This window comes from Salvelinus sp. IW2-2015, unplaced genomic scaffold (genome assembly GCF_002910315.2).
Source record: "Salvelinus sp. IW2-2015 unplaced genomic scaffold, ASM291031v2 Un_scaffold16331, whole genome shotgun sequence".
Classification (NCBI taxonomy): domain Eukaryota; kingdom Metazoa; phylum Chordata; class Actinopteri; order Salmoniformes; family Salmonidae; genus Salvelinus; species Salvelinus sp. IW2-2015.
Genome location: NW_019957538.1, coordinates 1 through 107,016, shown reverse-complemented (window position 1 = coordinate 107,016; position 107,016 = coordinate 1). Strand labels below are relative to the sequence as shown.

The following is a 107,016-nucleotide window of genomic DNA, read 5'->3' as shown; positions in this document are numbered from 1 at the left end:
GGGCCACCCTCATAGCCTGGTTCCCTCTAGGTTTCTTCCTAGGTTTTGGCCTTTCTAGGGAGTTTTTCCTAGCCACCGTGCTTCTACACCTGCATTTCTTGCTGTTTGGGGTTTTAGGCTGGGTTTCTGTACAGCACTTTGAGATATCAGCTGATGACGAAGGGCTATTAATACATTTGATTTGATTTGATCTGTACACAATTCCTGGAAGCTGAAAATGGCCCTGCTCTTCCATGGCCTGCATAATCACCAGACATGTCACCCATATTGCATGTTTGGGAGCTCTGGAGCGACGTGTACGACAGCGTGTTCCAGTTCCAGCCATTATCCAGCAACTTCGCACAGCCATGAAGAGGAGAGGGACAACATTCCACAGGCCACAATCAACAGTCTGATCAACTCTATGTGAAGGAGATGTGTCGCGCTGCATGAGGCAAATGGAGGTGACACCAGACACGGACTGGTTTTCTGAGCCATGTCACTACTTTTTTGTTAATGTATCTGTGACCAACAGATGCATATCTGTATTCCTAGTCATGTGAAATCCATAGATTAGGGCTAATTCATTCATTTCAATTGACTGATTTCCCGATATGAACTGTAACTATTTGAAATTGTTGCATTTGCGTTTATATTTTGTGTTCAGTGTAGTAGTGCAAATCAAGTAGGGGGTTGAGGTGCCGCAGCACCCCCGAAAATCTGACTCCCTTTTTCTTCTTTTTTTTCTTCTTTTTTTTCTTCACAAAAGTAGTGCGATGGTCCAATATAGCCGTCTGTACTGCGGGGTAAAAAAAAATAACTGTACACCCCCCCCCCCCAAAAAAAACGCTAGCATAAAAGATTATGTAATTCATCTCTTTGAACAAAAAAGTTGATCTGGAAATGATGGTCTATAGTCTATATTGTTAGATAGCTGTTGTCTCTACACAGAAAACTGCTCTGTAATTGGATCAAACGTCAACATCTTCCATCATTGTTGTTGTTTCCTGACAGAACAGATGCAGTCTGATAGAACAATTCCCATTTCCCAGTCCAAGGAACTTACTGTAAAACATTCCCCAATAGCTTTTTCTTCTCATATGGTAGACTATTGGATAGGAGTTTCAACCATTCTGAAAAACTGTGTTGACCTGTTGACGGTTTCAGAGTTGTTGCCAGCTGTGGCCTGTGCGTTCATGCGTAGTGTAGGGGTTAAGGGCTAGGGTCTAAGGCCCTCAAATTCTAACGTGGATCTCYAAGACAGTTCCACTGCTTTTTTTCCATTCTTCCRCTCTAATCAGGGACTGACTTAGAACTAGGACACCAGGTGGGTGCAATTCTCAGGTAGACTCAAACACCATCATTAAGTTTGCTGACGACACGACAGTGGTACTGTAGGCCTGATCATTGAAGACGATGAGTCCGCCTATATAGAAGAGGTGAGTGACCTGGCAGTGTGGTGCCAGGACAACTTCTCCCTCAACGTCAGCAAGACAAAGGAGATGATCATGGACTACAGGAAACGGAGGGRCGAGCTCGCCCCCATCTACATCGACGGGGTGGTAGTTGAGAGGGTTGAGAGCTTCAAGTTCCTCTGTGTCCACATCACTAAGGAATTAACACACCAACACAGTTGTGAAGAAGGCACGTCAACTCCTCTTCCCCCAGGAGMCTGAAAAGCTTCTGCATGGGTCTTCAGAACCTCAAAAGGTTCTACAACTGCACCATTGAGAGCATCTTAACTGGTTGCATCACCGCCTGGTATGGCAACTGCTTGGCATCCGACCGCAAGGCGCCACAGCGGGTAGTGCGTACGGCCCAGTACATCACTGAGGCTGAGCTCCCTGCCATCCTGGACCTCTATACCAGGCYATGTCAGAGGACGMCCCTAAAAATTGCCATAAGACTACTAAATAGTACGAGTAGCTATTTGGTTAACTAGCTTCATTGACCCTCTTTGCACTAACTCTTTTGACTCATCACATACGCTGCTGCTACTGTTTATTATATACCCTGTTGCTTAGTCATGTTACCCCTACCTATATGTACATATCTACCTCAATTATCAATTACCTCGTACCCCCACACTTTGACTCTGTACTGGTACCCCAATGTATATAACCAAGTTATCATTACTCATTGTGTATTCATTCCTCTTGTTATTATTTGTATATATTGTTTATCTCTGCTTTGTTGGGAAGGGCCCGTAAGTAAGCATTTCACTGTTAGTCTACACCCGTTGTTTGCGAAGCATGCAACAAATACAATTTGATTTGCAACTTAAAAACATCAGTAGTCGGGTCATTTGAATACCCCTGGTCTTGAGGTTGTTTCTGGACTAGGATGTAGACTCTTGGCCAAAGATGGTGGATAAATMAAGATGAACGACTCAAGCCGTTTACCATGTCATATTTTTGAAAGGTTCCTGTTTGTGTAAGTGMGCGTTCCCTCTCTCGTGTGGGCATGCTTTCCTACGTGATCTTATGGTTCTTCCCTAATCTCTGGCATCCTCCCGCAAGAGAGGGAACAGCTGTCTATGGTTTACTTATTAWTACCCCCCCATCCCGCTCGCCCGACTAGCGCCACCACGCCCCGACCGGTGAGATGTCTCCTATTTCTACCATCTCTGGTGCAGACCCTCCATGGGGCAGAGGCAATGAGTAGACCAGAGCGGATCTGCCCTGATAAGAAAAAATGAGAGAGTGGGATGTCTCGTTTTGTCTGTAGTCTCTGTTTTGGCCCCTGTGGAGCTCTGCAATGACACTTCCTGTTCACTGGGCGTCTGATAGATGGACGTTGATATGTCAAATTTTTCCTTCCTATATAGGACCTTACCTTAGTTATTACTTGGTAAATAAAAGCAAACGCCCCTCTCTCTCTCTCTCTCTCTCTCTCTCTCCCTCAATTTCAATTCAATTTAAGCACAATGTTAAAATATACAAAGTATTTTTCTCTCTCCAGCTCTTCATTTCCCTCTCTCCCTCAGTCTCTGTCTCTCTCTCTTTCTCACTCTCTCTCTCCATCTCTCAATTTCCCTCACTAAGTCTCTCTCTCTTTCTCACTCTCCCCAGCACTCAATTTCCCTCACTAAGTCTCTCTCTCTCTCTATCCCCCTCGACTATCTCCTCCCTTTTATCTTCCTCTCTTTCCCACTCCTCTTTCTCCCGCTCTCTCGCTCCACATCTCCATTTTACCTCTCTCCCTCAGTCTCATTCCCTCTCTGTCTCTCTCTCCCTCTCTCCCCTCTCCTGCTGTTTATTGTTATTTAAGCACTACAGTTCTTATCGACTCTTTGTTTAGTCGGTGCAGGTTGGTGTTCCGGTGTGGTGGATGTAATTACCAGGGCATTTTACCGGGTAACAGTGGGGATTCCAACTAAGCAGAGGAATTCAGTAGGAGATGGTCGATGTCGCCTTTATTAGTGGAAGAGAGATCTGACTCAAACACTCACTACACTCTCTCTTACTCTCTTCCGTGATATGTTCCGTCAGTAAAGTACAGTATAAGTACCCTTACTCTCATCTCATTTCACTCACAAAGAAACGTTTTCTCCCGTTCCGTGCCCACTGAACACTCTAGATGTGTATAAGAGACTTACTCTCATCTCATTTCACTCACAAAGAAACGTTTTCTCCCGTTCCGTGCCCACTGAACACAACACAGGATCGGGCCTAACTGAGGTGAATGGAGTCTTTATCAAAAGATTGTCATCCCTCTCATGCATAGTCCTTACAGCAGGGTTGGGGTCCATTTTGATTTGAGTTGTGAATTGCTCTTTAATTCGAATCAAATGATTACATTTACATTTAATTTGAAATGGCCACACCCCACAGGAAGCAGAATTTGAATTGAATTTGAATTAAAGGAAGTAGAATTCAATTCAAGTGGCTTGTTTGTTTATTCTACATATTACMATACAAATGTTTATTTTGACATCACGTTTGCTTTCCAATAACATGTAGCATATGGTTGAAACATTTCATTTTTAAAACTCATTCTCCTAAAACAATTTTAAATAGTTACAGTGGTCTGGAAATATACAAAGATCATGTTGCGGGTTGTCAATAAATATTTAATAATTTCCTTAATGTTTTTAAATATCAGAAAAAAAATCCTAGAATGCATTAGATGAAACACTGCTGTATAAGGGAACAATCTAACATCTCATGACAAATAAAAAATACTGTTTGAAATCTTTGAGTTATAATTAATGTAACACTTTATTTGATGAGTCGGGTGGCGTTGTTTTGCCCCAATCCAACGAACAGATGTTAAGCTAAACTCTGCGGCCCATGGGAGACTGGACACTCGCAAGGCATAGGAGATTGGGGAGGTGGTCTGGCCACTGTTCATCTATCCGAGAACATCCGATCCAGCTATCAAACAGCTTTGCCTGCTTGAGATGGACCTACCAGTCACTGGAGTCAGCATGGATCCTGGGTGTATACCAACCCTCCCCACGGCCACCGCAGTTCAGCAGGTCGCTTCCCCWCRGGATTCCATCACGACCACCATCGTTGTGAGCAGTTCGATGGCGAGTGATTTTGTCCTGCCTACAATCTGTGGACAGACCAAGGTCCACTGTCACCCAGGAGCCTGTGTCCATGACATCAACTCCCTCCTGCCTACGGTTCTGGTCAACTACTCCATCACTCGAGTAGGTTTTAATGACCTTCGTTTTAGGCGATCTGAGGGAGGATTTTTTTTWWWAAATGTAACACCCTCGCTAGCACTGGGAAGAGACTAATTATCTCTCGCCCCATCCRGTGTTRTCCAAGCTTTTTAAAGGCACAGTCAACTTAGTGTATGTAAACTTTTGACCCACTGGAATTGTGATACAGTGAATTATAAGTGAAATAATCTGTCTGTAAACAATTGTTGGAAAATGTACGTGTATCATTGTAACGAACGTCGTCGGGAGAAGGAGAAGAGGACCAAGGTGCAGCGTGGTAAGTGTCCATATTACTTTTAATAAATACGAAACACTTGAACAAAAACAACAAAACAAACAGTTCTGCAAGGTGCAATACACAAAACAGAAAACAACTACCCACAAACACAGGTGGGAACAGGCTACCTAAGTATGGTTCTCAATCAGAGACAACGATAGACAGCTGCCTCTGATTGYGAACCACACACGGCCAAACACAAAGAAATAGACAACATAYAACACCAGACATAGAATGCCCACCCCAACTCACGCCCTGACCAACCAAAATAGAGACATAAAAAGGATCTCTAAGGTCAGGGCGTGACAGTCATGCACAAAGTACATGTCCTAACTGACTTGTCAAAGCTATAGTTTGTTAACAAGAAATTTGTGGAGTGGTTGAAAAACGAGTTTTAATGACTCCAACCTAAGTGTATGTAAACTTCCGACTTCAACTGTATATATTAACTCTTGGCAGCATTATCAGAAAGCACAGCATTGACTTTCACTGCTACGCAGACAGTACACAACTTTGCATTTCTGTGTCGCCAGAGGATTTTAGCTCCATCGATAAATTATTAGACTGAATTAGCGATTGATATACTTAGATGGCTCACAACTTCCTCCAGCTAAATCAAGACAAGACCGAGGTCTAGCCGCACATTTTAATTCACGGGCAATAAAGATAAAACACCATGTAAAAAACGAGTGTTTTTTTTAGATTCTGAACAACATTTTGAATCACACATTAGGAATGTGACCAAAATAGCTTTTTACCACCTTAGGAACATTGCCAAGGTGCTGCCGTTTCTCTCTCAGGCTGAGCGACTCATCCATGCTTTTATTACAAGTAGGATTTTATAACAAGCAGGCCAAGAAAGCCATTGGTCAACTGCAAAACATACAGAATTCTGCAGCATAGTATACTATAGTATTGTTAAACCCTTTGACAAACACATGGCTGTGATCATTCTACAGTGGTCCCTGCAGCGTACGCTCAAACCGGTCTGATTATAACACTTGTTTAGAACGTCTAGTTACAATTGATGCAACAGTCAGCATTTGAGCTGGACACTGTTTTTTTACAGAAACATTTTGCACAAACACAGTCTTTACGACGTTATGTCCTCGACGTGAGCRGTTTATTTTTGGATGCAATTTTCAGACATTCACAGAAGTAGCAACAGCATTACACAATTCTCATCCAAACCGGAAAATGTAGGCTACATTAGTCATAGCGCTAACTGYGMAAATAGTGACCTAACTCAAGAGGTTATATTTAGCTAACTCTCGGCTGACAGAAACCATAGTATGACTTAGCTAATAGCAATTACTATTTGCAGTTCATCAAATCACAGGTGAGCTCYCCAGTGATCAAAATAATTGAGTAAAACACTATCTAAAAATGTTAAGTAATCCGACGATGGGTAGTTTGTGCACTCCCCCATGTTTGTTTTTTCACGTAAGAGGTCCCTGTGGTGAGGTAAGAGGTTACAAGATGAGTTGGGTCTGTTTACAGAATGCATGTTGAAGTGGTGTGTCGTCTACCATCAATCACAATCAATCATTCACTTCCGGAAGTTTACTCAAAAGACGAGTGAACCATCCCTTCACCTCGTTTTATTATAACATCTTTAGTCTGACAGACGGATTGTGCAAGTTCTGAAGTCCTGTTCTGACTGGAGATGTGCAAATGTCTTCATACGTGATTTGAAATTGTGAAAATGATGATGTCTCTTTTAGTGTATCAGCCTGTTTTGGTYGGATGGAGTTTTGGTCTGCCTGGTGACATCCCCAAGTGGTAAATTAGTTAATAGACCAATAAGAAAGAGGTCCAAACCGCTCTGAAAATAACAGATCGTTTTCAGTATTCCCCTTCGCACTCAGAACACTCACAGACAGTCCGAGCAAAATTCTTGCTTGAGAAATTGCTCTTTGCTAAGAAGCTATTTCAGTTCATTTTTTACCATTTTAATTTAAAACAATCACAGTAACGTATTTAATTGTTATCCAGAAATGATTTTATATTGAGATAAAATCAGCTGCATTGGACCTTAAACGGTTTCTTACCACAAGATAAGAAACATCACACGAGATATCCCTTCCACCATTTTGCAAGGGACAGAAATGAAGCTCAGATTACACTAGACAAAATAWACCCATTGAGAATCTGATGCATCGGTATAAGCTCAGCAGTGGGTAGGTACGTCAAACACCAGTCCATCAGCATAAACAGCAATCCTGTGATCAGTGAGGAAATAGAGAATATCAGCAATATGAAAGAGACAAGACATGAAAGAGAAGTCACCACAGACCACATCTCTTGCATCATCATCCCTCGCCGAGGGAGAGACAGAGTGTTAACACAAATCCCCGGTGGGGAGGGAAACGAGGCTTAGTAAGCAAAGGGAAAAAAGATGAAAGGATTAATAAAACAAAAGGTCAGCAGATTTGACAAAGGGCCATGACCTCTGTGTTGGTGAAGTTCTGAGCTCAGACATACATACTGTACATACACAAATGTGCATGCAAACGGGCACAATTTATAACCATTCAAAATCCTATTTTCCTTAAACCTTAACCATAACCTTAACCCAAAAACCTAACCTTAACCCTAAAACTAACTCCTAACCCTAAATTTAACCCTAACACTAATTATACCTTAACCCTAAACCCTCTAGAAAAAGCATTTGACCGTGTGGYAACGAGCAAAATGTCACCAGTTGGTCAAATGTTGTTTGTTTACTATTCTTGTGGGACTTCTGGTCCCCACAAGTATAGTTAAACACATCCACACACACATCCACACAGACACACGCACACACACTGACAAAAGTAGGTTTAGGGGTGTCCCTCTCCATCTATAGGGTGAGAGAAACAGGAGTGACAACCACTTGTTGTCACAACAACCGCACGGCTCCCCATCCTAGACCCTGTCATCCCCAGTAACAGCCTCTTGGTGGGGGACCTAATGGGCTGCATGTCACCACAGGGACGGTTGCTATGCGACCTGAGTTTAGGGGTGCAGGCTGTGGAAGTTCGACGTGTGTAGACCCTGTGAGTGTAGACCCTGTGGCTGAACAGGAGAGGTACATAGCCACGGCTTCAGAACAGGAGTACATAGCTCAAGCATCAAGGGCTGCAGTGTTGCGGCGATTTCTACAATGGTAACCAGATATGTGGCCTCACTCTCCTATCAGTGACGTACAGTAAATCAGTCAAGTGCCTGGGAGAAAGGAAAATGGCAGTACTATGATCGTGGAAAGAGCTGATTTTTGCACCCACCTTACTAAACAATCCAACGGTCCACCTAGGGTTTTAGAGAGGGAGCGTTTGGTCTCCTGTGGCGCAGAAAGCAAGGACACATAGGATGTCCTGCTGTTCATTCAGGAAGTCTGAAGGAAACTTTAAACACAAAGGCARCTTTACACAGCATACAAGAACGTCTGTATTTTTTGGGGGGGAAATGAATGAATCATTTGATCAGAATAAAAGCTTCCTGATTTATCAATCAAAGACTTTGTAATGAAAGCAGAGAACAAACAAGGTGCCCTCGTCTTGAATCAAAGCAGAGAGACTTTTTCAAAATACGAAAAAAATATATAATCATATCAATCAGTCTGAAAGCCCACCTTTTGAATCCTAATAATTTCCTGTTTGCTTTTAATCCGCTCCAGGCTTTCAGATGTGGAGAGAAAGCATGCCTGACAAGAGAAAGCAGGTGTAGCCTTTACTGATGTGGCCTCTGTCACTTCTGTTTCAATGAATAACAATTTCCAATTCTCCAAAGTGCTGTTCAAGTGTTGTCGTATTGAAGCATAGCGTTTCCCCCGTCAATGATTGTACTGCATTCCATTTGTCTCTTGTGTTTAAGCCAATTGTACCCACCTCATTTTCAATCTATCTTAGTATAGTCATAAAATGTTGAAGTCAATCCGTTGTTGTGAATCCTTAACGAGCAATTGGGTTCTTGAAGTCTGACAGCTCGGCGACCATTCGGAATGATTCATCTGGATTAGATAACCAAATGAATTAGATAAAATGGATAAATTAATTATTCCAGTAATTCATCAGTAAATAATCTTGAACATCCATAGCCACAACAAGGGAGACCTATGCACATAGTTATAGGGGAATGTAATCTAACTTCCAATTAAGTTGAATTGTCACTTAGTTATGCATTGATGTCAATGYGAGACTAAGTGAAAAACCGAGAGAGCTCCCTGAAGTTCCCTTAAGTTATATTATTACAGTCATGCTCAATATGAATGGAAAGAGATTTAGAGTGTAGAGTGAAGGTAAGCTGGTCATAATTTGTGTTGTTTTGCACAGTGACACCTCCAGGACCTCTCTCTCTCTCTCTCTCTCTCTCTTTCTTTKTTTTTCTCTCTGTCTTTCCTTCGCCTTCTCGCAGGTTGTTGAATGCAACTTCTCTGGGGCCTGAGCTCCTCTGTGATTGGTCCATTTGGTCCACTTTCTGATTATACATTTAAGGAGAGGTGAGAAACTTCGTAATCTGCATGTCTCTCTATCGATCCTCTCTGAAATACCATTCAGGTTGTTAAGACTGCAGCTAGGGAGAGAGAGAGAGTGATGAGAGAAAGATGAGAGGGAGAGAAATAGTGGAATTCATGGGCATTAAAATTGCTTCCTAATTGATAAATATTTGTATTCACCTCCACCTCTGTTGAAAGAGTGATTTACTGACTGCTTTTCGCTCCATATTTCTCTCTATTTTTCTTTCACTGTGGAGATGCTGATTGGAAGGGGAAATATGATTCATTGTGTAACCTTGATTTATGATGATTTAGATTGAAAATGTCCCGCATAGCCTACTAGTATACAGTAAATCTCTCCCTTCCTATTGCTTCKCCTCTCCCTCTCTCTTCTTTTCTCCCTCTCTTCCCATCTCCCTCTCCTCTTCCTTCCATTGTACCTGTGAGAAGGAGCAGCTACCGGGAAATCAGTAAGGCCTATTACTGTTAAGTGCTACTTTCATTGCCCTTATAGTTTTTTGGTAAGAGAGTGTTTTGTCAAGGATAACTGAAGGAAAATGTTGGGGCAACCTCATGAAGTATTTGAATTGTGAAGTGTGTGTGGTGTGTGTGTTGTGTGTTTGTGTGGTGTGTGGTGGTGTGTGTGTGTGTGTTGTGTGTGTGTGTTCTGTGTGTGTGTGGTAGTGTGTGTGTTGGTGTGGGTGTGTGTGGTGTGTGTGTGTGTGTAGTGATGCCTGTGCTGTGTGAATTGTGTTGCGTCGTGTGTGTGTGTGTGTGTGCGTGCCTGCTGTTTGCAAGTGCATTGAAAACGCAACCAGCGATCAGAGTTTACCCACCAATTTTGTTTTACCACTACATTACTGATTGAATTATACTGAAACATATTCTTGTATTTGTTTGTCTATTTTAAATACACACTGTTTGATTAATATATATCAAGTCTGGTAATGCCTTTGCCATTCTGTTGCTAATAAGTTTATTTATTATATTATTGTCGCAATTAATTAAACTTACTGGTCGGTAACCTTCAGGGGACTCTCCAGATTTTCCTGGTTTTAATATAACTGAGATAACTAACTGTTTGACACAAGGAACTAGGAAGCACTGAATCGGATGAAATGTGTGTTGTAATTTGAGTAAATAACTTCTTTGTCCCACCCATAATGTTGAATACAATTATATGTGAAATTCATAACTGTGCATTTACATGTTAGATTGATGAGGGTTTTCATGGGACAGTTTTACAGTAAACTACCTCTTCCACATTGTTACAGTAGAAAGGGAAGAGGTAAGGGGACAGGGGATGTTTATGAGGGGGAAGTGTGTGACTTTAAAAAGGGCTCTCACAACCATAAAAGGAATGAACTGGCATATCTGGCATGGGAACTATTCAGATTTTGTGTAGTTATGCCACATGGAATTCAACACTTGCTACCCAGTGATCGTCGCGAAACATGCCACAGAACCCAGTGACATGGAAAGACCAAACGTTTGTGCACTTATCAGATTGTGCACTTATGTGTTGCCGAGATCTAACGCTCAAGCATTGCATACACAAGACCATATTTCCTTAATGAGCTAAAGCCCTGGCGTTCGTCCTTACAAGCCAGTGCAAATCTTCAGGCATTAGGCAAAGGTTCCCACCAAGCGCGGCTTCGCTAATCCTCCGAATAACCCCCGCTAAATCTACAACACAATCACTCCAGCTCTAATCAACGTTCTCCTTCTCCCCGATCTGTCTCGTTCTCTGTAGATGACTCTGCCCATTACTCACTCGCTGTTAGCGGCATTATCATAATCGAGGAATGAGATCAGACAATTAGGTTCAAGGCAAATGCAGTACGCCTCCATTACCTGGCACAACAACAGTTCTCCGTGAGGGTTATTGTAACGTAATGGTTGAACGCACTGCCTTGCAGGGCTATTACACACATACTGTGGAGAGAAAGGCCAACAATGTAATATAAAGTAATTGTGACTGATACGCTGAGACCTGCAACTGATGGTGTGTGAAGACTATGACTTCAGAGAAAAGTAAAGAATGAGGGGGGGGAGTGAGAGAGTTTTCACGTTGGTTATATGTCTGGACTTATCATGAGTGCCCTCCGTGGTTGAATGGTCCTGTACTATTGTGGTAACCTAACTCTATAGGTCCACTAAATAGATTACGCCACCGTCTGTTTAATGAGGGGAAGGACCTCAACCTTAAATAACGGCGTATACAGGTAAGTGCCAGAATGATGGAAACACTTGAGTAAATGAGGGAGACAAAGGATATTGAAAGCAAGTGCTTCCACACAGGTGTGATGACCTGAATTAATTAAGTAATTAACATCCCGTCAGGCCATTATTTTGGCTATCATAGCCTATGCCCACATAGGATGACAATGTCCCCAACCACAGGGCACGAGGGGTCACTGAATGGTTTGATGAGCATGGGAACAATGTAAACCATATGCCATGGCCAACTCAGTCACCAGATCTCAACCCAATTGAACACTTATGGGAGATTCTGGGGCGGCGCCTGAGACGGCGTTTTGCACCACCATCGACAAAACACCAAATGATGGAATTTCTCATGGAAGAATGGTGTCTCATCCCTRCAAGAGTTCCTGACACYTGTAGAATCTTTGCCACTGTGCATTGAAGCTATTCTGGCTCATGGTGGCCTGATTACATATTAAAACTGTATGTTMGTGTTTCCTTTATTTTGTCAGTGACCTGTGGTTTTCCCAGGTCACCAGATGAGGRSGTTTTAGAAAAATGCAAAAGTACAATTTTGTTACAGGTCTTAAAAAGTTTCACAAAAGGAGGTTGGATGATTTTGTCTCCGATATTTAAAACAAGACCACACGGCGTCCCCCCTGGAGATCACTTCCAACGCGCCGTCCGCGCCCRCACCACGACACCCGCAGATAGTGATGTGGAAATACAGAGAAAAGAAGAAGCCCAGCGAACCACACAGAATACCAACGAGGAGGAAACATGTATATTCCAGAAATGACCCGCGGTTGAAACTACCACAACTCAAAGACCACATGGAAACTGGAGATATCTTTACGTCACCGGTGAAAGGACCACCTGCGGAYCACAGTCAGCTACATTTTGGAATGTTGCATTTTGATACGGAGGTCACCGAAACAGAAAAACAAATGCAAAACTGTTTTGTCAATCACTCATATCGATTATTAAGTCGAAATCAATTGCGGGAGAGGGGTGGTTGCACATCCTGTTACATCTAACACAGCAACAACAAAAAACACGGAATCTGGAAATACTGTCTACGTAGAGCAAGTGAACAGCAAACCTGGTTTAAAAAATGAATACAAATTTAACACATTTAAAAAATAAAGCAACACCTCTTGGCACAACGCCTCTCCCCCATGTGACCTACAATCTTAGATAAAAGGGTTCCAAAAGCGTTCTTCGGCTGTCCCCAAAGGCGAGCTGTTTTTGGTTCCAGGTAGAACCTTTTTTGGTTCGAYGTAGAACTCTTCTCTTCAAAGRGTTCTACATTGTACTGAAAAGGGTTCTACCTGAAAACAAAAGGGTTCTTCAAAGGGTTCTCCTATGGGGACAGCTGAAGAACCCTTTTAGGTTCTCGATACCACCTTTTATCTAAGAGTGTACTTATGTGTAGGGACTGACATGCGTGTGTAACTGAAAGATGCACACTACACGCTCATGTTTTTTAATGTATGTCAATCGTAAGTCTTTTGTCTATAATGTATTTTTTYTTATGTGTCAGACCCCAGTAAAATGATCTGTCGGAATTGGTGTCGGCTAATCAGGATCCTAATAAAATCAACAACCAACAAATCACTGGGAAAGGGGGATACCTAGTCAGTTGAAATGTGGCTTCAGCATTTAACCCAACCACTCTGAATCAGAGAGGTGGGGGGTGGCTGCCTTAATCGACATCCACGGCGCCCGGGGAAGAGTGGGTTAATTGCCTTGCTCAGGAGGAAAACGACAGATTTTGACCTTGTCAGCTTGGGGTTTCGATTCAGCAACCTTTCAGTTAGTGGCCCAACGCCCTAACCACTAGGCTACCGGCCACTGGCTAGAGGACTTTTGTAAAAGACAGCTAACTACATTTTGAAGTGTTGCATTTTGATTCAATGCAGTACAAATAACACAAGATGAAGTACATTATTTACCAAAACATGAGAAAAGTAGAGTTATGTGAAATTTCTGGAGATAACCAGACTGCCACATACTTGAGTGCCAAGGTGAAACAGTAATGAAACAAAATGACCTCAAACTGGGACATCAGTGATTTTTTCCAGAGTTCCCTGTTGTCTGAGTTCCCATCAGTTATGGCTCATCTGTAGCCCCACCCAGTGACCTTTCACTACAGCGCCYGAGTSTTGTTGTTTTGGGCTAACGTTAGRTAGCTAAGTAGCCAGCATTTGGAACGATGTAATTGGAGTAAKATTTTGTTAACTGTAAGCCTAAGCATTACTCAATTGTCACCTGAAGCTTGAAGGAATGGTTGATGCAGTAGAGGAATGCAGTGCTGAGGCAGAGGGCTCGTAATGAGGACGACTGGCTAGCTACTACTCTGAACTGTCTGTGWCGAGCTTTCTGGCACACAGAGCTGCTGAGGCATCACCKAAGTGGGTGCCAGACATTGTGAAGAAGTACAGCGGCTACGTGACTCAGGCTGGTTCCCAGAGTAGCTAGCCCTCTAGATCTTCACCAGGCTCCATCTTCATCGCGTCATCGACCATCTCGTTGACCYCCTTCCTCTGATCAAGCCATGAACCTCTCCATCTCTGGATGATGCATGCACTCAGACGGCCTCTATTGGTTGACTGAGCCAACTATAGCTAGGCTACTCATGATGTATTTGCTTGTGTTTTTGCTCTTGATGCGAATTGAGTTTTTGAAAAAGCGCTATAGAAATGATTATTATTATTATTATACCAAAGATGGTTTATTTAGTTTAGCAGAGCAAAATGCTCGGATTGAGGCCAACACGTAAGCTTCAAGAAAAAAAGTGATGGTAGCAATAGCAGTGTGCATGTTTCTTTTCTCTTTCAACGTATCTAATTGTTACCATGCACCGGCAACAAGATGGCTTAGATGTGCGAGTTAATTTTTCTACGTTGAAATGTTGAAAGTAAAACACACCAACAGTAGATGTACCGATATATTTGTTATATTATTATTACAGACAATAAACACTTTTCAATGAGAACAGACATCGAATTCGGCTCTAAAAAAGGACTTCACCAAAAAAAACAGTACAAAATGAATCAATTCAAGCTATAAATAAAATACATAAAACTACTTCTTAACATGGCCTCTAAAATGGCCATATTGCGCGCCTCCATATATTATATTCACCTCCTTCTCCCGCTCTTTCTCCAGCGTCCACATCTGGAAGGGAGCCCACAGCTGCACCTAGGGAGGATGAGGAGATGATAACCGGTGGGGTGATTGAGTGGCAGCCTCCCAGCGCCTCATCCCATCACCGCATACTACTTCCAGGGTGCGGCTGTGGCCTCCCCTCCCTCCGCGCTGACTCCGGTGTGGGGAGCTTTCAACTCATGAAAAATATGGAAAGAATAGCTTTCAGCATCAAACATCTACATGTAAAGCCCTGTAAAAGGTATTATGCTAATTGCAATACATTTTTCTGGAATAGTTGTCACTTTCTGAGATGTTTATATGAGGTGGCAGATAGCCTAGCGTTTAAGAGCGTTGGGCCAGTAACCAAAAGGTCACTAATTGAAATCCCCAAGCCGACAGGGTGAAAAATCTGTATAATGGGCCCTTGAACAAGGCACTTAATCCTAATTGCTKCTGTAAATCACTCTGGATAAGAGAGTTGACCTAAATGTATATCTTCACACTTACGTGAATATGCCAGTGAAGCATAGGAAATAGATGGGACGGTGTGGTTGCTTTCAGAGAAAATTGTAACTTTATTATCCAAGTAGAGCAACAAATGTCAAGATAACATGAAGTAGCTGACCATGTATTTTTGCTTATGGTTTTCCCACTTCTTTTTCACCCATGCAGGAGAGAGCTGCCCCCTCCAGCACACACTCCTTGACGTAGATCCTGAAAAGACATAAGATGGAGTACATTATTTACCAAAATATGAGCAAAGTAGAGTTGTGTGAACTTTCTGGAGATAACCAGACTGCCACATACTTGAGTGCCAAGGTGAAACAGTAATGAGTGCAGTTTACTATTACTTTCCTTACAACAGGTTATGTGCAATGAAACTAGCTAGCTAGACCCATTCAGGCTGTAACCATTCAGGTAGGAGCTAATATTGCATAGCCTGAACATTACAATCAGCTCCACACAGATAAAATGAAGTGACAAATCAGGAGCACAAGAATAAAAGAGAAGCGTTAGGACCAGCACCGCTGTGGAAAATAGGAACGCAGGCTACCYCGTTACTAACGCTAGCTATAGCTTGTGGCAGTGCACCGTGCAATGGCAAGAGAGCTATGGCCACATGATTTACTCAAAATCTTTCTTGTGGCATTTCTAAACTGAATTAAATGCCTGGTACTGTCATCAGACCCTGCAACAGTTTGGGCACATGCCCTGGTATTTACAAGTCGCTAGCTAACTAGGCCATTGCATTGTGCCTGTGAAATTCCAGAAAAGTGTGCAGCGAATTCTACTAGATGAAAAGACAAAATGAGCATAACATCGTAGRATTMAATAAAGCGTTCTTGATTTTTRWWAAATGAAAATACTATAAAYCGTTCTATTTTCACATACTGAGAATGTGTAATGCGCAATTGCGTTGTTATTGATTTTGGTAGAGCGTTCCCATTTCTAATTGATCAACTGTTGTCAAAGCCGAAATGAGTATGTCATCTGGGCATTTAAAGTATACTAGAAGATTTGAAATGTCACATATACTCAAATGGCCTACTATTTAGGACACAAGCATGGGTATTTGGACACGGCCAGACACCTCCACAAGATTAAGGCGGAGGAGCGAGAGCTCCGATAGATGAGAGTTAGCTATAATATTCGTTGCCTCTCCTGTGGCTGATAATCTGGGAAGCGCCGTTAACACAGCTAACAATGTTRATCTATGCCATGAACATGCGTCAGGAAACAGTGGCTGGCACACACTATACATTAGCAATGTGTCATTACATATTTAGTGATCACCAAATTGTTAATATTCYAAATACAGAATAAGATTGTTTCCTACTATTGCAAGAGCTGTACATGTACCTGGACTGGCTCCCTTTCCACTGTCCCTACTATTGGACATACACTACCGGTCAAAGGTTTTAGAAAACCTACTCCATTCAAGGGTTTTTCTTTATTTGGACTATTTTCTACATTGTAGAATAATAGTAAAGACATCAAAACTATCAAATAACACATATGGAATCATGTAGTGACCAAAAAAGTGTTTCACAAATCAAAATATATTTCAGATTGGAGATTCTTCAAGTAGCCACCCTTTGCCTTGATGACAGCTTTGCGCACTCTTGGCATTCTCTCAATCAGCTTCACCTGGGCCGACTCATCCCAAACCATCTCAATTGGGTTGAGGTAGGGGGATTGTGGAGCCCAGGTCATCTGATGCAGCACTCCATCACTCATTCTTGGTCAAATAGCCCTTACACGGCCTGGAGGTGTGTTTTGGGTCATTGTCCTGTTGAAAAACAAATGATAGTCCCACTAAGCCCAAACCAGATGGGATGGTGTATCGCTACAATGCTGTGGTAGCCATGCTGGTTAAGTGTGCCTTGAATTCTAAATAAATCACAACAGTGTCACCAGCAAAGCACACCCACACCATAATACCTCCTCCTCCATGCTTTACGGTGGGAAATATACATGCAGAAATCATCCGTTCACCCAAACCGCGTCTCACAAAGACACGCGGTTGGAACCAAAAATCTCAAATTTGGACTCCAGCCCAAAGGACAAATATCCACCGGTCTAATGTCCATTGGTCGTGTTTCTTGGCCCAAGAAAGTCTTGCCAAGTCTTCTTCTTGGTGTCTTTTAGTAGTGGTTTCTTTGCAGCAATTTGACCATGAAGGCCTGATTCACACAGTCTCCTCTGAACAGTTGATGTTGAGATGTGTCTGTTACTTGAACTCTGTGAAGCATTTATTTGGGCTGCAATTTCTGAGGCTGTTAACTCTAATGAACTTATCCTCCGCAGCAGAGGTAACTCTGGGTCTTCCTTTCCTGTGGCGGTCCTCATGAGAGCCAGTTTCATCATAGCGCTTGATGGTTTTTGTGACTGCACTTGAAGAAACTTTCAAAGTTCTTGAAATGTTCCGTATTGACTGACCTTCATGTCTTAAAGTAATGATGGACCGTCGTTTCTCTTTGCTTATTTGACCTGTTCTTGCCATAATGTGAACTTGGTCTTTTACCAAATAAGGCTATCATCTGTATACCCCCCTACCTTATCACAACACAACTGATTGGCTCAAACGCACTAAGAAGGAAAGAAATTCCACAAACTAACTTTTAAGAAGGCACACCTGTTAATTGAAATGTATTCCAGGTGACTACCTCATGAAGCTGGTTGAGAGAATGCCAAGAGTGTGCAAAGCTGTCATTAAGGCAAAGGGTGGCTATTTGAAGAATCTCAAATATAAAAAATATATAAAACACTTTTTTGGTTACTACATGATTCCATATGTGTTAATGCATAGTTTTGATGTCTTCACTATTATGCTACAATGTAGAAAATAGTACAAATAAACACTGGATAATACGTTACGGCACGCAACATGTTAGACTGTGGTAGAGAGGGAGGAAGGGGAGGAATAAAGTGTACTGTATGCTTCCTAGTCGAAACAGTTAGCCCATATATTATGACAACGTTTTGTGACGTTTTAGTTTGTTTTGGTGTTCAGCCGCATTCGGCAGGTTTTGTTTCTACTGTTAGCGTACACAACCTTTTTTCTTGAGGCAAGTTAGATTTAAAATTGCTTGACTAAGACCTGATTACAGATTTCTTGATTTATATTCGATTAATTGTATCACTTCGATGTTCACTTCGCCTTGCCAACCTGTCACGCCCTGATCTGTTTCACCTGTCCTTGTGATTGTCTCCGCCCCCTCCAGGTGTCGCTTATTTTTCCCCAGTATATTTATCCCTGTGTTTCCTTCTCTCGTGCCAGTTCGCCTTGTGTGTTCAAGTCAACCAGCGTGTTTTTCCTGTGCTCCTGCTTTTCTATTCTCTTTTATTCATCCAATTTCCGGTTTGACTTTATCTGTTCTGGACTCCATTCCGCCTGCCTGACCATTCTGCCTGCACTGACCTCGAGCCTGCCTGCCATTCTGGAACTCTGAACGGGTTTTGCCTTTTGCCTGTCCACGTGACCATTCTCTTTGCCTACCCCTTTTGGTTATTAATAAACATCTTGGACTTTAACCACTCTCCTCCCTTGCCTCCTGTGTCTGCATCTGGTGTCCACTGGCCTTATACAGCTATGTATCCGGACCTCAAGAGGAAGTGAAGGGCAGAGGAGAGAGTGAATATGACTGGAGAGAGTATTATATCAGTCCATGTCCCGCTAGTCTGTGCTTCACATAGACAGTGAGGTACACTAGAGACCCATATCCTCTTCACACAACCAAATTATTGCCCCATCTCTCTTTTATTAATTACTCCGTTTAGAAATTGTAATAATATTCCTTCTTTGAAATGATCCTTTCTAACATAATTGAGATTGGTGAGCTCAAGATTCTCACATACATGAATCCAATTACATTAGATCCTCGATCCCCATCCCCATAGATAGGATGATAAGTAGGATGATAATTAGATGTGGTTGTGCGTGTATTTAATGCGGCCCACACACACTGCCATCACAGCATCAGATATCATCCTCATTCACATCCTCCTATTTTGACGCAACATCACTCTACCAGCACTGTGTCGTCCCCACCACGCCTCCAAATCGACCTCACTGGTACATCAATACAGCTCAGCCGATGAGGAGAGGAAAAGGCGAGAGAAAAAGCAGAGGGGATTGAGAAAGATAAACAGAGACAAAAATAGAGATGATGAATGGAAAATTGAACAAAACAGTGGCTTGAGAGAGAGAAAGGGAGACGGAGAGAGGGAAACAGCGACAGGACTGTGTGAATAGCAGACAAGACAGACAGACAGAGGACAGACAGACAGACAGAAGACAGACAGACACAGACAGACAGACAGATAGAAGACGAGAAGTGAGTAGTGAGTGATGAGTGAGTGAGAGATGGAGAGAGAGAGAAGAGAGAGAGAGATGGGGTGCATATTACGTCAAAACTCAATAACCTCTCACTGTTATCGGCTTTACACTGATGTGTAGCAGAAACTGATGTATCCATTACTCACTCTAACCAGCAGTTATTATTGAATGGGCTTAGCTAATGGCAGATTAGCAATGGAGGGAGAGGAGAGAGAGAGAGAGAGGCGAGGCGAGAAGAAAGAGAGAGAGGAGAGAGAGAGGAGAGGTTAGCAGTTAGAAGTTGCGGATGGCGGCCGTGTGGCAATCTTGACATGCGGCGTAATGGGAGGTATGGAATAACACTGCTGGGCGCTGATCTAATTTACAATGAGAGATGGAAATGTAGAGGATGGGAAAGAGGATAGGGGAGGGAGGATGATGAATCAAGAGTAGATAGTGAGAAGCTCTCGGAATGTGGTGCAGGAAATAACCTCACACTCAATGTCAACAAACAAAGGAGATGATCGTGGACTTCAGGAACAGCAGAGGGAGCAGCCCCCTATCACATCGACGGGACAGTAGTGGAAAGTGGTGAAAGTTAAGTTCACATCACACATCACGGACAACTGAATTGGTCACCCACACAGACAGCGTGGTGAAGAAGGCGCAGCAGCCCTCTTCAACCTCAGGAGCTGAAGAAATTCGGCTTGTCACCAAAAAACACTTTTACAGAGCACAATTGAGAGCATCTGTCGGGCTGTATCACCGCCTGGTACGGCAAACTGCTGCGCCCACAACCGTAGGCTCTCCAGAGGATAGTGAGGTCTGCACAAGCGCATCCGGGGGCAACTACCTGCCTTCCGGACACCTACACCACCCGATGTCACAGGAAGGCCAAAAAGATCATCAAAGATAACAACCACCCGCGCTATCATCCAGAAGGCGAGGTTAGTACAGGTGCATCAAAGCAGGGATCGAGAGACTGAAAAACAGCTTCTATCTCAAGGCCATCCGACTGTTAAACAGCCATCACTAACATTGAGTGGCTSCTGCCAACATACTGACTCATCTCTAGCCACTTTAATAATGAAAAATGTATGTAATAAATGTATCACTAGCCACTTTAAACAATGCCACTTTATATAATGTTTACATACCCTACATTACTCATCTCATATGTATATACTGCACTCTATACCGTCTTGCCTATGCCGTTCGGCCATCGCTCATTCATATATCTTTATGTACACATTCTTATTCCTTCCTTTACATCTGTGTGTATAATGTAGTTGTTGTGAAATTGTTAGATTACTTGTTAGATATTACTGCACGGTCGGAACTAGAAGCACAAGCATTTCGTTACACTCGCATTAACATCTGCTAACCATGTGTATGTGACAAATAAAATTTGATTTGATAGACGAGAGAGAGAGAAAAATATTCAAAAACAGAGACAGATCTAGAAAGAGTGTTTGAGTGCGAGAGATGTACGTTACATTTGAGTCATTTAGCAGACGCTCTTATCCAGAGTGACTTACTGTAGAGATGTACAGAGAGAGAGAGAGAGAGAGAGAGAGAGATTGGTAGTTAACGTAAGAAGATGGGGTTAAACACGGGTTAGGTTGAGTCATGTAAATGTTTTTTATTGAATGGGTGAAAATATAGGATGTGGATCTGATGTGTCAAGTTACTGATGAGAAACTGCGTCATGACTTTGGAGTAGTGTGTAAATCGATCATGCGTCAATGAAAGTACATTCATGGGAAAATATAATGTGTGCTGTTCATTTCCCACACAAACCTTTGTCCGTGTTTAGTGCGTGTGCGTACATGCACGCATGGGTGTGTGTGTGGGGGTGTGTGCGTGATATAAATATGAACCAATGGATTGAACTATTATCTCATTTCTCTGTGCCTACTGCCTAGGGGTAGTATGAAATTAGATCAGAATCCATTTGTTCATCATCCTTCCATGGGTATATGATGTCATTCAAAAAGGAGTGATGTCATTTTGGGCCTACAACCTACAATCTTAAAGTTACAAAAGTAGAACATAATTGAACATCACAAAACCACCACAACCTGTGGATAAAACAATAGTATTCATTAATAAACGCTCCGCAAGGACATTGGTCAAATACTCATGACCATGAATATACTCTGTGATGAATATTGATCATTTTGGCCCACAGCAACTTCAGGCGTGTCATCAGAAAGCGCTGATCTGAGTCCTTCAGACAATCCCAGAGCCCACTGGGTCACATCATTACCCCCTGATGGGTTCTGATGTTGCCATGGCAAAGCAGGTATCGAAGGGTCTGGCGGGGAATATGTTGAATTTTGATGAAAAGGAGGAATGTTAATTATCTGGATATGGCAGCAATGTTGAGTGTTGTGTGTGTGTGTGTGTGTGTGTGTGTGTGTGTGTGGGTGTGCATGCACATGTGGGTGTCTACGTAGTCAGAGTTTGAGATGTGGTAGTTAGACACGAGTTGGGTGGGGGGAAAAAGGTTCGAACCAAACAGATTGCTCATTGCACCTTCCAGCTGTCTTGTATTCTTTTGAGTGTTCTAGAATAGACCTTCGGTCATTTAGAACATTCTGGAATGAACCTCTTCAGAGTCTTAACAATGTTCTAGAATAGACCTCTGGTAATATAGAATACTGTAGAACATTCAGGGACATGGCAGTTGTCTAGAATGTAGCCCGGTCAATTAAAATTGTCTTGAATGAACCTCAGCATTCAAGAATGTTATAGAGCAGACCTTGAGTCGTGTAGAATGCTGTAGATCATCCAAGGCTGTTATTCACATTGTTGGAGCCAAAGTGGGTGCCTGGGCCTTGTTTAGTTTTAGCGCCCTTCACTCATTAGAGCCGAGAAGATTGAGGCGTCAATCCTCTCCAGCCCGGTGCCAACGTCCACCGCCTGCCAACTCTCATCCATCTCATTAACTCAAACACACCTCCCTCCAGATCTGCCCTGTCTATCTATCCTGTCTTCCCCCAATTCTCCTGATACCTACCTCCCACATGAAAAAATACTACATTTTACTATAGAATACTACGTACTATGGGATTCTGTAGTAAACTGTAGTATACTGTAGAATACTGTACTACACACTGTAGTACAGTATATCTTGATCATGTGTAGTACTTACCAGGGATTGAAAACCGATTTCAGAGCTTTAAAAAGGAACAGAAAGGAACAGTTCAGAACTTTATTTGGCTGGTCAGCAGTGGAACGGAAAGAAAAAAATAATGGAAAAAATAATGGTTCTGTTCAGAACAAAACGATTGGAAAATAATTACTATAGAATGGTGTATTGTATTGTAGAATAATATAGTAAATACTACATTATAAACTGGGTGGTTCAAGCCCTGAATGCTGATTGGCTGACAGCCGTGGTATATCAGACCGTATGACAAAACATTTATTTTTACTGCTCTAATTAGATACGTTGGTAACCAGTTTATAATAGAAATACGGGCACCTCTAGGGTTTGTGGTATGTGGCCAATATACCACAGCTAAGGGCTGTATCCAGGCACTCCGTGTTGGGTCGAGGGGGTAAGATCAGCCCTTTGCCGTGGTATATTGGCCATATACCACACCCCCTCGGGCCTTATTGCTTAAGTATACTACAGACCACAAAGACACTACAGTTAATACTACAGTAATGTTTGGGGGAAAAACACTGCAGTAAATAATAGAGTAATGGCCGCAAAAACACTACAGTTATTACTACAGTATTTAATTTGCATGTACTCTGCCGAGTCCCCTAATTCCCAATTTGTGCCACCTATACTTGAGAAACCTACAGTACATGCCAAGTGTAGACGATATTGTGTTCCCTACAGGTTGTTTTTTTTTAAAGTAGAAGCTCTGAACTGTCCGTTCAGACCTCAGTCCTACCGAACTTCAGGTCATGGAAAATGTGTCTTTCGGTATTTTGTCCGGTAGGTTTCCTCAAGGATAAAGCCCCCACTGCTATGTCAAAGATAATAAAACAAAAATACTATAGTAAATACTACAATAATGTCCGCAAAAACACTACAGTAAATACAGTATACTACAGTCCGCAAAAAAACTACAGTATTTGCTATACTATACTGCCGTTTTTTTCTTATTACAGTATATACAGTGGGGAGAACAAGTATTTGATACACTGCCGATTTTGAAGGTTTTCCTACTTACAAAGCATGTAGAGGTCTGTAATTTTTATCATAGGTACACTTCAACTGTGAGAGACAGAATCTAAAACAAAAATCCAGAAAATCACATTGTATGATTTTTAAGTAATTAAATTGCATTTTATTGCGTGACATAAGTATTTGATACATCAGAAAAGCAGAACTTAATATTTGGTACAGAAACCTTTGTTTGCAATTACAAAGATCATACGTTTCCTGTATTTTTATGAACCAGGTTTGCACACACTGCAGCAGGGATTTTTGGCCCACTCCTCCATACATACCTTCTCCAGATCCTTCAGGTTTCGGGGCTGTCGGTGGGCAATACGGACGTTCAGCTCCCTCCAAAGATTTTCTATTGGGTTCAGGTCTGGAGACTGGCTAGGCCACTCCAGGACCTTGAGATGCTTCTTACGGAGCCACTCCTTAGTTGCCCTGGCTGTGTGTTTCGGGTCGTTGTCATGCTGGAAGATCCAGCCACGACCCATCTTCAATGCTCTTACTGAGGGAAGGAGGTTTTTGGCCAAGATCTCGCGATACATGGCCCCATCCATCCTCCCCTCAATACGGTGCAGTCGTCCTGTCCCCTTTGCAGAAAAGCATCCCCAAAGAATTATGTTTCCACCTCCATGCTTCACGGTTGGGAGGGTGTTCTTGGGTTGTCTCACTTTTCTTCTTCCTCCAAACACGGCGAGTGGAGTTTAGACCAAAAAGCTCTATTTTTGTCTCATCAGACCAACATGACCTTCTCCCATTCCTCCTCTGGATCATCCAGATGGTCATTGGCAAACTTCAGACGGGCCTGGACATGCGCTGGTTGAGCAGGGGGACCTTGCGTGCGCTGCAGGATTTCAATCCATGACAGCGTAGTGTGTTACTAATGGTTTTCTTTGAGACTGTGGTCCCAGCTCTCTTCAGGTCATTGACCAGGTCCTGCCGTGTAGTTCTGGGCTGATCCCTCACCTCCTTATGTCATTGATGCCCCACGAGGTGAGATCTTGCATGGAGCCCCAGACCGAGGGTGATTGACCGTCATCTTGAACATCTTCCATTTTCTAATAATTGCGCCAACAGTTGTTGCCTTCTCACCAAGCTGCTTGCCTATTGTCCTGCTGTAGCCCATCCCAGCCTTGTGCAGGTCTACAATTTTATCCCTGATGTCCTTACACAGCTCTCTGGTCTTGGCCATTGTGGAGAGATTGGAGTCTGTTTGATTGTGTGTGTGTACAGGTGTCTTTTATACAGGTAACAAGTTCAAACAGGTGCAGTTAATACAGGTAATGAGTGGAGAACAGGAGGGCTTCTAAAAGAAAAACTAACAGGTCTGTGAGAGCCGGAATTCTTACTGGTTGGTAGGTGATCAAATACTTATGTCACGCAATAAAATGCAATTTAATTACTTTAAAATCATACAATGTGATTTTCTGGATTTTTGTTTTAGATTCCGTCTCTCACAGTTGAAGTGTACCTATGATAAAAATGACAGACCTCTACATGCTTTGTAAGTAGGAAAACCTTCAAAATCGGCAGTGTATCAAATACTTGTTCTCCCCACTGTATATACTATAGTAAACTTTAAATACTACAGTTTCCTACTGTTATGTCCGTAACACTACAGTAAATACTACAGTAAAGTCTGCAAAAACACTACAGTGAATACTATAGTATTTAATGGCTGTATTCGCCATACGACCAATGAATGAAGTGTCACATTTGAATGTTATTTAACAAAGCTTTTTGCATTATAATAATGACTATATTTTTTCATGTGGGCTGTGTGGCCAGATAATCAGAGATGGAGGGATGGAGGGTAGGATAGATGGATGTAGAGCAGGTGAAAGATTTTTGGGAAATGGGGGAGACGAATGTGTTATGAGGTAGACAGAGAGGCGGTGTAGCTATTACATCAGTGATGCTGATGGATGGCCCTGCTTTGCTTTGCGTTAATCATACAGACTCTGTTGGAGAGTGTTGTTTAATAGAAATTGTCTCAGGCCAGGATTTGGACAGAGACTGATAATTAGGGGTACACTGACAGCTGCTAAATGGAAGCGTTGTATCCATGAATGGGAGGACAGCACTGGATTGAAATGGACACCATTGAACAGCTGCTCTATAGCAGAGTGGCCTGTAACTTTAACCGTTTCCATATTCCTAACTCTACGTTCACTTTGAGATGTTTTTTWAAACTATTACAAGTTGTTAGTCTGCATTGCTGCTAGGTTGCTATTGATGCCAATGTTTTGTCAGGAAAAAGTCTATAGCCTACAACAACAACAAAAATGGTTGATTCGTTAAATGTTTGATCAACTTACTTTTAGCTCCTTTGTGAAAAACACTTTCTTCAGTGGGAGGTGTGGGTAAATCTATASCATTTACTTAAACCGAGTTCAGCCTGAATCCTCATCTTCAGGTCTAAATGGGCTTCTAAACAGTCAGTAATGAGGTTAAGATGAGTAGTGCATTAACTCTATGTTCTGGTGTTAGCCTGTTTCTAACGCCCTCTTTCATTAAAGCCCTATTACTGTTTCTGAAGCTTGTTCGTTAGCGCTAGGCTAATTTGCCAAAGGAATTCCCATTACTGGGAGATKATTTTATCACTCAGCAATCCCCTCCCGCGCTCCTCCTCTTTTTCTCTGTCTTCTCTTCCTACCCCTCTCTTTTCTATTTCGCTACTGCGTGATCACACGGGTTGTTACGGTAGAGCTACCATGTCTRCTCTTTCCAAGGGAATCAAACCCCATTCTCAACCACTTATTTTGCTCATTGTCTTTCTTTCTCAATCCTTTTCTGTTTATCTTTCTCATTCTCTTCCTCCCCTTCCCTCTCTCTCTGTCTGTCTGTATCTCTTTCTCTCTCCCTTTATCAATTCAATTCAAGGGGCTTTATTGGCATGGGAAATGTTAAAGCAAGTGWGCAAGTGAGGTAGATCATATACAAAAGTGAAATAAACAATCAAAATGAACAGTAAACATTACACTTACAGAAGTTCCAAAAGAACAAAGACATTACAAATGTCATATTATGTATATATACAATGTCGTAACGATGTACAAAATGGTTAAAGTACAAAAGGGAAAATAAATAAGCATAAATATGGGTTGCATTGAACAAATGGTGTTTGTTCTTCACTGGTTGACCTTTTCTTTTGGCAACAGGTCACAAATCTTGCTGCTGTGACGGCACACTGTGGTATTTCACCCAGAGGGTTGTGTCCTTCTCCCTGTCTCTCTCTATTTTCCACAGAAAGAAGACCTATTGTCTCAAACTCATGCTCTCCAGTCACAAACAGTAGTCAGTAGAACCTCTTATACGACATTCTACTACCGGGCTCGGCGTGCACCAGGCATAACTCATCACATACTGTGACATGGACATTTCACTGCAGGCTCATAACACTCGCAGGCTTCATCAACCACGTGTTCTGTTTTTCTTCTCCTCTTCTCCCTCAGTGATTTGATGAAACTTAACACGGAACTAGTCTGGATGCGGAACTATATTTGGACCCTGTGTCTTCCCATCTCTCTTCCACAGATGGATAATTGTTCCATTACAGATAGATTATTCCTTGTTCTCCATCACGCCTCTCTGGCTGGGTGACATGAGGTAGACGAGCATACGAATGAGAGATGGAGAGAGAGGAGGGAAAGGGGGAGAAGGGGATGAGAGGGAAAAAATGCAGAAATCTGAGAGGAGTTGAGGTGTTGCACGCATTGAGCTGTGGCGGTTACGGGAGGGAGAGAAAGAAAATGACAGGATGCGAGAAAGTGGAGAGGGAGGGAGAGAAAGAAGGTCTGAAAAGCAACAGCAGCAAAGTTATCTTATGGAGGGAGAGGATCGAGAGATACTCTTGAGGAGGAAGAGGAGGGGAGGGGGAGGAGGGAAAGAGAGGGAGGAGGTGAAAGCCCAAAGAAAACACTAAGAGAAGAGAGGATGATGTTGAGAGATAGATGGGAGGGGTTGAATGGAGCTGAAGGGTGGGACTAATAACAACAAGATAACAAATGAAATAAGTCTGGGTGTAGCTGGTGCAGAGGAGTAAGGCGCAGTACAACAGAGATGAGTATCACACATAAATTTACTCAAGACTTTCAAATACAAGTCGATAATACCGAGGTCACAATACGGACCGTAAATACAACAAACAAACACGCACAATAACCATGGGGAAAACAGAGGGTTAAATAATGAACATGTAATTGGGGAATTGAAACCAGGTGTGTAAAACAAAGACAAAACAAATGGAAAATGAAAAGTGGATTGGCGATGGCTAGAAGGCCGGTGACGTCGACCCCAGAACGCCGCCCGAACAAGGAGAGGGACCGACTTCGGCGGAAGTCGTGACAACAAATGTAAAATATATAGAGGTTCAGAACTTTTGTGAAATAGCAGTTAAAAAAATATGGCAAATAGAAATCAAACTGGATGGACATCAGAAAAAGAGGAAGGCCAGGACTAAAAACAAACTAAATATAACAATTGTAAAATAGATTGTGTCCGTAAAATGTATATAGTATGTATAAACTGCAAGTAGAAGCCTAAGTGTTATTGTTTATTCGTTTACTCCAATTAGGGTAGGGGTGGTAGGGTTTGTGGGGAATAATAAAGGAAAATATATTTTTGAAAGATATGTATATGTAATCAATTGTGGACCTCCACAAGTCTGGTTCATCCTTGGGAGCAATTTTCATCCTTGGGAGCAATTTCATCCATGTTCATCTGTACAAACAATAGTACGCAAGTATAAAGACCATGGGATCACGCAGCCGTCATACCGCTCAGGAAGGAGACAACTCTGTCTCCTAGAGATGAACGTACTTTGGTGCGAAAGGTGCAAATCAACCCCAGAACAACAGCAAAGGACCTTGTGAAGATGCTGGAGGAAACAGGTACAAAAGTATCTATAACCACAGTAAAACGAGTCCTATATTGACATAACCTGAAAGGCCGCTCAGCAAGCAAGGAGCCACTGCTCCAAAACCGCCATAAAAAAGCCAGACAACTGTTTGCAACTGCACATGGGCACAAATATCGTACTTTTTGGAGAAATATCCTCTGGTCTGATGAAAAAAAAGTAGAACTGTTTGGCCATAATGACCATCGTTATGTTTGGAGGAAAAAGAGGGAGGCTTGCAAGCCGAAGAACACCATCCCGACCGTGAAGCACGGGGGTGGCAGCATCATGTTGTGGGGGTGCTTTGCTGCAGGAGGGACTGGTGCACTTCAGAAAATAGATGGCATCATGAGGATGGAAAATTATGTGGATATATTGAACATCTCAAGACATCAGTCTGGAAGTTAATAAAGCTTGGTCGCAAATGGGTCTTCCAAATGGACTATGACCCTAAGCATACTTCCAAAGTTGTGGCAAAATGGATTAAGGACAACACAGTCAAGGTATTGGAGTGGCCATCACAAAGCCCTGATCTCAATCCTATGGAACATTTGTCGGCAGAGCTGAAAAAGCGTGTGCGAGCAAGCAGGCCTACAAACCTGACTCAGTTACACCAGCTCTGTCAGGAGGAATGGGCCAAAATTCACCCAACTTATTGTGGGAAGCTTGTGGAAGGCTACCTGAACCATTTGACCTAAGTTAAACAATTTAAAAGCAATGCTACCAAATACTAATTGAGTGTATGTAAATTTCTGACCCACTGGGAATGTGATGAAGGAAATAAAAGTTCAATTAAATCATTCTCTCTACTGTTATTCTGACATTTCACATTCTTAAAATAAAGTGGTAATCCTAACTGACCTAAGACAGGGAATTTTTACTATGATTAAATGTCAGGAATTGTGAAAAATGGAGTTTAAATGTATTTGGCTAAGGTGTATGTAAACTTCCGACTTCAACTGTATATGTGAGTATGTGTATGTATGTGTATATATATATATATATATATATATATATATATATATATATATATATATATATATATATATAAATATACGTATATACCCAAAAAAGATATGGGGGATTGGAAATGATGCAGACAATTACATTGATGGAAACTACAATCTTAAATATTAAAGCTGATCCACCCCTAAAGAAAAGATGTAAAAAGAGTTTTGAAAAGCCAAGATAGGTGTAACAGTGAGGGAGATGCAGGGGAAAAAGAGTGAGTACTCAGGGGGAAATAGTGAGTAGAAGAAAATACACATAGCAGTAATATATTCGCTATCAGCAGTCATATCAGAACACGCTGAATTTCACGCCTGTCAGTCGACTGCAGTTTTCTCTGTGTGTGTGCCCGAGCAGATGAGTGTTCACACACCGTCCACAAAAACAAAGAAAGGGGGAGAGTGAAAAGGAGAGAGAGTTACTGTCCTTTTCCATTATGCCTGAACAAAGGTAGACAGTTCTATCACAATCTTACGCAAACACACACACACACACACACACACACAATTTGATCGAAAAGTGATGAATGGCAAACACTGTCCCAAAGTATTAAACTACCTGACATGTACTCACAATGGGAATGAAGCCGTGAGCAGTGCTATTGCAGATTACCAGTATAGTTACAGTGAGGAGACATATTCAGGACTTTCCAGATGATCAATTGCCACGAGTCCCTTTTCTAAACTATTGAACATCATATCTGTTCTACACCATATATTTCTATCTGAACATTCTATAACATTGCATTCTTCTGAACAGGCCCCAGTTGTCATTTTAGGAATGGGATGTTTCTGCCAGTGTCTTGACAAAACTAAAGTATCGCTCTCTAGAGGCGGTGTGAGGATGTGTTACAGCAGTGAACAGTAGGACTCCGTCGCCACCTATTGGTGAATGCTCACCATTAAAACAACTTCTATATTGTAGCATAATTTATCATGACCAATAATAGCCGACAGCTCATATGATGGCAATTTCTGATCACTTTCTGTCTGAATAGAATATATTGCATTGAAATCTCTATGATGTCTTACTTGTCTTTTTTTCTAACACCTTCCATCTTTTAACTCTTCCCCACTCTTCTCTTTTCTCCTCTCCTATCATCTCTCCTCTCTTCAACCCTCTCCTCCCCTCTTAATTTCTTATTTTCTTGTTCTCCTCTCTCCGTCTTCTCTTCTCTTCTTGTCTCTGTCCTGGTTGGCTCCTCTCCTCGACCAATCATGTGGTAGATATTATCTGGTATATCAGAGAGGAAGAGGCGAAGCGAGAGGATTTACTCCGCCCAAAATCTGTCTGAGATAAGCCTTTTTTGTCTGGAGGTCTATGAGAGAGTGTCGAATTACGTGAGGCTTAATTGATCTAATAAAAGTATTGTAATGCTTAGGCTGTTACAAATGTACTGATTTAAGTGGATGCACGTGGCATTCTGGCAAATTTGAGAAAAAACGATTTAGTCGTTGTCACGACTTCCGCCGAAGTTGGTGCCTCTCCTTGTTCGGGCGGCGTTCAGCGGTCGTCGTCACCGGCTTTCTAGCTGCCACCGATCCACGTTTCTTTTTCCATTTGTTATGTCTTGATTGTACACACCTGGTTCCCATTACGTTATTATTATTTCTCTATTAAACCCTCTGGTTCTCATTTATGTTTTGTGCGTGATTGCTCCTGGTTTTGTGTTAGTCTTTTGTGTTAGGGTTTGTTATCCCTGCGTGGATTTATTGGCTGTTTATTTTTCAGAGTAAAGTACGTCATTTTACTCAGTTCTGTGTCCTGCGCCTGACTCCGTCCTCACCTCTGCACAACTGACATTTGACAGTCGTGCAAGTTGTTTAAATGCATATAGGCCTTCTCATTGACTAGAATGGTACCATCTGGTCTCGTCTGCCTTCAATCATTGAGGACATTTATTTCTATTGTTAGAGCGGTCACTCTGCTATCTTGTCAATATAATAGATCCTCTTTGGGTATATCCTTCCTGCAGAGGTCACAGCAGGTCACGAGCCCTGGCCTGCTCTTCCTTCTCATCCTCCTCTTCCTCCTCTGAGGGTTAACGTTTTTAATTTTTTATATGATTCTCTTCTCTTTTGTTAAAATACATTTTACTCCTACTTCTCTTACTTGATGATAACTTAAACGTTTGGTGAACCTATATATATTTCTTTCCCTTTCCTTTCCCTTATATTTTACATGTACACTGGTTTGTCTACTACAGATTTTGAGAAGTACACAATGAAAATGTATGTCTGTGAAGTACAAACATAAAAAGTATGATACATACTTGAATATACTACTATGATGATGACTATTGTGATTTCACTTCACAGTAGTAAAGTAGTTCTAGCTCAATACAATACACCAATACACAAATAACCCAGAATGTCCAAAAACCCCCAAAATAAATGCTTCCCCTTTACAATAAACATGTATCAAAAATAAAGTTGTTGGGTTCAATACAGGTGGAAGATGTATGATTGCCATCCCCATGAGTGTACCACCCTCCTTCAGGCCATGGATGAGGCATGAAATTACTTCAACCCAGGCCTATGTCAGGCTTGGATTCACCATGCCGAAAGGTTTTTCCCCGGGTGCATGACCAATGAGGATATTTACTGCAATTTCGATGACAACCTATGGCTACAGGCTTGAAGCAAACTAGTGCCTGCTAAACATGATGTTTCTTTCATTTGATTACACTGTGAAAGATGTCTTCAATGATCACCACCTTTACATCCTCACATGGGATATAAATTATGGACATTTTAATGTGAAAACAGTGTAATGTACTGTAATTTACAGCACTGTAGCATACTACATTCAAAGGGCAATTGTGAAACATTATCTTAAATGTTTTGCTTTTGGATTAATTGGTTGTTACAATAACTACATTGAGAAGGTATCATTAAGTCATGTTTTGGTGATTAAACCAATGTACTCGTTATATTTCACAGTAAACTTATATTTTGGATCAACGGTTGAGTGGTGAAAGATGTCTACAAACATAATTTATGCAAAATGAAAGGTTTTGAATGTAAGACTAGGTGCGTGACAAGTGTTACTAGTTTGTGTGTGTGTGTGTGTGTGTGTGTGTGTGTGTGTGTGTGTGTGTGTGTGTGTGTGTGTGTGTGTGTGTGTGTGTGTGTGTGTGTGTTGTGTTGTGTGTGTGTGTGTGTGTGTGTGTGTGTGTGTGACAGTCAGGGTCAAGGGAGCTCAGGCATAGAAGACTATCCTCTCTTTTGCTGACGCTGGACGCGGCTAATCCTCTTCGGGCCACATTAACAGCTTTGGCCCTGTGTCCACAGTTACCTGAGATAGAGATACATCTGTGCTGTGGTTTATACCTGGCACTGACATAGAATACACCTGTAGCATAGGTTCTGCCCCAGAAGGCACGAGGATCTATGTCCTAGTTAACTAAAACTCTAATTGTTTATGACAAAGACACACTCACAATCAAAAGTTATGGATTGTAGCAGGACCTAGCCAAATGTAACCACGGCAGAATCCTATTTCAAAATACCTACCCCAACCCCCTAGCCCAAAACACCATACTATATATCCCCCGCAATAACACATACCCAACATATTCTCTCTCTCTCTCTCTCTCTCTCTCTCTCTCTGTCTGTCTGTGTGTGTGATGATTGGCTGTGTGTTGGCGTAAACAGGGTTTTACGACACAGGAAGTGGTATAACTCAGGGTCAGGGTTCGTTGAGCAGATGACAGGTGTTTCTTTTTGTGATGCTGACCATTCCATCATCCTGCTAATGCCATGATTGGAAATGAAACACTAGAGGGGGAGGGGCAAAGAAAGTGAAAGTGCATTCTTTTGCTTTGAGATTTTCTCATGACCTAGAGGAGAAAATGTTAGGCTTTCGCAGTTCCTGCATTCGCAGTCAAAGACTGAATCAGAGAAAGTGAGGACAAACGGAGGTAGATAGAGAGAAAGTGATGGATAGAGTGGGCATGAGGTAAACAAAGAATAGAGAGAGGTTAGACAGGAATGTGAGTTAAATACTCCTTTTGACTCAGTGACGATACCGAGTCATTGGGTCAGTACCAGTGGTGTAAAGTACTTCAGTAAAAATACTTTTAAGTACTACTTAAGTAGTTTTTTGGGGTGTCTATACTTTACTATTTATATTTTTGATTACTTTTACTTTTACTCCACTACATCCCTGAAGAAAAGAATGTACTTTTTACTCCTTACATTTTCCCTGACACCCAAAAGTACTCGTTACATTTTGAATGCTTAGCAGGACAGGAAAATTGTCTAATTCACGCACTTATCAAGAGAAAATCCCTGGTCATCCCTACTGCCTTTGATCTGGCAGACTCACTAAACACAAATGCTTCATTTGTAAATGACGTCCGAGTGTTGAACTGTGATCCCTAAATTTAAAAAACAAGAAAATCGTGTTGTCTTGATTGTTTTATACAAGACATTTTCAATGATTTATACTTTTACCTTTGATACTTAAGTACATTTAAAAACAAATACTTTTAGACTTTTACTCAAGTAGTATTTTACCGGGTTACTTTTACTTTTCTTTTCTTTTAAGGTATCTTTACTTTTACTCAAGTATGAAAATTGAGTACTTTTTCCACCACTGGTCAGTACAGGATGAATATGTATGAACTTTCCAATTTGTAAGTCGCTCTGGATAAGAGCGTCTGCTAAATGACTTAAATGTAAATGTTAAATGTACAAGTAGGAGACAAGACCCTTGAAAACACCTGTCAACACTTGAGACCTGCAAAAGTGTATAATGATTTAGTAGTTTTCTTCCCCCAAATAGCATATCAGAATACAGACAAACAATAATAATAAAGCCTAAGTGGGCTTCTCCAGCTTCACTGGTTCTGTTGGATTGGTTATGAGATCCGGAATGCGAGATCTTGGTTCTGGGTTCTCTAAGTTTCTCAAGGTAACAAATATTATTTGACAGGAGAAAGGTTGTCTTGCCAAACCTTGATTTCCAGTTCTTCATGCATACCCTTGTTTTGACCCTTTTGCGTCTTCTCTGCTTCTTCTGAAATGTTCTCCAGGTTTCTGTGGGTTCTGCGGGCTAATCCCTGCCCCACCCTTTCAGCGGAGCAGCGAGTGCTGTCCTTCAGGCGGCTAATCCCGTTGGCACAGCCTAGCTTGCTTTAATCCTCCCACATCACCCAGCGCTCCGCAGCCTACACACTCTCACCGCTTCTGGGATGACGGACCACTGTTAAGACCCTCAGGTAAGTCCTAGCACCCTCACCCTTATAGAAGTCCCCCTATGCATCCTCAAACTACTGAGCAGAGTTATGTTCCACGGCAGCGCTAGTACACCTGATTCAGCTAATCAAGGTATTGAGGCCAAGGCTTGGTGACCGCTGGTGTAGACTTTATCTGTGGCATACCATACCGCTAACAAGAGACTACTGCTAAAAAGAGACTGACTATAAACTAGACCAGCCTTTGTTATATGTTTGCTATATGTCTACACGTCTTCCAAATAGTATCTCCTAGCACTTGGTGCGTGTCCCCTCAGTGGTTCGTGGCCGTCGTGTCTCTGTGGTATTTCTGTTTTTGTTTTAGGGAGAGACGTCGACGTAGCTTTGGAACTGAATTGTGTGTCTTTGTAATGGAAGACGAGTTGATATAAGAAATGAGTATCACTGGTTGGCAACATTTGCAGGCACATTTTTCATCAAAACTGTAGGTCAGAGTTTCTTAATCCTGGTCCTGGTCACAAAGGGGTGCACGCTTTTGTGTTTGCCCTAGCACTACACAGCTGACTTAAATGATTAACTCATCATTTAACTCAATCAACTCAATCTAAGCTTGATGCCCTCAATCTCACACAAATTCTCAGTGAACCTACCAGGTACAACTCCAACTCCGTAAACACGGGCACCCTCATAGATGTCATCCTAACTAACTCGCCCTCCAAATACACCTCTGCTGTTTTCAATCGAGATCTCAGCGATCACTGCCTCATTGCCTGCATCCGTAATGGGTCTGCGACCAAACTACCACCCCTCATCACTGTCAAACGCTCCCTAAAAACACTTCTGCGAGCAGGCCTTTCTAATCGACCTGGCCGGGGTATCCTGGAATTACATTGACCTCATCCCGTCAGTAGATGATGCCTGGCTATTCTTTAAAAGTGCCTTCCTCACCATCTTAAATAAGCATGCCCCAATCAACAAATGTAGAACTAGGACTAGATATAGTCCTTGGTTCACTCCAGACCTGTCTGCCCTTGACCAGCACAAAAACATCCTGTGGCGTTCTGCATTAGCATCGAATAGCCCCCGTGATATGCAACTTTTCAGGGAAATTAGGAACAAATATACACAGGCAGTTAGAAAAGCTAAGGCTAGCTTTTTCAAACAGAAATTTGCATCCTGTAGTTCTAACTCAAAAAAGTTCTGGGACACTGTAAAGTCCATGGAGAATAATAGCACCTCCTCCCAGCTGCCCACTGCACTGAGGCTAGGAAACACTGTCACCACCGATAAATCCACTATAATTGAGAATATCAATAAGCATTTCTCTACGGCTGGCCATGCTTTCTACCTGGCTACCCCTACCCCGGTCAACTGCCCGGCACCCTCCACAGCAACCCGCCAAAGCCCCCACATTTCTCATTCACCCAAATCCAGATAGCTGATGTTCTGAAAGAGATGCAAAATCTGGACCCCTACAAATCAGCCAGGCTAGACAATCTGGACCCTCTCTTTCTAAAATTATCTGCCGAAATTGTTGCAACCCTTATCACTAGCCTGTTCAACCTCTCTTTCGTATCGTCTGAGATTCCCAAATATTGGAAAGCTGCCGCGGTCATCCCCCTCTTCAAAGGGGGAGACACTCTAGACCCAAACTGCTACAGACCTATAGCTATCCTACCCTGTCTTTCTAAGGTCTTCGAAAGCCAAGTTAACAAACAGATTACCGACCATTTCGAATCCCACCGTACCTTCTCCGCTATGCAATCTAGTTTCAGAGCTAGTCATGGGTGCACCTCAGCCACGCTCAAGGTCCTAAACGACATCATAACCGCCATCGATGAGAGACATTACTGCGCAGCCGTATTCATCGACCTGGCCAAGGCTTTCGACTCTGTCAATCACCACATTCTTATTGGCAGACTCGACAGCCTTGGTTTCTCAAATGATTGCCTCGCCTGGTTTACCAACTACTTCTCTGATAGAATTCAGTGTGTCAAATCGGAGGGCCTGTTGTCCGGACCTCTGGCAGTCTCTATGGGGGTGCCACAGGGTTCAATCCTTGGGCCGACTCTTTTCTCTGTATACGTCAATGATGTCGCTTCTGCTGCTGGTGATTCTCTGATACACCTATACGCAGACGACACCATTCTGTATACTTCTGGCCCCTCTTTGGACACTGTGTTAACTAACCTCCAGACGAGTTTCAATGCCATACAACTCTCCTTCCGTGGCTTCCAACTGCTCTTAAACGCAAGTAAAACTAAATGCATGCTATTCAACCGATCACTGCCTGCTCGCCCGTCCAGCATCACTACTCTGGACGGCTCTGACTTAGAATACGTGGACAACTACAAATACCTAGGTGTCTGTTTAGACTGTAAACTCTCCTTCCAGACTCACATTAAGCATTTCCAATCCAAAATTAAATCTAGAATCGGCTTCCTATATTGCAACATAGCATCCTTCACTCATGCTGCCAAACATACCCTCGTAAAACTGACCATCCTACCGATCCTCGACTTCGGTGATGTCATCTATAAAATAGCCTCCAACACCCTACTCAACAAACTGGATGCAGTCTATCACAGTGCCATCCGTTTTGTCACCAAAGCCCCATACACTACCCACCATTGCGACCTGTACGCTCTCGTTGGTTGGCCCTCGCTTCATACTCGTCGCCAAACCCACTGGTTACAGGTTATCTACAAGTCTCTGCTAGGTAAAGCCACGCCTTATCTCAGCTCACTGATCACCATAGCAGCACCCACTCGTAGCACGCGCTCCAGCAGGTATATCTCACTGGTCACCCCCAAAGCCAATTCCTCCTTTAGTCGTCTTTCCTTCCAGTTCTCTGCTGCCAATGACTGGAACGAACTGCAAAAATCTCTGAAGCTGGAAACACTTATCTCCCTCACTAGCTTTAAGCACCAGCTGTCAGAGCAGCTCACAGATTACTGCACCTGTACATAGCCTATCCATAATTTAGCCCAAACAACTACCTCTTCCCCTACTCTTATTTATTTGTTTTGCTCCTTTGCGCCCCATTATTTATATTTCTACTTTGCACATTCTTCCTCTGCAAATCTACCATTCCAGTGTTTTACTTGCTATATTGTATTTACCTCGCCACCATGGCCTTTTTTTTGCCTTTTACCTCCCATCTCACCTCATTTGCTCACATTGTATATAGACTTATTTTTCTTCTGTATTATTGACTGTATGTTTTGTTTATTCCATATGTAACTCTGTGTTGTTGTATGCGTCGAATTGCTATGCTTTATCTTGGCCAGGTCGCAGTTGCAAATGAGAACTTGTTCTCAACTAGCCTACCTGGTTAAATAAAGGTGAAATAAAAAATATATATAAAAAAATAAATAATCAAGTTTGATGATTTGAATCAGATGTGTCCTGCTAAGGCAAAAACAAAACGTGCTCCCCTTAGGTCCCTAGGACCAGGATGAACCGTTTGATGTGTACGAGCACACTGGTTTGATCATTCTACAATGGTCTCTGTAGCGTACGCTCAAACCGGTGTGATTAGACCCCTTCATATTCAAAGTGTTCTGAGCAAATGAAGGGAATCGGACCTTCCCTTGGTCGTATTATCGCGGGGCAGAAACCTCAGAGATCAATTGGTAAACTCTGATTTACCACCCCAAGATATCCCTGCACAAAGCGTATTTGCGCCCCTAGGTGCAAAAACTTGACTTACCCAGTTGCGGCCCACTTTTTGGAAGCAAACCACTCAATTTCGTCTCTACGTTATATTGGCTTTGAACATGTCACCCTCCCTAGGAGAGGGAGTGACCTCGACAATTTATTATTAAAACGAGAGGCTGCCTGGATCTTTAATTTAAAGACCCTTGCTCCCTTCGGTCACAACGTAGACTTTGATCTGAAGCCATTCTTGTGATTATTGTGACTTTGCTATTCATTGTAAATGTTTGTAGGCTTATGTAGCCAAATTGTATCTATGATCGTACTTTATCCATTTATGTTTTTGATATCCTATTTTAATATATGAGAATTAACCAATGATATCAGGCCATGATTACAGACACCTGTGTGTGTCTTTTGACACTATATAAATGAGTCACCCCGCAGCGTTTGTCATTATACCCTGATGAAGACTGCTTGTCTGTCGAAACGTTGGACATAACATTTTTGCATCTGAGCTCCTAGACTTTGCGGCTCTCCTTCATTTTTTTAAAGTGTTCCACTCCGCTAGCCAGAACCTCGCCTAAATAGGTTTGCGTTTCTTTCGCCTCTACAACACTTCATTAACACGTCTAGTTACAATTGATGCAACAGTCAGCGTTTAAGTTGGCTACACTGTTTTTTCACAGAAACAATTTGCACCAACACAGTCTTTACAACGTTTTGTCCTCGAGGTGAGCTGTTTATTTTTGGATGCAATGTTCAGACATTCATAGAAGTAGCAACAGCATAGCACAATTCCCATCATAATCAGAAAATGTATGCTACATTAGTCCTAGCGCTGAGGAAAGAGTGAGCTAACACAAGCGGTCATATTTAGCTATCTCTCGGCTGGCATAAACCATAATTATAAGTAGCTAATAGCAATGACTATTTACAATTTATTACAGGTCAGCTCACCGGTGATGGAAATAGATGAGTAAAAGTCTGAAGTAATCCAATGGTGGTTAGAGTTTGTGCACGCAGTCATGTTTGTTTTTCCGAGTCAACAAAAAATAAGAGGTTACAAGATGAGTTGGGTCTGTTTACCGTATGCATGTAGAAGGGGGTGTGTCATCTATCATGATTCACTTATTCTCATTCACTTCCGGAAGTTTACTCGAAAAACAAGTGAACTATCCCTTCACCTCGTTTTCTTATAACATCTTTGGTCTGACAGATGTTTACATGACACCCAGAATGCATTGTATGATGTCAACAAACATGTCTCCACACATAGCTGGCAATCAGCTTAGCATTAGCACATCATAATCAGTACAACCTTCAAAAATAATGTATACACACATCATATTTGTGACCGACCGGCTCAAATCAGTCTTATGTAGCAAAATTTGACATTTTGTTTTTTACATTGGATAAAAGGAGAGACACAGAGCTACAAAATGGTATATCATACACAACAGTTGAAGAACAATGGGAAAGTAATTTTGCTATGAAAGTTGAAGTGAGAGAGAACAGCTCACTGAACATTACTGGCCCTAGCAGAGCTGGTTAGGCTGTTATGTCATCCAGAGCGTTGGTGACTGCAACTATGCTGTCAGATTGTCTGTTCGTAAATTCTGAGTGTTTCGCGTTCAGAGCGCACACCAGACGCTCTGGCCGATGAGGTTACTGACGTTTACTGACACCGCCTATATTCAACGGGTGTTGAGCGTTTGTAAATTCATCAGTTATGCCGCGCTCTCTGGCACGAGAGTGCTCTGAAATCGGAGTAGATGGCCAGACTGAATTGACAAACGCACCTGAGAGTCTTTTGTTAAGACAATGACCATAATCACAACTCATGACGTTACTACCCTGCATGGATCTGCAGGTAGCTAATCAACCAGGTTCAATGTTAGCTAGCTAACATTAGGCTATAGCTAGCTAAGCAAATGACTCTGAGATATGAATAATAAGGTCAGCCAGCTAACGAGCCAGCCAGCTAACGTTAGCTAGCTAGGTAAACAATGAACCATAATCACAACTCGTGATGTTACTACCCTGCATGAATTTGCAGGTAGCTAACCAACCAGGTTCAAAGGGCCACACATTGTATGTTTACAATTAGTACAGCAATCCCACACTCTTCCAGCATCAGCTTTCCAATCTAGCTAATTTGAAATGTACAAATTGAAACACAGCCTATAGATAATTAGCAGATTTGAGGGCAATGCAGGTTAACTGTCCTGTTGCATAACAATCACATTCTGACATAAAGCACATTAAAAAAAWCTCACGCTTGGAGGGACCATTAAAAATATTTGGAACTTAATCGTGAAAAGGTTAATAAGAAACACTGCTGTAGGGGATTGTCTCCTCACATGGGGCAAAACCATATGAAGGGAATTGTACTCTCAAAGGGCACCATTATGTAGGGAAATATCCTCCCAAACTCTGCAATACTCATAGGCTTACTACAGAATTATCTGCATATTAAATCAATAAAGCTYTGATTTGTTGCAGTATTTGGTTTAACTACTGTATTATGGCAATTACTTTAACGTTATGTGGTTTTTGGGTGGGTGGCTGTTTTCCGAAAGTAAACATCAAGACTGTCTGGTGAGCTATTTAGAGTACTGTGTTAAGAGCTTCTTACCAAACATGGCTGCAAATACCCCTCTATCAGCCATGCTCAGGTGGCAGGACCCTATCCAGGACATACAGTAGGTTAGACAAGAAGGTTAATAAGCTAAGAAAGGAGGGAAGGGAATTACAGGAGACGTACCACAAAGAGATAAGGGAGGGTTCGYTGGAGAGACAAACAGCCCAGCAGGACAGGAACAGGCAGGTTAACAAGCTAATGGCAGGGTAGAGAGGGWCAGTAGAGGTAGGGTAAGGAGAGAGAGGGTAGAAAAACAGGCAGAAAACACACCAGGTGTCTGGCTGCGTGCCCAGATTGACTCTCACACACTCAAAGACTTTAATGTGGCAATCAGCTGTTGAAACAATTACAAACCTTTTTACCCCCACTTTGAGGCCATAAAGGGTTTGTTTACATTTACTTTGTTTACACACATTGGAYTAAAACAAGCATATACTTTGGGTTCTGACGGGGTACAACAGTTGAACTAAGCTCTTGAAGCATTTATAAGTTACAGTGCAGTCGGAAAGTATTCAGACCGCTTGACTTTMTTCACATTTTGATACATTCCAGCATTAMTCTAAAATGGATTAAATAAATGTTTTCCTCATCAATCTACACACAATACCCCCTAATGACAAAGTGAAAACAGGTTTTAAGAAATTATTTTTGTTTACCTTATTTACATAAGTATTCATACCCTTTGTTGTGAGACTCGAAATGGAGCTCAGGTGCATCCTGTTTCCATTTATCATCCTTGAGATAGTTCTACAACTTGATTGGAGTCCACCTGTGGTAAATTCAATTGATTTGATATGATTTGGAAGGGCACACACCTGTCTATATAAGGTCCCACAGTTGACCATGCATGTCAGAGCAAAAACCAAGCCATGAAGTTGAAGGAATTGTCCGTAGAGTTCCCCATCCAACCTGACAGAGCTTGAGAGGATCTGCAGAGAAGAATGGGAGAAACTCCCCTAATACAGGTGTGCCAAGCTTGTAGCATCATATCCAAGAAGACTCAATGCTGTAATCGCTGCCAAAGGTGTTTCAACAAAGTACTGAGTAAAGGGTCTGAATATTTTAGAAAATGTCATATTTCATTATTTTATTTTTTTATACAAACTTGTTTTTGCTTTGTCATTATGGGGTATTGTGTGGAGATTGATGAGGAAAAAAACTATTTAATCATTTTTTTTTTACAAGGCTGTAACATAATGTCTGAATGTCTGAAAACATTCTGAATGCACTGTATATTCTGTAAGAATTAATGAAAACATTTTATTATTAATTTGTACGTTCATCCAAAAATGGATGTATCTACTGCAGATTGCCCCTTTAACAACMTATTTGTGTATTTGCCTGGTGGTTCACCTCAAGATCCAGTTTACCAGCGGTTTCCCTGTTTCCCCGAGTTTACCATGGTAGTGGATTCACGTAAAGCTCTATTTAGCACTCTAATTGTCACTTTGTGTATGTTGCAGGATGTTCAGCTGGGTGGTGAAGGGGGTTCCCCAGCCTCCTGGGAAACTAGGCGATGAGGAGAAGACCAATGCCCCACCTGCACCAGTAAGTCCCCCACAAGCGAGAGAAAGAAAAGGGGGGGGTTTATCACCATTTAAATGTTCTATTACTCAAACTATCGCGTTGTGTTTTAAAACAGGTAAAACAAGTAACATTCAAAGAAGAGAAGAAACAAGAAGGTAATAACTGACTTAAACCTAATCTATAAACAATTCCCTTTGTCTACTAAACAAGCCAGTAAATTGATCTGTATCAGCAGCATAGAGGGACAGCCGTCTCACACTGTTCTTTAATTTATGATTGACAGCTCTAAAACCTGCCAAGGCCAAAGAGGAGGAGGTCGCCGAGGAGAATGGGTGAGTGTATCTATGGCCGGAATTCAATACTTATAGTTTGTCAATGCTCACCAACAGAGAAAGGGAGGGGATCTTTCAACATTGATTTGACACTATTTCTTTCTGTATTGTATTGCTTTGGCAACATTGATTTCCCCTCTCTTGCCAATGAAGCTAATTTACATTTGAGAGAGAGAGAGAGAGAGCGAGAGAGTTCCATATGACCCGGTGGCCTAGTTGGATTGTGGGCACATATGGTGTGCCAGGAGGACAAAGAGGATCAGAGTGATCAGACCAGGATCAGAGGAAATCCTATAGCGGAATGCTATTGAGCCCACTGTCGTGTCTTTACTATGGTTAAATGAGATGACATGCTGTTTTCAAATCGAATCAGGCAATAACTAACTCATTAGGAATCCGGGGCACCACGGAAACATTAGTTTATATAGAGCAGCTTTCTCCCGAATCCACTCTTAAAGATCTGAAGATCTTTTATATTAATAACAGTCAATCATTAATTATTCTTTACCTTCTATCAGTCTCATCTGAAAGTCGTAAAATTATTGGTTATTATCTGCACAAACCRTAGCATAAATTATMAATCAGCAATATACAAATTGGKTTAATTATTTATTTACTAACTAAATAATCACAGAAATACATAAAAACAGATATTGGTTACTAACAATGATGGATATTGGTTACTAACAACTAACAAAGTCCCTAGTGGGCTAAGCRGATATGACAGCTTGGTAGACAAAGGGAAGGGGTGGGACTGAGAAAGAGCGGGAAAGACAAATAGATTCACTACATACAGTCTACAATTGTATTCATTGAAATGCTAATCCTTTGCACATGAACGGCCGCACATTCGAGAATAATCGCAATGTATATATATTTATGCCCGTATGTTGTTGTCTTCCCTGTTGGAATCCTTGATCGTCCTGTAGGGTTCATCAGAGTCTCTGGTTAACTTTCATTGAAGTCACAAAGTCTTRCATGGTTGTAGGTGGTTAGAATGGAACCTTCGTAGTACGATTCAGAAATGTTCTCATAGAATAGGTGCTACGGCGGTTATCTGTATTCTCGTCCTAGGTTTACGTAATTTCTAGCTGCAGACTAGTAATTATACGTCTAAGATTTGCTCTTATTCTGTGGGGATCGATAGTCTRAGAGTTGAACCGTTTCCAGCCGTGTAACCAATACTCCATGTGGTATAGTCTTGTTCTTTGGTAGAGTTGTAGTTGAAACCACTTCACACACCAGCGTCACCCGGCATGTTTTGGTCTCAGAAATTCAACTATTTGCAACCTTAGCTTACACCGAGGTTTGCGTGGTCTGGTGTGAATTTCATCAGGAGTGGGTTTTATGCATTTCAGTAGAAAAGGGAGGTCKATGACGCCGACGTAATGTCTATGCTCACGTGGGCGTGGCAACTGACTAGTTAATCTTTTTATGAAAATCCATACTCTCATTTAAAAGGTTGACATCACATTACATCTTTCCACAAATAGTTTCATGTTTAATCACATATGTTTAACAATATTTAGATGTAAACCTGACAGCTGGGAAATGTACACTTTAAGAGATATAGTTATGTGTGTTTCCTGTCCATCATGAGATCACCAAATGAAACACACTCATCATAACTGCACCTTAAGTGTCCACGGACCCTTCCCACATTCTCAAAAGTAGAAATATTGTTTAATTCTCCCATTTTTGGGATATAGGAGTTTGGCCAAGTGAAGTGCMTTGTTCTCTCTGTGCTCTCTCCCTCTCTTTCTACATGACCAGGGGGAGAGAGTCTCTGCCAGGAATTTATAACCTGAGATAACAAAACCTACGTTTAGGAGAGAGAGTGAGGGAGGGTGGAACCACGATCTACACCCAGAAAAGTCCACGTCATGACAGTCCCCCTCTGGTGGTTTAAATCTTGTGATTATCCTGCAAGTTGCAAACCAACATAAAATAATGACCACGTGATGTCCTGGTTGTTGATCTCTGTTGCGGCCCACCTCTGGTGGTTGACCTTGGTAGGCTCTCTGAAAGCGGAGCAGMCCACAACAAGGATGAGCAGTGGATGTCCGGTTGGTAATCGTCGTTGCAGTCTCCCTCTMGTGGTTGACCCGGGTAGGATTTCTYCAAATGGAACAGGGCGCCACAAGGATGGGTGAAGGATGTCCGGATTGGGATCGCCGTTCTGGACCTGTCGTCTGGTCGTCCAGACTGGAAGATATGGGCAGTAACTTAGGCAGATGTTAACAACGCACACACACTCACAAAATATATAATTTAATTTCTTCCCAAATGAGCGGTGTTGTGGCACTAAATMATGGTTGTATGGGGACTTTGTTTATGGCTCTATCACTTCTTAAGTGTCAAAGGAAATTAAATGAAAAGGAATGAAAGCATAAACAAAAGATATACAGCATCTAATTTGACTACATTCTACATACGTACATTCAAAATCTTGTCAAAATGACTATCATGGCATTGTCTAATGTCATCGCTAGGGCGTTCCTAATTTGCGGTGTGTTGCTTAGGGCACTATCCTAAGTTGATAACTACATGATTAGTCTACAGCTGCAAGGCACCAGTTTCGGGAAGTCTACAGGGATGACCTATGGACCTCTGTGGAGAAACTGGTGAGTACTGTAGCTGTAGAGGCAAAGGCCTCAGAGTAAATGTTCAACTTTACTAAGGCTGGTATTTTGTTCGGACCCTTAAGTGATCCGAGCATGAATCCTCATTAAATGTTCCTTTGTACGTGTGTGTTCGTGCTTACATAAGCGCACATGCCAAGGGAAAGAACCAAGTATCCTGTTAGGTTGCAACCTGTTCAGAATGAGTCTGACGTCATCAGATAATTTCCAGGTCGATGCCTGGAGATCAGTAAGAATTGGTGGCGACCTCAAGACGTGCTAAGGGGACCTGTAGTAGTTTACACCATGGTAGCGGTGATAAGTATGAGGGAGTCTATTTCATAGCTATGTCATCCACGGAGGAGCTAACCTCACAACGGAAGTACTCTCTAAGCACTGAACCAGTCGTACGCGGTGTGATCATGGTTCATGACTTCTAATAACTTTCCTCCTGAATGGAGGGTTCTATTTATTAGTGGCATGTGTGTTGACCATCAGAAGAGTGTTCTGGAGAATCCCTTACACATGTTGCAATCTGAGTGACTACTAACTCCTCTGTCGCTATTATCATAGCAATTTGACTTGGGAGGTCTCTAATCCTCTTACTGATTGTTGCTGGACTGACTGTGCTGGCATTGGTACTAGTACTCACGGGGACCAGTTGTACTACCAATTTATTCTGAAATATTATACTACCGGAAAACATGATTAGCGCACTTTACTAGTTGTATTGTAGATGAAACTACACATGGCAAGGCATGACTATTTTTGCGGAGGTGGAAGTCCACTGGACTTCTTTTACGACCCGTGTGGTACACCTCAGTAATGTTTTAGATGTGTTCTAAGATTATCCCCGTCTAGGGGCGTGTCTGCTCCTCACAGGTTCTCATAGGGGAGTTTACAACTAGATTWGTTTTATGCTCTGGCGGCCTCGTACGGTGTTYCACGTAGTCTCAACACCCCCACCYGCCTCGATGAGGCTCATCATGGGTCAGGGCTACCATTCCCCCCCTTTATGGCTCGGGACCCCCACCACCAGCGGTTGGTGTTGGTATCTGAGGCACAAATGAAAAGGTTGGACCCCATGTACGAGTTGTCAGCAGCCGCGTTGTTATGAGAATGGCTGTAACCTTTCAACCAAATCTCCTGGTGTTTGTGCATCAAAACGCTCAGTGGCTGTCGAGGCCTGTAAGTCACAACAGCGTCCGCGTGTGGCAACCTCTTCAGTACCTGCGAACTGAGATGAGGATATCTGTCTATGATATCGCAAAGTGTTTCACCAGTGGGAGTCCTCGGGTCAGTTGCTGGACTGACGCCATTAGTGCCATTGTAAGGGGTGACAGTCCCCCACAAATCGGAAGATCTATCATCGGAAGCAGAGTACACTCTGCACGTCAATGTTTTTCTTGCTGAGATGGCCGCAGTGCTAGCAGAAGTGTCCAAAGGGCAAGAGAAGTTAATCTCAACTACAGTATTGCATTGACTTCAAGGAGGATGGAAGTTGCTCATTCACAGAGACTGCTGGCTCGAAATCATGAAAAGAATGGTCAATCAGGTTTGCTGATGGAATGTGTCGAGATATCGTAATATCTCCTTGGATCGGATTCTGCACCAAGAGGTTTCGAAACGACTTTTTCCCAAGGGGTGCTTTTGACAGATACCCCTCGTAGCTGCGTTGCAGCTAGCGTTGGACACTTGAGGGAAGACGGTGTGTACAGGGGCTGACCGTTTTCATAGCCTACTGGTTCATTTCAAAGTTTCTCATTACTCGTTCATAATGATGAGTTTATGATTTGTATTTTTCCTTTTTTCTTTTTTCTTTGAAGGGAGTTGTACTATKATTTTTATTTTTGTGTATGTTGTGGGTGGTGGGGTTACGTTGGCATTATCCAAAGATTCTTGCGCTCTGCTTTTTGAGAGGATTTTTTATTTTTTATTATTGAGATGTTTTGCTCATGCTGCTCCTATCTCAAGCTCTCTTTTCCTCTTTCTTTTTCATTTGACTTCTCCTCTCATAAGGATTCATGTCTAGTTCAACAAGTCAGGATGGTACTTTAGGGCTTCCAATCAGACTGGTGACATGGAACATTCACYGTTGTGGGAGCAAATGAAGCGCTCCAGAGTATTTTCCCATCTGAATAGCCTGATATCGCCTTTCTTCAAGAAACACACCTACGTGTTAACGACCCTACTAGGTTGCGTGAAGCATGGGTTGGACAGGTTTATCATTCTAATTTTAACGGCAAAGCCAGGGGAACGGCAATAGTGATTCACAAACGAGTACAGTTTTCACCCTCACGGAACATTTCAGATCCTGGAGGACGTTATACAATAGTTAGTGGCACGCTCTTCCAAACCCCTGTAGTACTGGCGAATGTTTACGCCCCTAACAGGAATGACACTAGATTTATGACATCTCTTTGAGCCTCTCTCCCTAATCTTGACACCCACCGCTTCATCTTCAGCTGGGACCTGTGTTATTGAACCAAGACTTGCCCAGTCTAATCCCAGAACACTAACTCCTTCTGGGATGACAAGAGCTTTTTCTAAATTCATGACCCAAATGGGTTGTGTTGATCCATGGCGCTTCTTCCACCCAGTCACAAAAGACGACTTCTCCTACTTCTCCTTCTTCCTTCTCATGTTCATCAAGCCTACTCGCGCATAGATTACTTTTTTAGATAGAGCCCAGATAGAGGCTGAAACTTCAAACTCAATTGAATCTGCTTTCCACTGATAAAGCAGAGTTTCTGTTGCAACGAACAAAGGGGACGTACTACAAATACGCTACGAATATGGTGACAAGGCCAGCCGCCTTTTGGCACACCAACTTAAACGCCAGTCAGCATCTCATCTTATCTCTCAGGTATATGACTCCTCCCGTAATCTTACAAGTTATCCCTCTAATATTAATTCAACTTTCGTGTCATTGTATTCTAACCTCTACCAATCCAAACCCCCATCAGATAATACGGCTATGGACAACTTTTTAGATAACTGTAACGTCTGCTTCCAACTCACACTCTCAGACACATAGATCCCCTGAACGCAGCTCACTCTCCAGATCCCAATCACCTGAATTCTGATCACCTGTTCACACACCTGTATGTCATTATCACACACTATTTAGTTCAGTTCTTTGCACCCCATTATTGTGAGGTATTGTTTGTTTTGGGACACACCTCTATTCGGAGCTCAGTTTTTCCCCATCATTTAATCCTCCCATGTATGATAGTTTTTGCCTGCCTCACTAATGATGCCTTTTGCCTATATATATCAACCTATTTCCTGATCTCCCGGACAACGTTACTAGCCTTTTCCCTGCCTGTACTGTTGCCTTTTTGGATCCCCTGTGTATGACCTTCTGCCTGACCCTGGACCCAGCTACCTGCCTCCTCCTGTGGTTCTTTACAAATAAACACCTGCTGAGGCCTGCACTTGAAACAAGCTCTCTGTCTCCCATCGTGTTCATTACAATAACTTGGATATCCCATCCATTGATATGGACATGAGTAAAGTTCTGGATAACCCTCTGCATCTTGATGATGGGGCGGCAGCGTAGCCTAGTGGTTAGAGCGTTGGACTAGAAAGGTTGCAAGATCGAATCCCCGAGCTGACAAGGTACAAATCTGTCATTCTGCCTCTGAACAAGGCAGTTAACCCACTGTTCCTAGGCCGTCATTGAAAATAAGAATTTGTTCTTTAACTGACTTGCCTAGTTAAATAAAGGTAAAAGATAAAAGGTCTAAAGTTAATGCAAAGTGGCAAGGCCAGCCGCCACTTGTCGATTTCTACAAAAAATTCTCAGATCAACTCACCCCATTACTATTACATATGTTCACCGACTCGTTATCACAGGGCACTTTCCCCCCGACGCTAACCCAAGCCTCTATCTAAGATAAAGATCCGGCGGAATGTGGTGGATATTGGCCATTTTACTTTTGAACGCTGATGTTAAATTATTAGCTAAGGCTCTAGCATGTCGGTTGCAACCCTGCCTTCAGGATGTCATATCTGAGATCATACGGGTTTCATCAAAGGGAAACAACTGTTTTCCAATGTARGACGGCTTTTGAACATTATACTCTCTCCTATCTCTCCAGACCCCGAAATTGTTGTTTCTCTTGATGCGGAGAAGGCTTTTGACCGGGTGGAGTGGGATTATTTATTTAAGATTTTGGGAAGATTTGGTTTTGGGTCKAATTTCATCTCATGGATACGTCTGCTCCTACGGCTAGCATACACACCAACTCTCAACATTCAAAATACTTCTCCCTCACCAGAGGGACCCGTCAAGGGTGCCCTTTGTCCCCACTCCTTTTTGCTCTTGCGATAGAACCGCTTTCCTTGGCCTTAAAATTATCACCATCATTCACTGAAATCCATCGAGCTGGTGAAGAGCACCTCAGGTTTTCGCCTGCCATATCACTCACATACATTATTTTTAACAGTTTTGGAAACTTTAGAGGGTTTTCTATCCAAATCTACAAATTATATGCATATCCTAGCTTCTGGGCCTGAGTAGCAGGCAGTTTACTTTTGGCATGCTTTTCTTCCAAAATTCCGAATGCTGCCCCCTACCCTAGTGAAGAGATGGAGAGGGGGAGAGAGAAACAGAGACACTTAACATTGTCACATTCAGAAACTACTCTCACCTACAGTAACCATATACTTTGCACACGAACCACCGCCCGCTTTGAGAAAGAAATCATGAATGTATTTACGTGAAATGCCTGTGTTTGCCGGGGGTCTTTTGGTGAAAGGGGTAGCCTTGGAAAGGGGTTTGGGCCCTTTTGCTTGTAAGACTCTGATTGTGTGAAATGGTTCCAACAATTCTCCTCCTGTAGTCCTAATTCTTAGTTTTCCGGTATCTAGTGACTTGTGTAGTCCTGAACAGAAATACAGAGTTGATTTTCCTTCCATTCGATCTTGAAGAAGCTTCTTTGAAGATAGGCTTAGCCAGCCGTATCGATGGTTCCCCAATGGGATGATGAGGTTAGCGCAATACGATGGTTTGAGCAGAGTAACAGGATGGCCCTACTTTATTTCACTTTCGAAAATACTTTACTTAGAACAGCTAATCATCCGTATCAGTGATTGTCCAGGAGGTGAGTTTATCGTCTCCACCTCGTGTTGAGATTCAAAGTTCAAACCATTTTAAACGTGCAGCTGCAGCTTCACGCTTTTCTGGTCTAATGTATTTTTTCTTCATACCTTTTGCCCGAAAGGGGTGGTTCCAACAGGCTGACAAGCTTCCAACAGGCTGACAAGCTCCACTCACTGTGCAAAGTTATGTAAAACAATTATATATAGTTGGTATACTTTCCAAGTTACAGTATTTCCTTCACAACATTTTTAATGACATCGCAAAATAACAAACAAAATTACATTAGTGTTATATAGATCGCCTCTGACCATTCCACACATTCTACATTCAAAATATTGATCCAGTATTAGCTTTTGAACGTGTTAGAGTTTCAGTGGGAAAAAGGTCTGTTGAGACAAAGCACATTCCTTTGGTGTATCTGGAGAGCACAAGCCTGGATTTTCTCTCTTGATTTACAACAGGACTTGAGTTGTTAATCCCCACTAGTTATTTCCTTCCCCCTTTACGGTTGAAAGGGGATCTGATTGAAGTTATTCGTTGCAAACCTGATCTGACCTATTTAGAATCTCGAGGACAGTCATGACACTGCCTATGCATGCTTGTCACAGCCCACGTTTTGACAACTGAATGGGAACTGCCTGGCCGCACATTTGATCGATTCCAAACGCAGTTGGTATTTTATTAGGATCCCCATCCACGGTCCCAGCAACAATGGCTAACTGTGTCGCGGGCTGCATTTGATTGACAACTAAGAAATATGTATGCTAACTATGGATAACAGTCATTCAAGTTCAGCATAGTTAACTAGCTAGCAAAGTGATTCACATTACTTGCTAGCTAACCAAATGACACCTGAATCTCTAGCTGTAGCCAACAAAAAAACGATATGAGGAGAAAAAGTCAGCAACTTACCCACTCGTCCAATGACATGACATCTTTCAAGCAGCTAGCAAGCTAACGTTCGGCTCCATGTTTTTAGCTTGCTAAATAAATAGCTACATAAATAGATACGCTAACCTATTAGCCACGTTCTGACTGACATTTGATCATTGCCCTTGCTAGTTTGATTGTATTGACATTCCCAACCTTATGCATTGAACTGCAAATAGAACCTATTTTTAAAACCTCTTATGAAGTTGGATTTGTAGCATACATTACATTACATTTACATTTAAGTCATTTAGCAGACGCTCCAGAGCAACTTACAAATTGGTGCATTCACCTTATGATATCCAGTGGAACAACCACTTTACAATAGTGCATCTAACTCTTTTAAGGGGGGGGGTTTGAAGGATTACTTTATCCTATCCTAGGTATTCCTTAAAGAGGTGGGGTTTCAGGTGTCTCCGGAAGGTGGTGATTGACTCCGCTGACCTGGCGTTGTGAGGGAGTTTGTTCCACCATTGGGGTGCCAGAGCAGCGAACAGTTTTGACTGGGCTGAGCGGGAACTGTACTTCCTCAGAGGTAGGGAGGCGAGCAGGCCAGAGGTGGATGAACGCAGTGCCCTTGTTTGGGTGTAGGGCCTGATCAGAGCCTGAAGGTACGGGGTGCCGTTCCCCTCACAGCTCCGTAGGCAAGCACCATGGTCTTGTAGCGGATGCGAGCTTCAACTGGAAGCCAGTGGAGAGAGGCGGAGGAGCGGGGTGACGTGAGAGAACTTGGGAAGGTTGAACACCAAGACGGGCTGCGGCGGTTCTGGATGAGTTGTAGGGTTTAATGCACAGGCAGGGAGCCCAGCCAACAGCAAGTTGCAGTAATCCAGACGGGAGATGACAAGTGCCTGGATTAGGACCTGCGCCGCTTCCTGTGTGAGGCGGGTCTTACTCTGCGAATGTGTAGAGCAAATGACCTAACAGGAACGGGTCACGCCCTTGATGTTAGTTGAGAACGGCAGGGTGTTGTCCAGGATCACGCCAAGGTTCTTAGCACTCTGGGAGGAGGACACAATGGAGTTGTCAACCGTGATGGCGAGATCATGGAACGGGCAGTCCTTCCCCGGGAGGAAGAAGCTCCGTCTTGCCGAGTTCAGCTTGAGGTGGTGATCCGTCATCCACACTGATATGTCTGCCAGAGATGCAGAGATGCGATTCGCCACCTGGTTATCAGAAGGGGAAAGGAGAAGATTAATTGTGTGTCGTCTGCATAGCAATGATAGGAGAGACCATGTGGGATATGACAGAGCCAAGTGACTTGGTGATAGCGAGAATAGGAGAGGGCCTAGAACAGACCCCTGGGGGACACCAGTGGTGAGAGCACGTGGTGCGGAAGACAGATTCTCGCCACGCCACCTGGTAGGAGCGACGCTGTCAGGTAGGACGCAATCCAAGCGTGGGCCGCGCCGGAGATGCCCAACTCGGAGAGGGTGGAGAGGAGGATCTGATGTTCACAGTTCAAAGGCAGCCGATAGGTCTAGAAGGATGAGAGCAGAGGAGAGAGAGTTAGCTTTAGCAGTGCGGAGCGCCTCCGTGACACAGAGAAGAGCAGTCTCAGTTGAATGACTAGTCTTGAAACCTGACTGATTTGGATCAAGAAGGTCATTCTGAGAGAGATAGCAGGAGAGCTGGCCAAGGACGGCACGTTCAAGAGTTTTGGAGAGAAAAGAAAGAAGGGATACTGGTCTGTAGTTGTTGACATCGGAGGGATCGAGTGTAGGTTTTTTCAGAAGGGGTGCAACTCTCGCTCTCTTGAAGACGGAAGGGACGTAGCCAGCGGTCAAGGATGAGTTGATGAGCGAGGTGAGGTAAGGGAGAAGGTCTCCGGAAATGGTCTGGAAAGAGAGGAGGGGATAGGGTCAACGGGCAGGTTTGGGCGGCGCCGTCACAAGACGCGAGATTTCATCTGGAGAGAGAGGGAGAAAGAGGTCAAAGCACATGGTAGGGCAGTGTGAGCAGAACCAGCGTGTCGTTGACTTAGCAAACGAGGATCGGATGTCGTCGACCCTGCTTTTCAAAATGGTTGACGAAGTCATCCGCGGAGGGGAGGAGGAGGATTCAGGAGGGAGGAGAAGGTGGCAAAGAGCTTCCTAGGGTTAGAGGCAGATGCTTGGAATTTAGAGTGGTAGAAAGTGGCTTTAGCAGCAGAGACAGAAGAGGAGAATGTAGAGAGGAGGGAGTGAAAGGATTCCAGGTCCGCAGGGAGGCGAGTTTTCCTCCATTTCCGCTCGGCTGCCCGGAGCCCTGTTCTGTGAGCTCGCAATGAGTCGTCGAGCCACGGAGCAGGAGGGGAGGACCGAGCCGGCCTGGAGGATAGGGGACATAGAGAGTCAAAGGAGGACATAGAGAGTCAAAGGGAACACTGGGAATTTGATATTTTGGACTGATATTATGATTGTCTGTTTCATATCTGCAAAGTAGTTAAAGTAGTTAGTAGTTATCAGTTCAACTTTAAGAGCATTGAAGATAAATCACAATCAGTAAAAAAAGTATTTTCTCTTTTTTGTAGGGGAAAAAAAGATAAAGGAAGATAAAGTGTTTCCAATGACATCATCAACCAATTAGTAGACAATTAGTTTGCAATGCCTACTCATAATTGGTTAAAATCACATGATGCACACTGATGATGTCATTGGAAACACTTACCTTCCTCTATCTTTTTTTTACTACCAAACATAGAAAAGRGCCATTTTCACATACAGTATGTTGATGTTGGGGTGGTGCTGGAGATGTTGAAGTTGAAAAAAATATATATTTCCCTTTAAAGGCATTTAGTATGTTATGAATTTCGAGAAATGCATTTTCAGGAGGGAGGGCACAAACACCACAATGCCAACTCAGAATAGCCTCACCTCGTCAGGGCATGGACTCTACAAGGTGTCAAAAGCGCTACACAGGGATGCTGGCCCATGTTGACTCCAATGCTTCCCACAGTTGTGTCAAGTTGGCTGGATGTCCTTTGGGTGGTGGACCATTCTTGATACACACGGGAAACTGTTGAACGTGAAAATCCCAGCAGCGTTGCAGTTCTTGACACAAAAACCGGTGGCACCTACTACCACACCGATTCAAATGCACATTAATATTTTGACTCGCTATATTCATACACTGAATGGCACACATAAACAATCCATGTCTCAATTGTCTCAAGGCTTGTCTCAAGCCTTCTTTATCCTGTCTCCCCTTAATCTACACTGATTGAAGCGGATTTAACAAGTAACATCAATAAGGGACCATAGCTTTCACCTCGATTCTCCTGGTAAGTCTATGTAATTTAATGTTTTGTATACTCAGTGTATATTGCCTCTAACTATTTTACCCCCCTCTCTCCATCTCTGTGTAGTGGTGAGGCTGGAGTGTTGACTTGGATCACCCATGGCTTCGCTAATTCTCTTCCCCAGCCTGCTGGGACACCCCGGCTAGGCAGAGCCAACACTGAGGTAAGCGCTATGATATATCATCATAGCACTAGATACTAATGTTGGTGGATTTCTAATTGGTAAGAAATGGAGATCCACTACAGATTTATGTCAATGTTACTGCAAGATTGCGTTGAGTTCAATCTCGGTGTGCCGTGTTTGACTCTGTTCTCTGTTTATCCTTATCCTTCAACGCTCCACCAAACAGGAGGAGAACAGGTACAGCAATAAGGTTGTGTGCGTGTGTGCGTGTCTGTGCATTTTCCAGAGGCAATTTACTACTGAGTGTTGTTTATTCTGTTTATTCTCCTGTGTGGACATCGCTACTCAAGAGTTAGTAAATGGTCTCACGCTGATTAATACTATGTACTATGCTACAAACTTAATTTGTATATTGGGAGGTGTCGGAAAACAAATCGTGAGCCCGAGGGTGGTAAAGGAACGCGTGAAAAAGAAAATCACCTTTGTAATCAAGCATTGCATGCATTTTCATCGATTTTGCATACTGTCATAGAGCAGTAGTGTAGGGGCACTTTCAGAAGTTGCACACATGGGGGGAGGGGAGTTTGTAGCATAGGGTCTGGGGAAAATGTTGCCTTTCATAAATCATTTTAGATGATTGAAGACTTAGCAGAATTTTTTTTTATACCTCACAAATGATCCAAATGACTACTTTGACAGTGACATTCTGAGATTTAAAAAAATGACCTCGTCTTGAATCCATCAATAGCTTAGGTGTGTGGAGATACACAGTACTAGTCAAAAGTTTGGACACACCTACTCGTTCAAGGGTTTTTCTTTATTTTTTACTATTTTCTACATTGTAGAATCATAGTGAAGACATCAAAACTATGAAATAACCAAAAAAGTGTTCAACAAATCAAAATATGTTTTATATTTGAGATTCTTCAAAGTAGCCACCTGTGAGGATCGTCGCTGGAGACAGGAAGCAGGTACAGGGAGAACATTTAATAAATAATGGACATGAAACAGGACAGGAACAGCGTCTGGACAGGGGACAAAATAACGACATCAATGCAGACACTGGGAATAACGTGAGGAACCGTGATGATGGAGTGATGATGGAGTTCAGGTGCGCGTAATGTAMGGGACAGGTGTGCGTAATGATAGGCKMTCTGGCGCTCCCACGACGATCCGGCTGAGGCGTGGGAGCCTGGCGAACCGGCTGAGGTGTGGGAGCCTAAAGGCCGGCTGAAGCATGACGTGGGGTGGGCACCTGCCGAGACCACCGGGGCAAGAAAAACCTCTCGAGCCAGCTATGGCGATGGAAGCCGACGAGCTAGCTAGGCACCCCCGGAACCGGACCAACGTCACCAACAACAACAAGGCCTCCTGATGCTTCCAATTTTGGTGTCAGCATTCTGAGGATCGAAGCTTTGACAGTGTGCATAATGATAGGCCGTCTGGCGCCCTCGAGTGCAGAGAGGGAGAGGGAGCAGGCGTGACACCACCCTTTGCCTTGATGACAGCTTTGCACATTTCAATTAACAAGGTGTCCTTGTTAAAAGTTAATTTGTGGAATTTTTTCCTTCTTAATGCTTTTGAGCCAATCTGTTGGGTTGTGACAAGGTAGGGGTGGTATACAGAAGATAGCAGTTTTTGGTAAAAGACCAAGTCCATATTATGGCAAGAACAGCTCAAAAGCAAAAAGCGTCATCATTACTTTAAGACATGAACAGTCAATCCGGAAGATTTCTGGAAACTTTGAAAGTTTCTTGAAGTGCAGTCGCAAAACCCATCTAGTGCTATGATGAAACTGGCTCTCATGAGGACCGCCACAGGAAAGGAAGACCCGGAGTTACCTCTGCTGCAGAGGATAAGTTCATTAGAGTTGCTTGGGCCAAGAAACACGAGCAATGGACGTGAGACCGTTGGAAATCTGTCATTTTGGTTCTAACCGTCATGTCTTGTGAGACGCAGAGTAGGTGAACGGATGATCTCCGCACGTATGGTTCCTACGTGAAGCATGGAGGACGAGGTTTGATGGTGTGGGGTTGCTTTGCTGGTGACACTGTCACTGATTTATTTAGAATTCAAGGCAAACTCAACCAGCTTGAATACCACAGCATTCTGCAGCGATACGCCATCCCATCTGTTTTGCGCTTAGTGGGACTTTCATTTGTTTTTCAACAGAACAAGGACCCAACATGCCTCCAGGCTGTGTAAGGGCTATTTGACCAAGAAGGAGAGTGATGGAGTGRTGCATCAGATGACCTGGCCTCCACAATCCTCCCACCTCAACCCAATTGAGATGGACRGCAGAGTGAAGGAAAAGCAGTCAAAAAGTGCTCAGCATATGTGGGAACTCCTTCAAGACTGTTGGAAAAGCAAGGTGAAGCTGGTTGAGAGAATGCCAAGAGTGTGCAAAGCTGTCATCAAGGCAAAGGGTGGCTACTTTGTTAAATATTTGTTTAACACTTTTTTGGTTACTACATGATTCCATATGTGTTATTTTATAGTTTTAATGTCTTCACTATTATTCTGCAATGTAGAAAATATTAAAAATAAATTAAAAAATGTGTAGATGTCCAAGCTTTTGACTGGTACTGTACATATTGTACAATATTAGGGGAAATTATAGTCCTATAAAAGCTTTCCAGTTTCACTGACTCACCCAATGATGCGCAGCTCACTCACTGGCGATGGCTGATGCCCATGTCAAAAGCCTCTATCTTGTTTTACTCTGTGCAATACTGTTCGCTCAATAGGCCTATTTGGAAGTTGATAACATATTTGGTAGCCTACAGGGAGATTAGTCTTTTTTTCAGCAAGAGTCATTTGCTTTCCAATCTGTGTTTTCCCTCGATTGTATTTGAAATATAGCGAAATAGCTGTTTTGCCTCTTCATGCTGTTTTTTCACTGACAGATTTGCAGCGCGTTCCCAACTGTAGACATACCTCGTGATTGGGCTACACCAAAAAGTTCTACAGTGARACCATCGAGAGCATCTTCACTGGTTGCATCACCGCTTGGTATGGCAATTGCATCGCCCTTGACCACAAAGCGCTACAAAGGGTGGTGCGGACAACCCAGTACATCACTGAGGCCAAGCTCCCTGCCATCCAGGACCTCTATATCAGGCGGTGTCAGAGGAAAACCCGAAAAATTGCCAAAGATTCCAGCCACCAAATTCATAGACTGTTCACTCTGCTACCGTCCAGCAAATGGTACCGGAGCATCGGCTCTCGGACCAACAGGCTCTAAGACAGCTTCTACCCCCAAGTCATAAGACTGCTTAATAGCCAGACTGCTAAATAGTCAACTAATGGTACCCAAACTATCTTGCACTGACCCTACGCACAATCACTAGACTTAATATACACACTCACTCACACACACTTTTCTACTCATCGTTTGCTGCTGCTATTCTGTTCTTTATTTTACTCTTATTATTATCTACCACTTTACCCTGCCTGCATGTACAGTGCATTTGGAAAGTTTTCAGACTCCTCCCTTTTTTCCACATTTTGTTACATTACAGCCTTATTCTAAAATGGATAAAATAAAATAAAAATGCATCAATTTACACACAATACCCCATAATGACTAAGCGAAAAAAAACGTTTTTACATTTTTGCACATTTATAATAAAAAAACAACAGAAATACCTTATTTACATAAGTATTCAGACCCTTTGCTATGAGTCTAGAAATTCAGCTCAGGTGCATTCTGTTTCCATTGACCATCCTTGATATGTTTCTACAACTTGATTGGAGTCCACCTGTGGTAAATTCAATTGATTGGACATGCTTTGGAAAGGTATGCACCTGTCTATACAAGGACCACAGTTGACAGTGCATGTCAGAGCAAAAACCAAGCCATGAGGTCGAAGGAATTGTCTGTAGAGCGCCGAGACAGGATTGTTTCGAGGCACAGAGCTGAGGAAGGATACCAAAATATTTCTGCAGCATTGAAGTTCCCCAAGAACACAGTGGCCTCCATCATTCTTAAATGGAAGAAGTTTGGAACCACCAATACTCGGGGGAGAAGGGCCTTGGTCAGGGAGGTGGCCAAGAACCCGATGATCGCTCTGACAGAGTTCCTGAGTTCCTCTGTGGAGATGGGAAAACCTTCCAGAAGGACAACCATCTCTGCAGCACTCCACCAATCAGGGCTTTATGATTGAGGTGCCAGACGGAAGCCACTCCTCAGTAAAAGGCACATGACAGCCCGCTTGGAGTTTGCCAAAAGGGCCCTTATTAAAGAACTCTCAGACCATAAGATTCTCTGGCCTGATGAAACCAAGATTTAACTATTTGGCCTGAATGCCAAGTGTCTCGTCTGGAAGAAACCTGGCACCATCCCTACGGTGAAGCATGGTGGTGGCAGCATCATGCTGTTGCAGATGTTTTTCAGTGGCAGGGACTGGGAGACAAGTCAGGAGAAAAGTACAGCGAGATCCTTGATGACTGTGTCGGCCGTGAACACAAACTTAYAGGAATTGATAGGCCTGTTCCGTTTATTCAACAGCTGAGGTTGGAGCTCTGGCTTGTTTTTTTCGTGCTGTTCCTACCATCATCAGGTTCCTCTTGAGGAGCTCCTGTCCCAGCTTGTGCGAAGTAAAAAAGTTATTGTATGTGATGTTGTGTTGAGTCCCTGTGTCACATCCAGAACAACCCACATCCCTTGGTTCTTCTCAGAGACTCCTCCATCTGGCATCCCCGTAGACACATGCAAGTTCCARGCTTATGATGAAGCAGCYTCACAGGCAAACCAGATCTTGATTCCATATTTAGACGGTATGTACTGCCTGAAGGGGCAGTGGCCGCTGCTCATCAACAATAYCGTTGGGCCCAGGGTTGTAAAACAGGGGAAGGCAGTCCTCCCACTTGTCCCACACTGACCTGATTGCAGCTAGCTTGTCTCTCTGGTTTGCCTGTSAGCTTGTRTCTCTGGTTTGCCTCTTTTCCCAKCTGTGTTTTGTGGGTAGTTGTTTTCTGTTTTGTGTGAGTACCTGACAGAACTGTTGCGTTTTGTTCCACCTTTTTGTTTTTGTTCCAGTGTTCAGGTTCTAATAAACATCATGAACACGTACCACGCTGCGCTTTGGTCTACTCCTTCTTCCTCAGTCAAACATTGTTACAATCTCCAAAAACACGCCTTCCCTCCAAATTGGTGCAGTCCAGAWGGATTTTCTGGATGGTGTCTGGGATGAACAGMTCAAAAGAAGACTGTCCTGCACATGAGTAACCGCSATCCGCGTCGGCCRTMGTTGCATCCTTATCACATTGGCAGCCATGCGGGMTGGCTCATWCRTTGGACAAGAAGACRATTCAATTTCACACATTTTTTACATCCATWTTTCTCCTCCTGCAGGCTTCTGATAAACTGGTTGCTGACGGGSTGGTCCTGGGGCTGGCTGAGGGTCAATCTCATCCTCTTCTTCGAACTCACTGTCAGACTCCGAATTGACAGAGACTTGATCCTCATATTCGCAAATGTCTTCATCTTCCAAAGTGGTAGACGCTCCATCCTAACTCATTTCTCTCTCTGCAAAAATTATTTCTTAGGCCCTCTGAGCAGAGATTATTTTTGCCATACTGATTGATTYTGMTAAGGAGCCTCACATGCAAAGCTATTTATTTGTTGTGTCCCTCCCCCAATTTTCACCTGGCTGGGGTAGAGTGTGGGAAAATACTGAATTTTTATAATGTATTTTAAATAATGTATCGAAATAACATTGTGCAGGTTCCCGCAAGACATTATGCAGTTTCACACCCTACAAAGGGTAAAGAGTGCGAGAAAAGTGGGAGACAGGCAGACAGGCAGGGAGACAGGTTCTTGGTGTTATGTTGAAACAGCAGGCCCAGGGAGGAGAAAGACAGAGTGAAGGCACACAGCAAACCTTTTTGTTTCATTTTTGCTTGTTTTCACCTACACATACACATTTCCACACTTTTATTACCTTCGGGTCCAGTGGAACCAAACAATAAATATGTAATATAAATGTGTACGGGGTTGCACAGTGTGCACTCAACGAAATTGTGTTATTTAACATGTTCTTCACAGAAAATGAGCCAAGGCCAATGATTCTCAGGTTGAAAAAATWATTAACTGTATCATTTATCTTTTAGTAAACATTGAAAAAGGGTCCCACAGACCCGAACACCACACAAGGGTTAAAAACGTAAGAACTATTTGACAGACAGGGCACAATGTTTCCTCAATATTATGAAATGTGTACCGCAGGAGTCGATTTTGGGACCAGTTCTCTTTGCTATTTATAAATAATATTGGTCTATGTATTAAATCCTGTAATATTCATCAGTATGCAGATGATACGGTAATGTATGCCATTGCACCGACAGTTGACCAAGCTATGTAAGAGCTGCGATCTGATTTTGATACATTACAGAAAGCCCTTGTTGATTTAAAACTTGCACTTAATGCGGGAAAAACTAAATATATGTCGTTCTCTAATTCATGTAAAAATTTCTCAGATGGGCTATATATTCACTCATTGGCTGGTTCTCTCATCGAGCGGGTTCCCGCCTATAAATATCTGGGCATTTGGATTGATAAAGAACGTTTAAAAAAACATACTGATGAGCTAGTTTAAAAGCTAAGATTTAAAGTGGGCTTGTACAGCAGAATGTACAGTCAACTTTCCTGCCAGATCTTGACTATGGTGACACCATTTACCAGAATGCAGAAGCCACTACTCTTTGTATGCCGTCTACAATAGCGCCCTTAACTTTATTACAGGTGAAAGTTTTAATACTAGTTTAATAGCTTTTTGAAAGTTTTAATCACTGCATCCTGTATCAGAAGGTAGCTCACTTCATTTAATGCACCACAGTTATGGAATACATTACAAAACAAATTACGCCTGGATAGGTCAGTTTAAAACTRGGGTGTTAAAAGTGTTCACCGACGTGTGCAATTGTTTCAATTGATTGTTATAGCTTTTTGCAATAAACTGATGTAAAACATTTATAGCTGTCTTGTAGTATTTTTTWAATATTTTTGTTGTTGCCGTATTGATGTCATTTTTGTCCTCAGGGCKCCATTGCAAATGGGACACTGGTCTCAATTCGGTTCCCCWGAATAAATAAAAGTTAACACATTTTGTACTACATGAGATTTGTAGATCTCGCTAACGTAATGGGAAAGGTATTAGCACCGTCTAAAGGCTGCCAATCCTTCCCATTCATTGGCATCTATTTTTTTTTTTTTCAGATTTAGAATGCCATGGTGAAAATATTAAGTTCAATGTAACAAATARAAGCTACAATACCTGAATTGACTGAATTAAAACCACTGACCATCTTTTGATATGTCAAACCTAAAAAGTCCAAATCTCGTACCAATTCTGCCACTGCCCAAGCTTGCGTTACTGTAAACTGCTTTCACAGACCCCCACTGGATATATTTAGCAAAGCTGTCAATGAAAGTGGTTGTTAATCAAAACCATTTTCATATTTGATCTCTCCACAGGCAGGGGTCAGGTGTCATCGGCTGGATTGCCCAGGGATTGGCCAGTGTGGTTCCGCAGCCTGATTTGAAAAACATAGAGGAGGTGGAGCCTGCAGAGACAACAGAGGTACAGATGGAATTTACATTTACATTTAAGTCATTTAGCAGACGCTCTTATCCAGAGCGACTTACAAATTGGTGCATTCACCTTATGAAATCCAGTGGAACAACCACTTTACAATAGTGCATCTAACTCTTTTAAGGGGGAGGGGTGGGGTTAGGAGGATTACTTTATCCTAGTCTGACAGGTGGTCTGACAGGTACCCTGAAGGGTCCACAGATTTTATTTGAGTAATAGCCTGTAGCAGTATTGTCTGAACTTTTCATCTAAGTCAGTTAAATTGGTTAGTTAATTGGTTGTAGTTAAGTGTTGTYGCTATAGAACAGCCCCTACCTAAAATCACACTGTACACTAAAAATGTTGAAGTAAAGAGGACTTAGGCAGCCCCTCAAGCATTTGTTAACTTCAATCAGCAAGCTCTAATAAATAAAAACATTCTCAGTTAGAGAGGACCAAAATGTATTATTCATGGTTAAAGTGTAGCATTAGCTTTCTTTGACTCATCTCTGTCCTGTACTTGGAACCAGGATAGACGTTTTTAACAGCATTTCTATACAGATTGCAGAGGTGATCAAGGTGCCGGAGGTTAAGAAAAAACCTAGCGTAAGTAGCTATATCAAGGGCCTTGCTAATATGCTAACCAAAACTACTCATGGCTTATGCTAACGTGTAGCATTAGCTTTCTCAAACTCTCAATTCTGTACTTGGAGCCAGGCTAGCCATGTTTAACAGCATTTCCATTCAGATTGCAGAGGTGAGCAAGGCGCCGGAGGTTAAGAAAAAACCTAGCGTAAGTAGCWACATCAAGGGCCTTGCTAATATGCTAACCGAAATTTCTCATGGCTTAAGCTAACGTATAGCATTAGCTTACTCAAACTCTCAGTTCTGTACTTGGAGCCAGGCTAGCCATGTTTAACAGTATTTAAATTCAGATTGCAGAGGTGAGCAATGCACCGGAGGTTAAGAAAACACCTAGCGTAAGTAGCTACATCAAGGGCCTTGCTAATATGCTAACCAAAATMACTCATGGCTTACGCTAACGTGTAGCATTAGCTTTCTCAAACTCTCATTTATGTACTTGGAGCCAAGCTAGCTGTGTTTTACATTTCCATTCAGATTGCAGAAGCCAGAAAGGTGCCAGAAGTTAAGAAAACACCTAGCGTAAGTAGCTAAATCAAGGGCCTTGCTAATATGCTAACTAAACTTACTCATGGCTTATGCTAACGTGTAGCATTAGCTTTCTCGGACTCTCAGTTCTGTACTTGGAGCTAAGCTAGTCATGTTTAATAGAATTTCCATTCAGATTCCAGAAGTGACCAAGCGTAAGTAGCTAGCTATAATATGGSCGTTGCTATGCTATGCTAACTTAAACCCAATGCTAACGGACCTGCTGCAGCCATGTTAAAACTTGGTTCTAGAGATCCATTCGCCACAATGTCCCATTGCTACCCCTCTCCCACCCCCAGCTGTGCCTTAAGGCTGAGAGGGCCGGTTCTTGCTGGCAACAAGGATTCACTGATATACATGTAATCTGCTCAAGCAGGTTCTGCGAGGTGGTGATTCCTGTGTTTTAGCTGTTTGATGATCGACAGGGATCGATAACTCTTGACCTGGAGAGAAAAGGGTTTTCCACAATCCCTGATTGGAGAATCAAATTTATATGAGTCAGCTATCAAAACCGAATGATATTATCCAATCACATAACATCTCCATTTGAATGTCTCGTCACATCAGTGGCAGTCTTTGGAAGAATTTGACAGCAGTCAGTCCGTGCATGCATCACTGTGTGATAATGAATTAAGAATACAGCGGGTGTTTCACACTATGCATACTACCATGCTCCACACTCTCATACTCCGAGTGCGTTCTCCGAGGACGTTCTCTTGAGTACGTTATTGTGAGGACGAGAGTATGGAGAACGAATAAAACATTACATTTGAAAAGCACTCCCCCTACTGTATTACCTCACACAGGACCTCTCCATTCACTGAACCTTCTTCTAGCCAAGGATAATGGCAACAATAGAGACGAAACAAGATATACAAAAAGCAAACGTTTTTTTCATAACTATCAGCAAGCTATATGTGAATCGTAATAGTCGAGCTAACCAGATAGATTAACAGGCCAAAATTATCTAAAACTAATGTTATGCAAGGTAGATGTTAAATCTTTGTGGCTATCTAGCTAGCGAACAGTAGTAGCTAGCCAGTTGACGTTAGCCCTATTGACTTACTATGGGCTTGCAAACTACATACACTACAGTGGGTATTGTAGGCAGGTAATTCCAAAATTAACACAGTATATACTTACTACAATATTTTATCTTGATACGTTAATAAGGCAACATATGAGATGTGAATGGGCAACATTTCATTCTAAAGTCTGAGTTTATTTTCTCTCGCTTCAGCTCAAATAATGGACACCATTGATTTCATGAAGTTTTGCGTAGTTTTTTACATGGTTCCGTCATATTTCTACACATACTTTCCATTGAAGCTTGCATCGATGTACATATTTTGAAGGATGCAAACGGGAGTACGCGTCCGAGAAGTGCCCTCCGTGCTCCGTTTCACATACTTTTGATTRGGACTCATACTCTGACCCTCCCATGCTCCAATTTGCGGAGCACGGTAGAATGCATTTTGAGAAACACCCAGGATATTTCTAACCCTGTAGCTGTTCAGGTCCGGAGTTGTTTATATATGCAGGTTCCTGCTGTGYCTTGTACAGTATGTGAGAAGACCTTTTAAGACATGAAGAGCTTCCCCCTGTCTAAGGGAAAATTGCAATTTTATGAGAAAATGCACCAACCTACAGAGCCTTCAGAAAGTACACACATTCCTTTACTTTTTCCACATTTTGTTGTGTTACAGCCTGAATTTTTAATAGATTTTGTGTCACTGGACTACACACAATACCCCATAATGTCAAAGTGGAATTATGTTTTTAGAAATATTTACAAATTAATACAAATGCTGAAATGTCTTGAGTCAATACGTATRCATCCCCTTTGTTATGGCATGTCTAAATACGTTCAGGAGTAAACATTTGCTGAACAAGTCACATAATAAGTTGCATGGACTCACTCTGTGTGCAATAATAGTGTTTAACATGATTTTTGAATGACTACCTCCTCTCTGTACCCCAAACATACAATTATCTGTAAGGTCCCTCAGTCAGGCAATGAATTTCAAACACAGATTCAACGACAAAGACCAGGGAGGTTTTCCAATGCCTCGCAAAGAAGGGCACCTATTGGTAGATGGGTAAAAATAGAACAAGAAGACATTGAATATCCCTTTGAGCATGGTGAAGTTATTCATTACACTTTGGATGGTGTATCAATGTACCCAGTCCCTACAAAGATACAGGCGTCCTTCCTAACTCAGTTGCCGCAGAGGAAGTAAACCGCTCAGCAATTTCACCATGAGTCCAATGATGACTTTAAAAAAGGTTGAATGGCTGTGATAGGAGAAAACTGAGGATACATCAACAATTTTGTAGTTACTCCACAATACTAACCTAAATGACAGAGTGAAAAGAAGGAAGCCTGTACAGAATACAAATATTCCAAAACATGCAATAAGGCACTAAAGTTTTTWTWAAATGTGGCAAAGAAATMTACTTTATTTCCTGAATACAAAGCGTTATGTTTGGGCCAAATCCAACAACACATTACTGAGAACCACTCTTCATATTTTCAAGCATGGTGGTGGCTGCATCATGTTATGGGTATGCTTGTCATCGGCAAGGACTAGGGAGTTTTTGGGGATYAAAAGACACAGATTAGAGCTAAGCACAGGCAAAATCCTAGAGGAAAACCATGTTCAGTCTGCTTTCCAACAGACACTGGGAGACAAATTCACCTTTCAGCAGGYCAATAAACAAAKACACAAGGCCAAATATACYCTAGAGCTGCTTACCAAGACYACATTGAATGTTCTTGAGTGGGCCTAGTTAGTTTTGACTTGAATCTGCATGAGAATCTATGGCAAGAAAATGGCTGTCTAGCAAAGATCAACGACCAACTTGACAGAGCTTGAATKATTTTCAAACATTGAACGATCCAGGTGTGCAAAGCMCTCCGACTCAAAAAGACTCACAGCTGTAATCGCTGCCAAAAGTGACATGTATTAACTTGCTGCAATGTTTTCTTCCATAAATGTCTAAAAACATGTTTTCACTTTGTTATTATGTGGTATTGTTTGTAGATGGGTAAAAATATATATATATTTAATAAATGTTTTATTCAGGCTGTAACACAACAAAATGTGGAATAAGTCAAGGGTTATGAAGACTTTCTGAATGTACACAAACTACTTACGACTCATTGCAATGCTTATCTGTTATTGTGGAATATTGATAGATTTTCTGTGAATGTTTGTTTCCCTTCAGGTGCATGCTCTCCAAGATGTCCCAGGTGAGAGCTAACATATTTTTTTCTGTGGGTAGAAGGAGTAGCATGATAATAATCATGACATTGCGTGTGGTTCTATTGATGATGTTGGGGTGGGGGTGATGATGATGGATGATGAACTCCTTATCTCTAGATGCAGAGCCTCTTCCTCATATTCCTGTGGTGGAGGTTATGTCAGATGAAGAGCCTAAGAAGGAAGGGAATCCCACCCAGGTGTGTGTGTGTGTGTGTGTGTGTGTGTGTGTGTGTGTGTGTGTGTGTGTGTGTGTGTGTGTGTGTGTGTGTGTGTGTGTGTGTGTGTGTGTGTGTGTGTGTGTGTGGTTGTGTGTGTGTGTGGTGTATGTCATGTGCGTGTGTACATGAATGCCTCTCTCCTTCAATCTTTCTCGTCTACCCACTTTGTTGTCTCCAATGACATTCTAACGTGTGTGTTTGTGCCTGTGTGTCGTGTGTTCTGTTCTCAGGGTGTATGAGTGGATCAAACATGGCTTTGAGAAAGTGGTTCCCCAGCCAGCTGACATCAACAAAGACGTCTCAGCGAAGGCCGCCTGCCCACAGAAAGGTTATCTTCTAACACGCAGAGATCCTCATATTTATTACAGGGATGRTTGGGGGTGCTGAGCAATAGGTTACTCTATATTGGTTCCACAGCCTATCACCAATCTTATATCTTGTGCTGAGTCTAGAAACCTCATGCACCAACAAGCCTTTATCATGTTTTTTTTTACATTTGTTGCATATTTATGAGCTGTTTGTTCTGCCCTTGCAGTGACCCCCAAATCTCCGGAAGCTGAAGAGGAGGCCAAAGCAAAGTGAGTCTCACAGACGTTTACGCTTTTGTATTTACACTGCAAGCTCATTGATACACAAATATGTACTTACTCATGTAAATATTACAGATTGTACAGAGGTTGTAAAGGGAACTGTTTGATGTTTTATGAAAAAATACATTTAACTGCAATCTCTTTAACGCTGTTGTATTGTTATGTACAGTGGAAAGAAAAAGTATGTGAACCCTTTGGAAATGTTCTGCATAAATTGGTCATAGAATTTGATCTGATCTTCATCTAAGTCACAACAATAGACAAACACAGTCTGCTTAAACTAATAACACACGAACAGTTATACGTTTTCACAACATGTAAACATTCACAGAGCAGGGTGGAACAAGTATGTGAACCCTTGGATTTAATAACAAGTTGACCCTCCTTTGGCAGCAATAACCTCAACCAAACATTTTCTGTAGTTGCGGATCAGACCTGCACAACGGTCAGGAGGAATTTTGGACCATTCCTCTTTACAAAACTATTTCAGTTCAGCAATATTCTTGGGATGTCTGGTGTGAACTGCTCCCTTGAGTTCATGACACAGCATCTCAATCGGTTTGAGGTCAGGACTATGACTGGGTCACTCCAGAAGTCGTATTTTCTTCTGTTGAAGCCATTCTGTCGTTGATTTACTTCTATGTTTTGGGTCATTGTCCTGTTGCATCACCCAAGTTCTGTTGAGATTCAGTTGGCGGACAGATAGCCTTACATTCTCCTTCAAAATGTCTTGATAAACTTGGGAATTAATTTTTCCGTCGATGATAGCAAGCTGTCCAGGCCCTGAGGCAGCAAAGCAGCCCCAAACCATGATGCTCCCTCCACCATACGTTACAGTTGGGATGAGGTTTTGATGTTGGTGTGCTGTGCCTTTAGTGTTGTGTGTTCCTTCCAAACAACTCAACTGTAGTTTCATCTGTCCACAGACTATTTTGCCAGTAGCGCTGTGGAACATCCAAGTGCACTTTGGCAAACTTCAAACTTGTAGCAATGTTGTTTTTGGACAGCAGTGGTTTCTTCTGTGGTGTCCTCCCATGAACACCATTCTTGTTTAGTGTTTTACGTATCGTAGAGTCGTCAACAGAAATGTTAGCATGATCCAGAGATTTCTGTAAGTCTTTAGCTGACACTCCAGGATTCTTCTTAAACTTCTTAAGGCTGCAATCCCGGTAACGGGATCGATATGACAACAGCCAGTGAAAGTGCAGGGCGCCAAATTCAAACAACAGAAATCTCATAATTAAAATTCCTCAAACATACATGTGTTTTATATAATTTTAAAGGTAATCTTGTTGTTAATCCCACCAAAGTGTCCGATTTCAAATATGCTTTTCAGCGAAAGCACTACAAACGATTATGTTAGGTCACCACCAAACCACAATAAGCACAGCCATTTTTCCCAGCGAAGGATAGCAGTCACAAAAAGCAGAAATAGAGATAAAATGAATGACTAACCTTTGATGATCTTCATCAGATGACACTCATAGGACTTCATGTTACACAATACATGCATGTTTTGTTTGATAAAGTTCATATTTATATAAAAAAAATCTGAGTTTACATTGGCACGTTACATTCACTAGTTCCAAAAACATCAAGTGATTTTGCATAGCCACATCGTTTCAACAGAAATACTCATCATAAATGGAGATGATAATACAAGTTATACACATGGAATTATAGATATACCTCTCCTTGATGCAACCGCTGTGTCAGATTTAAAAAAAACTTTACGGAAAAAGCTAACCATGCAATAATCTGAGACGGCGCTCAGAACAATAGCCAAATTAGCCGCCATGTTGGAGTCAACAGAAACCAGAAAATACATGATAAATGTTTCCTTACCTTTGATGAACTTCATCAGAATGCAGTCCTAGGAATCCCAGGTCCACAATAKATGCTTGATTTGTTCGATAATGTCCGTTATTTATGTCCAATTAGCTACTTTGGTTAGCGCGTTTGGTAAACAATTCCAAAGTCACAAAGCGCGTCCACTATAACGTGACGAAATGTCCAAAAGTTCCGGAACAGTCAGTAGAAACATGTCAAATGATGTATTGAATCAATCTTAAGAATGTTGTTAACATACATCTTGAATAACGTTCCAACCGGAGAATTACATTGACTTCAGTTGAGCGATGGAACGGAGCTGCCTCCCACGTGAACGCGCGTGGTCAAGGCGTGGTCACCTCATGGCTTTGGTTATTCATTCCTGTATCCTTCGGCCCCCCTTCACAGCAGAGTCATCAGACAAAGTTCTATTGACTGTTGACATCTAGTGGAAGCCGTAGGAAGTGAAAACTCATCCATATCTCGCTGTAATTTCAATGASAGCTTGGTTGAAAAACTACCAGCCTCAGAAAAATTCCAAACAGGAAGTGGAACTTCTCAGGTTTTTGRCTGCCATATGAGTTCTGTTATACTCACAGACATAATTCAAACAGTTTTAGAAACTTCCGAGTGTTTTCTATCCATTACTAATAATAATATGCATATATTAGCAACTATGACTGAGGAACAGGCCGTTTACTCTGTGCACCTTTCATTCAAGCTACTCAATACTGCCCCTGCAGCCATAAGAAGTTTTAACCTCATTGAGCATTCTGCACTGTGCTCTTGCAGTCATCTTTGCAAGATGGCCACTCCTAGGGAGAGTAGCAACAGTGCTGAACTTTTTCKATTTATAGACAATTTGTCTAACCGTGGACTGATAAACAATCAAGGCTTTTAGAGYTACTTTTGTAACCCTTTCCAGCYTTATGCAAYTCAACAATTCTMAATCTTAGGTCTTCTGAGATCTCTTTTGTTCGAGGCATGGTTCACATCAGGCAATGCTTCTTGTGAATAGCAAACTCGAATTTTGRGAGTGTTTATTATAGGGCAAGGCAGCTCTAACCAACATCTCCAATCTCGTCTCATTGATTGGACTCCAGGTTAGCTGACACCTGACTCCAATTAGCTTTTGGAGAAGTCATTAGCCTAAGGGTTCACATACTCTTTCCAACCTACACTGTGAATGTTTAAATGATGTTTTCAATAWAGACAAGAACAATAGTTCAGTTTAAGCACACTATGTTTGTCTATTGTTGTGACTTAGATGAAGATCAGATCAAATTTGATGACCAATTTATGCAGAAATCCAGGTAATTCCAAAGGGTTCACATACTTTTTCTTGCTACTGTATCTGTTGTCATGACAGTGAGGAGGAGAAACAGCCCAAGTAGGTGACAAAATGGCAGCAGCTTATAATGGCCATAGCTTAGCTATCAAAGCCCCTCATGCCTAAGTTACTGCCTCACCCTAGCAGCTTTTGGCCCACCTAGAGGGGAGCAAAAAAGGTGGAAAATASAATTATACCCTGTCCACTCTATGTTACCTGCTAAGAGCATTGGGCCAGTAACCGAATGGTTGCTGATACGAATCCCCTTGAGCAATGCAGTTAACCTCCAACAACAACTGCTCTCCGGGCGCCGATGACAACGATTAAGGCAGCCCCCATACCTCTCTGATTCAGAGGGTTAAATACAGAAGACACATTTCGGTAGAATTCATTCAGTTGTGCAACTGAATTTCCCTTCCCAATGGTCTGACACATTCTCTACGCTGCTATAACATGGGAACGGCTTGCAAACACCTTCATGACGCTGTTATAACATAGTAATAGCCCTGAAATGTGCTATACTGCTAAAGCATGATAGCAGCTGTTTAAACATGCCATATGATGTAAACAGTCCATATTCTGATATCTCTGTTCTCCTTCTACAGTGTGGTGGGCTGGATTGTTCAGGGCTTCGGTCGTATGTTACCTCAGCCTGTTCTGACTCCCAGTGGATCGGTGAGTGACTAACCTCCTAATAGCACAAGACAACACACCAGGATAGTGTTCATTAAGGCACACTGTAGCAAAACACTTTGCATGGTAAACCACATTTCTTATTGGATAAGTTCAGGTCGTCCTTCCTTGTTTCAGTAAARTTTCTTCTGTTTGGTGCAAAGAATGAACAAGACCCTGGTTTTGGGTTAGAGATAAGGCTGGGGGAGTTCTTTATAATCTAATTCTTATTCAAAGTTGTTCTTAAACTTCAACTGAACAGGACATAACTAAAAGAGGACGGAGGTAAATGGGATCTGAAGTCTAACATATTTTGTTTTGTGTCTACCCCTCTGACAGGAGAACACTGTGCAGAACAGTAAGTAAAGCTATCTCATGGCTTTCTCATACACATACAGCATCTCACAGATCATGAATCTCAAAATGGTGTTCAAAAAACGATCAGCATTATAGTCATATAAAATCCAAAACAGTGTACAAAAAAGTCTGAACTTCCAACAGACAACAGACAGGCAGGACAACAGAGAGTACAACCAGACATTGGCACTGTTCCTTTGAGTCTGATATCAGTTGTGGACACACTTCAGTGACCTGAGTTATGCTTTGAGGTAGTTTGATTGATTGATTGATCAGTATAGTGGGGCGGTGATTTGCAGGTTCATTGATTGGTTGATTGGTTAATTACAAGGTGTATTGATTGGTTGATTACGGCTAGGTGTCCATGATGAGGCAGACTCTAACTGGGCTCCTCTTCTCCTTCTGTTTCAGGGGGGAAGGTGCGCTGAGAGCCCCTTAAACAAAAGGAGAAGGAAGACTGGGGGAAAAGTCACTCACAAAAACATATACACACACATAGAAGAGGAGACTTGGAGCGAGACAGGCAGTTCAACAGACAGGCAAAAAAGACGGAAGAATTCATAAATGGACACACACTTGCCGAGGAGGCTGGTGGGAGGAGCTATAGGAGGACAGGCTCATTGTAATGGCTGGAATGATATAAATGGAATGGAGTCAAACGTGTAGTTTCCATATGTTTAAACTGAAAAAGAAATGCCTGAGCATATCCGGTTTTCAGCGGAAAAGGAACCTAGGTCGAAGATAGCTGTATCCCTGAAAACCAAATGCACCCAGTTGTTGGCAACTCCGCTAAGGGTTATAAAAAATAGAGTCGCACAATCTATATATAAATTCCCAGTAATTTAATGAGTAAATTACTAACGTTTCGGCATCACTGTGCCTTCTTCAGGGTAATGTCATGAATGCTTGAACCAGGTTATGTAGACAAACAGTGCAATTAGTGCAACCAAGGACAATAGTGAGGGGTGTGTCAATTATTTAGTTGATTACAATTAATTGAGTGAAACTGTTAAAAAAAAAGTGTTTATAGCATATTAAATATATTAGGCTATTGTTACCATATGGAAACGTAATTAAATAGTGTGCATAATATTAACATCAACATACTTAATTGTTTAATTCAATTTCACATACATATTTAATATATATAAAGTCAATATTCAGACCACTAGGGGTCAATGTTTTCAGAAAGGATATCCAGTAAGCCTCCCTTTGTAGTAGTAGGATCTCAATGTTACCTCCTCCTTGGTAGAGCAGCATGCTCAATGCCTGTGTATTTGAGGGAGGACATAGGACCTGATGACTCTGACCACTGAACAACTTAAAAAGGACATTGCAGAGATCGCAACCTCCACTGAAAATTCACAGCAAGCTCTATGAGATGAGCTTAATGACCCTATCAAACTGAATGATCTCATTAAGAGTAACGCTGACCTTCAGACCACGCTGACCTTCAAAAAGTATAAACACGATTTGGAAGAACAACGGACGAATATACCTCTGGRGAGATCCTGAGCACTAGAATCCGCAAAGCAGGAAGAGACAAGCCGATGACAGACGCAGAGTCCCTCTGTCAGACCAACTATCCACAAACAACGCTAACTTTGGCTCATCTACCAACGGTGAGCGTTTTTCTCAAAAGAGGGCGGGGACACCGGGTACAACGTTGAGGACAACCCGTAAGAGGGTTCGACACGTCGGGGGAAGAAGAAATCCACTACCACCCCYCGACATCTATGAATTGAGATCCAAGACGGGCCCCCGGTCCAACAGGAGCTAAATGGATTCAACTTATCAAGACCCTGACATCCGCTCACCTTAGTGTTCTCATTAAGGGGTTATCATTTGTACCCACTACATACATTGATGACTTTGACGTCCAGATAGATCGATTCAAGTTTTTCTGTAATCTGAGATTCTTTGATAAGAGTGAAACCTACATGCCTCCACTTGAAATGTCATCCTCGGTGAGATGTATACATAGGTCTACCATGTTAATCAATAGACTTACCTGCCCTACCGTGAGTTAAGGAGGAGATGGAGCCATCAACACAGCTGAGGAACCTGAGAACTCTGAGAGAACCACATTTAGAGCAAAAAGTTCATTTCTACCTCCCCTCAAACGCAATGCCTCCATAGACAACTTCTGCAGGATTGTTGAAAATTATTTAGGTGACCTACCGAAAGACAAACAGAAACACAAATCCTATGATAACCTGAGTAATGATGAGAGAATGGCTCTTAAGGACTTACCTTTGATTATCATAAAAAAAGTGACAAAGGAGGAGGAATTTGTATACAAAACAAATGTGACTGTGAATGAATGTCGCCGATGACTATCTAAAGGTGACTTCTATCGCAAACTGAATTATGACCCTACCCTGGAATTCCAGCATAATATCTCATCCACAGTGGAAAGCTGTTTGGAATCAGGACAAATCACCCAAAAAGAATGGGAATTTCTATGTGTGAAATTTCCAAAGATACCAACTTTTTATACAGTCGCTAAAAATGCACAAACAAATGTCTCCTCCCCACAGGTAGACCCACTGTAGCAGCAGTCGACTCTGTGACGTCCAACATTTCTACGTTTGTGGACCACCACATTCAACCGATGGTTGAAAATCTCCCATCTTGTGTCAAAGACACTAGTCACATGATCTCATTGATAAAGGGCTTAGGGAGGATACCAGAGGGCACTCTGCTGGCCACTTTTGATGTGGAGAACTTGTACACTAACATCCCACACACTGGAGGCTTGCAGGCGCTGCACCACTTCCTTCAGCAGAGAGACTCTACACTTTCTTCATCGTCTTTGAGTACGATTTTTTCCTTCAAATTCAGGGAGTAGCCAATGGCTCCCACTTTGCCCCCAACTATGCAAACCTGTATGTGGGACAACTTGAGGTAGCACTCATTTTCAAAACAGAGACACACCCCCGACTTTCTCAAATCCTCCTATGGAAGAGATACATAGATGATGTCTTTGTGCTCTGGGAAGGAAGTCAGCAGGAACTAAATGATGCATTACACACAGACTTATACACAAAGCCCACAGATCGCAATACCTTGCTATGTGCGAATAGTATGCATCCCCTTCCCCTCAAGAATGGTCTACCATGAGTTATGCAGGGTTAAAAAAATCTGTGGCCACCAGACAGATTTTGACAACAATACAAAAGAAATGACAGATAAATTCAAAATGAGAGGCTACAAGGACAAAACTCAAGAGAGGAATTGCTACAAACTCAACCAAAGAAGAAAAACAATGCATCAGTCTTTTGCACCAAATACACCAAGTGTTTGGAGAAAATGAAAGCAATCCTGAAAAAGCACTGGCATATTCTGCAATCTCATCACCTGTTCATGTGGGAAAGCCTACGTAGGACAAGCGAAAAGACAATTAAAACAACGCATAGCTGAACACCGCAGCTCTGTAGGTGTAAGAACACTGACTATCCAGTAGCAGCTCACTTTGTTGAAGCTAACCAGGTTGCGATCTCTGCAATATCCTTTTTAAGTTGTTCAGTGYTCAGAGTCATCGGGTCCTATGTCCTCCCTCAAATACACAGGCATTGAGCATGTTGCTCTACAATGGAGAGGAAGTAACATTGAGACCCTACTACTACAAAGGGAGGCTTACTGGATACCCTTTCTGAAAACATTGACCCCTAGTGGTCTGAATATTGACTTTGATCTCAGGCCCTTCTTATGAACTCTTCGTTTGGGCTCCAGAGTGGCGCAGCGGTTTAAGGCACTGCATCTCAGTGCAAGATCTGTTACTGCAGTCCCTGGTTTGAATCCAGGCTGGGAATCCTATAGGGTGGCGCACAATTGGCCCAGGGTAGGCAGTCATTGTAAATAAGAATTTGTTCTGAACTGACTTGCCTAGTTAAATAAAATKAAAATTATGGAAATGAACAATTCTCTCTTTTATAAACAAGTCTTATAAATGGACATATTCTTCCAACAGCTTATCAGCGTAATCAGCAACCAATATGTTCCCCCTGTTGATGATGCTTATCATGCATTATGGTTGAACCAAAAGATGACATGGAACAAAATGTTTTAATGAAATAGGGAACAATTAAATATATATGTGAAATTGAATTAAACAATAATGTATGATGATGTTAATAATATGTACAATATTTAATTATGTTTCCATATGATAACAATAGCCTAATATATTCAATGTGCTGCAATTGAAGTAAGAAGTTTACATACACTTAGGTTGGAGTCATTAAAACTCGTTTTTCAACCACTCCACAAATTTCTTGTTAACAAACTATAGTTTTGGCAAGTCGGTTAGGACATCTACTTAGTGCATGACACAAGTCATTTTTCCAACAATTATTTTCACTAATAATTCACTGTACCACAATTCCAGTGGGTCAGAGGTTTACATACACTAAGTTGACTGTGCCTTTAAAAATATTGGAAAATTCCAGAAAATGTCATGGCTTTAGAAGCTTCTGATAGGCTAATTGACATCATTTGAGTCAATTGGAGGTGTACATGTGGATGTATTTCAAGGCCTACCTTCAAACTTTGCTTGACATCATGGGAAAATCAAAAGAAATCAGCCCAAAACATTGTAGACTTCCAAAAGTCTGGTTCATCCTTGGGAGCAATTTCCAAACGCCTGAAGGTACCACGTTCATCTGTACAAACAATAGTACGCAAGTATACACACCATGGGACCACGCAGCCATCATACCGCTCAGGAAGGAGACGCGTTCTGTCTCCTAGAGAAGAACGTACTTTGGTGCGAAGTGCAAATCAATCCCAGAACAACAGCAAAGGACCTTGTGAAGATGCTGGAGGAATCTACACTGCTCAAAAAAATAAAGGGAACACTTAAACAACACAATGTAACTCCAAGTCAATCACACTTCTGTGAAATCAAACTGTCCACTTAGGAAGCAYCACTGATTGACAATAAATTTCACATGCTGTTGTGCAAATGGAATAGACAAAAGGTGGAAATTAAAGGCAATTAGCAGGACACCCGCAATAAAGAAGTGATTCTGCAGGTGGTGACCACAGACCACTTCTCAGTTCCTATGCTTCCTGGCTGATGTTTTAGTCACTTTTGAATGCTGGCGGTGCTCTCACTCTAGTGGTAGCATGAGACGGAGTCTACAACCCACACAAGTAGCTCAGGTAGTGCAGCTCATCCAGGATGGCACATCAATACGAGCTGTGGCAAGAAGGTTTGCTTCTCAGCAGCAGGACCGCTACCTCCGCCTTTGAGCAGGAGGAGCACTGCCAGAGCCCTGCAAAATGACCTCCAGCAGGCCACAAATGTGCATGTGTCAGCATATGGTCTCACAAGGGSTCTGAGGATCTCATCTCGGTACCTAATGGCAGTCAGGCTACCTCTGGCGAGCACATGGAGGGCTGTGCGGCCCCACAAAGAAATGCCACCCCACACCATGACTGACCCAGCGCCAAACCGGTCATGCTGGAGGATGTTGCAGGCAGCAGAACGTTCTCCACGGCGTCTCCAGACTCTGTCACGTCTGTCAGATGTGCTCATGTGCTCAGTGTGAACCTGCTTTCATCTGTGAAGAGCACAGGGCGCCAGTGGCGAATTTGCCAATCTTGGTGTTCTCTGGAAAATGCCAAACATCCTGCACGGTGTTGGGCTGTAAGCACAACCCCCACCTGTGGACGTCGGGCCCTCATACCACCCTCATGGAGTCTGTTTCTGACCGTTTGAGCAGACACATGCACATTTGTGGCCTGCTGGAGGTCATTTTGCAGTGCTCCTCCTTGCACAAAGGCGGAGGTAGCGGTCCTGCTGCTGGGTTGTTGCCCTCCTACGGCCTCCTCCACGTCTCCTGATGTACTGGCCTGTCTCCTGGTAGCGCCTCCATGCTCTGGACACTACGCTGACAGACACAGCAAACCTTCTTGCCACAGCTCGCATTGATGTGCCATCCTGGATGAGCTGCACTACCTGAGCCACTTGTGTGGGTTGTAGACTCCGTCTCATGCTACCACTAGAGTGAGAGCACCGCCAGCATTCAAAAGTGACCAAAACATCAGCCAGGAAGCATAGGAACTGAGAAGTGGTCTGTGGTCACCACCTGCAGAATCACTCCTTTATTGAGGGTGTCTTGCTAATTGCCTTTAATTTCCACCTTTTGTCTATTCCATTTGCACAACAGCATGTGAAATTTATTGTCAATCAGTGTTGCTTCCTAAGTGGACAGTTTGATTTCACAGAAGTTGATTGACTTGGAGTTACATTGTGTTGTTTAAGTGTTCCCTTTATTTTTTTGAGCAGTGTATATCCACAGTAAAACGAGTCCTATATCGACATAACCTGAAAGGCCGCTAGGCAAGGAAGAAGCTACTGCTCCAAAACCGCCAGAAAAAAGCCAGAATACGGTTTGCAACTGCACATGGGGACAAAGATCGTACTTTTTGGAGAAATGTCCTCTGGTCTGATGAAACAAAAATGGAACTGTTTGGCCATAATGACCATTGTTATGTTTGGAGGAAGAAGGGGGAGGCTTGCAAGCCGAAGAACACCATCCCAACTGTGAAGCCCTGACCTCAATCCCATAGAAAATGTGTGGGCAGAACTGAAAAAGCATGTGCGAGCAAGGAGGCCTACAAACCTGACTCAGTTACACCAGCTCTGTCAGGAGGAATGGGCCCACTGGGGATATGATGAAAGAAATAAAAGCTGAAATAAATAATTCTCTCTACTATTATTTAGACATTTCACATTCTTAAAATAAAGTGGTGATCCTAACTAACCTAATACAGGGAATTTTTTACTGTGATTAAATGTCAGGAATTGTGAATAACTGAGTTTAAATGTATTTGGCTAAGGTGTATGTAAACTTCCAACTTCAACTGTATATGCTTTAACAGTTTCCCTCAATGCATAAACTAAATAATTATGACACTGGTCATTGGTTGCACAAATTGCATTTTTGTCTACATAACCTGGTTCAAGCATTCGTGACATTACCCTGAAGAAGGCACAGTTATGCCGAAACGTTGGTGATTTACCCATTAAATTACTGGGAGTTTATATATAGAGTGTGCGACTCTTTTCATTTTTATAGCTTATAGTTTATTCGCCGTTAGTCAGCACCTCTACATAAAATAATTTTCTCTGGGTGTGCACCAGCTCATGTTTTTTTATCTCCAGTAAGGGTGCCATAGGTTTGATGCATTTGATATCATTCAATTTATTCCATTCTAGCCATTACAATGAGTCCGTCCTCCTATAGCTTCTCCCACCAGCCTCTTCTGACACACACATAGCTAGAAATAGTCAATGTCTCTGTAAACCTATAGAGCTTTCAGTTCTTGCGCAGCTATAACGCATAATGCACTTTCACCCTCTCCTTCCCACAAACGGTTGAGCCAATGATAAGAGATTCTCAATGAAATTACTAATTAGGTTTAAGAACCCATAAACCAGGAGAATTAGCTAAGCATGGGAGTGAATATAGTCTAATTTACAAAGGCTGTGTTTACACAGGTAGCTKAATTTTGATCTCATGTCAATTATTTGGCATATCTGACATGTATGATCTTTCCCCCACAGCATAAAAAAAAACCACATGGATTCTGATCTTTTAAGTTCTGATTTATTCCACATCCGTATGTGACTCAATTCTGATATGATTCTGATGCTCAATATGGAACCTCGTGTGGATGCTCAGATCAAAACTATTTTTGCTCTGAACGGTTGTTGTTTTTTACATAAAAAAAAAAGTAAATTAGCATTGCATATGTGTGCTATTTCAGAGGTCACATAAGTGTAAATGTGCAAATTTGTCCCGTATAAAACTGGGTGTGAACAGTCTGAAGAAAATGGTTGAATATGAAACAAAATCTGAATCGGGTTGCTAGGATGGCTGTGTAAACATAGGCGTGATCATGCTATGATCATTATCTGTTAGAATCATAACTTCGGAAACAATATCTCACTCTAACCGCAATAGCGCACGGATGCTAATGATTATTCCATAAACAATTATCTCCAAAAAGCCTAGGAATCTCAAAAAGCCTAGGAATTCTGTTATCTCCAGACAGACAGGGTGATCACAGCTAGTATAAGCTTTTTCCAATACTTTCCATTCTCATTTTAAACAGTGTAGAATCAATACACTGATATCAATTGTTTTTAGATTGCATAGAACTGTGACAATAAAAAAAACTGTTGGATTGGCACTATTTCACACACGGTTTGTAGTCGACATACTGTTAGCATAGTACACACTACTGTTAGTACTGTTGTTATTGTGTGTGTCCAATGAGACAAACATAATAACTAGCTAAGCCCAGGCAGCAATCCTCTTATTATGAAGATGTTGTTACATTATATGCCATTTGTTTATGATTAATAAAGAGTTTGAAATGCAGTCTGGTGTTTTGTGTGACAGTCAATCAATCTACAAATCAATCAATCAATCAATCAATCAATTAGGCTTATACCTAGAAATATTCTAACAGCCAAGTATATAAAGGGGTCTGAATTACATGATATGATTAAAAGTTGGGTACACTGTATTTGTTGAATATATTTTCAATGGATCTGTACTGCTAGTGCTAACCTTTGGTATAGCACAGTACTGCAATGTATTGCAGCGACCTGAAGCCAACACCTAGCGACCTAGTCAAGATGTCCGTTCCTCTTGGCGTAACGGTTAAGGCTTGACAGTTGCTGGACCCGGGTTCGAGTCCCAGTTGGGGCTACCCCCCGAATTTGCTACATTGGTGTCCGAAGTGGGATGATGCCTGTGAGGCCATCGGAGAGGCGTGTACAGGTGAGGGACTAAGAACACTCTCCTGAAGGAAGGCGGTAATGTAGCGACCTTAACTCAACACCTAGCAACCTAGTCAAAATGTTCTGACCTCTTGGCGTAATGGTTCAGGTGTTGYCTTCACAGTCGCTGGACCCGGGTTCCTGGTCAGGGCTACCCCCCAAATTCGCTATACAGTATATTGAGCCAAATCAGTGGGCCACTGATCCTCTGAGTCCCTAAGATGAGGACTAAGATGAGGTTGTAAATTGGGTGGACTATTTGTTACAACATTTTTCCCAGACATGCCACTATGCAAATATTATGCCATTAGTAGCCATTAACATGTAATTCATATAGTTTTTTTTAAATATTGAAAGGTATGTAAAAAAGTATGTTTTAATCTCGGTCACAATTGTGACCACTGGGAACATACAGTGCTCTGCATATAATAAAATTGCACTCTGTAAGTATTCAAAATCTTTTTCACATTTTGTTACAGCCTTATTCTAAAATGGAATAAATAAATAAAAATCCTCATCAATCTACACACAATACCCCATAATGAGAAGAAATGTTTTTAGACATTTTTGCTAATAATATTAAAAAATAATTTAAAAAAAACTTATATAATAAAGTATTCAGAACCTTTGCTATGAGACTCGAAATTGAGCTCAGGTGCATCCTGTTTCCATTGATCATCCTTGAGATGTTTCTACAACTTCATTGGAGTACACCTGTGGTAAATTCAATTGTTTGGATGTGATTTGGAAAGAAACACACCTGTCTATACTGTATAATGTCCCACAGTTGACAGTGCATGTCAGAATAAAAACCAAGCCATGTGTCACGACTTCCGCCGAAGTTGGTTCCTCGCCTTGTTTGGGCGGCGTTCGGCGGTCGGTGTCGCCGGTCTTCTAGCCATCATCGATCCACCTTTCATTTTCCATTTGTTTTGTCTTGTCTTCCCACACACCTGGTTTCAATTCCATCATTACATGTTGTGTGTTTAACCCTCTGTTCCCCCCATGTCCTTGTCCGGAAATGTTTATTGTAAGTGCTTGTGCACGTTATGTCTGGTGTGCGACGGGTTTTGTACCCATTTATTGATCTGTTTTCCGGTGGTTTTTATTATTAAACTGCGCCGTTGGTAACACAGTTTTTGCTCTCCTGTGCCTGACTTCTCTGCCGCCAGTACGCACCCCTTACACCATGAGGTTGAAGGAATTGTCCGTAGAGCTCTGAGACAGGATTGTGTCGAGGCACAGATCTGGGGAAGGATACCAAAACAGATTCTGCAGCAGTGAAGGTCCCCAAYAACACAGTGGCCTCTAGCATTCTTAAATGAAAGAAGTTTGGAACCAGCAAGACTCTTCCTAGAGCTGGCCGCCCGGCCAAACTGAGAAATCGGATGGTCACTCTGACAGAGCTCCAGAGTTCCTCTGTGGAGATGGGAGAACCTTCAAGAAGGACAACCATCTCTGCAGCACTCCACCAATCAGGCCTTTATGGTAGAGTGGCAAGACGGAAGCCACTCCTCAGTAAAAGGCACATGACAGCCCACTTGGAGTTTGCCAAAAAGGCACCTAAAGGACTCTCAGACCATGAGAAACAAGATTCTCTGGTCTGACGAAACCAATATTAAACTCTTTGGCCTGACTGCCAAGCGTTACGTCTGGAGGAAACCTGGCACCATCCCTACAGTGAAGCATGGTGGTGGCAGCACTCCTCAGTAAAAGGCACATGACAGCCCGCTTGGAGTTTGCCAAACGGCACCTGACGGACTCTCAGACCATGAGGAACAAGATTGTCTGGTCTGATGAAACCAAGTTTAAAATCTTTGGCCTAAATGCCAAGTGCCATGTCTGGAGGAAACCTGGCATCATCCCTACAGTGAAGCATGGTGGTGGCAGCATCATGCTGTGGGGATGTTTTTCAGCAGCAGGGACTGTGAGACGAGTCAGGATCGAGGCAAAGATGAACAGAGRAAAGTACAGAGAGATCCTTGATGAAAGAGACCCTTGTTCAGAGCGCTCAGGACCTCAGACTGGGGCGAAGGTTCACCTTCCAACAGGTCAATGACCCTAAGCACACAGCCAAGACAACGCAGGAGTGGCTTCAGGACAAGTCTCAATGTCCTTGCGTGGCCCAGTCAGGGCCCGGACTTGAACTCCATCAAACATCTGAAAATAGCTGTGTTCCATCCCCATCCAACCTGACAGAGCTTCAAAGGATCTGCAGAGAAGAATGGGACAAACTCCCCAAATACAGGTGTGCCAAGCTTGTGACGTCATACCCAAGAAGACTCGAGGCTGTAATCGCTGCCAAAGGTGCTTCAACAAAGTACTGAGTAAAGGGTCTGAATACTTATGCAAACGTGATATTTCCAGGGGGTTCTTGTTGTAAAAAAAAAAACATTTAGAAAAAGSTGTTTTTGCTTTTTCATCATGGAGTATTGCATTGTAGATTGATGAGAAAATAAAAATATATATAATCTATTTTAGAATAAAGCTGTAACATAACAAAATGTGGCAAAAGTCAAGGTGTCTGAATACTTTCCGAATGCYTTGTACCCCTATTTCTCAGCCCCAATCTCTATATACCTCAGCCCACTTACCCACACACCTAAACCCAATTACTCACACATCTCAGCCCTGTTACCCTCATGCCCTAAAACTAACACCCAGAATAATTACATCACTTGTTTTGGTACTGCCCTGTTTTTGGTCGCAGGTTCAGGAATGACTGAAAAATTGCAACATTTACATGGAGCCAACTCTGCAAATAGCACTGCTGGGGGATTAGTCAATCGGTCAATAATATAATAATACTTCAMTTACAATCTGTATAAACTATGAAAATAGAAAGGTTCAGAACTCTTGTGAAACATCTCAGCACAGTGGGAAAATATATGGCAGCTAGAAATCAAAACTGGATGGTCTTCAGAGATGCAATAGATGGGAGGGGTTGAGGGTAGCTGAAGGCTGGGACTAAAAACAAACAAAAGATAAGTAATGTAAAATATATTGTCCGTAAAATGTATATAATACGTATAAGTATAAGTATTGTTGTCCATTAGATTACTCAAATTAGGGGAGGGGTGGTAGGGTTAGGGGAAAATAATAAAGAAGGAAAATATATTTTAAAATATATACAGTATCACTCAAAAGTTTGGACACACCTACTCATTCAAGGGTTTTCCTTTATTTTTACTATTTTCTATATTGGAGTATAATAGTGAAGACATCAAAACTATGAAATAACACACATGGAAWCATGAAGTAAACTACAAAGTGTTAAACAAATCAGAATATATTTTATATTTGAGATTCTTCAAAGTAGCCACCCTTTGCCTTGATGACAGCTTTGCACACTCTTGGCATTCTCCCAACCAGCTTCATGAGGTAGTCACCTGGAATGCATTTCAATTAACAGGTGTGCCTTGTTAATTTGTGGAATTTCATTCCTTCTTAATGCGTTTGAGCCAATCAGTTGTGTTGTGACAAGGTAGGGGTGGTAAACAGAACATAGCCCTATTTGGTAAAAGACCAAGTCCATATTATGGCAAGAACAGCTCAAATAAGCAAAAAAAATGAAAGTTCATCATTACTTTGTTAGGTTCTAAATAACAGGGTAAAAACTGACGGAAAACTATAAAAGCTCAAACCAAGTTTATTCACCCAAAGGGTCGGACAGCTGAACAGACAAAAAACATATTCACACAAGTACTGGTATTTAACCTTTTCTCCTATGCTGAGCCCCCTCCTTACAGCTCTGAGCAGCCAATACARCTCTGTTGCTATACAAAACTTMAGTGATATCTGTTCTTCCTCACTTCATCTAACCTGGCCTCTGCGCAYATTCCTCACTCCTCCCCAACTCACGGCTGTCATGTTGACTTGTACCATACTGTGTCTCTTCTCCTCCCATAGGATCCCCGATGGCTAACAATAGCATATCCTGACAGAATGMAAACGTTCTACATCCCCCTCTCTCRCTCAGGGACATGTATAAGGATATTTCATATTTTTAAGTTTAGAGGTCAGAACCCATCATTTTTAAGACATGAAGGTCAGTCAATACGGAACATTTTAAGAACCTTGAACGTTTCTTCAAGTGCAGTCGCAAAAAACATCAAGCTTTATGATGAAACTGGRTCTCATGAGGACCGCCACAGGAAAGGAAGACCTKGAGTTAACTCTGCTGCAGAGGATATGTTCATTAGAGTTAACTGSACCTCAGATTGCAGCCCAAATAAATTCTTCACAGAGTTCAAGTAACAGACACATTTCAACATCAAATGTTCAGAGGAGACTGTTTGAATCAGGCKTTCATGGTCAGATTTCTGCAAAGAAACCACGACTAAAAGACACCAATAAGAAGAAGAGACTTGCTTGGGCCAAGAAACACAAGCAATGGACATTAGACCGGTGGAAATCTGTCCTTTGGTCTAATGGGTCCAAATTTGAGATTTTTGGTTCCAACCGCCGTGTCTTTGTGAGATGCAGAGTAGGTGAACAGATGATCTCCACATGTGTGGTTCCCACCGTGAAGCATGGAGGAGGAGGTGTGATGYTGTGGGGGAGGTTTGGTGGTGACACTGTCTGTGATTTATTTATAATTCAAGGCACACTTAACCAGCATGGCTATCACAGCATTCTGCAGGGATACGCCATCCCATCTGGTTTGCACTTAGTGGGACTATCATTTGTTTTTCAACAGGACAATTACCCAACACACCTCCAGGCTGTGTAAGGGCTATTTGAATCTTATTTTACTGCTTGCATGAGTTACTTGATGAGGAATAGAGTTCCATTGTAGTCATGGCTCCATGTAGTATTGTGTGCCTCCCATAGTCTCTTCTGGACTTGGGGACTGTGAAGAGACCTCTGGTGGCATGTCTTGTGGGGTATGCATGGGTGTCRGAGCTGTGTGCCAGTAGTTCAAACAGACAGCTTGGTGCATTCAACAACCTCTCACAAATACAAGTAGTGATGAAGTCAATCTCTCCTCCGATTTGAGGAGGAGAGATTGATGTGCATATTATTAATGTTAGCTCTCTGTGTACATCCAAGAGCCAGCCGTGCTGCCCTGTTCTGAMCCAATTGCAATATTCCTAAGACCCTCTTTGTGGCACCTGACCACACGACTGAGTACAGGTGCGATAAAACTAGGGCCTGTAGGACCTGCCTTGTTGATAGTGCTGTTAAGAAGGCAGAGCAACGCTTTATTATGGACAGACCCATCTTAGCTACTGTTGTATCAATATGTTTTGACCATGACCACTACTTGCTCAATTTCCACATTATTAATGACAAGATTAGTCGAGGTTTAGGGGTTAGTGAKTTATTTTTTCCCAAATACAATGCCTTCAGTTTTTTTTKAATATTTAGGACAAACTTATATCTTCACTTCTGAAACTAACTGCAGCTCTTTGTTTATGTGTAGCAGTCATTTCAGTCTCTGTAGTAGCTGACGTGTATACTGTTGAGTCATCCACATACATAGACACACTGGCTTTACTCAAAGCCAGTGGCGTGTCYTTAGTAAAGATTTAAAAATGTAAGGGGCCTAGACTGCTGCCCTGGGGAATTCTTGATTCTACCTGGATTATGTTGGAGAMGCTTCCATTAAATAACACCCTCTGTGTTCTGTTAGACAGGTAACTATTTATCCACAATATAGCAGGAGGTGTAAAGCCATAATACATCAGTTTTACCAGCAGCAGACTATGATCGATAATGTCAAAAGCCACACTGAAGCTTAACAAAAACAGCCCCACAATATTTGTATAATCAATTTCTCTCAGCCAATCATCAGTCATTTGTTCTTGTTGAATGTCCTTCCCTATAAGCGTGCTGAAAGTCTGGTAATTCCCCAATGGCAATTCCCCCCAAAATAGCAAAATATMACATTTTACAGTCAAAATCGCTGATTTAAACATATGTAAAGGCTCGTGGATAATCGTCAAAGCCACTGTATTTTCCCATTGGTCACAAATATGACCACTAAGATATTTTCATATACCACGAGCATCATGGATTRAATCTATTGAAAATTAGAGTGCATATGTAAACTACACCCTTTAAACATTGTTTGAAGCTGTTGAATACAGACTTCTGGTGCCAAATTCATCGCTAAAAGTACACCTTGGAGATTTATGCTTGTGGTTTTGTGACCATTTTGAGAAATAATTTGAAACTTCTCTGAACRATATTAGACACCTTGGTAATGCATAATATATGACTTATTTGTTGACAAGGAAAACTTTAACTTCTGTAGAACATGTACAAAAAAATCCCTATTGTGACTGATGGGATTAAATRGGTTGCCGGAAATGCTGTTGTCGAGGTAATTTCCTTAGTAGAAAAATTATGGGAGGAGTCGAAGAAGTCGAAGCTTGAAGAAGTCGAAGCTTGTGGGAGAAGTAGAAGCTCAGGGATGATAGACGAGCTTCCTACTAGATATTACCAGTTGGAGGGGCTTCAAGTGGATTTTTCCCAGCATTATGTGATAAATACAACCTTCCCACTTGGTTAAGAATACAGTTTAAGCATGAATTGGCTGSTGAATATGAGGTCTTTCTCTTGATTGGTTGACCCCACCCTACTGTTCCATATCCTCTAACACTTAACCCACTGGCCCACCTCCTTTTCGTGCAACGTGTTTCCTATTTCCAATTTAGTCCTCATCCAGCAAGGCCATGAAGACATGGTTCTGGAGGAGGTGGACCCGGATTGGGAGGAGAAGGAGAACAAAGTGGCTCAGGGAGCGGCCCTGCTCCAGGCCTTACCCTCACTCATACCCCAGGTAGGGGGTAGAATCAGAATCAGAGACAYCCCTGCTAGTAGTCAGTAGATTACCATGCTTGAAAGGACAAAAGTGGCAATGGCTTCAAAGCTGATCAGAAAGTCACCAACATGATGTGACGAAACAAAACTGTTCCATTTTCCTAATGGAAATGCCATTGWACTTAATAATGTTCTTTATCTGGAGCTACAATAGCCATACTCTCTGTATGTACTGTATTTCTCTGTCGCAGCAGGTTCTGGAAATGCAACAGGAAGCAGAAGATGCAGAGACACAGACAGAYAGATGGACTCCCCTCATAGAGAGCATAAAGAAAGAGGCAGAGGAGGCTGCTATGGCGAAAGTGGAGGAGAAGTAATAAAATACATTTGTTTTCCTCTTCCTCCTATTCCCTATGTATGTTTCTCTCTGTCTCACACTCCCTTTTTTACAATCTCGTATTTTCCCCAGAGATCTGTCTCCCTTTGTCTGGATGAGTGATGAATTGGGATTGGCCGTTGTGTTCATCTCTGTGTGATTGTCCGATGTATTGATCCCTGCCCCCTCAACTGGTCTCCAGGCTGCAGCAGCAGTTAAATGAAGCAAGGATGGCTGAAGAGGTGGCCAGACAGGCGGCTGAGATGGCAGTTAGACAACTAGAGGAGGAGCAGGCTGCCAGTGCCCAGAGGGCCACAGACTCGCAGCAAGAGGCTGATGGAGAGCAGTAAGTCCCCCCCCCCACACACACACAGAAACTCATACACACACATGCATGTTTGCATACTAACACATACATATACACACAGACACATACACACACCAGGACATGTCATCACCAAGGAGACGACCCTTAATAATCATCCTGCTCACTGTCTGTTTTGCAAAGACTGCCCAATATCCAGGAGGAAGAGAACGAGGAAGACCCRGAGTAAGTCCCTCTCCTACTTCCTGTTATCCTTCCATGCTTCTATCCACAGCAGAGTAGATGAATGTTGCCCTTAACCACTTCTCGGGAGTCAAACATTACATCGCCACCCTAACGGTTAAGATTATAGTCGGGGGTTGTCTAATCTGATCCTAAATCTGTAGTTAGGGGCAGCTTCTATCTCAAGCATGTTAGCATCTCATATCCAAACGTTTGACCCCATCCTCTTCGCTCTATAGTTTGACTCATTAACCGGATGTTTGATAGGATACCGAGCTCGCTATTTCTAACACTGCTGCACAGTAGCCTACATTCATTCTGGAGGGCTGAGGGGCTCTGTTCGTCTGCTGTTTGTCTGCTCTTCATGATATGGATGCAGCCGTTCAAATGACAGGGGTGACTGGAGTTTCATCAAGGCACCTCAATAAGCGGATTAAGCATTAAAATGATCACGATTGGTTTTGCCCACTATTTGAGGAGCACTATTGACAATTGACGTGTAAATCAAGCTCTGTACATGTTTAAAACTACGTTTTATGACTGTCTAACTGTCTGAGACTGTCTGAAGCTCTGTTTGTCCTCTTCTGCACACCGTCCAGGTTGCAGATGCTTCAGGAGGAGAGCGACGAGTGCATGGACATTAAGAGTCCTGAAGAGAATAAGATAACAGAGGAAAATAAGATATCTATTCAGATTAATTTCAATGACGACAAAAAGGCTGCGTCTGAGGAGAATATAGTAACAGAGGAGGGTACGGTGTTTGAGAAAATAATTCCAAAAACTGAAGATAATATGACTACACAGGATAGTACGATATCTGAGACTAAAATAATAGAGGTTACAATCATTGAGGAAATGAAGAACCTTGAACAGAATTCGGCCATAGTGGCGTATAAGGTATCAAATGAGAGTCGATTCCACGAAGACACAAAAGTTGTTCCTGAAGAGCATATAATTCCTGACGATAAGATATCTGAGGAGACAAATGTAACAGAGGAAAATGAAAATCCGGACAAGGCTAAAGTATCTGCGGTTACAGACGTTGAGAAAATGAAGATCATTGAACAGCATATGACCACACAAGACAATAAGACATCTACGGAGAAAAGTGTACATGAAAACCAAAAAGTTGCTGCTGATGAGAATGTAGTCACGGAAGAGAATATACCTATGGTAACAGTCAATGAGGTAATCAGGAATGTGGAACAGAATACAACAGCAGTGGAGGATATAGTCAGTGGAGAGGAGATATCTGAGACTAAAGTAGCAGAGGAAAATGAAAATCCTGACAAGGACAAACTAACAGAGGTTACCGTCGTTGAGAAAATTAAGATTGTTGAAGAGAACACCATTATACCAGACAATGAGATATTTGAGGACAAAAATATAAACGAAGACAAAAAAGTTGCTGCTGAGGAGAATAGTATAGTCTCTAAAGAGACTCAAGTAAAAGAGGTTACAGTCACAGAAGAATATGATCAGAATATGACCACAGTGGAGAATATAGTCAGTGGAGAGGAAATATCTGAGACTAAAGTAACAGAGGAAAATAAAAGTCCTGACAATAACAAAATAACAGCGGTTACAGATGAGGTTATTGAGGTCATTGAGGAAATAATTCAGAATGCTGGAGAAAATACAACTAAACAGGAAAATAAGATTTCAGAGGCGAAAAACATTACAGTGGAATGTAAAAGACCTGACAAGAATAAGATAACAAAGGTTACTGCCGTTGAGAAAATTAAGATTGAAGAGAGCATCCTAACACCGGATATCAAGATACCTGAGGAAAAGCATGTAAATAAGGACAAGAAATCTTCTGATAGGAATATAGCGGTTGGAGAGATGGCCGTCGGAGAGATGATATCTGCGGAGACTAAAGTAGCGGAGGAAAATAAAAGTTCTGAGGAAAATACGATTCCAGCGGTTACAGACGAGATTACCGTCATTGAGGAAATTAAGATTGATGAAGACACTACGACCACACAGGATAATAAGATATATAAAGAGAATAAAATAACAGAAGAGGTGACAGTCATTGTGAAAATTAAAATGAATGAACAGAATACTATGCGGGAAATATCCAATAAGAAAACAATCAATGAACCCAGAAAAGTTGCAGGGGAGAATATAGTAACTGTAGAGAAGAAGATATCTCAGGAGAATAGAAGTCCTGGGAAGAATAAGATAGCAGAAGTTTCAGTCGTTATTATAATCACTGAAGACAATAAAATATCAGAGGAGAAAACGGTCAACCAAGACATAAAAGTTGCTGAGGACAAAATTGTCGTTGAGGACTACATTGACGCTTTGGAGCTTACAGAGGACAATAAGATCACTGAGTAAGCTGAATCATTACCAGATAGAGGCTTATTCCCGCTTTGAAATGTGCTGAGAAGTTGTGCTTTGATGCCATATAAACTAGGCTACGCATTCCTCATGGCACCCAATGTCACAGCTTTAATGCTTTGCGCCTTTTACCTAACAAGTTGAAGGTCGGGATAAGGTGTAACTTGATTTTTCTTAAACTATGGGGACTAAGGGGTTGGTGTAAACTTTGAAACTTGCTCGATGGAGCATGATTGGGACAACAGGTACAATACCTGTAGAAAAATMTAATTAAATTTTCTGGCTCGAAGGACAATGAAAACAAAAACTCAACCAGCGTCGTCTATACTGAACAAAAATATAAACGCGACATGAAACAATTTCAATGATTTTCCTGAGTTACAGTTCATAGAAGGAAATCAATCATTTGAAATAAATATATTAGGCCCTAAAGTATTGGAGTTCACTTGACTGGGCAGGGGTGAAGCCATGGGTGGGCCTTGAAAGGCATAGGCCCACCCACTTGGGAGCCAGGCCCACCTACTGGGGAGCCAGGTCCAGCCAATTAGAATGAGTTTTTTCCACACAAAAGGGCTTTATTACAGACATAAATACTGCTCATGACCCTCCTCCCCCTCCTCAGACGATCCTGCAGGTGGAGAAGCCGGATGTGGAGGTCCTGGGCTGGCGTGGTTACACGTGGCCTGCGGTTGTGAGGCCGGTTGGATGTACTGCCAAATTCTCTAAAACGACGTTGGAGGTGGCTTATGGTAGAGAAATTAACATCCAATCCAATTGCATGCTCTCTCAAAACTTGAAACAGCTGCGTGACAAAACTATACATTTTAGGCCTTTTATTGTCCCCAGCACAAGATGCACCTTGGTAATGATCATGCTGTTTAATCAGCTTCTTGATATGCCACACCTGTCAGGTGGATGAATTATCTTGGCAAAGGAGAAATGCTCACTAACAGGGATGTAAACAAATTTGTGCACAAAATTTGAGAGAAATCTGCTTTTTGTGGAACATTTATGCAATCTTTTATTTCAGCTCATGAAACATGGGACCAACACTTTACATGTTGCGTTTATATTTTTGTTCAGTATATATGGACAGTGTTTGGGCACAAACTTCTAAATATGAACAATGTTACGATTTATGGTAACACACATTGTTAACAGATTATTCAATGGTTACATATTATCGGGCATCTTAACTCTGAACTGCATGGATTCAAAGCCAACATTCCATGCAGCGCTTTCTCCCCAGCTTGAGTGCTGATAGAGTTGGTAAGTGATCAAGTTTGAATGTCTAATTCCTAACCTTCTCATGGTCAAATCGTCCAGGTTGAAACTGCTTCACGAGAGCGACGAGAGCGTGGAGAATAAAAGTCCAGAGAAAAATAAAGTCATAGAAGTTACTGCCATTGAGAATATTCTGAGCGTTGAAGACAACACTCTAATGGATATTGTAGTTGCTGAAGACAATGAGATATCTGACGACAACAAAGCTAAAGCTGTGGAGCCTAAAGTGGAGAATAAGATCACTGAGTAAGCCAAATCATTAGCAGGTAGAGGCTTATTCCTGCTTTGTTTTCAACACCAAGGCTACTCACGCCTCATGGCATTCCCATGCGGCTAAACGGTTTGCTGTCCCCACATACGCTCAGCTTTGTGGCTTTTACTGAACCCAAAGGCCAAAGAGTGATTTCTTTATTCTGTGGAGTTTAATTAAGATGACTATTTTGAGTGTTCAGAAGTAATGTCCATCCCCAGTCATGGTAGGTGGTAGATTCTTCCTCAGGAATTATCTCAAGCATAGTAGAATAAACACTGAGATATGACGCTGAGGAGGCGAAGACTTAGTAATGAAAGGCTATGTTATGATATCATACAGTGCCTTCAGAAAATATTCATACCCCTTGACTTTTTCCACATTTTGTTGTGTTACAGCCTGAATTCGAAATGGATAAAAAATGTAAAAAAAATCTCTCTCCCATCTACACACAATAACCCATAATAACAAAGTAAAAACGTGTTTTTAGACATTTTTGATAAAATAAAAAAAATGAGGTACAGAAATATCTCATTTACTTAAGTATTCAAACATGTTAGAAACATGTTAGTCAATACATGTTAGAATCACCTTTGGCAGCTGTGAGTCTTTCTGAGTAAGTCTCCAAGAGCTTTGCACACCTGGATTGTACAATATTTGCACATTATAATTTTTTTTATTCTTCAAGCTCTGTCAAGTTGGTTGCTGATCATTGCAAGACAGCCATTTTCAAGTCTTGCCATAGATTTTCAAATCAAACTAAATTGTATTTGTCACATGCGCCAAATACAACAGGTGTAGACGTTACAGTGAAATGCTTACTTACAAGCCCTTAACCCTTAACCAATAATGTAGTTTTAAGAGAAGAAAAAAAATTAAAAAAAATTAAAGTAACAAATAATTAAAGAGCAGAAGTAAAATAACAATAGGGAGGCTATATACAGGGGGTACCGGTACAGAGTCAATGTGCAGGGTCACCGGTTAGTTGAGGTAATTTGGGTAATATGTACATGTAGGTAGAATTATTAAAGTGACTATGCATAGATAATAACAGAGAGTAGCAGCAGCTGAAAGAGGGGGGGGGGGGGAAATGCAAATAGTCTGGGTAGCCATTTGATTAGATGTTCAGGAGTCTTATGGTTGGGGGTAGAGCTGTTTAGAAGCCTCTTGGACCTAGACTTGGCGCTCTGGTACCGCTTGCCGTGCAGTAGCAGAGAGAACAGTCTATGACTAGGGTGGCTGGAGTCTTTGACAGTTTTTAGGGCCTTCCTCTGACACCGCCTAGTATAGAGGTCCCGGATGGCAGGAAGCTTGGCCCCAGTGATGTATTGGGGGTGTGAATGGGGGTGTGCTCGGTCCTCTTTTCCTGTAGTCCACAATCATCTCCTTTGTCTTGATCATTGAGGGAGAGGTTGTTGTCCTTGCCACCACACGGTCAGGCCTCTGACCTTCATAGTCTCATCGTTGTCGGTGATCAGGCCTACCGCTACAGTGTCATCTGCAAACTTTTCAAGTCGATTTAAGTCAAAACCGTAACTAGGCCACTCAGGAACTTTCAATGTCTCTTGGTAAGCAACTCCAGTGTATATTTGTCCTTGTGTTTTAGTTTATTGTCCTGCTGAAAGGTGAATTTGTCTCCCAGTGTCTGTTGGAAAGCAGACTGAACATGGTTTTCCTCTAGGATTGTGCCTGTGCTTAGCTCTATTCTGTTTTTTAATTATATATTAATATAAAACTCTCTAGTCCTTGCTGATGACAAGCATACCCATAACATGATGCAGCCACCACCATGCTTGAAAATATTAAGGAACGCATCTGAAGTCGGTAACGCTGATGTGCCGAGCCCAAACCATTTGGGCTACAAACTAATATGACCCCACTGTGGAAAGGGGAACTCTCAACTCTCACGATGCTCTGTTTTGCTCTACGACCCTCACAAGTGTCTCTGGACTCGTCTGAAGGTAACCGATACAAATGAATGGAAGTATGGAGATAGTTTTGTGCCAACAAAATAAGCTGTTAAAATGTATTTTTTAAAAAACTTGAATATTTCCTGAGCTTTCTTATATCTCCCAGATATAGGACAGACACTTCAAAACCGTATCCCTTATGATTAAAAAAAAATCCGTATTTTTTGCCATTTATGAATGTGTTATTCTGTGGGCTAATGTTGTAATGACCAAATTCAATATATTATCAAATAATTTGTAAAAAAAATAATATATATATACTAAATATTTTCCATTTAGTCCAGAACTTATTTAGGCTTGCCATAACAAAGGGGTTGAATACCTATTTCAGCTTTTCATTTTTTATTAATTTGTAAACATTTCAAAAGCATTTCCACATTGATATTATGGGGTATCGTATTTAGGCCAGTGCCACCAAATCTCGTTTCAAATCATTTAAAATCAGGCTGTAACACAATTTGGGGGGGGGGAAGTCAAGGGGTGTGAATACTTTCTGGAGGCATTGTTCAACATTGTTTACACTGTTACAGCCATCACTTGGGGGTTGGAGCAATGACTTTACTAAGCAGCCTTAGTGCTATCTGCTGTTCAGTCTTTGGAGACTATAGAATGCTAGAGCAACAGTCCATAGGCCTAACAACAGTGCTTTGTGCCGAGCTTGAGAGCTGATAGAAATGGCGAGACGAGATCTTATTCAGTTTGACATGTCTCTTGTATTGCCTTGTGCCGCCAATTCCTCATTGAATCAGAGTGGACCTGAAAAGGTAGGTTCTAAAACCAAATTTAGACCATTAGGAATGACTTAGTCTCCAGATACTGTATTCTAATTGGAGGGCCGGCGGCGAGGCTAAGTATGACTAGTCTGGGATATGTTTAACTTTTTTCATTCTACACAAAACAATTGCTTCATTCATAAAAACATAGTTGAGATCGAACCCAATGTCAAACAGACAGAAGCCAATTCAAAGACAAAAGTCTATCATTCTCCCCAGTATCCATCCTCACACTCCCGAATGACAAATATTATCTTGATAATTCACTGCTGCTATGGCAACACTGTCCGAAATCCTCCCGTTCATACCTGTCTGATCTTGTTGTCGATGGCTGTCCTGATGATTTATCCAGAGTTTGTGATTGTCAGGGCAGTCATAGTTCACATCAAGCTCCCAAGATTTTCCTCCAAAACCAACCAATCCGGTTATCAGAAATCAGACAAAACTCCAGGGTTATTTGTTGTGAGGGTGAGACCACGCCCTGTATTTTACATTGTGTTTGCCAAACTTAAGAGGCAAACAGTCACGGAAGAAAGAGACCACATAGGTTCTGAGTAAGTTGTGTAATAGGGAACAATTTGTCGACYTTGTTGTTGAGATATGGCTGTATCTGTTTCAGTGACGGATATAAATTGTTTTCTTAGCAGTGGAGAATTCATTATCTGCAATTGTGAGACATTGCATCTTGACATCTTACTCTGTATGCCCAGAGTGCATATGCCTATGGTAACGCTGAGCTTTCTAGCAAGCAGCTCTAACACCCTGGATCAGAGCTAGGTGGAGGTGTGTTTGTCCTAATTACTTTCTCTGCTTCACTTCCAGCACTAAGATTGCATTGATAGGTTCTCTCAGTGTTTAACGCTACTCCTATTGGCTATCACACAGTAAAGCTGCACTGATTGGACCACACTCCCTCTCCAGGTGCCTGATGGATGTGTGTCCAGCCGAGGGGTTGCCCGAGGTTGAGGCCTCCCCTGAACCAGAACCAGAGTCGCAAAATAAACAGTCTCCCCCAGCGACAGAGGCCCCGGCAGTGACCGAACAGCCAGAACCAGCCGACCAGAAGGCTCCACCTACTGCCGCAACTCCGGTAGGGAGCATTTTAACAGACAACGGGTATCCTTGTCAATACACTGTAGTTACATGGGTGTTACTAATGCTATTACTATGGAGAATGTTTTTTATGTTCCCTGCTCTCATTACAGGAAGAGGAAGGTGCCGACGAAGCAGGGTGTGAAGGTGAGTCTTCCTGCTTCATGTAATAAGAGGGTATGCACCAATGCTGAACAGTAGTGTATATAGTAAAGTATGTGGACACCAGCTCGTCAAACATCTCATTCCAAAATGATGGGGATTAATATGGAGTTGGTCTCCCCTTTCCTGCTATAACAGTCTCCACTCTTTTGGGAAGGCTTTCCACTAGATGTTTGAAAATTGCTGCAGAGACTTGCTTCCATTCAGCCACAAGAGCATTAGTGAGGTCGGGCACTGATGTTGGGCGATTAGGCATGGCTCGCAGTAGGCGTTCTAATTCACCCCAAATGTGTTCGATGAGGTTGAGGTCAGGGCTCTGTGCAGGTCAGTCAAGTTCTTCCACACTAAAGTCATTTCTGTATGGACCTCGCTTTGTGCACAGGGGCATTGTCATGCTGAAACAGGAAAGAGCCTTCTCCAAACTGTTGCCACAAAGTTGGAAGCACAGAATTGTCTAGAATGTCATTGTATGCTGTAGCACTAAGATTTTCCTTCACAGGAACTAAGGGGCTTAGCCCGAACCATGAAAAACCGCCCAAAACCATTATTCCTCCCCCACCAAACTTTACAGTTGGCACTATGCATTGGGGCAGGTAGCGTTCTCCTGGCATGCCAGATGGTGATGTGTGATTCATCACTCCAGAGAACGCATTTCCAATGCTACAGAGTTCAATGGCGGCAAGCTGTACACCACTCCAGCCCACACTTGGCATTGCACATGGTGATCTTAGGCTTGTGTGTACGGCTACTCGGCAAAGGAAACCCATTTGATGAAGATCCCGATGAACAGTTCTTGTGCTGACGTTGCTTCCAGAGGCAGTTTGGAACTCGGTAGTGAGTGTTGCAACCGAGGACAGACGATTTTTACTCTTCAGCACTAAAATGTCCCGTTCTGTGAGCTTGTGTTGCCTACCACTTCACGGCTGAGACGTTGTTGCTCCGAGACATTTCCACATCACAATAGTTGACAGTTGACCAGGGCAGCTCTAGTAGGTCAGAAATCTGACAAACTGACTTGTTGGAAAGGTGGCATCCTACTGTATGATGGTGCCACGTTGAAGGTCACTGAGCTCTTCAGTAAGGCCATTCTACTGCTAATGTTTGTCTATGGAGATTGCATGGCMGTGTGCTTGATTGTATTCACCTGTCAGCAACGGGTATGGCTGAAATAGTCGAATCAACCAATTTGAAGGAGTGTCCACATACTTTGTATATATATTGTATATGACAGCACAATTACCAAACATTAAAACCACTACCACTAACTACTACTCTAACATTTTCGATCTTATCATGACTTCCTGTTTTGCTCGATTGTATTGATCTGATTGGCTGTCTGAACGTGTCGCCGCTCAGTGCCCTCCAATTGCTCTCCAATCAGGAGCCTGCTCGTGCATATCCCCCACGCCTGCCAGTGCCTTGACAATCTCACCAAGTTGCTACGCGACAACAACCTGAACCCTCCTAAACTGTCCATGCTCGGCCTGCCAGAAGAGCTAGCCTTGCTAAAACATGAGATMTCCGAGCTACCCAAGCAGGCGCGACAGTACTGCCAAATGATCCTCAATCGCCTCAACAGACTTAACCCAAACGCAGTGTCCCAAACCCAACCCCAGGAAGATGTCTCCAAGGAGTAACACTCCCTTCCCCTGTCCCAACGCCTGCCCCTCCCTGCAGACCCGGAGTTAGATTCATAAAATCAGTGTCACATTAGATCAACCATCTCCTCAGAGCGCTAAGTCAAGTTTCACCTTTCCTGAGACCTCCCGACCCTATCCTGACCCCTTGACCACCGCCCTCCACGTCTCTGCCGTCATGCTCTCTACCGTGCCCCCCTGCTTCATCGCGAAGAGCAGCAGCCATCCACCCACTGCTCAGGTGAACTGAACCCTCTAAAGGGTGAAATGTCCTGTGCCGTGCCGTGCTGTTCTGTGTTGTGCAGTGCTGTGTCGTGTTGTGCCGTGTCGTGCTGTGTTGTGTCGTTCTGTTCTTTCACGTCAATGACAATAGCCTCTTTATTTTGACTTTCTAACTTTTTTTCTACATTGTAGAATAATAGTGAAGACATCAAAACTATGAAATAACAAATATGGGATCATGTAGCAACCAAAAAAGTGTTAAARAAAATCAACACACTCTCCACATTTGAGACTCTTCAAAGTAGCCACCCCCTGCCTCGATGACAGCCCCGGACACCCTTGGCACTCTCCCAACCAGCCTCGTGAGGAAGTCACCTGTAAATTTACAAAAGCCTCTTTATTGTTGTACTGAAGTTATCCCTGGGCTAAGCAAACCCCATGGGTTCTAGAGTGTTTTCGTCATCATACAAAAGTTCTAGAACGCTTTCAAGTGTTGTTTCTAGAATTTTTCATCTGATAGCTCCGGGTTGTTGGTAGGTATCAACAGAACGCTCTTGAGTGAGTGTTCGAGAGTTCTAGAAAATAGTTCCTCGTGTTCTTCAGGGAGCGTTGGTAAGGACAGAGGAGGGAATGTGCTGCCAGCGGAGGATGTGGACAGAGACGTAGGGATGGGAGGGGGTCGCAACATCCCCCAGATCATCACCTCCCAGGACCCCCTGTCCATCTCTCTGACCGTGTCTCTCGCCCCCGTGACCAAGCACAGGTAAACGGACTATACACTCTGCTGCTTCAAAAGTCTATCTGATGATCATAGTAGCTGTACAGACTTGCTCTATGGTGATTTGCCTAGGATGCCAGACAAACGTTTAATTTACTAGCCATATTGCCATAAAACCCCTCTCTCTTTTACTCACACATTCAGCAAAGCTGTGGCTGCAGAGTAAGTTCTGGCAGCTTTGTTTGTGCAGTTTATCCTACCCTTGTCTCCTATTGCCTAACCTTGTATCGCCTTCCCCTTAGTGGCTCGCTCCTCCCGGTGGAAGAGAGAAGTGCTGAAGATGGGGATGTTTTTGGTGTTGATGACTTGGAGATGCAGACCGGCCTCCTGACTGTGGAAGATGAGTGAGTGATGCCACACAGGCAAATGCACAAGACGCATGCAAAACCAGTGGAGGCTGCTGAGCGGAGGACAGCTCCTAACAATGGCTGGAACGGAGTAAATGGAAAGGCGTCAACCATTTGGAAACCATGTGTTTTGTGTATTTGATACCACTCAACCTATTCCGCTCCAGCCATTACCATGAGCCCGTCCTCCCCAATTAAGTCACCAACCTCCTGTAATACAAACACGCACGCACACTCGCACGCATGTACACTTGCACACACTCACTCACTCACTGATGATGTCATATCCTGCAGGGATCGTCCAACATCAGCGGCCAGCTATGGCAGTGTGATTGTCCATGAGAGAGTGACTACACTGGTCAAGCTGTTTAAGGCGAGGACGGTCCGCAAGAGGGAAAAACTGATGGACCCTGACGACTCTGAGGAAGACAGCCCTCAAACCAGTAGGTTACCACTAAACACGACCTTTAACCTGTGACCCTGACCCTTGAACTTACAATGTAAAATGTACAAATGCAGCCCTGACCCACATCCATTTTCACATAACCTACAACTTTTGACCTCTCACTCCCAGCCCCAGCCAAGGCGCCCCCTCCCCCTCCTCCCCCAGAAGAGGACAAGGACATCTCAGCCCCGGTGGAGGAGGAAGAGGTGGAGGAGTACTGGGACTTCTATGGATACCCAATCAAAATACTCAAACTTCCCAAAATGCCCCCACTTCCTAGTTGGCTTCAAACCATAGTGGACTTTCGTTTCCCTTCCAGCATCGACCCTTATACTGGTGAGCTATATACCAAAACATATTATACTTAAGCACTAAGGCCCGAGGTGGTGTGGTACTGTATATGGCCAATATTCCACAGCTAAGGGCTGTTCTTATGCACGACGCAATGCAGAGTGCCTTGGTACACCCCTTAGCCGTGGTATACTGGCCATAAATCACAAACCCCTGAGGTGCCTTACTGCTATTATAAACTGGTTATCAACATAATTATACAGTAATCAAGTAATTTTGGGTCACACCCGTGGRATATTTAAGCGATATGAACCTAGGGGGGTGTGGTATATTACCAATATACCACTTTTAAGGGATGTTTTTTTACGCACGATGCAACGCGGATTGCCTGCATACAGCCCTTAGCCGTGGTATATTAGCCATATGCTACAAACCCCAGAACAGTCAACAAGTAATTTCGTGTCATACCCACGGTATACGATCTATATACCACGGCTTTCAGCTAATCAGTATCCAGGACAAAACTTTATAATAGTGGATAATATCCCTCACCAATTTTACTCCCATATACCCCAGTACCATTATACATTCCTATACAACACATGATACTGTACCGACATGACTTGCCTAGTTAAATTAAGGTTAAATAAAATACAAATAAAAATGACCAACTGGCTGATGAGTGCCTCTTACAGGCCCATCTCACTTCTGAATCTTGACAATAAAATATTAACTATCTTCACCAACCTGACCGTGAGCCCTGATACTCATGTAATGAAATCATAATATACCTTTAAGCCCCCACTGAGTTTTTATATTCACGCTGTAGTTGACTCTGCTCTGCTTCGTTTGTGCCTCTTGTCTCCCTATAGACCTGGTCTACGTGGTGTGGCTGTTCTTTGTGATGATGGCGTGGAACTGGAACGTGTGGCTGATCCCGGTGCGCTGGGCCTTCCCCTACCAGACTGCAGACAACATCTACTGGTGGCTGTTTATGGACTACACCTGTGACCTTATTTACATCACCGACATCCTGGTCTTTCAGCCCCGCCTGGAGTTTGTACGCGGAGGAGATATTGTGGTAAGGGGGATCTGGATACTCACGTATACTGTAGGCAATCACATACGCACAACGCTTATACAGAGAGGCACATATACACAAACAGGCCCTCACACAAACAGGCCCTCTATGGCAAGTAGTACTAGAAAATGTATGCCAACACAGACAATCATACACACAGATCRAGAAACACTTCTAAAAAAACACACATGCACATACATGTTTGTAGACACAAGGAACGAAACGATGTTTTAATTTCTTCTCTTTTCTTGCAGTGTGACAAAAAGGACATGAGAGACAACTACATGACAACAGAACGATTCAAGGTGAGGATGGAGCTACACCGTTTCTCCTTGTTGACTAGGCTGGCAGATAAGTAACTCTACATTTCTCAGATGGACGTGAGGAGTGTTGGTTTGTAGAGGAATGATTTGTCTTTCAGATGGATTGTATCAGTATGTTCCCCATGGAGATATTTTACTACTTTACTGGAGTTAACTCGCTCCTGAGATTCCCCCGCCTACTGAAGGTACACACACACACACACACACACACACACACACACGTACATTCTTTGTAGTGCTTCGATCTTAGTGATTAGTGACCGATGCCTCTCTTTCTCTGTTTCAGTACATGGCTTTCTTTGAGTTCAACGACCGTTTGGAAGCAGTAATGAAGAAAGCCTACATCTACAGGTCCCAGAGAGGGGCACATAGAACACACTCTGACCATCAACCACACATACCTACACTACACAGGACATTCGCTCGACACAAAACACTCAGCAGAGAAAACTCTACACAAACACACTCAAAACACAATACACATAGTTAGCCAGCAGAGGGTGCTGTAGCCCTTACTGAGCTTGAGTAACTTTTTCTCATTCCCCTCATCTCTCTCTCCCTCTCAGAGTGATCCTGACCACTTCCTACCTGTTGTATTCTCTCCACATCAACGCCTGTCTGTTCTATTGGGGTTCTGACTATGAGGGGCTCGGGTCCACTAAGTGGGTCTACAACGGCAAAGGGAACAGGTGAGGAGAATATCTCTAAACAGTCACAAAACAGTGAAAAACCTCATACCAACCACATTACCACAAAACATCCAGCTTTTTCCAAGTCCTCTTCTGCGGTCACCTTTAAAAATGCTTATTTATCCCAGACGTGTGTACGTGTGTGTATTTGTCGGACATCTGTGTGCATACAGTACCTCTGTCTGTGTGCCCAGTTATATCCGGTGTTACTACTTTGCTGTAAAGACCCTGATCACCATCGGTGGTCTCCCGGACCCAACCACCGTGTTTGAGATCACATTCCAGCTAGTCAACTATTTTGTTGGCGTCTTTGCTTTCTCCATCATGATTGGTCAGGTAGGATCAGCAAAAACAATTCATGTTCATTAGGACATGCCATAGCCAAAACGTTTTCCAACAGAAAATAATGGCTCAGATTGATGGCTCAGATAGTATGTTCTTGTTTCTGAGCGTTTTGTTCCGTTTCATGCCTACTGAACATAAGGCTTGTTGTTCTGCTGTTGTTCCAGATGAGAGATGTGGTGGGGGCTGCCACYGCGGGACAGAACTACTACCGGGCCTGTATGGACAACACCATCAAGTACATGACCTCCTACCACATCCCCACAGAGGTCCAGAACCGAGTCAAGACCTGGTACGACTACACCTGGCAAATACAGGGCATGCTGGGTGAGGAACGTTYGCTAAATGTTGCTGCATGACGAAACATTACGAAGATGCTATTTCTGTTATTGGCCTATTTGCTCGCTCACCATCCCCCTATCTCTTTCCTTCTCTCTGTCCATATGTCTCACTCCTTACCTTATTCCCTCTTGCTGTCTCTTGGTCTCTCTCTCTCTACAGATGAGCAGGAGCTGTTGATCCAGCTGCCAGATAAGATGAGGATGGACATGGCTGTGGATGTTAACTACTCCATTGTGAGTAAAGTGGCCCTGTTCCAGGTAAGGGAAAGAGTCCAACGCAGGAACTCAGGCATTGCAGCCTTCGTCTTTGTCAAATCTTCAATAATACATACTATACTCTCTCTCTCTCTCTCTCTTTCTCTTGTGTTCTCTTTTTTTCTCCAATTGTACTAAACTCCCTCTTTCATGTCTCTCCATTCCCTGCCTCTATATCTGCCCCTCTCTCTCTCTCTCTCTCTCTCTTTCTTTCTTTCTTTCTCTCTCTTTCTCTATTCCAGGGCTGTGACAGACAGATGATCTTTGACATGTTGATGAGGCTCAAGTCTGTGGTCTACCTCCCTGGGGACTTTGTCTGTAAAAAGGTAGGCCAATGGAGTGATGCCCTCCACCCTCCCCATCACAGCTTTACCCCAAGCTTAGCCTAAATCACTTGCAAATGGTCCATTCTCCCTCTGTAAACCATACCTCTAATTGTACCTGTGTGTGTTTGCTATGATCTGTTATAATGTGCTGTGTGTCCCGTGTGGGCAGGGTGAGATCGGCAGGGAGATGTATATCATCAAGCAGGGGGAGGTTCAGGTGGTGGGAGGACCTGATTTGAAGACTGTGTTTGTGACAATCAGGGCCGGCTCTGTGTTTGGAGAAATCAGGTGAGAGCTCCCCCTTAATCCCTGGTCCAAATGTTTTCCTCATATACAGTYTCATMTARTGGAATATCTAAGGGCTGTACATTGRACACAATCCCAATGAACCTGTTTCAGCACTCATGCATGCAACAATGCGCGTGCTTACATCTCTAGCTTGCCTCTAGCATGTCACTAAGCATGTGTTTGGTGTTTGTTTGGCGTGTAACCCATATATGTCCTCCGATTGGACAGCTTGCTGGCAGGGGGCGGGGGGAACAGACGCACGGCCAATGTGATGGCTCACGGATTCGCTAACCTCTTCATCCTGGATAAGAGGGACCTCTCAGACATCCTGGTGCACTACCCCGAGTCCCAGAAACTCCTCCGCAAGAAGGCCAAGTGAGGGGGTGACCTCTCGAATCCAACGCTCCTACCCTTTCCAGTTCACCTATCCCTCTCTTCTTACRCAGGACACAGCCAAAAGGCCTGAGGGGGAAGGTCAAATGGATGGGCTGGGACGTGGGATATGAGTCTTGGGGAAGGGTGGAGGGGATGGATAACCTACACCACAGCCAACACACATCCCACAACATATTGTACGTAGCGCTTTTGATCACACCCGTTGATCTTGTGATCACTCACATGATGGCGAAGCAAAAGGTGCTCTCTCTTTACCATAGCCCCTATCTCTCCGCTTCATCTCTTCATCCATCTGTCACTATCTCCCTATGTCTGTTCGTCCATTCTGTAGCTCTTTCCCTCTCTACTGTAAGTCTCTCGCTCTTTGATAATGTTTAAGAGGAGTTTGAGCTCCTGATGAAGTATTATTGGTTTAAGTGAGAGGCTGGCAGAAGTTAGGAGGGAATAATGCCTGGATAAACGGACAGTCTCATGACCTGCTCTAACTCATCTGTGGCATCAATTTACCTCATAAGTGAGGACAGGGCTGTACTCTGTGTGTGTGTGTGTGTGTGTGTGTGTGTGTGTGTGTGTGTGTGTGTGTGTGTGTGTGTGTGTGTGTGTGTGTGTGTGTGTGTGTGTGTTGTGTGTGTGTGTGTGTGTGTGTGTGTGTGTGTGTGTATACCCATGTGTGCATGCTAATGTTTCAAGCCCTACCTGACCACAACTTTTCCCTGCCTTCCTCCCTTTCCAGGAAAATGCTGACGAAGGATAAGAAGCCAGAGGAAAAGGCAGAGGCGAAGGAGACTGCCGAGGTGATCCCAGACAGGCCAGAGACCCCCAAGCTGTTCAAAGCAGCCCTGGTGGTTACAGAGCAGGCAGGCATTAAGGGCACKTTTGCCAAGCTGAAAGAGGGCTACAAACCTGCCGAGACTGGGGTAAAACAGTACACACATGCATTAGCACACACCTAGTGTCATACACACGACACACCTACCTCTGTGTCTGTCCCCAACTCTCCCTTCTCACACCCTCCCTCCTACTCTCTCTTTTTTCTGGGTGGATGAAAATGGTCTGATATCAATCTTTGTTCTCTCTCTCACCCCCAAACCCCCATCTCCCCCCCAGTCCTCTGGACTCCCCATACCTCCTCCCTCCCTGATGGTACACCGTCGCTCCCCCATCCCCCCTACAGATGCCCGGGTCGAGGATGACGAAGATGCGGTTTCCGAGACGACCGACAGCATGATGCTCATCCGCATGACACGSCGTCACKAAGGCGAGGAGCTCCTGTCCGTCGAGCAGAAGCAGCCTGGAGATGAAGAGGAGGAGATGGAGAAGAAGTAGGAGACAGAGAAGGAAATTGACAGAAAGAGAAGGGGAAGAAATGTTGTGATCCCCCACTACTCTTCTATYCTCTTCTGTGTGTATATTGACTGAGATTTCGGACTGAAATGGTAAAAAAAAACATTATTTCTCTATTGCCACGTTCACTTCATGTCAGAAACTCTGGATCTCCGAGTCAATACGAACGTAAGTTATTTGCGTAGAGCTTCCTATTGGTAGATACTGATACTTCCCAAGTGGGAAACTCGGGTATCATCTTTCTATAACGAGTAAGSAAGTCKGAAATGTCTACGTTTCTGACATGACGTGAACACGYCATATGTCCCCCTCGGTAAAGTTCACTTTACAGAGTTATCCTTTCATATTCTGGGATATRCTGTGTGCCCCTTCTGTTCCCTCACTCTCTCGTGGTCTCACTGYTGTTGTGTGTGTTAAATGCGTTTTAGTACCTTAAAGCGGCAATTAGCAGTTGAAACAATAATGAGTACTTCCCGTCCCTTTTTCGGTAAAAAGCTGAGGGATGGGGCTGGAGAAATGAAACCGCTGTCAAATTCATAGACAGAGCTATGGATGGAAGGATTAACCGTCCATAATATCAAAATGTCGTGTTATACATGTTTTGTGGTGTGGCTATATAGTGTTTGTTTACATTTGCTTTGTTTACAAACATTGAAGTAAAACAAGCTTATATMTTGGGTTCTGATGGAGTGTGACAGTTGAACTAAACTCATGAGACATTTATAYGTTATATTCTTCAAGAATGAATGGGTACATATCATTAATTTATACGTACAAGAAAATGTATGTAGCAACTGCAGATTGCCCCTTTAATCCTTATTGATGCTTCATAATCCTATATAGCCTTTACTTGTTATAAAACTCCATTACCCAGGGGGCTTAGCTCCAGGTCTGCTACTGCTTCCTGCTTCTAAGTACTGCCACTCTCCCCAAGTACCTGTGACAYAGGCAATATGGCCTTAACCAAAACCTAGACGTTGCTGGTTTCTATATTTTAGCCATTTAGCCATTCCTTTTTAAAAGAGAGGCCATTTTCTTTTGTAGTCTGTGTCACAAGAGTGAACACTAGTCTTTGACTGTACAACTATGTTTAGCATTTAATCTTTGGGAAAACATCTGTGTTTCTCTTATCTGAGGAATATGGGAAAACTTTTTTTTTTCTTATTTGAACTCTAAGAAAGAGTGAGTGGTCCTATGTTGGTTTTCTTTGGTGCCGTGATGCGTCACACTAGTCGAAATCTGATTGGCTGATTCAGGGTCATGCCATGTGTCCTCCTGTCTGACACAGCAGGAGCACAAATGGGTTTCAATGATTTTACTGAGTTACTGAGTTGTGGTCAGAGAGAGAGTGTATGTGTGTGTGTGTGTGTGTGTGTGTGTGTAAAATGTGGAAATGAGTGTGTATGAGCAGGAAGAGGTGCAGAAAGCCAGAGGAAGT

The 107,016-nt window shown here is 42.6% G+C and overlaps 1 protein-coding gene across 1 annotated transcript; it reads left to right on the top strand.

The window, feature by feature from the left end:
- Nucleotides 1–34,837: 34,837 nt before the first annotated feature.
- On the top strand, nt 34,838–105,594 carry cngb1a (cyclic nucleotide gated channel subunit beta 1a). The gene is made up of 33 exons (XM_024146261.2): nt 34,838–34,897; nt 42,638–42,722; nt 42,817–42,856; nt 42,985–43,033; nt 55,038–55,134; nt 56,245–56,342; nt 57,268–57,432; nt 59,747–59,874; nt 87,565–87,689; nt 87,925–88,043; nt 88,249–88,392; nt 88,555–88,596; nt 89,193–90,935; nt 92,269–92,472; nt 96,141–96,309; nt 96,425–96,458; nt 98,936–99,095; nt 99,353–99,454; nt 99,752–99,900; nt 100,032–100,238; nt 101,066–101,274; nt 101,529–101,579; nt 101,696–101,782; nt 101,884–101,948; nt 102,164–102,286; nt 102,481–102,622; nt 102,796–102,955; nt 103,130–103,227; nt 103,467–103,550; nt 103,720–103,838; nt 104,067–104,213; nt 104,968–105,151; nt 105,342–105,594. Exons 2-33 carry the CDS (start codon nt 42,639–42,641, stop codon nt 105,558–105,560), a joined length of 5,547 nt encoding a protein of 1,848 aa, XP_024002029.2. The 5' UTR covers nt 34,838–34,897; nt 42,638; the 3' UTR covers nt 105,561–105,594.
- Nucleotides 105,595–107,016: the final 1,422 nt, after the last annotated feature.